Source organism: Euprymna scolopes, chromosome 13, assembly GCF_053919585.1.
Source record: "Euprymna scolopes isolate OS-2025 chromosome 13, ASM5391958v1, whole genome shotgun sequence".
NCBI lineage: Eukaryota > Metazoa > Mollusca > Cephalopoda > Sepiida > Sepiolidae > Euprymna > Euprymna scolopes.
In genome coordinates this window covers 43845552-43989730 of record NC_136494.1, presented here as the reverse complement: position 1 = coordinate 43989730, position 144179 = coordinate 43845552, and the positions used below count along the sequence as shown (strand labels likewise).

The following is a 144179-nucleotide window of genomic DNA, read 5'->3' as shown; positions in this document are numbered from 1 at the left end:
TTTCATTTTGCTTCCCTTTTACTTATTGTCACTTTGACTTTTTTCATTTTGCTTCCCTTTTACTTATTGTCACTTTGTCTTTTTTCATTTTGCTTCCCTTTCACTTATTGTCACTTTGTCTTTTTTCATTTTACTTCCCTTTTACTTATTGTCACTTTGTCTTTTTTCATTTGGCTTCCGTTTCACTTATTGTCACTTTGTCTTTTTTCATTTTGCAACCCTTTTGCTTATTGTTACTTTGTCTTTTTATATTTTGCTTCCCTTTTGCTTATTGTCACTTTGTCCTTTTATATTTTGCTTCCCTTTTACTTATTGTCATTTTGTCTGTTTTCATTTTGCTTCCCTTTTACTTATTGTCACTTTGTCTTTTTTCATTTTGCTTCCCTTTTACTTATTGTCACTTTGTCTTTTTTCATTTTGCTTCCCTTTTACTTATTGTCACTTTGTCTTTTTTCATTTTGCTTCCCTTTTACCTATTGTCACTTTGTCTTTTTTCATTTTGCTTCCCTTTCAATTATTGTCACTTTGCCTTTTTTCATTTTGCTTCCCTTTCACTTATTGTCACTTTGTCTTTTTTCATTTTGCTTCCCTTTCACTTATTGTCACTTTGTCTTTTTTCATTTTGCTTCCCTTTTACTTATTGTCATTTTGTCTTTTTTCATTTTGCTTCCCTTTTACTTATTGTCACTTTGTCTTTTTTTATTTTGCTTCCCTTTTACTTATTGTCACTTTGTCTTTTTTCATTTTGCTTCCCTTTTACTTATTGTCACTTTGTCTTTTTTCATTTTGCTTCCTTTTTACTTATTGTCACTTTGTCTTTTTTCATTTTGCTTCCCTTTCACTTATTGTCACTTTGTCTTTTTTCATTTTGCTTCCCTTTCACTTATTGTCACTTTGTCATTTTTCATTTTGCTTCCCTTTTACTTATTGTCACTTTGTCTTTTTTCATTTTGCTTCCCTTTTACTTATTGTCACTTTGTCTTTTTTCATTTTGCTTCCCATTCACTTATTGTCACTTTGTATTTTTTCATTTTGCTTCCCTTTTACTTATTGTCATTTTGTCTTTTTATATTTTGCTTCCCTTTTGCTTATTGTCACTTTGTCTTTTTTCATTTTGCTTCCCTTTCACTTATTGTCACTTTGTCTTTTTTCATTTCGCTTCCCTTTTACTTATTGTCACTTTGTCTTTTTTCATTTTGCTTCTCTTTTACTTATTGTCACTTTGTCTTTTTTTGTTTTGGTTCCCTTTTACTTATTGTCACTTTGTCTTTTTTATATTTGTCTTCCCTTTTACTTATTGTCACTTTGTCTTTTTTCATTTTGCTTCCCTTTTACTTATTGTCACTTTGTCTTTTTTCATTTTGCTTCCCTTTTACTTATTGTCACTTTGTCTTTTTTCATTTTGCTTCCCTTTTACTTATTGTCACTTTGTCTTTTTTCATTTTGCTTCCCTTTCCCTTATTGTCACTTTGTCTTTTTTCATTTTTCTTCCCATTTGCTTATTGTCACTTTGTCTTTTTATATTTTGCTTCCCTTTTGCTTATTGTCATTTTGTCTTTTTTCATTTTGCTTCCCTTTTACTTATTGTTATTTTGTCTTTTTTCATTTTGCTTCCCTTTTACTTATTGTCACTTTGTCTTTTTTCATTTTACTTCCCTTTTACTTATTGTCACTTTGTCTTTTTTCATTTGGCTTCCGTTTCACTTATTGTCACTTTGTCTTTTTTCATTTTGCTTCCCTTTTGCTTATTGTTACTTTGTCTTTTTATATTTTGCTTCCCTTTTGCTTATTGTCACTTTGTCCTTTTATATTTTGCTTCCCTTTTACTTATTGTCATTTTGTCTGTTTTCATTTTGCTTCCCTTTTACTTATTGTCACTTTGTCTTTTTTCATTTTGCTTCCCTTTTACTTATTGTCACTTTGTCTTTTTTCATTTTGCTTCCCTTTTACTTATTGTCACTTTGTCTTTTTTCATTTTGCTTCCCTTTTACCTATTGTCACTTTGTCTTTTTTCATTTTGCTTCCCTTTCAATTATTGTCACTTTGTCTTTTTTCATTTTGCTTCCCTTTCACTTATTGTCACTTTGTCTTTTTTCATTTTGCTTCCCTTTCACTTATTGTCACTTTGTCTTTTTTCATTTTGCTTCCCTTTTACTTATTGTCATTTTGTCTTTTTTCATTTTGCTTCCCTTTTACTTATTGTCACTTTGTCTTTTTTTATTTTGCTTCCCTTTTACTTATTGTCACTTTGTCTTTTTTCATTTTGCTTCCCTTTTACTTATTGTAACTTTGTCTTTTTTCATTTTGCTTCCCTTTTACTTATTGTCACTTTGTCTTTTTTCATTTTGCTTCCCTTTTACTTATTGTCACTTTGTCTTTTTTCATTTTGCTTCCCTTTTACTTATTGTCATTTTGTCTTTTTTCATTTTGCTTCCCTTTTACTTATTGTCACTTTGTCTTTTTTCATTTTGCTTCCCTTTCACTTATTGTCACTTTGTCTTTTTTCATTTTGCTTCCCTTTCACTTATTGTCACTTTGTCATTTTTCATTTTGCTTCCCTTTTACTTATTGTCACTTTGTCTTTTTTCATTTTGCTTCCATTTTACTTATTGTCACTTTGTCTTTTTTCATTTTGCTTCCCATTCACTTATTGTCACTTTGTATTTTTTCATTTTGCTTCCCTTTTACTTATTGTCATTTTGTCTTTTTATATTTTGCTTCCCTTTTACTTATTGTCACTTTGTCTTTTTTCATTTTGCTTCCCTTTCACTTATTGTCACTTTGTCTTTTTTCATTTCGCTTCCCTTTTACTTATTGTCACTTTGTCTTTTTTCATTTTGCTTCTCTTTTACTTATTGTCACTTTGTCTTTTTTTGTTTTGGTTCCCTTTTACTTATTGTCACTTTGTCTTTTTTATATTTGTCTTCCCTTTTACTTATTGTCACTTTGTCTTTTTTCATTTTGCTTCCCTTTTACTTATTGTCACTTTGTCTTTTTTCATTTTGCTTCCCTTTTACTTATTGTCACTTTGTCTTTTTTCATTTTGCTTCCCTTTTACTTATTGTCACTTTGTCTTTTTTCATTTTGCTTCCCTTTCCCTTATTGTCACTTTGTCTTTTTTCATTTTTCTTCCCATTTGCTTATTGTCACTTTGTCTTTTTATATTTTGCTTCCCTTTTGCTTATTGTCATTTTGTCTTTTTTCATTTTGCTTCCCTTTTACTTATTGTTATTTTGTCTTTCTTCATTTTGCTTCCCTTTTACTTATTGTCACTTTGTCTTTTTTCATTTTGCTTCCCTTTTACTTATTGTCACTTTGTCTTTTTTCATTTTGCTTCCCTTTTACTTATTGTCACTTTGTCTTTTTTCATTTTGCTTCCCTTTCCCTTATTGTCACTTTGTCTTTTTTCATTTTGCTTCCCATTTGCTTATTGTCACTTTGTCTTTTTATATTTTGCTTCCCTTTTGCTTATTGTCATTTTGTCTTTTTTCATTTTGCTTCCCTTTTGCTTATTGTCATTTTGTCTTTTTTCATTTTGCTTCCCTTTTACTTATTGTCACTTTTTCTTTTTTCATTTTGCTTCCCTTTTACTTATTGTCACTTTGTCTTTTTTCATTTTGCTTCCCTTTTACTTATTGTCACTTTGTCTTTTTTCATTTTGCTTCCCTTTCCCTTATTGTCACTTTGTCTTTTTTCATTTTGCTTCCATTTCACTTATTGTCACTTTGTCTTTTTTCATTTTGCTTCCCTTTTACTTATTGTCACTTTGTCTTTTTATATTTTGCTTCCCTTTTACTTATTGTCACTTTGTCTTTTTTCATTTTGCTTCCCTTTTACTTATTGTCACTTTGTCTTTTTTATTTTGCTTCCCTTTTACTTATTGTCACTTTGTCTTTTTTCATTTTGCTTCCCTTTCACTTATTGTCACTTTGTCTTTTTTCATTTTGCTTCCCTTTCACTTATTGTCACTTTGTCTTTTTTCATTTTGCTTCCCTTTTACTTATTGTCACTTTGTCTTTTTTCATTTTGCTTCCCATTTGCTTATTGTCACTTTGTCTTTTTATATTTTGCTTCCCTTTTACTTATTGTCACTTTGTCTTTTTTCATTTTGCTTCCCTTTTACTTATTGTCACTTTGTCTTTTTTCATTTGGCTTCCGTTTCACTTATTGTCACTTTGTCTTGTTTCATTTTGCTTCCCTTTTGCTTATTGTTACTTTGTCTTTTTATATTTTGCTTCCCTTTTGCTTATTGTCACTTTGTCTTTTTATATTTTGCTTCCCTTTTACTTATTGTAATTTTGTCTTTTTTCATTTTGCTTCCCTTTTACTTATTGTCACTTTGTCTTTTTTCATTTTGCTTCCCTTTTACTTATTGTCACTTTGTCTTTTTTCATTTTGCTTCCCTTTTACTTATTGTCACTTTGTCTTTTTTCATTTTGCTTCCCTTTTACCTATTGTCACTTTGTCTTTTTTCATTTTGCTTCCCTTTCAATTATTGTCACTTTGTCTTTTTTCATTTTGCTTCCCTTTCACTTATTGTCACTTTGTCTTTTTTCATTTTACTTCCCTTTTACTTATTGTCATTTTGTCTTTTTTCATTTTGCTTCCCTTTTACTTATTGTCACTTTGTCTTTTTTCATTTTGCTTCCCTTTCACTTATTGTCACTTTGTCTTTTTTCATTTTGCTTCCCTTTTACTTATTGTCACTTTGTCTTTTTTCATTTTGCTTCCCTTTTACTTATTGTCACTTTGTCTTTTTTCATTTTGCTTCCCTTTCACTTATTGTCACTTTGTCTTTTTTCATTTTGCTTCCCTTTTGCTTATTGTCACTTTGTCTTTTTATATTTTTCTTCCCTTTTGCTTATTGTCACTTTGTCTTTTTATATTTTGCTTCCCTTTTACTTATTGTCATTTTGTCTTTTTTCATTTTGCTTCCCTTTTACTTATTGTCACTTTGTCTTTTTTCATTTTGCTTCCCTTTTACTTATTGTCACTTTGTCTTTTTTCATTTTGCTTCCCTTTCACTTATTGTCACTTTGTCTTTTTTCATTTTGCTTCCCTTTCACTTATTGTCACTTTGTCTTTTTTCATTTTGCTTCCCTTTTACTTATTGTCACTTTGTCTTTTTTCATTTTGCTTCCCTTTTACTTATTGTCACTTTGTCTTTTTTCATTTTGCTTCCCATTCACTTATTGTCACTTTGTATTTTTTCATTTTGCTTCCCTTTTACTTATTGTCATTTTGTCTTTTTATATTTTGCTTCCCTTTTGCTTATTGTCACTTTGTCTTTTTTCATTTTGCTTCCCTTTCACTTATTGTCACTTTGTCTTTTTTCATTTCGCTTCCCTTTTACTTATTGTCACTTTGTCTTTTTTCATTTTACTTCCCTTTTACTTATTGTCACTTTGTCTTTTTTTATTTTGCTTCCCTTTTACTTATTGTCACTTTGTCTTTTTTATATTTGTCTTCCCTTTTACTTATTGTCACTTTGTCTTTTTTCATTTTGCTTCCCTTTTACTTATTGTCACTTTGTCTTTTTTCATTTTGCTTCCCTTTTACTTATTGTCACTTTGTCTTTTTTCATTTAGCTTCCCTTTTACTTATTGTCACTTTGTCTTTTTTCATTTTGCTTCCCTTTCCCTTATTGTCACTTTGTTTTTTTCATTTTGCTTCCCATTTGCTTATTGTCACTTTGTCTTTTTATATTTTGCTTCCCTTTTGCTTATTGTCACTTTGTCTTTTTATATTTTGCTTCCCTTTTACTTATTGTCATTTGGTCTTTTTTCATTTTGCTTCCCTTTTACTTATTGTCATTTTGTCTTTTTTCATTTTGCTTCCCTTTTACTTATTGTCACTTTGTCTTTTTTCATTTTGCTTCCCTTTTACTTATTGTCACTTTGTCTTTTTTCATTTTGCTTCCCTTTCACTTATTGTCACTTTGTCTTTTTTCATTTTGCTTCCCTTTCACTTATTGTCACTTTGTCTTTTTTCATTTTGCTTCCCTTTTACTTATTGTCACTTTGTCTTTTTTCATTTTGCTTCCCTTTTACTTATTGTCACTTTGTCTTTTTTCATTTTGCTTCCCTTTTACTTATTGTCATTTTGTCTTTTTTCATTTTGCTTCCCTTTTACTTATTGTCACTTTGTCTTTTTTCATTTTGCTTCCCTTTTACTTATTGTCACTTTGTCTTTTTTCATTTTGCTTCCCTTTTACTTATTGTCACTTTGTCTTTTTTCATTTTGCTTCCCTTTTACTTATTGTCATTTTGTCTTTTTTCATTTTGCTTCCCTTTTACTTATTGTCACTTTGTCTTTTTTCATTTTGCTTCCCTTTCACTTATTGTCACTTTGTCTTTTTTCATTTTGCTTCCCTTTCACTTATTGTCACTTTGTCATTTTTCATTTTGCTTCCCTTTTACTTATTGTCACTTTGTCTTTTTTCATTTTGCTTCCCTTTTACTTATTGTCACTTTGTCTTTTTTCATTTTGCTTCCCATTCACTTATTGTCACTTTGTATTTTGTCATTTTGCTTCACTTTTACTTATTGTCATTTTGTCTTTTTATATTTTGCTTCCCTTTTGCTTATTGTCACTTTGTCTTTTTTCATTTTGCTTCCCTTTCGCTTATTGTCACTTTGTCTTTTTTCATTTCGCTTCCCTTTTACTTATTGTCACTTTGTCTTTTTTCATTTTGCTTCTCTTTTACTTATTGTCACTTTGTCTTTTTTTATTTTGCTTCCCTTTTACTTATTGTCACTTTGTCTTTTTTATATTTGTCTTCCCTTTTACTTATTGTCACTTTGTCTTTTTTCATTTTGCTTCCTTTTTACTTATTGTCACTTTGTCTTTTTTCATTTTGCTTCCCTTTCACTTATTGTCACTTTGTCTTTTTTCATTTTGCTTCCCTTTTACTTATTGTCACTTTGTCTTTTTTCATTTTGCTTCCCTTTCCCTTATTGTCACTTTGTCTTTTTTCATTTTGCTTCCCATTTGCTTATTGTCACTTTGTCTTTTTATATTTTGCTTCCCTTTTGCTTATTGTCATTTTGTCTTTTTTCATTTTGCTTCCCTTTTACTTATTGTCATTTTGTCTTTTTTCATTTTGCTTCCCTTTTACTTATTGTCACTTTGTCTTTTTTCATTTTGCTTCCCTTTTACTTATTGTCACTTTGTCTTTTTTCATTTTGCTTCCCTTTTACTTATTGTCACTTTGTCTTTTTTCATTTTGCTTCCCTTTCCCTTATTGTCACTTTGTCTTTTTTCATTTTGCTTCCCATTTGCTTATTGTCACTTTGTCTTTTTATATTTTGCTTCCCTTTTGCTTATTGTCATTTTGTCTTTTTTCATTTTGGTTCCCTTTTACTTATTGTCATTTTGTCTTTTTTCATTTTGCTTCCCTTTTACTTATTGTCACTTTGTCTTTTTTCATTTTGCTTCCCTTTTACTTATTGTCACTTTGTCTTTTTTCATTTTGCTTCCCTTTTACTTATTGTCACTTTGTCTTTTTTCATTTTGCTTCCCTTTCACTTATTGTCACTTTGTCTTTTTTCATTTTGCTTCCCTTTCACTTATTGTCACTTTGTCTTTTTTCATTTTGCTTCGCTTTTACTTATTGTCACTTTGTCTTTTTATATTTTGCTTCCCTTTTACTTATTGTCACTTTGTCTTTTTTCATTTTGCTTCCCTTTTACTTATTGTCACTTTGTCTTTTTTCATTTTGCTTCCCTTTTACTTATTGTCACTTTGTCTTTTTTCATTTTGCTTCCCTTTCACTTATTGTCACTTTGTCTTTTTTCATTTTGCTTCCCTTTCACTTATTGTCACTTTGTCTTTTTTCATTTTGCTTCCCTTTTACTTATTGTCACTTTGTCTTTTTTCATTTTGCTTCCCTTTTACTTATTGTCACTTTGTCTTTTTTCATTTTGCTTCCCTTTCACTTATTGTCACTTTGTCTTTTTTCATTTTGCTTCCCTTTTACTTATTGTCACTTTGTCTTTTTTCATTTGGCTTCCGTTTCACTTATTGTCACTTTGTCTTTTTTCATTTTGCTTCCCTTTTGCTTATTGTTACTTTGTCTTTTTATATTTTGCTTCCCTTTTGCTTATTGTCACTTTGTCTTTTTATATTTTGCTTCCCTTTTACTTATTGTCATTTTGTCTTTTTTCATCTTGCTTTCCTTTTACTTATTGTCACTTTGTCTTTTTTCATTTTGCTTCCCTTTTACTTATTGTCACTTTGTCTTTTTTCATTTTGCTTCCCTTTTACTTATTGTCACTTTGTCTTTTTTCATTTTGCTTCCCTTTTACTTATTGTCACTTTGTCTTTTTTCATTTTGCTTCCCTTTTACTTATTGTCACTTTGTCTTTTTTCATTTTGCTTCCCTTTTACTTATTGTCACTTTGACTTTTTTCATTTTGCTTCCCTTTTACTTATTGTCACTTTGTCTTTTTTCATTTTGCTTCCCTTTCACTTATTGTCACTTTGTCTTTTTTCATTTTACTTCCCTTTTACTTATTGTCACTTTGTCTTTTTTCATTTGGCTTCCGTTTCACTTATTGTCACTTTGTCTTTTTTCATTTTGCTTCCCTTTTGCTTATTGTTACTTTGTCTTTTTATATTTTGCTTCCCTTTTGCTTATTGTCACTTTGTCCTTTTATATTTTGCTTCCCTTTTACTTATTGTCATTTTGTCTGTTTTCATTTTGCTTCCCTTTTACTTATTGTCACTTTGTCTTTTTTCATTTTGCTTCCCTTTTACTTATTGTCACTTTGTCTTTTTTCATTTTGCTTCCCTTTTACTTATTGTCACTTTGTCTTTTTTCATTTTGCTTCCCTTTTACCTATTGTCACTTTGTCTTTTTTCATTTTGCTTCCCTTTCAATTATTGTCACTTTGTCTTTTTTCATTTTGCTTCCCTTTCACTTATTGTCACTTTGTCTTTTTATATTTTGCTTCCCTTTCACTTATTGTCACTTTGTCTTTTTTCATTTTGCTTCCCTTTTACTTATTGTCATTTTGTCTTTTTTCATTTTGCTTCCCTTTTACTTATTGTCACTTTGTCTTTTTTCATTTTGCTTCCCTTTTACTTATTGTCACTTTGTCTTTTTTCATTTTGCTTCCCTTTTACTTATTGTCACTTTGTCTTTTTTCATTTTGCTTCCCTTTTACTTATTGTCACTTTGTCTTTTTTCATTTTGCTTCCCTTTTACTTATTGTCACTTTGTCTTTTTTCATTTTGCTTCCCTTTTACTTATTGTCACTTTGTCTTTTTTCATTTTGCTTCCCTTTTACTTATTGTCACTTTGTCTTTTTATATTTTGCTTCCCTTTTACTTATTGTCATTTTGTCTTTTTTCATTTTGCTTCCCTTTTACTTATTGTCACTTTGTCTTTTTTCATTTTGCTTCCCTTTCACTTATTGTCACTTTGTCTTTTTTCATTTTGCTTCCCTTTCACTTATTGTCACTTTGTCATTTTTCATTTTGCTTCCCTTTTACTTATTGTCACTTTGTCTTTTTATATTTTGCTTTCCTTTTACTTATTGTCACTTTGTCTTTTTTCATTTTGCTTCCCATTCACTTATTGTCACTTTGTATTTTTTCATTTTGCTTCCCTTTTACTTATTGTCATTTTGTCTTTTTATATTTTGCTTCCCTTTTCCTTATTGTCACTTTGTCTTTTTTCATTTTGCTTCCCTTTCACTTATTGTCACTTTGTCTTTTTTCATTTCGCTTCCCTTTTACTTATTGTCACTTTGTCTTTTTTCATTTTGCTTCTCTTTTACTTATTGTCACTTTGTCTTTTTTTATTTTGCTTCCCTTTTACTTATTGTCACTTTGTCTTTTTTATATTTGTCTTCCCTTTTACTTATTGTCACTTTGTCTTTTTTCATTTTGCTTCCCTTTTACTTATTGTCACTTTGTCTTTTTTCATTTTGCTTCCCTTTTACTTATTGTCACTTTGTCTTTTTTCATTTTGCTTCCCTTTTACTTATTGTCACTTTGTCTTTTTTCATTTTGCTTCCCTTTCCCTTATTGTCACTTTGTCTTTTTTCATTTTGCTTCCCATTTGCTTATTGTCACTTTGTCTTTTTATATTTTGCTTCCCTTTTGCTTATTGTCATTTTGTCTTTTTTCATTTTGCTTCCCTTTTACTTATTGTCATTTTGTCTTTTTTCATTTTGCTTCCCTTTTACTTATTGTCACTTTGTCTTTTTTCATTTTGCTTCCCTTTTACTTATTGTCACTTTGTCTTTTTTCATTTTGCTTCCCTTTTACTTATTGTCACTTTGTCTTTTTTCATTTTGCTTCCCTTTCCCTTATTGTCACTTTGTCTTTTTTCATTTTGCTTCCCATTTGCTTATTGTCACTTTGTCTTTTTATATTTTGCTTCCCTTTTGCTTATTGTCATTTTGTCTTTTTTCATTTTGCTTCCCTTTTACTTATTGTCATTTTGTCTTTTTTCATTTTGCTTCCCTTTTACTTATTGTCACTTTGTCTTTTTTCATTTTGCTTCCCTTTTACTTATTGTCACTTTGTCTTTTTTCATTTTGCTTCCCTTTTGCTTATTGTTACTTTGTCTTTTTATATTTTGCTTCCCTTTTGCTTATTGTCACTTTGTCTTTTTATATTTTGCTTCCCTTTTACTTATTGTCACTTTGTCTTTTTTCATTTTGCTTCCCTTTCACTTATTGTCACTTTGTCTTTTTTCATTTTGCTTCCCTTTCACTTATTGTCACTTTGTCTTTTTTTATTTTGCTTACCTTTTACTTATTGTCACTTTGTCTTTTTATATTTTGCTTCCCTTTTACTTATTGTCACTTTGTCTTTTTTCATTTTGCTTCCCTTTTACTTATTGTCACTTTGTCTTTTTTCATTTTGCTTCCCTTTTACTTATTATCACTTTGTCTTTTTTCATTTTGCTTCCCTTTCACTTATTGTCACTTTGTCTTTTTTCATTTTGCTTCCCTTTCACTTATTGTCACTTTGTCTTTTTTCATTTTGCTTCCCTTTTACTTATTGTCACTTTGTCTTTTTTCATTTTGCTTCCCTTTTACTTATTGTCACTTTGTCTTTTTTCATTTTGCTTCCCTTTCACTTATTGTCACTTTGTCTTTTTTCATTTTGCTTCCCTTTTACTTATTGTCACTTTGTCTTTTTTCATTTGGCTTCCGTTTCACTTATTGTCACTTTGTCTTTTTTCATTTTGCTTCCCTTTTGCTTATTGTTACTTTGTCTTTTTATATTTTGCTTCCCTTTTGCTTATTGTCACTTTGTCTTTTTATATTTTGCTTCCCTTTTACTTATTGTCATTTTGTCTTTTTTCATTTTGCTTCCCTTTTACTTATTGTCACTTTGTCTTTTTTCATTTTGCTTCCCTTTTACTTATTGTCACTTTGTCTTTTTTCATTTTGCTTCCCTTTTACTTATTGTCACTTTGTCTTTTTTCATTTTGCTTCCCTTTTACCTATTGTCACTTTGTCTTTTTTCATTTTGCTTCCCTTTTACTTATTGTCACTTTGTCTTTTTTCATTTTGCTTCCCTTTTACTTATTGTCACTTTGTCTTTTTTCATTTTGCTTCCCTTTTACTTATTGTCACTTTGTCTTTTTTCATTTTGCTTCCCTTTTACTTATTGTCACTTTGTCTTTTTTCATTTTGCTTCCCTTTTACTTATTGTCACTTTGTCTTTTTTCATTTTGCTTCCCTTTCACTTATTGTCACTTTGTCTTTTTTCATTTTACTTCCCTTTTACTTATTGTCACTTTGTCTTTTTTCATTTGGCTTCCGTTTCACTTATTGTCACTTTGTCTTTTTTCATTTTGCTTCCCTTTTGCTTATTGTTACTTTGTCTTTTTATATTTTGCTTCCCTTTTGCTTATTGTCACTTTGTCCTTTTATATTTTGCTTCCCTTTTACTTATTGTCATTTTGTCTGTTTTCATTTTGCTTCCCTTTTACTTATTGTCACTTTGTCTTTTTTCATTTTGCTTCCCTTTTACTTATTGTCACTTTGTCTTTTTTCATTTTGCTTCCCTTTTACCTATTGTCACTTTGTCTTTTTTCATTTTGCTTCCCTTTTACTTATTGTCACTTTGTCTTTTTTCATTTTGCTTTCCTTTTACTTATTGTCACTTTGTCTTTTTTCATTTTGCTTCCCTTTTACTTATTGTCACTTTGTCTTTTTTCATTTTGCTTCCCTTTTACTTATTGTCACTTTGTCTTTTTTCATTTTGCTTCCCTTTCACTTATTGTCACTTTGTCTTTTTTCATTTTGCTTCCCTTTCACTTATTGTCACTTTGTCATTTTTCATTTTGCTTCCCTTTTACTTATTGTCACTTTGTCTTTTTTCATTTTGCTTCCCTTTTACTTATTGTCACTTTGTCTTTTTTCATTTTGCTTCCCATTCACTTATTGTCACTTTGTATTTTTTCATTTTGCTTCCCTTTTACTTATTGTCATTTTGTCTTTTTATATTTTGCTTCCCTTTTGCTTATTGTCACTTTGTCTTTTTTCATTTTGCTTCCCTTTCACTTATTGTCACTTTGTCTTTTTTCATTTCGCTTCCCTTTTACTTATTGTCACTTTGTCTTTTTTCATTTTGCTTCTCTTTTACTTATTGTCACTTTGTCTTTTTTTATTTTGCTTCCCTTTTACTTATTGTCACTTTGTCTTTTTTATATTTGTCTTCCCTTTTACTTATTGTCACTTTGTCTTTTTTCATTTTGCTTCCCTTTTACTTATTGTCACTTTGTCTTTTTTCATTTTGCTTCCCTTTTACTTATTGTCACTTTGTCTTTTTTCATTTTGCTTCCCTTTTACTTATTGTCACTTTGTCTTTTTTCATTTTGCTTCCCTTTCCCTTATTGTCACTTTGTCTTTTTTCATTTTGCTTCCCATTTGCTTATTGTCACTTTGTCTTTTTATATTTTGCTTCCCTTTTGCTTATTGTCATTTTGTCTTTTTTCATTTTGCTTCCCTTTTACTTATTGTCATTTTGTCTTTTTTCATTTTGCTTCCCTTTTACTTATTGTCACTTTGTCTTTTTTCATTTTGCTTCCCTTTTACTTATTGTCACTTTGTCTTTTTTCATTTTGCTTCCCTTTTACTTATTGTCACTTTGTCTTTTTTCATTTTGCTTCCCTTTCCCTTATTGTCACTTTGTCTTTTTTCATTTTGCTTCCCATTTGCTTATTGTCACTTTGTCTTTTTATATTTTGCTTCCCTTTTGCTTATTGTCATTTTGTCTTTTTTCATTTTGCTTCCCTTTTACTTATTGTCATTTTGTCTTTTTTCATTTTGCTTCCCTTTTACTTATTGTCACTTTGTCTTTTTTCATTTTGCTTCCCTTTTACTTATTGTCACTTTGTCTTTTTTCATTTTGCTTCCCTTTTACTTATTGTCACTTTGTCTTTTTTCATTTTGCTTCCCTTTCACTTATTGTCACTTTGTCTTTTTTCATTTTGCTTCCCTTTCACTTATTGTCACTTTGTCTTTTTTCATTTTGCTTCCCTTTTACTTATTGTCACTTTGTCTTTTTATATTTTGCTTCCCTTTTACTTATTGTCACTTTGTCTTTTTTCATTTTGCTTCCCTTTTACTTATTGTCACTTTGTCTTTTTTCATTTTGCTTCCCTTTTACTTATTGTCACTTTGTCTTTTTTCATTTTGCTTCCCTTTCACTTATTGTCACTTTGTCTTTTTTCATTTTGCTTCCCTTTCACTTATTGTCACTTTGTCTTTTTTCATTTTGCTTCCCTTTTGCTTATTGTTACTTTGTCTTTTTATATTTTGCTTCCCTTTTGCTTATTGTCACTTTGTCTTTTTATATTTTTCTTCCCTTTTAGTTATTGTCATTTTGTCTTTTTTCATTTTGCTTCCCTTTTACTTATTGTCACTTTGTCTTTTTTCATTTGGCTTCCGTTTCACTTATTGTCACTTTGTCTTTTTTCATTTTGCTTCCCTTTTGCTTATTGTTACTTTGTCTTTTTATATTTTGCTTCCCTTTTGCTTATTGTCACTATGTCCTTTTATATTTTGCTTCCCTTTTACTTATTGTCATTTTGTCTGTTTTCATTTTGCTTCCCTTTTACTTATTGTCACTTTGTCTTTTTTCATTTTGCTTCCCTTTTACTTATTGTCACTTTGTCTTTTTTCATTTTGCTTCCCTTTTACTTATTGTCACTTTGTCTTTTTTCATTTTGCTTCCCTTTTACCTATTGTCACTTTGTCTTTTTTCATTTTGCTTCCCTTTCAATTATTGTCACTTTGTCTTTTTTCATTTTGCTTCCCTTTCACTTATTGTCACTTTGTCTTTTTTCATTTTGCTTCCCTTTCACTTATTGTCACTTTGTCTTTTTTCATTTTGCTTCCCTTTTACTTATTGTCATTTTGTCTTTTTTCATTTTGCTTCCCTTTTACTTATTGTCACTTTGTCTTTTTTCATTTTGCTTCCCTTTTACTTATTGTCACTTTGTCTTTTTTCATTTTGCTTCCCTTTTACTTATTGTCACTTTGTCTTTTTTCATTTTGCTTCCCTTTTACTTATTGTCACTTTGTCTTTTTTCATTTTGCTTCCCTTTCACTTATTTTCACTTTGTCTTTTTTCATTTTGCTTCCCTTTTGCTTATTGTCACTTTGTCTTTTTATATTTTTCTTCCCTTTTGCTTATTTTCACTTTGTCTTTTTATATTTTGCTTCCCTTTTACTTATTGTCATTTTGTCTTTTTTCATTTTGCTTCCCTTTTACTTATTGTCACTTTGTCTTTTTTCATTTTGCTTCCCTTTTACTTATTGTCACTTTGTCTTTTTTCATTTCTCTTCCCTTTCACTTATTGTCACTTTGTCTTTTTTCATTTTGCTTCCCTTTTACTTATTGTCACTTTGTCTTTTTTCATTTTGCTTCCCTTTTACTTATTGTCACTTTGTCTTTTTTTATTTTGCTTCCCTTTTACTTATTGTCACTTTGTCTTTTTTATATGTGTCTTCCCTTTTACTTATTGTCACTTTGTCTTTTTTCATTTTGCTTCCCTTTTACTTATTGTCACTTTGTCTTTTTTCATTTTGCTTCCCTTTTACTTATTGTCACTTTGTCTTTTTTCATTTTGCTTCCCTTTTACTTATTGTCACTTTGTCTTTTTTTACGCGACTCTACTTTATCCTTATCCCATTTTTTAAAAATATTTGTTACACCTAAAAAACGTATTTTTGTAATGACAACTACAAAATACATCAGATTACTATGAAATGTTCCTACTGAGGATTTGTTCCAGCCATATATAGTTGCCGCTAAAATAACAAATGTAACTATAAATCTTACAATCAATATCCACATTTTTTTTCCGAGCTAGAATTTATATAACGAAAAGTGTTAATTTTTTCTCTTGAATTGAAGTGTATTGTTTGATTTTTTTGGCTATTTTGACATAGAAAAAAAAGGAAGTTATTTTTTTTTTCCTTTTTTTTCAACTGCGTGTGTATTTTTCTTTGCAAAGGAGAGGATTTTTCTTATAGGATAATGAAAGGAAGTTTTGGGTGTGTATATGTGAAATGTTTTTTAATGTTATTGTTTTCCTTTTAAGTTTAGGATGGAGGGGCAAGACATGGCCAAATAGGTTATATAATTATGGTGTAATTGTTAACAGACTTCCATCATTTACCAGTTTTTGTTTCATGAGCAAGTACACTGGGTTCATCTGGGCATTCTTTCTGGCAGTGGTTGGAGGTAGAGAAAGGCAAAGGCAGGGCTAGAGCAAAACCATTTGAAAAACAAACAAAAAAAAGCATGAAGTCAGTTTTTAACACGGGTGAATAATCCAACTATAAACTGGAACAAAAATAAGAGTTGCCTCTGTCTAAAAGGATTTCTTCCTCACTGACTGAGGACAGAAAAGATGAATTGTAATATCCATCCTTTATTTTGCTTCTAACCAAAAGGCTTTTTTAAAACATTTTTTATAACAAGCAAAACAAAATAAATAAATAAAAATAAATAAATAAATAAAAATATTAGTAATCTGAGTATTATTTTTCTTAAAATCAGGGTTTCTGATATTTTTGGAGTTGAAGACAGAATGCAACATTAAAGAGACAAAATAATTTTATACAAAACATACCGACCATGTTATATGTTCTCATCGGCCATATTGGAAATAGTCACAGTTACCTTAAATTATGGTTGGCTGGGAAAATACAACAAAATCAGCACATCTTGAAAAAAATATCTTTCCAAAGTGGCCATTTAATATTAAATAACAACTTTGTGATGTTTTGAACTAATATTTAACTTTTGTATACCTAAATTTTTTATTAACTCATCAATCATTCAAACAACTAAAATAGAAGATTATTTTCAGATGAAATGATTACATTTTTATTTATTTAAATCGATAACTATTGCAAGTTGTTGCAGCCACTTAAAAATAATTTACATAAAACCCAATGCCTGCTGTTTTGTAATTTACAAAACAACATATTAACATTGTAAAATTATAACATCTTCTTCTCATTGGTCAATTTAAGTATTAGTGAATAAATATTTAAAAACATTTAGTATTAGTAACAGTAGTGAGAGTAAATTTCTAATATCAAAACATTGTCATATGATTAGCAACAGTTTACAGAAAATTATTTTACCATGTTGAGGACATGAATGTATGGAGAGAAATGATATGAGAATGATACAATCAATGTGTAATGTAAATTTTAAAGGCATACTTAGATCTGGTGCCCTCAGAGGAAGATTAAATCTCGACAGTACAGGGAGACTTTGATGGTATGAACACGTTAAAAGAATAGATGACAGTGTTAGGTATAGAACAGTAGCTGGTTCAGTTTACAATGGTCAAGGAAAACATTGAAGGAAATGATAAGGATGGATCTGAGAAAAAAAGGGATAAATAAAGACATGACCAGAGATAAGTTAATTTTAAAAGCCAGCTAACATATCAGCATGTAAAATAAATGTTAAACTGATGGTGGTCATTATTATCATTATTACTCACAAGGAGTTCTCACACTGATCATCAATAGTAACAGATGGTATTCCTGAGAGTCTGAATAACAATCAATCTCTCATGATGATGATGATGATTTATTGTTGTTGTTGATTTAGTCTTATTAGAAAATTCTAGTTTTCAGGAGAAATAAAGTATCATATTCAGTAATTAAGCAGTCTAATTTTGAGAAAAAGCAAACCAATAATGCACTTATTTAAAAGTTTCATTTCGTGAAGATATGGTGATTAATATTATTTAAAATGAAATAATCAGACAAAAATAATCATGTATGATTGTTTTAAATGATTTAAATCACCATATATTTGCCAAATTAAACTTTTTAAATGATTGTGTTATTGATTTCTTTTTTCTCAAGGTCAGCAATAAAATAATGTGTTTATGGCATCAGTTTTACAATTTTCAATTTTATGACATAATTAATTGAAAGAAACCATATTATCTTTAAGAAAGAGAACTAATTGTCAGTTTTCACAGATTTTAAAAATATTAATTTTTTTTTAAAACTTGTTTTTTTTGTAATAATCAGGCTTATTTTTATGAAAATATTGTTTTGCAACAATTCAACTGACATATAAAAATTGACATGATATATTTTGACATTATTGTTTATCTTTAAACATATAATTGTTTATATATATGTTTGTGTGTGGGTAAACTCTGAAACTTAAAGGAGAGCAGAAAGTGAATCTTGGGTTTACTTTTGACAATCTTGTAACTTTTACTTCCTCGCATTTAATAAGAGATGTTTCTGACAAAAAGGGTAGAATTGCGGTTTTCTGGGTTAAAATCTATTCATCTTACACATACCTTAAACTAATTTTTGACCTTAAAGTAGTATTATTTTTTTTGGTAAATTTTTACTTTAACTACAACAGAACACCGACCAGTAAAATTTGCTTCTTTATAGGTTTTTGGGGTCGCTGACAACGAATCTGATATTCAAACCCATCGCAAATTTACCGTTTGCATGGTATTAACCCCTGAACCCTCGCACTATTTTGTGCCATCTCACTGCACGCACCGCTATTTTTACATGATGCGTTCGCACGTGCAGGCGTGTAGTAAAGTGACTTGTCACATCGCGGAAGAATTTTTTAGGAGACATTTGAAATAACAAGAAAGTTTTCAAAAACAAAAAAAATGTGGTTCAGTTTTCTGTGTTACGTAGTTTTGATGGCTTTTAATTAATCCAAAAAAATAAGTTTTCACGAGCGGTTTACAAAAACATTTTTATTTTTCGTTCTTTTTTTTTTTTTTTTTGAGAGGGGGGTATTCAATTATAGAACTTGTACAACATCTAACAGGTTCTTCTGCAGTTTAATTTACCATTTTCCCATAAGTAACGTGCCCCTCCACTGCCATAATGTAAACAGAATTTTTGTGAAAAATTAAACAGTTCTTCTGCTCGGTGTATGTCGGCGCGTTACTTACAAAAAAATGATAAATTAAACTGCAGAAGCACCTGTTAAAATCCATACAAGTTCTATAATTGAATACCCCCCCTCAAAAAAATAAAGAATGAAAAACAAAAATGTTTTTGCAAACCGCTCATAAAAACTTACTGACATTATTTTACTATGAATGAGGTGAAAACTATTTTTTAAATAGTATTTAAAGTATTTAAATGATAAACTATTTTTTTATTTTATGAAAAATATTTCCTGTCATTTAAAATATCCGCCATGTATCCATGCGCCTTGTGAAAGATCATGTGACTACGCGCACATACATTTCATTAAGAACCACTCACGCGTAGCTTTAACGAATACGGCGATATGGCGCAAAATAGTGAAAAGGTCCAAGGGTTAAAACCATACAAACGGTAAATTTGCGATGGGTTTGAATAACAGATTCGTTGTCAGCGACCTCGAAAACCTGTAAAGAACCAAATAATATAGTATATGACCAAATAACATAGGAGAGAGGCATTGACTTGCGAAAGAAAAAGTTCCATTTGGTGTTCTGTTGTAGTTAAAGTAAACATTTACCTTTTTTTTAGCACCTTACATCGAGTGGCTTCTACAGAGATTTCCATAAAAAAAAAAACTGATTAACTGATCATTATAAATTTGGAAACATAGGCATAAGGGATAGTATTATAACTATATTTAGTTTAATTTAATCTTATGAGAAAAGTGCTTGAAAATTCAAATACATCTAATTTCAATAAAATGCAACCAAAATTTTAAAATTCACTTTCTTTGAAGTATTTTAAAAGATTTTTAGGAGGCATAATATTCGCATAATTTTAGGGTTTTAATGCTTTTGGGGCACAACCTAAGAAAATAAATAATTCAACACAAGCTTCTGAAACAACGAACACAAAAACTTTAATAAATATAACAAAGAAAAGATTTATTCAGGGAGATATTATTCCTGGGTAAAAGCTGGACTCTGGCTACCTGGTGCTATCGCGGTAGTTATTCCCAGTGAGAATCGTTGTTACCGGATGAAAAAACACAGAGGTGGAGAGTTCAAAGAAAAAGGGTCCGATCCGCTTGGCGTCTCTCTCAGTAAGAAAGAGTTTTTTCTTTCAAACCGGAAGCTGTCCGATTTCCTTAAGGGAGAGAAAGGATCAATGCGCCGCACCCTTGATTGGTCAGTATATGGCCAAATAACACAGGGAAGAGGCATTGACTTGCAAAAGAAAAAAAGTTTCATTTGTTTCTTCTACATAACCCCCTGCTTAGGCTGAAAGCCGACAGACAAAAAGGTAGCATAACAAATAGCGAAAAATAAAAATGTCAGTTTATTTTATTTATTTTTACAGAAAAAAAAAATGTTCTTACTTTTCTGTGAAAATTTGGGGAATATTTGCATCTTTTTTTTTTTTTGTAATAGAACGTTCTTCTTTTTTTTTGGGAAAGAACGGAAAACATGGAAAAATAATTTTTTTTTTTACAGAAATACAAAGTTTTACACAATCTCTTTAGCCAATGTACCCGTCGACCACTATGTGTAGTGGTGACACTTGGAGCATTTACTTCAGGTGTATGCATGTTTTGATGCTGTGTGAAAGGAGGGGGAATGTGTGGCTCATGTGTTTTTGTGTCAAGAAAGGCTTTTTTACTCTATCAATAGAGACAGTTTCTCTTTTACCATTGATATCTAAGGTGAAAAGTTTATCAGTTTAGCACGCGATAAGGGCCAGTATAGGATGAAGTTAGGGGGGCTTTCATGGTGTCCTTTCGAAGAAAAACATCAGTCCAAGATGAAATGTCCTTTGGAACCAAAGATCTAATGGTCTGTTCCCTAGTGTGCATCGGTGGGAGCTTACTAAAACAAGCTCGCAGTCTGTCGACATTCAGAGCTGAATCAGTTGTTGTTAATGCTATCGGGCTCAGCATTTGGCCTAGCAACGATAGAAGTACTCCATAGACAAGTTCGGCTCAAGAGTATCCGAGGTCCTCTTTGATAGCCAAGAAGGACAACCAGTACATATTCGCTCCATCGCTGTTGGTCAGGGTAAGCATGTAATGCTGCTTTCAATTGGTGATGGAAGCATTCAATCATCCCGTTAGAAGCAGGGTGATAGCTTGTAGTACAAATATGTTGGATCCCTAGAATCATGGAACGTTCCTGGAAGAGGTGGGATTCAAACTGTACACCACGATCAGTGGTGATGGTGGTGGGAACTCCGTAACGCGATATCCAGTCTGATATAAGGGCTCGCGCTACAGACTCAACCAAAATGTCTGTGAGAGGAATGGCTTCAGACTACCATCTGAAATGGTCTATACAGGTCAGGAGATAAGTAAATCCCTGAATGACCGGCCAGGGTCCAAACAGGTCGATCTGAACATGGCTACACCAAGCGTCTGGGGTAGTGAATGTTCCAAGGGGTGCACGGATATGCTTGTGCACCTTTGACTTTTGGCAGGATAAACAGGAACGTGTCCAGGCAGTGATATGACACCTCATATTTGGTCAGAAAAATCTAGCTGTAATCAGTTTCACTGTGGCTTTGCATCCGGGGAGTGCCAGATTGTGCAGGGTGTCAAAAACAACTCTACAATGAGTCAATGGAACAAATGGTCGAGGTGAATCCATTAAAGTGTCACAAATGATCTGCGTGTCCGAGATAGGCACGGGCAGGTATGCAAATTTGTAAGTTGCAAATTCAGGTGATGACGGATCCAAAGTGTCCAGACTTGGCTGGTCTAAGGCCATCTGCTGTAAGTCGATATCTGATGGTGAGGACAGAAAATTAATGGGAAAGCGGGACAAAGCGTCTGCCGCTGCATTCTGCTCACCTGAGATATGTTGGATATTGCTGGTAAATTGTGAAACAAAATCCAAGTGGCACGTTTCGTGGGGAAAATATTTGTCTGGCTTAGAACGCAGTGCATATGTAAGCGGAGAGTGATTAGTGTAAATCACAAATTGATGGCCCGCGAGTGAATGTTGGAAATGTTTCACTGCGAGGTACATTGCCAGGAGTTCATGGCCAAACGTGCTGTAACGTTGTTCTGCCGGTTTCAGCTGTTTTGAAAAGTATGCGAGAGGTTGTAACTGTTGTTGGTGCTGCTGTTGCAACACTGCTGTGCCTGATGTGTCAATGACTAGTGAAAACTGGGCATCCGGTACAGGATGTGCAAGTAGAGATGTTGTCGTCAGTTTTGTTTTCACTTCACTAAAAGCTTTAAGCTGAATCTCATTAAGTGAGATTTGCTCATTTTTTTTCTTCCTGTTACGTAACAGGTTGGAAAGAGAAGCTAGGAGATCTGCACAGTGTGGGATAAAACGTCTGTAATAGTTTAACAGACCGAGGAAGTGCCTTAGTTGGTGAAGTGAAGTGGGTGGTTGAAGGTCTTTTAGAGCCTTCACCTTTTCTGGTAACGGAGATATACTGTCTGGGCTGATAATGTGGCCCAGGAAAACTAGTGACGAAGCACCAAAAACACATTTACCAGGGCTAATCCTCACCTGGTATTGCTGAAACCGATCAAATAGTAGGCGGAGGTGAGTGACATGTTCCTCAGGTGAGGCACTTGCCACAAGAATGTCGTCTATATAGTTACAGATGAAGTCTAAGTCACACACTACTTTGAAGTGCTGAAAAGTGCTAGCCGAATTCCTTAAACCAAAGGGCATAGTTAAAAACTCAAATGCTCCGAAAGGAGTTATTACCACAGTCGGGTATGTCAGCCGGATTCACTGGGATCTGATGGTAAGCTTTAACTAGATCTAGTTTGGAGAAGGTCTTACAGAGAGGAAGTAAAGTCTTGTATATGTGGGATTGGGTAACAATCAGGTACCGTCATGGCATTGAGTCATCGGTAGTCCCCAGTTGGACGCCAATCTCCATCTCGTTTCGGGACCGTATGCAAAGGGAAGCCCATGGACTGGACGAAGGGCGTATTATTCCTAGCTGAAGCATATGGTTGAATTCTGCCTTCGCTACCTTCAGTTTATCAGTAGGGAGGCGGCGAGGGCGTGAGAAAACAGGAGCACCTGTGGTCTCGATGTAGTGTGCGTGGGTTCACTTACCAAAAAATTTAAATTTGTCAACTCTGGGTAGAAGTGTAAAACGGTCTGATACGGGTTATTGGAAGTGGCAATAAAGAATACTAGGCTGATAGAGGAGGTGTTTGTTTTCACACCAGAGACAGAAAGTTCCGTATTTGCACCTATCAGCCGACATCTGCGCATATCCACTATCAGGTTGAAGTGGTGCAGGAAGTCCGCGCCTATTATGGGGTAGGGTAAATCTGCTATAGTAAAGACTCACATAAAGTGTCTCCATAATTTCAAGTCCAGAGAACGAGAAATTTGACCATACGTGGGGATGGGGGAGTGATTTACTGCTTGCAGTGTGATGGACGACACTGCAGTGAGACGTTTCAGTGGCCAGATACTGCAAGCAGCTCCGGTATCAGCCAAGCAATGTGCTTGGGATATGGAGTCTGTGATAAAATAGACACGGTTGTTGTAAATATCCCGTGGAGAGCCTGCCATGCTCAGCTCCCCAGACCTTAGTTTCCTTGGTTCATGTACGAACAGAGTTTTTTGCATTTCCGCGCCTCCATACAAAAACGACTGTGATAAAAGCACAGTTTCGGCTTGTTTGAGTGGCGGTGGTGGCGACAGTAGTGGCGTGAAGGTAAGGAGTTAGTCTGGAGTCGGCGCCTGCATGACTGCAGCTCCAGCTTGCCAAGTTTTTTACCTCATGTGTCAGTCTCTCAATGGCTTTTAAAATAGCCATATCCACAATGTTGTTAGGTTGTGACATCATTGCAAAGGCTCGCAGCAACTATTTTATATATATATATATATATATATATATATATATATATATATATATATAAAGAAAGCAAGAACAGACCAAAAGAAAATCAATTATCTGAAATACAGGCAGGACATTATCGAAGGACTACGTGGGGAAAAAAAGAGAGATATTTAGCACGAGACAAAAATTAGAGAGAAAATGCTTAAGAGACAAAAAAGAAAAGATTTTACAGTAAAATAAAATAGAAAGATATACTTTTAAAAGGAAAGGAAGTGTGTGTATTTTTTTTTTGTGAGTGTGTGTGTGCTTGAAGTTAAACAAATCTTTTTAAAGGGTACTTACGTTTTTGGCCGAAAGACGAAGAGAAATGTTATACATATATATATATATATATATATATACTTGTTTATTGTTATATAAACATGGTCACATCCTGCTGCTACAAATAGCCACTTGTTTCAATCAAACAACAGATATCATCAGGCAGCGACTTGACTATTCAAAAGTTCAATGAATAATGTGGCTATTTGTAGCAGCAGGATGTGACCATGTTTATATAACAATAAACAAGTATTATCAGCTCTTTTTATTGAGCACTATCTAACAACCTCGTTGAATTCATTAGTCCATTACTTTTGAATAAAACACCCGAGTATATATATATATATATTTTTTTTTTTTTGAAAAGTTCTTTTCTGTTTCAGTTATGTGTGATTGTCTCTTGCTTGAATGGTGTGTATGTGTACGCATGTGTGTGTGTGTGCGCGCTTGCATCCTTTTTAGCAAATAAGAAAAAAAACTTTTAGTCACTTTATTTTTTTTAATGAATGCTTTCGAAGTCTGTCATTTACTGACTGCTATCTGGTGTGTCAGCGCGTGTTTTCTTCCGAGAGAATATATCAACCACGTGTGTCAAAAGATGTGGCGCCGTCCCCTTTAAATATATTTATGTATGTATTTATTCTCAGGTTAAGAAAACAGCAAAAGTCCGGTGCAGAACAAGGGAATAGCATCTTTGTTTTTTTTTTTATGTCCTTCTCAATTTGGTGAGAAGCCTGTTCGAATCGTGTTACGCTTTTCTTAATAAAAGTGTTTCCCGGTGCAGAGCCAAATTTTTGCTCGCTTGCTTTTCTTTGCTGTATCCAGTTTTAAAAACAATGAAAAAGAAGGCTCGCAATTCAGAAATGCTTGTGTATCACGTGGGGTCACCATTTTAGGGTTTGTGCTTTTGTGGCACAACCTAAGAAAATAATTCAACACAAGCTTCTGATACAAAAAAAACAAAACAACTGATTAACTGATCATTATAAATTTGGAAACATAGGAATAAGGGATAGTATTATAACTATATTTAGTTTAATTTAATCTTATGAGAAAAGAGCTTGAAAATTCAAATACATCTAATTTCAATAAAATAGAACCAAAATTTTAAAATTCACTTTCGTTGAAGTATTTTAAAAGATTTTTAGGAGGCATAATATTCGCATAATTTTAGGGTTTTTAATGCTTTTGGGGCACAACCTAAGAAAATAAATAATTCAACACAAGCTTCTGAAACAACGAACAAAAAAACTTTAATAAATATAACAAAGAAAAGATTTATTCAAGCGAATGTTTACAGGTAGATATTATTCCTGGGTAAAAGCTGGACTCTAGCTACCTGGTGCTATCGCGGTAGTTATTCCAAGTGAGAATCGTCGATACCGGATGAAATAACACAGAGGTGGAGAGAGAGCAAAGTGTCTCTATTGGTAAGAAAGAGTTTTTTCTTTCAAACCGGAAGCTGTCCGATTTCCTTAAGGGAGAGAAAGGTCAATGCGCCACACCCCTGATTGGTCAGTATATGGCCAAATAACACAGGGAAGAGGCATTGACTTGCAAAAGAAAAAAGTTTCATTTGTTTCTGCTACATAATCTCCCATTTAAAAATTAAAATATTGGTAAAATTTTAGAAAACGCGTGAACTCAAATTAATAGAAAAAAAAAATTTTTCTTGTAGATTTCAGTGTGCTAAAAAAGAATCTGAAAACCGTATCCGTCGCAAATTAATAGTTTCGGAGGTATTAATATTTTTCAATGGATTATTTTTTATATAAAATCAGCAATAATGGCGTAAGTCGGCTGATTGCACATGCGCACAGAGGCTCTTTCACCGACTTCATTTACGCTACACATGAGCAGTAGTCACGTTACATTTCACAAGGCACATGTATACATGGCAGACATTTTAAATTACAAAAAATATTTTCATACAATAATAAAAAAAGTTTATACCTCATTTTATAGTAAAAATAATGCTGTTAGTAAGATTTCACGACCAGTTTACAAAAAACATATCTTTATGTTTTTGGGTTTTTTTTTTGGAGGGGGCGGGGGTAATCATATATAGAACTTGTATAGCTTAACAGGTGCTTCTGCAGTTTAATTAACCGTTTTATAAACACAGAATTTTTGTGAAATGTTAATCATTACTCTGCTACCAAATTTTTTTAAAATGCCCGCTAAAAATTTGTGACAAGGCATTTTACGCTCGTGCGTGCGCACGTGATCGCAAGAACCGAAATTTAAATACAATGATGCGTTGTGATATTTACTTTTTACCTACGGAAACTAATAAAATGCTGATTTTTAAAAAAATAAATGTGATTTCTCTTCGGTCTGTGCGAATGCGTAATCAACCGACTTACGCCATTATAGCTGATTTTATAAAGAAAATAATCCATTGGAAAAATATTAATTTTTTCAGATTCTTTTTTAGCAGACCAAAATCTACAAAAACAATATATTTTTATTTACTAATTCGAGTTCACGCTTTTTCTAAAATAATACCAAAATATTTTGAATTGCATTAAATTCGATCAATAGTCATTAGACATCAATTAAGCAAAATATCTTGAACTTATGACAGGAGATTTTTATCCCCAAATCAACAGTGTTTAGACAATTCCTATAATGACTATTTCCCCGTTGATTGACGTGTAATGCTGAGCATTCTCAGCATTACTAATGCTCAGAATGCTGTTCTATGAGGTCCACCCTCTCAAGCTTTGCCATCTCTCTTTGAGAAGGGCTTAGTTTATTCCTAATCACCTGAGGCGCTTCTGCCGGAAATGCAGACAAGGCTGCCTAGACATCTTTTTGTAGGGGTCAGAGTGCTCCTCCTCTGGTGCTGACTTTTCAATCCTACTTTCCGACACCAGTGTCACATTTCTTAACAACTTTTAAGCTTTATATCCAAATTTTAGGTGTTTTAGAATAAGGGTTTTAGTAGCATATCGTGAGTATAATCTTCGTCGGGAGACATAAAAGTGGTGCAAGAGTGTTGTTTAATTTTATGATTAACTAAAAAAATCAGGTCGTAATACGTGCAGTTCGACTTAAGAATATGACATTACAAAAGACAATATCTCACCTGAAACGAGTTATTAGCTCCCTTTGAAACTCTTGTTTGTAATTGTATCTTTTTTGTCGTCATCATCATTGGCAGTCAGCAGTGCCTGGCCCATCACATCATGGCGAAACTACTTCTTCATGGAGCCTTTAAGGTATTGCATAAAATCATTGATTTGATCACAAAAATTCCTTTAATTATTAATCTAAGGTTTTATTTTCATTCCTTTATTTATTTTTTTTTAAATGTGATGTTCATTTTGATTTATTTTTCTAGTTTTGCTTTCCTTTACTAATGCTTCCAAAACCATTCATTTCATTCACAATAATGTTTCATTCGTCGTCAAATTTAAATCCTCATTTAATCAGCGTTTTTTGTTCAGGTTACTCGTTTATCCCATCGTTTGATCGCTTGATACTGTGGAATTATTAACTTTTGATCTTTTCTTGCTTAAAATCTAATCTGACTACTTGACACATGTTCTCGTTACTCGGATTAGCTTTTTTTTTTCTTTTTTTTTTAAATTTTTATCTCATTCTTTTTTATTTATTTATTTCGATAAGATCTTTCAATTTATTAAAAAAAACAACGACAAATATATGGCAAATCAAAATATTTGTATCTAATTTTACCGTTCGTTTATATCTTTTCAAATTCACACAACAAACCATTACTACGACGACTGCAACTTTGCCCTTCTTGTGGCATTGAAGAGAAACATAGAAAACTGCGAATGTGAACCGTGTTTAGTTTATTTGTCCTTTTTAAATATTTACTGTGTTATAATTATATTATTCTTAATTAATCGATGTTTAAATATTTTTACTTTGTGAATCTGTTTTACATTCCTTTTTTTTTTCCTCCTGCATTAAAAATTTTTCTCAGATTTAAATACTAACCATTTTCTAGTGACGACTATAGAATGGACGGAGGTCGCAAGTTCAACTTTTGTCGTATTTTTTTGTGGTTGAGTTTCATGAAGTATTTTTATTTAAAATTTTATCGGTTTATTAACATTCGTTTTTTTTTTTATTCGTTTGGGAAAAATCGGTGCTAATGCACTTACTGATCCGCGCTATTTTTTAAATCGTATTTCCAAGTTTAATTAAAGTTTTATGTTTTTTTTTTAAATTATTATTATTAAATTGTAAGGTTAAAGTACAAACTACGTACAAAACACCCTCCCCATGTTAAGAATGGCTTTTAAAATAATAACGTCATTATTTCAGCACGGATCAATAAGTGCATGAGTACCGAAAAATCTTATGGAAAAAAAAATGATAAAAGAAAATCTATCGATTTACGCACACAGCAAACGGTCACTATACTGATTGAATTCATTCATTGTAAATGGAATTCCTCTTTTATCAATCTTATTTTGTACGATCTAATAAACGTAATTAAATAATATATATAAATTTAAACTAATGCAGTAACTTTTCAGTCTGAAAAGATTAATTCCCAGGCACGATCTCCTCCTTTTGTAATGTTTGTTTACAAAAGGCACCTTTATTCGTGAGGGTGGAGGCAACGGGCCTAAACGTATAATTTTTGTAATTATTTTCTGTAAAAACTAGACTGCATCAATTCCGAACCTCTGCTGAAATTTCCTCATAAAATTATAACGAATAATAATAAAAGTAGCCACTCGCTATATGTTCTTTTCTGATTAATAAGCCCCATTTTGTTGAACGTCCCTAAACTCTGATCACTCGAGTGCCTCTTTTGGGGGAGCCGAATATCATCCATATTAAAAACTGACCTTGTGTCTCACTGTCTCATGGTAAAAATCTATTTTCACGGATCAAGAATGATAACCCAGTTTGATAAAGTACAAACGTGCGCAGAGTTTTAAGCATAATTTTAAAACTTATTTTTTATTTTTTTTTATAAGAAAAATGAAAGTATTACCACCCTGATTTAGGGTTAATCTAGTTATCGTCCTTGGTCCGTCAGAATAGATTTTTTTTTACCTATTATTCTTCCATCAAACTAATTTTTAGGTTTTTATGCAGTATATTTATAAAAAAAAAACTTTTCTAAGTCTTGAGAACTTTAGACACTTTTGCATTTAACATCCCGGCAAAATTAGAAAGCCATTCTTAACCTGGGGAGGACAGAATTCTCCTAAACTGGAAACAATTTCCTGGGAATGTTAAAATGCACAAGTAACATATTTTATATCATGAAGATGTTGCTGATTTAAACATCACTTTTTTTTTATTCATAAAATCATTTTCTTACCTAAACGACTTACGAAGACATTTGGGGACGAATAAAAAAAAAAAAAAGATAAAATTAAATTTATTGAAATATAAAATTAAATTTCAAGAATATGTTGGAACGAAAGTTATTAACTAACCTTTCTCTCTCTCTCTCTCTCTCTCTCTCTCTCTCTCTCTTTTTGTTTATTTCGTGTGCGTGAATTATTGCCTTCAAAATGAAAATAGTTACTTTTTTGACCTTTCATATTTGGAGCGAATTTCTTGGATGTAACAATTGAAATGAACACTTTTGTCTTTGACCAAACGATTTTCTATTCATTACCGAAATTCAGTTTAACTCTTTTCGTGATTCTTAGACAATTTCTTCGGACTTTTGGTGAATGTCATTGAACATCTGTTATTATGACCTTAATTACCCTTCTTCACTTTATGTTTACTTCGCCACTAATCACGTCGTCACTAAGCAATTCCATATCCAAGTTTGTAGTTCTCATATGTAGCAGCAAAGTTTGTGTTTCTTAAATGCTCACTCAAACACGTTTTTGCCCGATGAACTCCAATATATATATATATATATATATATATATATATATATATATATATATATATATATATATATATATATATATATAAAACGCGGTAAATGTTTACTTTAGCTACAACAGAACAATAAAATTTGTGGTACTCCTTGGGTGTTGAGTTCCATGGTGGCCAGCATATTTATTTAATAGCTCCCTTACAAAAGGCTCGCGCATGCGCGGATAACATTTTTAATTCATTTATTTACTTACGTTGGCTTACTAACATTTTTAAAGAATATTAAAAAGAAAAGTAACTAAACCATTTATTGATAATTTCTCACTTTTACAAACAGGCAGATTTGCCGCTTAGTTGTACAAATATCCTGGAACCATGTAATCAATAAAAGGGACTCGTTTGGTCGATACCGGTATTTCGATTAATGTAAACGGAAGTTTAGTTTATCTACTGTAAAATTAAACCAACATTTTATTTTTATTTTTCAATGTTTTTAATTCTAAATTATAAAATAAAACACATTTAATCATTTTAAAATTTAATCTTTCATTATTTATTTTCGAGAACACTGTAAAATTAAACCAACTTTTTTTCCGGGGTTGGGGGCCTAAATTTAACTAAGATTTTCTTATTCAGCATAGTCGAAAACCTTCAAAAGTCGTTATTTTAAAGAAAATTGTGGAGGTGGACCTAATGCAAAAATTTACCAAAAATTTATCCGTGCATGTAAATTAAAAATGTTTTTAAGTCAGTAAATAAATTAAAAATGTTATCCCCGCATGCGCTAGCCTTTGTAAGGGAGCGGCTATTAAGTAAATATGCTGGCCACCATGGAGTGGAGCTAGCAGTGTCAGAAACCGATCTTAAGAATGCGTGAAAAAAAAAAAAATTGAATAATTCGACCTCCTATTTTTACAAGCTTATAACTACTTGAAAAATGTAATTCAAACCCTAATTTTTTTTTCAGTTAATGAAGCAAAGACCAAATTTAAAAAAAATAGGTTTAATAGCAAATCATGCAATATTTGTTTTTTTAAATCAGTTTTCTTTAAAAAAGATTTGAAGAAAATCAACGAAATTTTACTTACTTCGGTTATAAAAAAATCAATATAAATTAAAAAAACTCACTTACCTATAAAATACTATTAAATGTTTAGTTCCATTCTTCGTGGTTCAGAATTTATCCATATTTATATTTTAAAATCCATTTATTTTTTAAATAAAAGAATTTTTTAGACGATTGTTTGAAAAAAGCGCAATGACGCAAGCATTTTTACGTCGTAATCGAAAAACTGGAAGTCGGCGTTTGTCCTTGTTTAGAACTACGGATGGACAGAAGGCAGTAAAGACCACATGTTCGCATTAGCCATGTAGCCTTGTGCCTGAAGAAATATGTGTTCCCATAGTTTAAAAATAGTCAAATTTTACTTATGAGTTTTTTCCTTTTAAAAATAAACACTCGAGAAATTTTTTTCTTTTCTCAAAGAAATACATAAATTTTTGATTTTCATTCTTCTTTATCGAGTGAAATTTTTATTTTTTTTAAATATTAAAAAAAAAGAAAACATTGAATGAAATAGAAAAAATTGTCGCCATTGTCCATTACTTACTGGACAATATAAGTGTTAAAAAAAAAAAAATGAACATGTTTTTTTTTGTTTTTTTGTTAAAAAGGGTTTTACACTTTGGACTTTACTTTTATTTTTTTTAATTTACAATATATTATTTATTGATCTTTCATATTATTTATTGATCTTTCATCTTCAATTTGTGATATATAAAACTTTGGTACGTAAATCAATTATTAAAATTTTAATAGACATTTAAAAATGTGGGGAGGGGTAATTTAAAAATAAAAACGTTTGTCTAAAATATTATATGCGGTTTATTGGAAAGAGCATAAAATTTCACATTGACCCTGAAAATATCGTAAAAATTTAACCAATAGAAAAATGTTGATAGATTTTTAAAGTTTAAAAATTGAAAAAAAAATTAACTTGATTTCATTATGTAAAAAAAATGTAAACACTGTTTTTTAAAAAATAATATTTTTATTATTTTTTAAACAACTTTAATAGTTTATTTTGGAAGTATATTCCATAAAGAAAATAAACAACCAACTTTTAAAAGAGAAATTACGAGTTTTTTATATTTTATTTGCAGTTTCGTGTTAGGGGTGTCAAAAATTCTGATACACCTAACTCAACGCCCAAGGAGTACCAAATTTGTTGTTTTTCAAGTGTTTTCAAGGTCACTGACAACGAATCTGATATTCAAATATGTTGCAAATTTACTGTTTGCGTGGTATTAACCCCTGGACCCTTGCACTATTTTATACCATCTCATTGCCTTCGTTTACACTATTTTTACACGATGTGTTTGTGTGCACTGCATGCGCATAGTAAAGTGACTTGTCACATTGCAAAGGTATTTTTAGCGGACATTTGAAATGACAAAGTTTCAAAATAAAAAAAGTGGTTAATTTTTTTTGTGTTATTACATAGTTTTTTATGCTTTTTAATTAATCTAAAATATTAAGTTTTCACAAGCGGTTTACAAAAACATTTTTATGTTTTTCGTTTTTTTTTTGTTTTTTAGTGGATATTAAATTATAGAACTTGTATAATTTTTAACAGATGCTTATACAGTTTAAATTTTGTTTATATGGGGGCGTGGAGGGGGGTCTTGTGGTGGTCGAAAGGGGTGCAAAACTTTTGCAAAATAGAAACTGAAAAGTTCCAATCGTAACAAAAGGGAGATAAATATTTTTTGAAAACTGAAAATCTTTAGAAAATTAAGCAAAACTTAATTTTCGCTAATTGGAGTCTAAAACTGCTTTCATTAATAACTAGCAGGGCCCATTAATCGGCATTGCTTAGTGGAAGCATGTGCCCTCCTTGTAAAAAAAAATAAACTACGATTGTTGGTGGTGGCCAATCCCCAATGTCCTAATGTTATAAATGGGTTTTGGAATAGAAGACACTAACCTTCTTCTTTTTTTTTTTTTTTTTTTTTTATGCATAGGCGTCACCACTTATCAAGGCCGATAGGCCACTCAAGGATAAGGGCTAAAGAGTGTAGAGTAGTCAAAAGGACAATATAGTAATGGAAGTTCGGTAAATTTATTAACTTAAGTGGAACGGCTCATCAGAAACTTGTTCACGTTGGACTTAAAGACAGCCATATTACAGACAGCTGGAAAGCAGGAAAACGGAGGACAATTCCACAGGCGTGCAGTTCTAAGAAAGAAGCTTTGATCATGGAATCTATGTTTAGGTTTAGGTACAGATAAAGAGTGGGGAAAATTATTGATAATGTTTTCAGCTAGTCTAGTGTTTCTTGTGAAAGTTTGGCGAGGGGGGACCATAGATTGAAGCTCAGTTGAACACTTTCCATGAAAATAACGATAAAGCAGAGACAAACTCGCAACATCTCTTCTGTGAGATAGAAGTTGCAGCGAAGAGAAAAGGACATCTCCCACCAGGCCACGAAGTCTATTTTGAAACCCTATCAAGGCAGGACAAGTCTTTTCTAGCAGCTCCTGCCCATATGTGGCAACAGTACTCCATTCTTGGACGTACCTGGCTCTTATATAGATAGAGAATTGCATCAGCAGTGAGATATCTACTGGATCGATAGAAGGATCCGACCATTTTACCAGCGGCCTTGGCAACAGATTTGATGTATGTATTCCATTTAAGATCAGGAGTAAAGGTCAAGCCCAGTAGCCTTTCAAAACTTGAGGCCTCCCCAAGACGAGAGCCATTCATTTTAATTGATGCCAGATGTGGATCAGAACGTTGATGATGTAAAGATAGAAGCTTGGTTTTAGATGCATTAAAAGTAACCAGCCACTCCTTTCCCCATTGTACAACATGATCAAGATCAGAGGAGAGAGAATCGGAGAGAACTTGGTCGTTTACTGTCTTAGATGTGCTACCATAAATGGTAGTGTCGTCAGCAAAAATGTCTACAAATGATGTAAGGATGTGATTTGGAAGATCATTAATGTAGATCAGGAAAAGAGTTGGGCCCAGGATGGACCCCTGAGGGACTCCAGCATTTATACTGTGAGCTTCTGATTTTTGCCCATCAACTACTACTCTTATGAACCTATCAGAGAGAAATGATTTAATAATTGAGAAGACATTTCCAGCTATACCATAGCTGGAGATCTTGTGAAGTAAACCTTTATGCCATACCCTATCAAAGGCCTTTGATATGTCAAGAGCAATTGCCCTAGAAAGGTTGCCTCTGTCGAGAGATTCGCTAATCCTATGAGATATAACTGTAAGCACATCTGCTGTAGATCTAGCAGAACGGAAACCATATTGTGTGTCACTAAGAAGGTTATTTTTGTTGAGATGGTTGATTACTTCAAATATTTTTCATAAAGTTTTCATTCTTTACTTTCCATTTTGGGGATGAAGAGGAAGCACATGTTTTATATGCTAATTAGCGTGCTTTTTAAAATTGCTTTTCATTGGTGAGGATCTTAATTCTTAATTCACCAACATTTTCATAAAACAAAACAAAATTAGTTCAGTATATTTTCCTGATCTACATTAATGATCTTCCAAATCACATTCTTACATCATTTGTAGACATTTATGCTGACGACACTACCATTTATGGTAGCACATCTAAGACAGTAAACGACCAAGTTCTCTCTGATTCTCCTCTGATCTTGAGCACGTAGTACAATGGGGAAAGGAGTGGCTGGTTACTTTTAATGCATCTAAAACCAAGCTTCTCTCTTTACATCATCAACATTCTGATCCACATCTGGCATCAATTAAAATGAATGGCTCTCGTTTTCAGGAGGCCTCAAGTTTTGACAAGCTTCTGGGCTTGACAATTACTCCTGATCTTAAATGGAACACGTATATCAAATCTGTTTCCAGGGCCGCTGGAAAAATGGTGGGAGCTTTCTATCGATCCAGTAGATATCTCACTGCTGATGCAATTCTCTATCTATATAAGAGCCAGGTACGTCCAAGGATGAAGTACTGTTGCCACAACTGGGCAGGAGCTACTAGAAAGAACTTGTCCTGCCTTGATAGAGCTCAAAATAGACTTCGTAGCCTTGTAGATGTTCTTTTCTCTTCTCTGCAACTTCTATCTCACAGAAGAGATATTGCGAGTTTGTCTCTGCTTTATCGTTATTTTCATGGAAAGTGTTCAACTGAGCTTCAATCTATGGTCTCCCCTCGCCAAACTTCCACAAAAAACACTCGTCTAGCTGAAAACATTATTAATAATTCCCCCCACTTTTTATCTGTGCCTAAACCTAAACATAGATTCCATGAACAAAGCTTCTTTCTTAGAACTGCACACCTGTGGAATTGTCTTCCGTTTTTACTGCTGAGTACAATATGGTTGTCTTCAAGTCTAACGTAAATAAGTTCTTGATGAGCCATTCCATATAAGTTAACAAATTTACCGAATTTTCATTACTAATAATTACTATATTTTCCAATTTCTACTGTACACTATTCAACCCTTATCTTTGAGTGGCCTCTTGGCCTTGATAATGTGGTGATGTCTGTGTTAAAAAAAAAAAGTAATCCTAAAACAATGAAATGAAATATTAAAAAGGTATGTTAGTTAACATTTTTTTTTTAAAATATGCATGATCTCTAATAAAGGAAAGTAATGAATAAAGAATATTTATGAAGACATACTTTAATAAATCCTGAAACCATTGTTTATGGTGTTTTTGCAATGAAGAAGAAATCCTTATAGATTAAGGTAATTTGGTTTTGCTTTTATGAAGTGATTGGTAATGACCTGGAATGTTAACTCGTACCGCCGGCTTGATAACCCATGTAAGGGAGAAAAATATATAAAACAGATGTTAAAAAGGCAGATGAGTTAATATTAAAAAAAAAAAAATGTAGCCCCCACCCCATACAGAAAAGTAATGAATAAAAAATGTTTATGAAGAAATGTTATAATCAATCTTAAAACCATTGATCCTGGTGTCTTTCATTCAAGGAGAAATCTTTGCAGATAAAGGTATTTTTGTTTTATTTTATGAAATGGTCAATAAGTTAAAAAACTAAGCCCCACTACAAAATGAAATGGTAAAAAGCATGTAAAGCCATCCTAAAACCATTGATTTTAGTGTCCTAAACCAAGTTATTTTTTGTAGTGGGTAATAAAAGTAAGAACTGAAGCCCGCTAATAATAAAAAAAATGTAAAAAAAAAACATGCCAGTTAATGTTCAAAGAAAATGTGCATAACAAAAAAAAATGTGTGCTTTTCCCCTCAATAAATAAAAAGGAAAACATCTTTTTCTCTCATTCTCTTTAACAATGTAAACAAAATCTATTTATAGAATGCAAGACTATGTTCAAAGAATAAGTTAATTATATACCTAAAGGTGAAGAATCGTTGTTTCTATTAGATTAAGCATAAATAATGGCCATTGTTATTCTGTAAAAATATCCAAATGTTGTTTTGTTGGATGATGCCATTTTGTTTAGTTCATGGTAGATGTTTGTATCTGCCTGAAAATATTTTAATCTGATATTCCTTTAATCTGCTAAACATGTGAACAGCCAATGAAATTGACTGGAGCTGGTGAAGGGAGAGGGTTCATATTTTATGTTTTTAAGTGTAAAGAACTAATGTTAAATGTATTAGAATAAAAAGTAAATATGGATGGTGCTAATGTAAAATGTGTCAAATAATAAAAGTTGCCAGCCTCATTGAGTAAAGGAAGAGGAGAAAATAATGAGTGAGTAAATATCATACGACCACCTGTAAAGATGACTTGTTTTTGAAAGTGACTTTCCTAGAAATTATAAGAATTTATAATGAATGAAGACAACTGATAATATATGCAAAACCTACATTCAGATATTGACTAGTAATCTGACCGTATTGAATTTTATTTTGTTTACAAAGCTATGTTCTTTTTCTAAACAGGAATAGCCATTTCTATTTTATTGAGTATTGAGATAAATTATGAGACTTCTTCTGGTGCGTGTGTGTGTTTTTCTCTTCTGTCTGATGTTCATATTATTATAAATTGATTATTTAACAATCCAACATGTTAATTTATCAAATAAATGTAAACATTCCAATATATTTATTAGCATGTAAATAAAAATACCACGTTCATGAATACATACAAGCCTTATAAGGAAGTTTTGATAAGAGGATGTGTAAATGATTAGTTTATTAACTTTCGTTTGATTGACTGACTTTCGACTCGAAAGAGAAAAAAGACAATGTGGTTTATCTATCATTAAGATTTTGTACCTGCTACTATGGGTCAGTCAGTTATAATTTGTAAGTTTTAATCTCATCTGGGGCAGAGTTATTTCTTTACTTTAATTTGTTTCAAAAATGAACTCGAGCATTTCAAATGACAATATTGTGTGATCTGTTTAATTTTACTTGTATTTTTTCTGTAATGTACATAATTTATAGTAATTATAAGCTTGATCAACACCGGATATCCTGCTATTATTTTTTTTTTTTTAATAAAATCATGATTTATGTATTTAAAATTAAAATTACATATTCTTTTTATTTAAAATTTATTTAAAGACAGTACATAACATTAACTGATACATATTCTTCATGCAATATTTCTCTTCATTTTTATTATTAATAATAATTTTTAAATAGAGACCATGTATAACGCAACACTGAATCATGATTTTCCTAACAATTTCAGTAACACATCTGGAAACCTATGAACTAGGAAATTATCAAACAATAAAGATACTCAGAAATAAGTTTATGGCAACGGGATGTCTTAAAAGAAATTTTGTAAAATTTATCTAAATACGAAATGGCAACTATTCTTAATAAACTATTTTTGTTACATTTAATATATTCCCTGTTATTTTTAAATGGTGTTCCACCCTTTTGTTTAGAATATAAATGTTATGAAACTGATTTTTGATGCATAAGTATTTTTTTTCCTTTTTAAAGGGACCAGTTTATTTATGTATATTTACCTGTTAGACATAAGGTCAGTTTATAGTGGGGAATCCAGCTTCCTCTGCATGGATACATTATTCTGCCATGATCAGACCTGTTAGCATTCCTTGATAGGAATCCCTCAGGTGACTAGTGATAAATCACCCCCCCCCCCCCCGAAGGAGGAAGTAATGCTTGGGAGAATAGACCTTGCTTAAAATAAAATGTGTGAGTATGTGTTTGTTTGTGTTTGTGTGTGTGTGTGTGTGTAATATTTCATTTCTAGTAGAATAGGGTGACTCAAAGTAATTTCACTTCATGAAAATTAACAAGAAAAGAATAATTGAGCATGGAAAAAATGGAGCACAAAAGTTTGATGTGTATTGCAATGCACATCCAACTTTTGAAACAATGTGAAATTTTTAACAAAATTATTTAATTCCAATATTTATGAAAATGGGACAATTCTACCTCCTCAACTTCATATGCTTTGAACATTATAATTAACTGTTATGAGTTCATACATATTATTCCCAAACATATTAAACATATCGTTCAGACTCCAAAGTCTTGAAAGAGATTTCTATTGCTAATTTTGGGAGGATTGTTATCCTCTTCTTTATCACTGTTATCATCAAATTCTAAGTCATCACTGGTGTTTTCTTTCCCTTTCCTGCAAGCTACACTTGTTTCTTATTGATTGCTTTTCTTCTTCTGTCTGGATCATCCTCTCAATGAATTCTATATATGTCAAACTGTTTCTATACACACTGGTCAGTGTCTTCCTCTGTGTCTACTATTGCTTTGCTGTCAACATTGGAGAAATTTTCTTCATGAAGATGATGAGCTACCTGAATTTTGAGGCACAGGTTGGGATACTGCTTTGTAATATTGGGTGTGACTTTTTGAGGTAGATGGTGACTTTTCTTGTTCATACACAGATGGTGGATTTCAATTTTTTCAAGCATGACTCTGGCTGATCGTGTTGTCCAGAAGAACACGAGTTTTGTCATGTGTATGCTTTATGAAAAGAGTTGATGGTGGGTCTCAAATACAAGTTAAGTGTTTCAAAGGAACAAAATATTTTCATGTGATGAAATTTATTTCACATTAAAAATATAATCATATATCACATATTTCCACAAAAATGTGTGAATGTTGTATTTACTTGATAAGTGGATCACAATTGATGGTGTGCAGCCATAGAAGGCGAGAAAACACTGGTTCAAAATGGCAGAGAAGAGGAAGGGAGGCCGCTCTATCAAGTGGAAAGTTTAAGATTAAAGACTGACAGATTTGTTTCCCTTCAACTGGGGGGGGGGGCAGTATTCAAGGTCGCTCTATATGTTGCAAGGTTAAAATAAGCTTTTGTTGACATTCCTTTCACCTTTTATTTAAAAACATCTGCTAAAACATTTTCATAAAAAAATTTTTCAAGTGAATTAAATACATTTACTATATGTTATTTATATTTGCTTTTTTTTTTTTTAGTTGAAAATATTCTATCCTAAAATAAGTTTGATCTTTTTTCTATGCTAAAATGTAAAATACATTTTTCCTGGAATATGGCCGTATTGAATGGTTTCGACTTTGAAAATAAAATTTGTTGCAGTTTCTGGTATACAAGTGAAACCGGGTTAATGTGGGGTGGGAAGTTCAAGTAAAAAAGCAATTATGAAATATTACAAACATTTATATTAAAATTTTGTGTAGTTTCTCGTATACAAGTGAAACTGAGGGGGAGTGACTTGAATAAATAAAACAAATTGGAAAAACCAAAACAAAGCAAAACAGCGAACAAACATAAAAAAGAGGAAAAAAAGTTTAAATAGAAAGACAGGCTCGAACCCGAAGCATTGAGGCTAAGGCGGAAAATAAATGCTCGACACGTTACCCCTACGCCAAAGAGACATACACTTAATAACGGATAAAATTAAACCTTTAAAAACACTTGCAGGTGGTTTAAACTAATGTCAACGTTTTCTAGGTCAAACATGACGTCATTGTCGTAGTAGCAGGAGGAGAGAAAATGAAGGAACGATTTTTTCGGCACCCTCCTTGTAAAAAAGGGCCCAGTTTAGGGTGAAGGAATTAATGTTTTTGGCCAATTTTTCGTTCAAGATGTCGGGCTTCAAAATTATACCAATCTCGTGAAAATCCGTCGCCTCTGTCGAAAGTTTTTGCGAGGCATACAAACACACACACACTTTCGCTTTTATATATATAGACTAGCGGGGGGTACCCGGCATTGCCCGGGTGTTTGGAGGTGTGTGTGGTTTTGGGTAAATCAAAACTCGGGGGGGGGGTAAAATAATAATAAAAAAAGTTTTGGTAGGTAAGTATGAGGATCGAACCCGAACCCTTGAGGCAAAGTTGTAAATTAAAGTGTGAAAAAAAAAAAACGTGCGAAGTTAACCATTGGGCCACCGTGAAATACTAATGGAAACACGTCTGAATTTATTTAACTATTTAGAATTGGCAGGTGCACGTTTTAATGACTTAATGAGGTCAACTTTGACTGCTGGGTAGTATTTCATTTACTGCGGGAACGCTTTTTTTATTTTTATTTTCCCAAGATGTTGGGGGGAGGACCTGCTCCCCATAAAAAGGGGGATTGTCCAAATTGAATAGCAGTTGTCTGATATAAGGAAAATATTTCCACATTGATTGAATCTGATTGCTTTCGGACATTTCTGGCGATCGCGACCGGAAAAATACCGCCAGAATTAGTGTCGCTTTTAAAAAGCCTAATCTACATGCGGCGAGCAAAAAATATTGAATATTTATCTTTCCAAAATAGATAGGTGACCTCCGTTGTTAACTCATAGATATTATGATTTATATGGGATATAAAAAGTTTTAAGATGTTGCGAGCCGACCGACTGCTTCTTGGAAAAAAGCCTTTTACAGACATGCACAAAAAGCGAACATACATACATACATTTTTGCTTTTATATATATAGATAGATAGACTAGTGGGAGTACCCAGCATTGCCCGGGTGTTTAGAGGTGTTTGTACTCGGGGGGGGGGGGAATCAAAACAAAAGAATAAGCGAAGTAATCACCCTGTTTAAATATTATAAAAAAATATTAAAACTTAAAAAAATCAAAAAAAAAAAAACTAACGCAAGGCAAACGAACGATGTTAAAATTTCTTAAAATCGGAAAAAAAGAAAAGAAAATGCGAATGTGATGAAAACCCCCCCCAAAAAAAATGAACGTTAAAACTTATTTAAAAAATCTAAAAAATAAAAAAAAAAAAAACATAGAATGTGAAAAATAGCTTAAATAACCCTGTTTCAATAGTAAACCTTTAAAAATCAGAAAAAAAAAAGGAAGACATCTCACACCACGATTTGAACTCACAACCCTTAGATAAAGTGTGCAAAAAATCCTGACATGTTACCCGTTAGGCCAACAAAGAGCAACTGAAACACGTTTGAATTTATTTATTTAAGTATTAAAAACAGAATTGACACGTTCCTGCAATAAAAGTTAACTCTGCTACTTCTATTTGACCTCATTAATGAGGTCAAATAGAAGTAGCGGAGTTAACTTTTGCTGCGGAACAGCTTTTGGGTTTGTTTACCCAACTTTGACTGGTTGTTTCCCCAAGATGTTGGGGAGGGGGAAACCAGCTCCCCATTGTCCAGATTGAATAGCAATTGTCTGATATAAGGAGTTTGGCCCCACATTAATCAAAGCTGATTGCTTCTGGACGTTCCCCGATGCCGAGAACAATTCTTAGCTTTGAATTAGTTTCGGTTTTATACAAAAAAGCTGAATGAACACAAGACGGGCTGAAATAGCAATAATTTTGTAAAAATCGACATAAATAAATCTAGACGCAACGCGCGCTCGTAAATCGTACATATTATGATCTGGTGGCTATATAAACAGTTCTAAGCGATAGTAACCCTCCCGGGACGTTGGCGAAAAAAGCCTTTTCGAGACATACAAAAATTTGTGCGCGCATTTGCCTTTTATATATATATAGATTAATTACATCTATTAAAATTCAATAAATAAATTTTAAACTGAACTTCTTTTAGAATCTAGTCAACCTACTGGTTCACTAAATTTATGAAGAGAAAAGATAGATAGCTTCATACCGTTCCTGAGGATATTTAGAGGAAATAATCTTGCAATCACATCCAAACTTATTTCAAAGCGGTTACCCATCTAATCACTAATTGGACTCAACATTACTTAACTAAGAAAATTTTTCCATGATTATGAACTTATTGATACATGATAAATTTTGTAAAATGCTATGGATTTTCTAAGTAGTTAAGTCCATAGAGCAAAAGCAGCATTATGATAAAAGTATTAAGTTAAACAGAAAGTTATCAGCAAGCACTCTTCACACACACCCTTAAATTTATTGGGTTTTTTTTACCCCTATTTATCATGAACATTTTATAGTGAATAATATAATTTATACATTATAAAATGTTTTGTAATCTCAATTTCTTTTTTATTAGATCAAAGGTTATTTTGGCCCTTAGTCTCAGCAATGAACTCTGTATTCAGTAATTTAAAAATAGCTTAAATTATTTGGATGCCAGTAGAGTTGGAAATATTTGTATGTGTACTTAAAATGTTGGAATGTAAAGTTTTTATCATTATTGATGGCTGGAACATAAATGGATTTTGTCAGTAAAATGGTGAAATTGATTTGAAATTTAATGTGGCAGTTATATATACTTTCAAACTTAAGTGTAGTCTTAAGGTGCAATGAGTTATACAGTATAACAGGTGGGGGAGTGGTACGATCTTGAGGATCACATATGGGAAGTAGATAGTTACTTGGTTGACTTACTCATGTGACAGAAAACATGAAAATGTGAATCCAAAACATCATGTGAAGTGCTGAGAGACATGGAATGATCCAACCAGCAGCAACTCCTAGCTAAGAAAAAGGAGATTCATGACTAAAATGTTTAAAGTTAAAATTGTTGTGTTTTTTTTATGTATCGGAAAGAATCAAGTGAACGATTACATCCTTGTCCACCATAAATAAGAAAAACATATTGCTCGTTGGTGAAATGCAAAAGGACAACCAACAAGCATCAACTTTAAATGAAGACCACATATATTCGTCTTTTGTAGATGTCCCCTTTTTAAATGTATTTATATGAAAAGGACATGTTTAATTCTATTTTTCATAGATTCAAAGATTCTACTGTCCTAAAAACTGAAATGCTGATAAACATTATATTCTTCACATATCTAATTTCAATTAAAAAGAAAATCGCTTTATCTTATCAGTATCCATTAAGAAAGGCTTAATAATGTCCACAAACCTTTTTAAATTATTGTGAATATTGTACCATGTATTAAATTAAAACTTAGTATTGAAAGAATACAAAAGCTCCATAACTTCTGATTAAATTATAAATTACTTTTATTAAAAAATATGACATTCTTTGTATTCAGACTGTGGTTTTCATATTGCATGTTATTCTCACAATGTTTCGGATGATATAACCTCCAACCGTCTTTGGATGTATCTTGTTGAACTCTGGAATCTTTGCCAAACTCAGAAATCTGTCTGAAATTTCAAATAGAATCCATGGAGGTAGCATGCTCTTATTCTGTAATTATTGTAATTCAGTGTCAACTCTCAGTTCAAACCTCAAAAGTGTGTTGCATATTGAAAGCATTAAAATAAAAGTTTCATTTGTCTACTTTGAGATATTCTAACTTTTGACTGGAAAGACGTACATGTGGTGTTCAAATTCTGTAGCAAAGACAATTAGCTAAAACAACTAGAAATGTGATCAACAGGTACAACTTCTGTTTCAAGTATTTATGTGAACATAACCCGACCGCTTATTTGCAAAAAGTGATCTACCACCAGTGGGCATGCTATGCTGGCATGTTTCATCATTAATAGTCAGATTGAAATAGCGATTTCTTTGAATATATAAATCACAACAAAAATATTAAAATACTGTTTTAAAGTAAATTTTATTGTGAATCCAGTTATACAAGTTTTATTTTGATGGATGCAGAAGAAATGTACTTATTACTAATTTAAAAACTATGAGCGTCAAATTAAGTAGCTGTGTGTGCCTTGTCCAGCGCTGAACGTTATGGTGTCTGGTATTGCTAATTAGAGATTCTGTTCTAAATTCATAATTCAGATACAATGACAAATTCCAATTCTTTTTAAATTTCTAAATACAGAGTTGTTTTCTTGGAGTGGATTACTGTAAAAATGCATATAATATGTGCATATATTTTTGCACACATGAAAATGCACATGTGGTAGTGATCCGTAAATGTTTTAGTGATGGTTTAAAATCAATAAATATTTATCATTTCATCATTAAGATGAGCCATGAAAATTAAGTTTAATAAAAAAAGAATCGTTTTTGGAAAATAGGCACAAATTTTTCCAATTCTAATACCTTCTAATTCAATTCTCGATTTTTTAATTCTTGATTCCAATTAATCATCTTAATACTAATAATCAGTAAATTAATTTTTTATGAATGAAATATTTTGCAAAAGTAGTATTTTTATTTCACAAAATAATTCATTGAAATGGCTACAAAATGCATTGTGGTGGATTCAATATAATGAAGTACATTATAGTGCATCTAATGCAATCAGTAAACTATTCTATGTAAATAAATAATGGTTTCTAATTATGATTTTAGGGTATCTTTTACAATAGGCAACAAAACAAAAATTGGTAAAAAAAAAATATTAACAAAAACAAGATAAGTTACTCTTCAACTTACTTTAATAAGGTTTTTGGGTTTTAAGTTATTTTAAAGCATTTTTAGTTTAATACAAAATTTGTGTCAACTGTTAGAGTTAAAAAAAATGGTTGATGGTCACACGGTCTCGATAATCACTCAAAAATCTGTAATTAAACAGAATCACAGCTAATAACTGTGATCAGCAAATGCAAAAATGTTGCATGCAACTGAATTGTATATTCTTATTATCAGTATTTTTTGTGTAATTTTTTATTTTGGAGTATTTATTGAGACTCCAACCACCTAATGTCAGCCAGTTTTTGTTCTAACTTAACAAAAGTTGACACTAGTTGTGTATTGAACTAAAAAAACACTTTAAAATGACTTAAAAAAAAACATTCAAACAAAAAAAAAATTACTTGGGAAGGTAAGAGTAACTTATCTTGCCTTTGGTAACATTTTTTTTTCACCTGTGTTTTGTTGGCTCTTATTAAAAATGGCTTGTTTTCTAAAATAAAATAAAAAAGCAAAAATAAAACGAAATCTAGTAGATTTAATTTAATGAGTAAAATAATTTTTGTAAAGTGTTATTTTATCCAGATAGAATTTTTATTTTAAGAATTCATTGAAATGGCTACAGCACACGTGAATGTCTAAGTTGAAATATGCTAACCCCGTAATAATAGTTATTTTTATTTATATGTTAGAATTTATGAACATAGTGAAAAGACACTAAAGTGAACAATGCTCAATGACAAGATTTAGCATAACCATAGTGTGATCCATTGGATCAATACCTCAATATTTCAAATAATGTGACAGAATTTTCTGATACGCTGACAAATATGCTGCAAACAATTGGCATGAACATCTCAATTATGTGACATTTAAGTATTAATATCTTGACGAAACCCATCAATCATTTATATTTTGCTGGAATTTGGCTCATAGGGAAGTTTCATGAGTTCTGTGATGTTTAACACACAAGATTAGATAATTGGCAAAAGAATTACACAAGGCAATAATTAGAAATGAATGAACAAATTTAATATCATCACACAACAAGTATGTTAAGTCAAGACAAATAACAATAAAAAAATGTTTCTTTCCATGGAGATAAACTTTATTTGTAATGTTTAAAACACATATTGTCAAGAGTTAGTAAAGTTATCTGTATAGTTAGTTTCTCTCAAGTTTAGGATGTATATACCTTTTTTTCTCTCAATCATGTTGTTTTTTTTATTTTTATTTTTTTATAATTCTCCTTCATTTTCTTATTACGTACTCGTTTTCCTCCAACATCTTTTTGTTCACATCTTCACAGTCCAAACTCCAGATTCGACTCCTTTAAGTCATTTTTCTTTTCCCTCAATCACATCATAGCAATCCAATATCCAAAATCCCAAACATAACTATCCATATACTTTGTGCTAAAATCCCCAAATCATCATCGATTCTTCCAATTTTCTTTCCTTCTCATAACATCACACACTCTGCCTTCTACCCCTTTTACTCCAGTTAAGTTCTGATGAGCACAAGTTAATGAGGAAAAAATACAACAGCTGATATAATCTGAGGCCACATCTCCTCACTCCCCCCCCCCCTCTCTTTGCGGGTGATGTTAAGAAATGAAAAAAGTAAACAGCCTAGCATACTGTCATTCATCTTGCCTTCCCCTTTTCTCAGTACAGTGAGTTTGGTGACACACTAGTGCACTCATTTCTGTTGATATATTTATATATATATATTTCAATTATTTTATTTTGACTTTTCTCCTTACTGTATTAAACCTGACTGAATAAAGGTTCTAAGTAAATTTGCAATTGTATTTTTCGATCACCCATACTGAGGATTGAACCTTCAACCTTTTTACAATTGATTTTTCCAAGTACTCTAACCACTGCACCACAGTCCTTTTGCAATCAATCTATATATCTATAAAAGTGAAAAAGTCTGTCTGTGTGTATTTCCCTTCCAAATAACTCTGTCAATTTTCGGTCTAGAGACTTGAAATTTGGCATAAGGAATATTGAAATTTGGGAAAATCTTTTTAATCGGTTTTTGGCCACAAATTTGGCTGTCCAGGGGTGAAAGTTCAAGGATTTGACCTTTGAAAACTACCAAACTCCTCTGCCAATTTTGGGTCTAAACACTTGAAATGTTAAATGTAGGTTACTTGGACATAGATCAAACTTTTAATCTCATTTGAGCCCCAAAAAATAAATGTTAAGAGGTCAAAATTGGGGTCAAAGTTAAAAAAAAAAATTGATCTCTGTGATCTCTACCAAATTACTCGGCCAATTTCTGATTTAAACATTTGAAATTTTACATAAAGGGTATTCAGAGATAGGGCAAGCTTTTTAATCAGTTTGGGTTGAAAATTTGAGCTGCCAAGGGGTCAAAATTAAAAAGATTTTACCTTTGCAGTATCTAGCAAACTATTCAGCCAATTTTGGGTCTAAACATTTGAAATTTATACATAATGATATTTATCAGACATGCTGTAAGCATTTTAATCAGTTTTGGGATGAAAATTTGGTTGTCAAAAGGTCAAAGTTGAAAGAGTTGACCTTTGCAGATTCTACCAAATTCTTGAAATTTTAGATGTAGATAACTTGGACATGGGTAAAACTTTGTCTTTTGATTTGAGACCAAAATAATAAATGTTAAGGGGTAAAAAATGAAGCCAAAGTTTTAAAATAAATTGACCTCTGCGGTCTCTACGAAATTACTCAGACAAATTTTGTCTAAACATTTGATCTCTTACATAAAGTGTATTCACATGTAGAGCAAGTTATGAACAGTACATAGGGCCTGTGCAAAGCCGGGCTGAACTGTTAATCACATTTTAAAAACATCTCAGAACAAATTGTCTTTTAAAAAACAGTAAGCCTTTGTAAAAAGAAGAAATGTATTAACTCCAAGGTCACAATGACTGCATTTTTTGTTGCAAATGACCATTAATGATTGATGAATTGACTTTTTCAGAGTTAATTTTCAGGTATTTCTTTTAAATAGTTTAGTTTGCAATTTGTCTTTTAATAACAATGATTTAGATAAGTTCGTTGCATGTTTCAATTTAAAAAGCAATGGTAATTTAAAAAAGTTAAACTTTAAAAAAAAATTATTTAAAAATGATTTTATTTAAGATTATTTAACTGATTAACATTATTTACATTTAAATGACCAAATCTGTTCTGCTAATCAGACGCAGTGTATCCACATAAATTATTTTATGTCTTACAAGTCAGACATCTACATCAGTTTTATATGTAGCATTTAACATAGACGAGTTAGGAATGGCCAGCAACAACCGGATACTACCATTATTTCTTGGCTCAATGAACCATTCTCTTTACCCTCCATCATCTCATACTTGCAACTCTAGTTGCTGCTTCCATTTCTGTAATGATAATGGGGTAGGGTAACATTGCCACAGTGTAAACCACGACTGCCATAAACATTTCCATTGTTGCTGCCACTTCTTTTCACAGCACCATTCGATTAGTTTATATATTCTTGACATACTTTGCCCCAGTAATTTACTTTCTCTGTCTCTAAAAAATCCCAGTGTTTATTTCTTTAAAAAAAAAAATGAAGTTATATGAAATAACTTATGACAAAAGTTTTAATTAGTTTCTAACGTTGTCATATACACATTGGCTATGGCTATTATCTGCCTCTCTTTCTCATGTGCCAAGTGAATTGGTAGACTCTTGAATATTATTTGATACTAGAAGAATACCCGTTCCAGGATGGGTAAAAGTATTTCCTCAACCAGAAATCTTACACCATTTTTATATCCCTTTAGGAGGATTATATATTATTATTACTACTAAATCTTATGTTTATAATCTTTATTCCAATTGTGATCAAAATCTATGACATAATTTTGATTCCAGTAAGTGCCTAACACGTATACAGTACCCCCCCCACACACACACACACACACTACTTTGCAGTTCGATTATCATGGATTCGCTACTTCACGGGTTTTTGAATATATTAATATTGCTGATTTCCACCATAAATCCATAAAAACCGTGATAATCGAATATTTATGTACAGTACTGAACTGTAATAGTGTATTGTGCAACGTAACAAGTGTTACAATTTTTTTTATTATTGTACATGAAATGTATCAATGTATTTGGAAAATGAATGAAAATATAAATGATTAAAAAGGAGAAAAAGTAATTTATAGCCATTTGTTTAATCTCCATTAATCAGTTTAATATATTGATATCTTAAGTCATCTTTAATGGAGTTAAAATATATCAAAAGCATCTTGTGTATATTTATTATTTCTGCTTGTTGTGTATAAAGTTTTTACCATCATAGAGGTCTTTGTTATTGTTTGCCTTTCTTGTAGGTAGGTTGAAGCTATTCTCTTGATTCTTTTCTTGGAATTAATCATTTAAAAATGTTACTGAAGAAGGCTATGCTGAATTTTAACTTAAAATATACTTTATTCCTCTTAACTACTAATTCCTGAGCTAGTTGCATCTGATGGACCATAATTAAAAAAAGGTTTAAATTCCCCTTTGCTATTTTTGCCAATAAATTTGATTCGATAACTTGTGTATTTGATAAATCATGTCTCCTCTTAACTTCAAAAACACTACTACTACTACTACTACTACTACTACCATTTACTATTTTTTTCTCTATCAATAATAATAGCAATGAATCAAATATATTAAAATATTGTTTTTACTACATATAACAATATCTCAATATATTTGATTTTTTTGATTTTTTTCAAATGATATTATTTGAATTGTATTAAATGAAATTTTATTTTTATTATTAAATACTATTTTTCTGTTTTTTTTCTTTTCTAGAGGCTTGTCGATCCTACAATGATTGGCTTAAATCTTCGACAGCTGCATCTGACTGCAGCTGCAGCTCAAAAGGTAAATTCAATTTTTCTTTGTCTTTTTGCTGAGTATCAACATTTCAGAATTTGTATTAAACATATAAGAATAAAACTTAATTGAGGAAACAAATGTTTAGATGTTTAAAAGCTGCTCTTTTACATTATTAGGAAAATATTGCATCCTTTAAGTCTAAGATAGAACTGAGATACCAGATTTCGATGAATCATCTCGTTTGCTTTAAAACTTTCAAAATTATGTGAGTTTATTATAAATTGATCACCCATTCTTAGCCTGTTCTTAAAATGTTTAACATCTTGGGTATGACACAAAATACTAATTTGGGATGTTTGCAATATCTATTCTAATCTGAAGTGACAGTACAAGCCAAGGCACTAAATATAATCTATCATTTTCTAGATGATTTACATACAAAACATGTTTATAGCATGAATAATACTTGAAAATAATAAAAATGAGTAACATTTAAAGACAAGCAGAACCCGTTAACTGGCGTTGCCCGGTGGAAGTCTGCCTCCACCCTCCCTCGCAAAAAAGTAAACTATGGTTGTTGTTGGTGGATACTGCAGTCTCTGGAAAATTGTGGACACTGACGGCCATGGTCGAAATGAAATAATCTGGCTTTCATTGGCAATTAGTGATGATTTGGAGTGATAACATGCAGGTATTGTTTGAATTTAAAAAAGCAATTAAGGGAATGCATAAATCAGTATGAATTAATAAAATTACGAAAAATTGTTCATTAGAATAATAATGTAAAGTAAAAGCAGAAGTTTTAGAGGTTATGGATTCTCACTGTATTGAACTGTTTAGAGTGATGGACTTTAGTGGTAGCAGTCCGAGCTGTTTCTATTTGTTGTTCAAGTCTTCCTCTTCTTTTCAACTCTTCCACCAATAGTATTAAATTAAATTTTAGTTTTATGTTGTTGTTTTTTTAACGTGAAAACAAAATAATTATGACTTTTTTTTTTTTACTTCACTTCTTTGAACATTTTCATGTTAAGAACGGCTTTCGGAATAAACACCACCAACCTCCCCATCTTAGGAAGGGCGTTTGGAATAGATGCCCCCAACATCCCCATGTTAAGAACAGCTTTCAGAGTAGACAACCTCCTCCCTCTTTTTTTTTGGGGGGGGAGGGTAATTCCTCCAAATTTAACCGTGATAATCGTTGTCAGCATACGCACCTGCAAATGCTAAAGAAAAAATGGGAGGAGGCAGTGTCGGTAGGGGAGAAGTAGATTTGTTTATTATGCGTGTGTACAAACCTGGCAGCCAGTGAATTACAGTGCATAATACAGGTCTTTATATCTCTATAAATCTGAATGAAATTTTCTTAATCAGCATAGTCAAAAACTTACCTAAGTTGTCATACTAAGAAAACTGTGGAGGTGAACCTAATGTACAAATTTACCCCCACCCCCACCTAACAAAAAACAAAACAAAAAGTTAACATGCATGCAATCTCAAGAATCAGTCTGGAAAAGAAAATTAAATAAAATACTCCACTGGCAGCAAAATTCGTGGAACAACAAGTATATAACAAACAATTAGTTCCCTATGTAATGAAATTTATGTTAAAACTGTAGCGTAGATGTAAAAAATTGGTGCATGAAATAGCTTAAAATATTTCAATATTAGTATGCATAGAAAGAGCTTGATGAGCTAAGAAAGAATCTTTTTAAATCTTAAAAATCTGATTAAAATTAAGGAAGTTATGACTATTTTTGTGCCTCACACGTTTGGATATTTTCCCCTCTTTAAGACTATATGCATTCCGTCACATTTTTTACACTGCTTTTTCAGTAAAAGGCAAGATAAGTTACTTATCTACCTAACTGAATGTTTTTAGTGTTTTTATTTAATGAAACATGTTTATTCAGCTCAAAAAACATACAGTGCTTACCGATGTATTGGAAAGTTAAAAATGGCGGCCGACTATCTCTTTCACGCGGGAAGTTTGGGAAAATGAGTTAAGAATAAAAAACTAGTCAAAATATTGTTAAAAACCCGCTGAATATATATCTGCCTTTGTCACGGTAACATATATTGAGTGAGTTTCTAACCATATTTTGTCTAGTTTTTTATTTATAACTCATTTTCCCAAACTTATCGCCTCAACGAGAGAGTCGGTCGCCATTTTAAATTTTCGATAAAACACTGTTCGGTAAACACTGTTTTTCGAGCTGAATAAACATGTTACATTAAATATAAACACTAAAAACATATCCAGTTAAGTAGAAAAGTAACTTATCTTGCCTTTGATAACATTTATTTGTTATATATTTGTTTTTTGACAACTTTTTTAAATCTATGTGTATAGTAATACAAACGAGATTTTCATACATCTTTTGATTTTGAAAAAAACATTTGTGGCTGTTCGCAGTAAAACATTGTTTTAATTCACTGTTCAAAACTAATGCAATGAATAAAAGTGTATGCAAGCTATATATCTACAAAAGTTTATTTTGTTTTTTTAACCATGTTTTTAAATTTGACCAGAAATGTGAGAAATTATAATGGATTCATAATGTTGAATTGGTTGGGATTGTTGTTATTATACATTCTGAAAACCGAATAGTTCTAAACTAATGTTATTCTGATAACAAAATAGCTCTAATCAAACATATCAGAACATTTATATTCATATTTTCATGTTTTTCTTAATTTGTTCGTGAATAAAAATTAAAGAATGCGTGTTGTTTATACTGTGCTATGACTACTACTACAGCTGCTGCTACTAATACTAAATTAATTTGACAAAACTCGAGAAATAGAAACATTTTTTTCAGGTAGGTTCTTTTAAATTATTATCAATTACCACGGTCCTACTCAACATAGAATAATACTTTTAATTGATAAAGATAGTAAAAAGAATGATTTACTTACTAGTGGGTGTCTGATGAAATATTTTTTTTCAAAATGTTCGATACTCGTCATATTAAAGTCTTATTTTTAACACAGCAGAAAAAGAAATGGTCAAAAATATTTTGGACACTTGACAGTATTAAGATTAACACCTCTTCTGATTGGTTTCCAAATTTCATAACGAAATTCTTCATACAATCATGGTACGGGCCTTTAGAAAACAGGGAGGGTCATTACAAAACCTTACCGGAAACGCCATTTTATGACGTTCACATTTTTATCGCTTTATTTGCTTAAAACTCTTAAAATATATAATGTACATTCATATTTATTAATTCATTTGAAAGTATATTCATTTTCAAACAAAACAGTAGTAATTTGAAGACTTGAAGTGCTTTGGTTTGAAAAATATGGCTATTTTAGTAGAACTACCTTGAAATCTGTGATTATCCAAAGCGTTATTTTCATCCGTGTGTATTACTACATAAAACCAGACTCTAATTTTCAAACATGCCAGCAGGTCTGTCAATTGAGGTATGGAAGCACAAAATGGATATAATTTCCGCTATTCTTCAAAACTGCTTGCTTATATATTTGGGCAAAATATTAAGATATTTTTTTGTTTATATAGTTTTTCAAGTATGTTTACATTTTGTTTTTTCAAATATAGTTTATTTTTGTTGTTTTTTTAAGTGTAACTATGTTTGAAAAAAGATATTAACAAAAAATATCTTAATATTTTGCCTAAATATATAAGTAAGTAGTTTTGAAGAATAGCGGAATTATTGTATCCATTTTGTGCTTTCATTACCTCAATTGAGAGACATACCAACATGTTTGAAAGTTAGGGTCAGCTTTTATGCACAATTACCAAAACATCTAATCGTCAAATGGAAAAGTAAATGCCAAAAAAAAGCAAAGGAAAACATGCTTTTTTTAGGGCAGGTTTTTAGGGAAGAGGGGGATAGTTCTGTGTCGGTATTTTGTACATGTTTACATTCCCAAACCATTGCTGTGTTTGTATTTTTTTGAGTGTTCCAAACATGCAAGCAAAGACAGGACGTTATGTGTATAAAGTTTTTTACTTGTGAACCTTTTTTTCCAGTAATTAAGGTTATCAGTATTTTATTGTCTGTTTATGAGCGGTTAATGTTTGCATTGCTGGGTAATGTTTTTTTTCTTCGGCATAAAAAGAAATGTAAAAAGCGAGCGAGAGAGAATTGGGAAGAATATATACAGAGAGAGAGAGAGAGAGAGAGGGGAAATAAAAACTGGAGGAGTAAAATGTAAGAAAATGAACGCAACAATTTACTCAGATGGCAAAAGTAGGTATCATTGCGACGCCATATTTGAATGGTACTTTAGCATTCGTTTAGCATGCGAATACCATTAATCCAGTATATAATATCAGAATGAGCGCATTATTCTTGGGAGATTTTATCAATTTTGAGTCAGAAAAAGGAAAGATAATGTTTATGAGGTTATGATCCAGTTATGAAAGGTGAAGGCACAGTATATGTATAATATGTATATTTCCTAGCCGTGTTGACTGGGGGGGGGGGCGGTAGGAGGACTTGATATTTAAAGGGAAAAATATTTCCTCTAAAGATGGTTGCGATTGTGATGGTGTTGCTTCTAGGATGAAATGTAGGATTTTATTATAATGACTAAATGTGTCTAAAATTTTGTTCTAAAGTTACATAAGATTGTGGTTAATAGTCTAGACATAATAAATTTGTATGTGGCATCTGTTGTTGCAAACCTATAGTACTTTGGTCTAGAGGGGAATTTCTACAATCAAAATATTATATGGAGATAATAAAAATAAGTAAATGTTAGATGATAATAAAAATTAGCAAACTTTTGAAGCAAAAAAACTTGATACAAAATTACTAAAGTTCACATTAACCCCAGAAGGATTGTGTTAGTACTAAACACTCCAACTAAATGTATCATAGAATTATGATACAACGTTCTTCACTTCAATCTATAATATCTCTTATAAATTTGTGTGTTTTTGTGTATTTATATTCATATTAAAAACTCTTTTTTCTATTTATTTAAAAAGAAAATACAACTTTCTTATATATGGGTTTTGGAATTGCATTCACTAGCAAAACATCTAGCTAATTCATTCATTTTAATTAATTCCCTATTAGTTTTTCGGTTTTCTCATAGGATGATCATCTTCAGTTAACTATTACATGTAATTATATTCATGCAGAAATTCTACATAATTTATACTTGCATAATATTTGCGTAAAAAATTCATAGTAAACACAAAACTCTTTCCATATATGTATGCATATATATTTTTGTTTTTAAAATTTTGCCTACCAAACTCCTACAATTTTTGGTCTACAGACATGAAACTTCATATATAAGGTATTTGAACCCATGCAAAACTTTATATTTGGGTTTTAATCCAGGAAAATCAGTGCAAAAGTGTGAAAATTAAAAAATATGAAATTTGCCAGGTGAAGGTCGAATGACGGCATTACGAATATGCATGCATAATGTAGTAGCTATTGGTTCATGTTTTAATTTTTAGCTTTGCAGCAAACAAATCTTCATAGCTCAATCATTAACAGCAGAAGATAAAATAAATCATAAGCTAAATGTTCTAGTTTCGATTTTCGGTGGTGGCGCACAAATTTTTTAAAAAACTTTTTAAATCATTACTATATATTGGATCCAATATAATCTATAAATATAAAAGCAAAAATGTATGCATGTGTGTTCGCTTTTTCTGTGTGTCTACAAAAGGCTTCTTTCAGAGAAGCGGTCGGTCGGTTCACAACTATTTAAAACTTTTTATATCACATATAAATCGTAATATCTCACAGTTAACGATGAAGCTCGCCTGTATTTGATGTGCTCGATTTCGGGAAGATAAATATTCAACATTTGTCGCTCGCCACATGTGGGTTAGTCTTTTTCCTATAACATCTTGGGGGGGGGCGTTCAGCAGTAAATACTATCCCGCAGTCAAACTTGACCTCATTAACTCATTAAAATGGGCACCTGCTAAATCCACGTAATTAAATAAATTCAAACGTGTTTCCGTTAGCATCTCGCGGTGGGGCAATGGTTAACGTCGCACTTTTTTTTTCCACACTGGAATTTACAACTTTGCCTCAACGGTTCGGGTTCGGGTTTGATCCTCATACTTACTTTTTTTTTTTTTACCCCCCCCCCCCCCCCCCCCGGTGTTTCCTCACACACCTCCAAACACCCGGGCAACGCCAGGTACCCCTCGCTAGTCTATAATATAAATCTCACCTCTCTGTTTAAATGTATGTATGTATGTTTGTATGTCTGCCTAAAACTTTTGACAGAGGCAACAGATTTTCATGAGATCGGTATCATTTTGAAGCTCGACCCTTCGGACGACAAATATCGAAAAATTGGACAAAAACATTAATTTCTTCACCCTCAACTCGGCACTTTTCTGCAGGGAAGGATTGCTTTTTTTGATGATATTCTCGAAAATCATTGCTGCTTTTCGATTGTCTAGCCTTAATTTAAGCCTATGTCGCTTCCGGTTTAGCGATGGGCACAACAGCTAACACATCATGTTTTTTTTTCCACTTTCTTTTTCTCTTTTGTGGTATTGGTTTGAGCTTGCCACAATTTTCTTTTTCTTCTTTTTTTTTTTATTTTGCTCAATCAACACCCTTACACGCACTGCTACTTTCTTTTCCGCCTTCGCATCACGGGTTCGAGCCTGCCTGCTGCCACTTTTTCTTTTTCTTTTTCTGCTCATCACACACCTCTAAACACCCGAGCAATGCTGGGCACTCAGGCTAGTCTTCTATATATGAAAGACAAAAGCGGCGCATACATTTTTGTATGTCCAGCAAAGGCTTTTTTCGACGGGGTTCTCAGGGGAGGGGGGGGTTTACTATTTCTTAGAACTATTTATATACTCCCTAGATCATAATATGTACGATTTGCGAAGGGACGTCGTGTCCAGATTTATTTTGATTGACTTTTATAAAATTCGCACGATTCTGTTGTGTCGCGTGTTTGTTCGGCTTTTTAGTATAAATAAAGTAAAACTGATGACGTGAAGACGATTCCCCGGCCTTCCCCCTGGGGACGTCCAGAAGCAATTGAGGCATCAGCTAAGATGTTACATTTTTTTTTTTTACCTTCTTTTTCTCCTTTGCATTACGGGTTCGAACCTGCCTGTCTACTACCACTTTTTTTTTTTTAACACCTCTCTTCACCTAAACTGCCTACTGTTGTTTTGAACCCCCACTACTACCACTTTTTTGGGGGGAGGGGTCCTTACTACACCACCTACACACACCTTGGCAACGCCTGGTAACCTCGCTAGTATAATGATAAAATCTGCATTAATCAAAATATATTTAAGTGTATTTTATGACCAGGCAATTTCAGCCACCCTGCTGTAGTGGCTAAAGTAAGGTTCTGTTCAGTCCTAGATGACACACTTACCCAGACTTTGCCTTCTCTTTTGAGAAGGAGTTAGTTTATTGCTAATCACTAGAGGTGGCCCTATCAGGGAATACTGATGGAACTTTTCAGGCCTTTTTTTGTAGGCCAGTATTAGGATTTATTCTAGTGCACTGGCTTTTCAAAATTATGCCCGACCTTGTGTCTCATTTTTAAGTATGGAGATAAATAATATAAACAATTAAATATACATATAAATAAATATATGTTTTGTTCTTTGGATTGCTGTAATGATTGGATATTAAACTTTTTCTTTAACTTTTTTATTCAGTTAGCTATATAATTTTAATGCAAAATTATACCCCTTCTAGCTAGAAATTCTGTGAGGTCATTTTGGTAAAACATCAGTCGAAATATAAAGTTGATTGACCATTTTTATGTTAAACACAGAAAACTGAAATACCCTCCTAAAAATTGAATAGGTTACTTAAAAACAAAACAAAAAAAATGTGTTTATAAACTGAAAATTCGTAATTGATAATATTCCAAAGAATAATTTGCTAGTTCTATGGTCTTGTGCGATTTGAGTGGTTAATAGTATGCAAAATATGTTGTTGCTAGTTCTATGGTCTTGTGCGATTTGAGTGGTTAATAGTATGCAAAATATGTTGTTGCTAGTTCTATGGTCTTGTGCGATTTGAGTGGTTAATAGTATGCAAAATATGTTGTTGCTAGTTCTATGGTCTTGTGCGATTTGAGTGGTTAATAGTATGCAAAATATGTTGTTGCTAGTTCTATGGTCTTGTGCGATTTGAGTGGTTAATAGTATGCAAAATATGTTGTTGCTAGTTCTATGGTCTTGTGCGATTTGAGTGGTTAATAGTATGCAAAATATGTTGTTGCTAGTTCTATGGTCTTGTGCGATTTGAGTGGTTAATAGTATGCAAAATATGTTGTTGCTAGTTCTATGGTCTTGTGCGATTTGAGTGGTTAATAGTATGCAAAATATGTTGTTGCTAGTTCTATGGTCTTGTGCGATTTGAGTGGTTAATAGTATGCAAAATATGTTGTTGCTAGTTCTATGGTCTTGTGCGATTTGAGTGGTTAATAGTATGCAAAATATGTTGTTGCTAGTTCTATGGTCTTGTGCGATTTGAGTGGTTAATAGTATGCAAAATATGTTGTTGCTAGTTCTATGGTCTTGTGCGATTTGAGTGGTTAATAGTATGCAAAATATGTTGTTGCTAGTTCTATGGTCTTGTGCGATTTGAGTGGTTAATAGTATGCAAAATATGTTGTTGCTAGTTCTATGGTCTTGTGCGATTTGAGTGGTTAATAGTATGCAAAATATGTTGTTGCTAGTTCTATGGTCTTGTGCGATTTGAGTGGTTAATAGTATGCAAAATATGTTGTTGCTAGTTCTATGGTCTTGTGCGATTTGAGTGGTTAATAGTATGCAAAATATGTTGTTGCTAGTTCTATGGTCTTGTGCGATTTGAGTGGTTAATAGTATGCAAAATATGTTGTTGCTAGTTCTATGGTCTTGTGCGATTTGAGTGGTTAATAGTATGCAAAATATGTTGTTGCTAGTTCTATGGTCTTGTGCGATTTGAGTGGTTAATAGTATGCAAAATATGTTGTTGCTAGTTCTATGGTCTTGTGCGATTTGAGTGGTTAATAGTATGCAAAATATGTTGTTGCTAGTTCTATGGTCTTGTGCGATTTGAGTGGTTAATAGTATGCAAAATATGTTGTTGCTAGTTCTATGGTCTTGTGCGATTTGAGTGGTTAATAGTATGCAAAATATGTTGTTGCTAGTTCTATGGTCTTGTGCGATTTGAGTGGTTAATAGTATGCAAAATATGTTGTTGCTAGTTCTATGGTCTTGTGCGATTTGAGTGGTTAATAGTATGCAAAATATGTTGTTGCTAGTTCTATGGTCTTGTGCGATTTGAGTGGTTAATAGTATGCAAAATATGTTGTTGCTAGTTCTATGGTCTTGTGCGATTTGAGTGGTTAATAGTATGCAAAATATGTTGTTGCTAGTTCTATGGTCTTGTGCGATTTGAGTGGTTAATAGTATGCAAAATATGTTGTTGCTAGTTCTATGGTCTTGTGCGATTTGAGTGGTTAATAGTATGCAATATATGTTGTTGCTAGTTCTATGGTCTTGTGCGATTTGAGTGGTTAATAGTATGCAAAATATGTTGTTGCTAGTTCTATGGTCTTGTGCGATTTGAGTGGTTAATAGTATGCAAAATATGTTGTTGCTAGTTCTATGGTCTTGTGCGATTTGAGTGGTTAATAGTATGCAAAATATGTTGTTGCTAGTTCTATGGTCTTGTGCGATTTGAGTGGTTAATAGTATGCAAAATATGTTGTTGCTAGTTCTATGGTCTTGTGCGATTTGAGTGGTTAATAGTATGCAAAATATGTTGTTGCTAGTTCTATGGTCTTGTGCGATTTGAGTGGTTAATAGTATGCAAAATATGTTGTTGCTAGTTCTATGGTCTTGTGCGATTTGAGTGGTTAATAGTATGCAAAATATGTTGTTGCTAGTTCTATGGTCTTGTGCGATTTGAGTGGTTAATAGTATGCAAAATATGTTGTTGCTAGTTCTATGGTCTTGTGCGATTTGAGTGGTTAATAGTATGCAAAATATGTTGTTGCTAGTTCTATGGTCTTGTGCGATTTGAGTGGTTAATAGTATGCAAAATATGTTGTTGCTAGTTCTATGGTCTTGTGCGATTTGAGTGGTTAATAGTATGCAAAATATGTTGTTGCTAGTTCTATGGTCTTGTGCGATTTGAGTGGTTAATAGTATGCAAAATATGTTGTTGCTAGTTCTATGGTCTTGTGCGATTTGAGTGGTTAATAGTATGCAAAATATGTTGTTGCTAGTTCTATGGTCTTGTGCGATTTGAGTGGTTAATAGTATGCAAAATATGTTGTTGCTAGTTCTATGGTCTTGTGCGATTTGAGTGGTTAATAGTATGCAAAATATGTTGTTGCTAGTTCTATGGTCTTGTGCGATTTGAGTGGTTAATAGTATGCAAAATATGTTGTTGCTAGTTCTATGGTCTTGTGCGATTTGAGTGGTTAATAGTATGCAAAATATGTTGTTGCTAGTTCTATGGTCTTGTGCGATTTGAGTGGTTAATAGTATGCAAAATATGTTGTTGCTAGTTCTATGGTCTTGTGCGATTTGAGTGGTTAATAGTATGCAAAATATGTTGTTGCTAGTTCTATGGTCTTGTGCGATTTGAGTGGTTAATAGTATGCAAAATATGTTGTTGCTAGTTCTATGGTCTTGTGCGATTTGAGTGGTTAATAGTATGCAAAATATGTTGTTGCTAGTTCTATGGTCTTGTGCGATTTGAGTGGTTAATAGTATGCAAAATATGTTGTTGCTAGTTCTATGGTCTTGTGCGATTTGAGTGGTTAATAGTATGCAAAATATGTTGTTGCTAGTTCTATGGTCTTGTGCGATTTGAGTGGTTAATAGTATGCAAAATATGTTGTTGCTAGTTCTATGGTCTTGTGCGATTTGAGTGGTTAATAGTATGCAATATATGTTGTTGCTAGTTCTATGGTCTTGTGCGATTTGAGTGGTTAATAGTATGCAAAATATGTTGTTGCTAGTTCTATGGTCTTGTGCGATTTGAGTGGTTAATAGTATGCAAAATATGTTGTTGCTAGTTCTATGGTCTTGTGCGATTTGAGTGGTTAATAGTATGCAAAATATGTTGTTGCTAGTTCTATGGTCTTGTGCGATTTGAGTGGTTAATAGTATGCAAAATATGTTGTTGCTAGTTCTATGGTCTTGTGCGATTTGAGTGGTTAATAGTATGCAAAATATGTTGTTGCTAGTTCTATGGTCTTGTGCGATTTGAGTGGTTAATAGTATGCAAAATATGTTGTTGCTAGTTCTATGGTCTTGTGCGATTTGAGTGGTTAATAGTATGCAAAATATGTTGTTGCTAGTTCTATGGTCTTGTGCGATTTGAGTGGTTAATAGTATGCAAAATATGTTGTTGCTAGTTTTACCTCTTTTATTTCAAATATTAAGAAATAGGATTTAGTTATTACTTTACTCCTGAAAAGGAGTTATGAGTTTTATTTTTTCAATCCACATTATCTGTGTGTGTCTTCATTCATACATACCTTATCACTTTACACTCATTTCCAAATTAAATTTGTCTGATTGCTAAAAATTAAATTGATGAGTTGATGGTGTCACTGTTTGCCAAAAATATAGTTTTTACCGATTCCATAAGATGTCATGACTCGAATTCTGTTGTCATTTATTACATTAGTTTTTCTTTATTTGAAAGATATAGTATTGTTTTAGTACAAAGAAAGATGGTGATAAGCAACTGTGGAATTTCTACAGAGATCTGCTAGTAAACCATAATTTCTGTAACCTTTTTTTATATAGAATTTCTTTTGCATATTACCAAATAGTGAATAAATATTGTACTTATAATTGACAGTTGATTTAAAATTTTTATCCAAGACATAAATTATAATATTTACTTATTTTTAACACAGTGAAAAATTACTTTTAACAAATTAGATGAATAATCCTTTTTTGCCTCCAGCTTTGTTACTTGGATTTATTATTATTATCATCGATCTTTTATAGAAGGAAAATAAACAAAATATTAAAACACTTGTTAAAAAATTTTGAACTAAAGCAACATTTACAAGACAAAGGTTGTAAAATCATTTTTTTTCTTTTCTTTTTTTTTTTTCCAAATTATTGAGTCTAAAAACAAATTTAGTGATTGGAATTCTTATTATTTAGTAGAAACAGAAGCTGTATTAATGTATTTGTTAAAGAGTTGGAAACAGAGGCCAAAAAAATATCAAAATATTTTAATATTATGACTATCTCTGAAAAAGATAATATTTGCCTAAATATAAATATTTTGTGAATTTTTTGTTACTGTTTTTTTTTTTTTTTTTTTTTTGCTGTTTGGAATATATATTTCAGCAATCAGGATTTCAATCATGTTACTATTTTTAAAAGCAAACAAATAATGTTAAAGACAAAAATTTTGAAAATATATTTGTTTGCTTTTTTTTGTTTTACATCTGAATCCTAAATATTTGATTTCTTATTAATAACTATTATATTTATAATAGTTTTTAAAAATTAATAGAAAAAAATAGAAATAGAAAAGTAATTAATTAGAAATTAAGAAAAATAGAAAAATAATTAATAGAAAAAAAAGAAAATTTTTTAAATTATTCTTGGTGATATTTTCAAACCTACCCTACCATTCACTAAAATATTTAATCATTTAATTTGAAACTATTTCAAGTTATTCTAAAAGTAGTCATATTTTTTCATTAGAAAGAAAAAGTACATAAGCAAATTAAATATATTTTAAATGTTTTTCTCATTTCTGAAAATTATGTAAAACTAAAAAAAATAATTTTTAATTTATTTTTATTTTTTGTGCAGGTGGCTATGAGTAAATTTGAACCAAACCAGTACATCGCTTACGATAGAATGAATTCTAATTTAAAAATTGTGAAAGACAGGTAAGTATGTATACATAGAGAACATAGACTCAGCATAGCCCGACATAATTAAATGAGAAACTGTGTCGCTTTATGGGCATAATACCATTTTATCTGTTATATTAGAGTAAACATTTGCATAGTCTGTTAATACCTCTTCACTTTAGGAATTCATCCAGTAAGGAAATTTACTTCAACAACTTAAAAAAGAAAAGGTGAATATTTGAAGATATGCTTGGACATCTTTTCACTTTTACAATTGACTTAAGGAGATGAAGATTTTGATATTGTTCATTTCTCATCCTCAAACACAGCTTTATCAGTTTTTCTAACTTGTTTGTCAGATACTCATGTTTTAATCCAAACATATAAAACTTTGTAGGTGAGTTATTTTGCTTCTCTGCTTTCATCTTAGTGGCATTGTCCATGAGTCACTTTGGCTTTTTGAGATAGCTTTTATGAAGAAAACCAACCTTTTCCACAGTAAACTTGCCTGAACAAGCCAAGGATATAGTTTGTTTTTGTTGATTCATATGCACCATAAAGTGTTTATAATTGGATGATATTTCCAACTTTGAACAGACATTTTCTATAAAAAGATTAAAATTTGTTTCTTAATCAAAACTGTTTAACCTGTTCATTTTTATGAATAACAGAAAAGATATGGTTTAAAATTGTTAGTACCTCATTAAGATCTAATATAAACAAGATTACATTCAAAGGATTGACAAAAATACATTTTATCAGTTGATACTAGATGGACCTTTTTCTAGACTATTTTAATGATTTTTCTAGACTACCAACCTATTAATTAGTAGTTCTAATATTAAAGTCCGACTCAATTTCCCATAGAAATCTTAAAAAACATCTAGTCAGATCTTGCATAAGATGAAGGTTATATAACTAAGATGACCAAATGTCAATTCCTATATCTCACTTATTAAAAAACTATTAAATTTCTTTACATAAATTTATATAAATGAATCTATTACTACACCACACAGAATGAACTTATGTATGTATCTACATTTCTAATTTAAGTAAATGTAAGTTAAGTAAATTATTGATATCAGAGTATTGTCAAGCTTTTCTCCTAATGTCAGAAACAAGTCAGAAGATTGAAGAATTGAATGGTGTGAAAGTTCTGCTGCAGCCAACATACATTCCAGAAATGTCTCTATCTGACTAAGGACTATTCCAATCGGTGCAACATTCATGAAGCGTTACCAATTTTAGTTTTTTTGGTGAAGAAGCCTGTCAATTAAATTTTTAATTAAAATCTAAACAGTTGCTTCTTTGACAATTTTTGCATTAACATGGCGCATAAACTTTTTCTTCAACCTATAAATAACATAAAAAAAAAAAAGAAACAAACCTGGATTTTCTTGATGAAGTTTCTGTTATGAATCGAAATCTTGAATTTACTTTTAATAAATGTTTATTTATTGAAAGAGATTCTGCACTTGTTTTGTCGTTAAACTGTTAAATTTTAACATTATGCTATATTTTCTCATTTATTTTAAAATGTATTTAAAGTTATGGTTTTATTTTTGCATTTTTCACAATTTTATATTTTTAAAACATTAGAAAAATCTTCAACAATGATATTTTTTAAACATCAAAAAACTAATTTCAGGAAAAAGCCAAATGTGAAAATAATTATTTGGTGCTGCCATAGTCTAATATAGAAGCAAACAACATGGTTGATGCCAGGAATATGCATGCATTATTTAAAATTCAAATGGAAAACTAATTTGTACTTCTTTATCAAAATAAATTTGTGTTCTGAGAGTTAAAAAAACTAATTAACAAAAATAGGATACTTTTTTCATCTCTGTAAAGAAGCAACTTTTTTTTTTTTTTTTAATAATCTTCCTTTATTTGCTCATAATAGATGAGATTAGATATTTATAGAAAAAAAAGATAACTCATTAGAAATCACTATTCTTATAACAATAAGAATTATTGTTTAAAAATATATATGGGAGATCGTTAACAATAGTGTATCTTTGCTATTTTGAAAATATTATTGCTTTCTAAATTAATTACATTCTTTTATCAGATTACAGCGACCTCTGACCCTTTCTGAAAAAGTTGTATATGGACATCTGGATAATCCAAAAGAACAGGTACTTCTTTTTATTTTCTTATAAATTTCTAGATTCAGCAGCAAAATTTTGCAGGCTTCTAAAAAGAATTTATTTAACATGACACTACGAGATGTTACTCAAATGTTATGCTTTCTCAAATGGGAACAATATGAAAATGATAAAACATGTTTTCAAATTGAAATTGTTCTTCAAAATGTTTTTTTATCAAAATAATTCCAAACAAATTCCAAAACAAATTTCATATTACAACTTGATGAAGTAAAACAAGATTAATTATTAAAATTTATAGAAATGAATCAGGATAATAAGAATTCTGTTAAAAACATATATATATATATATATATATATACACATACACACATACATACATACAACCTTATTATTACTGTTAATGCTACCACAGGAAATAAAGTTATCAGCTGAAAAATAGAAAATGTAATTTGTTGTTGATAAATTATTTTGCATATATATTACGGTCTATCCATAGAAGTTGACCTAAATAAGAAAACATTTAATTTCTTGGATATATCCCTTAATTTAACTTCTGAATCTTACTCTCCTTGCCATAAACCTAATTGGAATCTATTTTATGTGCATAAACAATTGAATTAATTAAAATCTATAATTAATTCAATAGTAAAAGTTATCTCAAAAAGGATTTCAAATCTGTCAGCTGACAAAAAAACCTTTGACCAATTTTCAACGTTTTACAACAATGCTCTAAGGAATTCAAAATGTACAGATAATATAGAATACAACAAAAAAGGCCCTATGGTGAAAAAGTTCAAATCAGTAATTACCTATAATATGATCCAAAAGACCAGTTATAACAATATAATACAATCTATCCTGAACAAAAATAGACCCATCCCAAAAGATGCTAATACTTATAGAAATTCTAACCACAAACAAAATAAGAAAAATAAATGACTAAGATGAAAGAAATCCATATTGTTCAATCCACCTTTTAGCTCAAATTAAAACAAACATACCTAAAGAATTTTTCAAAATAGTAGAAAACTTTTTTAAATACCCCCATAAGTACAGTACATTATTAAACAAAACTCTATAAAAATATCATCAACTATGCTGAATTTAGCGCAAACAATAATATCATCCAATAACATCAAATAAAAACAGCTCAGACCCCTCTCTCTAATACTGTAACTGCCAAAATAAAGACCATTGTCCTCTAAATAATGATTGCATACATAAGGACATTATATACTCTTGCACGGTGACACAACTACCAATACTTGAAGCCCATCCAATTACATAATAGCCAATAACTTCAACCAAAACATGCCAGCTTTAGTAAACCGCATGACTACATTAAATAACAGCCCACAAAATGATTCCTATAATGATTTTCCCACAATCCGCAACAGATTGACCAATATATACCTGACTCTTCTGAAAGTTATTCAATTCAAAACCTCCCGATTTTAAATACCAATCCCGATATTAACCTAAATAGGCATTTAAATAATGAAACTAAAATAAAAACTTACACATGCCATCAGAACTAAACAAATTAAATTTCATCTCATCAGACCATAGGATATGGTTCCTGTAATCTATGGGCTTTGTTGACATGTCTTCAGCAAACTGTTTGTGGACTTTCTTGTGTATTGCCTTCAGAAGAGGCTTCCTCCTGGGGTGACAGACATGTGCACTAATTTGAGGAGTACAAAGATAAGTGTGTCATGCCTACAGTCAAGCATGGTGATGGGAATGTCATCGTCTGGGGCTGCATGAGTGCTGCAGTTGTTGGAGAGTAGCATTTCATTGAGGGAAACGTGAACTCCAACATGTACTGTCAAATACTGCAACAGAGCATGATCCCCTCCCTTCAGAAACTGTGCCGTAGAGCAGTTTTCCAACATGACAATTACCCAAAAAACACATCCAAGACAACCACTACTTTACTGAAGAGGCTGAATGGACTGGCCGAACATGTCTCCAGACTTGAACCCAATTGAACATCTTCAAGACATCCTCAAACAGAAGGTGGAAGTGTGCAAAGTCTCAAATATCCATCCGCGACATCATAATTAAAGAGTGGAAGAGCATTCCAGTCGCTACATGTGAAGCTTTGGTAAACTACATGCCCAGGAGAGTAAAGGCAGTTTTGGATAACGATGGTGGCCACACAAAATATTGACAGTTGACATGTTGTATGTTAAAATTGACAGCTTTTCCTAAGGGGTGTACTCACTTTTGTTGCCAGGGATTTAGATTTTAATGGTTATATTTTGAGTTATTTTTAGGGAAAATAAATTAACTCTGTTATATATGCTGCAGACAGACTACTTTTCAATGTGTCAAAAATCATTTTTTCAGTGTTGTCTCATGAAGAGATATACTTAAATATTTGAAGAAATGTAAGGGATATACTCACTTTTGTGATACACTATAAATATATATATATATATATATTCTTTCGATACATTCTCATATTCATTTCGAGATATTCTTGATTTAAATTAAGTATTGTATAATGCATATCTCATGAAGAAATTGTTTTAAAATCAGGTCTGTTTGAAACCGTTTAATTTGTATTTGGTAAAATGAGGCATGCTTCAATGCGGACTTGAGGGATGCCTTGGACATTGCCAGAAGATGGAGCGAAACGCTATGATGATGATTTGGTAAAGCGTTTGAATGATGTCTGTGCTAAAACTGTCCCTTTCAGAGATGAAGAGATGAATCTGATACTTTTCAAGCAATATTTTAAATAAAATTTTAAAATTGAATTAGATTTAGAAATTATTAATATATATAGTATCTTGGATTCATGAAAGGTGGCGAACTGGAATAAAAATTCTCAGTGCAATGCGAGAATAAAGTTAAAAAAACTCAAACCAACATATCAAGTCATTTAATTTATTTAATATACGAGTGGGTTTCTTCAGGTACATTTTAATGGCTTGCTTGAAAAAAGAAAATTCACATCATTTTGGTAATTTCAGGAGTGAGCAGATGAGGGAGGAGAGGTTTTCCATCCTATAGGGAAAAGTAAAGTAGCAGACAACATCATCTTGAGAAAGATACTAAACTCCCTCACTGAGTTGATCATTCAACATGGTTGGAAAGATGGCCTGATCGTCGAGTTTATTTATAGCAGAGAATTTGAATGAAATCTTTCAGAATTTAAAAAATATGATCATGAGTTAACTGACAATCTATAAGTTAAACTTTATAGTTTTTTCCAATTCAATATTAAAATAAATTATAGGAATTAAAAAAATAAGTCCCCATAAGAATATGGCAATACTAGTTGAGATGTCGTTATATGACAGTTCATCATGGAAGCTTTTTTAATGAGACTGTCAATTTTCTCCATTCAATACTCTGTACTCAGGACTATGTTTTGACATTTTTTTATCAGCTTTGTCTCGCAACCTTACAAGAGTACAGGTTGGACATATTTGTTGTATGCTAGCTCATATGCATATGGGATCCTTTATTTTGTAAAATTGTTGACAATTGCCTGAAAATTCTTGATATTATTTTCTAGTTGTGTCAGTTTTTGTTCACTGGAAATTGTGTTAAGGTCAATGAATCTATTGACTCTTTCGACATCAACAATTTCTGTTTCCATAAAAGTTAAATTTTGACCATCGCTACAAATGAAGTTACTTGCATCTGTTACATGTACAAGGTGGAACGATAAAGTTGTTGCCCTAAAGAAAACAACACTACAGTTTTATTTTAAAACTTTATTGAAAAAATCAATTTAGGTAACTTGATTATATAGTAGAGCTGACATCTTTCAATGTAGCCATCTTCAGCCTCAATCACCTCCTCGATACCCGTTCGAAACTGGGAGCATGCTTTTTCCACAAGTGCTGGTGGCAGTTCAGCAAATACTTGACAGATGTCCGCGATCAGGCCGGCTTTAGTGTTGTGGGAGGTCATGTTGGTGATATTCTCGATGTATGACCAAAGTAGTCCAGCAGGTTCAGGTCAGGGGAGCAGGAGGGCTAGTGAGAGAAAAGTACAAAGTCGTGGCACTCTTTCTGAAGTCAAGCTTGGGTCTCTTTGGACTTGTGGGCTGTCTCCGAGTTCTGCTGTCACATTCAGGGCCTGTCAGTGGCCACCTAATTACACCAGAGGATCACCACACTCTTCAGCACATCCAGGTACACTTTGGTGTTGACTTTCAAGCCGACTTCAAAGATGTGAGGTGGTATGATGTGCCTCACTTAAAACCATAACCGTGGCCGGAAACTTTGTTGATCTATACCCTCAAGCATTGAACCGTCCAGATTTGCATTTTGAATGGAGCTCTACACAACTGGCCAACTAGTAGATGATCTTCAACAAAAAAAGAAAAACAGTTTTCATCAAATGGAAATGTAATCATGTTATCTTTTCTAGGGCAACAATTTTATCGTTCCACCCTGTAATCATTTAAAAGTTGGAGCAGCTTTTGTTACATTTCATTTGATGAAATTTGAGCCAATTTCAAGCTTACAGACACTACATGGGTATTTGCCGTGTGAGACAAATGCTGTCTTTTTATTTTATCTTCCTCATATTAACCCGAAAGCTTTTCTAAATTCAAATTTTCATTTTTCTGTCACATTAGGTGCAGAAATAACAATGTCATTTACATGCAGAATCTCTCACAAAGAACTACTTCTGCATCTTTTCATGGATGATTATGAATAAGTTAGGACTAAGTACTGATCCTTGGTACATTCCTACTGTTATTTTGAGGAGGCTAGATCATAGCAGCAATCAATTTATCAGTCACTAATTGCTCAGGAACAATTCTGTTTCTAAGGTCACAGAAAATAATTTTTCTTGACATCTTGTTAAAGGCTTTTTTTTTTTTCTGGATCAATGAAAACGTAAAGAAACTACTTTTCATTTTGTAGCAACATCACAGAGAGGTGGTTGTAGAAAAAGCGTGCTCGTCATTAGAAATCATTTTCTGATGACTAAAAGTAAAAATGATTCAGCAAGTTTAATTTGTGTACATTTTCATAAATATTTACAAGATAAAAAGACAAATTGTTTGAATTGAGAAATCTGTGCAAGTTCAAAATTCAAAAATATAGAAAAATCTTTATGATGTATGTACCCATCACAGAATGAAAATGTCATATTCCAAAAATTATGTAAATTGCTGAAATAGTTCTTTTTTAATTAAGAAAATCAAGATTTATGACAAAGTGATGCATATTTAATAAAGGGAGACAACACAGTTTGAACTACTGAAATTTTAAATCAGTTTTGCAAGTGATAAAAATTGTAAAAAGTAATTTTTTTATGTAAAAAGAAACTACTTGATCAATTGACATTTTTGTTCCATGTAAAAGATTTTTCTGTGTTTTTTTTTTTTAAATTTCGTTGAATTTTGTATAAGTGGCAAAAAATCTGTTGTAGCCATTCAATTATTTAAAATTTTATTAAAGTTTGATAAAATTTTGATAGCAAAATTAATTTTATTTTAATCGCTTTTACAATTCCAGGATATCGTTCGTGGTGAGAGCTATCTGAAACTTCGACCAGACAGAGTGGCTATGCAAGATGCAACTGCACAAGTAACTAAAATTTCATTTCTTACAAAAAAAAAAAATCATTTAAAAATATCTTAATAAGGACAACCTGGCATTATCGAGAGAAATTAACAACAAAATAAGAGTTAAAAAGCTAACATTTTTAAATTACTCTTTAGTGTAACTGCTTACCCCTCTCTTTTCTAACCCTCTGCTTACCCTCTCCTACCCCTCAGTGTGACTGCTTATTCTTGCTTTTACCCTTCTACCTCTCAGCTGACTGACACCCTCTTCCTTTCTACTCTCACTCCTCCTTTCTATTCCTCAGCAAGAATGCTTAATCTCTTCCTTTTTTTTCTCAGCATGACTAATCTACTCTCCTTTCTAATCTTGAGCATGATTGACCTTTCTTCATTCCAACCTTCATCAGATTGACTGCTTACTCTCCTACTTCCTAAGGACTGCTTACTCCCTCTATCACTTCACACATTCAATTCTTTAATTCTTAGAATTTTTGTTAATTACCTGTTTACAGACATGATACTAATAAAGGAATATCATGAGAATATAATTTACAAACAAAATAAAATGTGTAAATTTTAAATTTTAGCATGGCCAATAATTTCATTACAATTCATTTCTTAAATCATTTTTACTTTTTTTCTTTTTCTTAAAAAAAAAAATAATTTCACAGCTTTTGTTTAGAGATATACTTCACCTACAAAGAAAACACTGGCAGATTTTAATGAACACCATTTCATCAGCAAATAAGAATACATTTTGTTTAGCCGTTGTTCACACACAAGTAAGATTAAAAGGACATAGGAAAGCTGTAATACATGTAGACATTGAAAAGTCGGGTATGATTAATAACACATGGAAGTGGAAGGGAAACCATCTACCCCAGTGTTTCCCTTTTCAAACAGTATGCTGACATTGTGGGCCAGCCCAAACATTTTCTCACAAAATGGCACTAATTTTACAGTGCACAGATATATTGTCTTCACAAAAAGTCGAAACAACTTGTAGATAAAATATGGAAAAAAGGGCAGAAAAACACAATTTTATACAATTTGTATAAAAATGATTGAATAAAAAATATTCTAATGGCAAGTTTAATTTCAATTAAATTGTTATTGTTTGTTAATTGCTGAAATCATTGTGCCAACGTTAAGTTGTTGGAAATGGCAAAATTTCATGGAACGCTACCCTTGATAGTCTTGGATATGCAATCATCTATTGAAGCCAGAAAACAGGTAATTCATTGGCCTCAAATATTGTTTTTGGTTCTGAAGTTTGACTGGAGGTCTATGAACTCATCAACTAATTCTTTATCTTCTTCAATTTTTGCAAAAAATGTTGTTCGATCCAGAAGTTTTGTTTCTCACCAAAATAACTTGCAAATTTAATTTGCAATGCTGACAGATGTTTCATGATGTTTCTGAAACATCTGCACTTTTAAGCTTCTCACCAACCATTTTCAAATGGGCCATATTTCTTTTGACATCTTGTTTTCTTCACAGATGTAGCTTAATCATGAAGACCTGAACTTTCTGGAAACAGAAAATCTGATTTTAATTTGATTTTTGCAATGACAAATTCAGATCTTACTTCTTGATGCCATGCTGGGATGCATAATCTAAAATTATCAATATGAGAAATGGAAATATATAAAATAAAATATATTGAAATTATCAATATGAGAAATGAAAAGTATATAAAATAAAATACATTAAAATTATCAATATGAAGAATGAAAATATATAAAACAAAATATATTGAAATCATCAATATGAGAAATGAAAATATATAAAATAAAATATATTGAAATTATCAATATGAAGAATGAAAATATATAAAATAAAATATATTGAAATTATCAATATGAAGAATGAAAATATATAAAACAAAATATATTGAAATCATCAATATGAGAAATGAAAATATATAAAATAAAATATATTGAAATTATCAATATGAGGAATGAAAATATATAAAATAAAATATATTGAAATTATCAATATGAGAAATGAAAATATATGAAATAAAATATATTGAAATTATCAATATGAGGAATGAAAATATATAAAATAAAAGATATTGACATAAAAGAATCTCTAATCAAAAAAAGAGTTGTCACTAAATTGTCAAATTTCCCCAATTTCTTCTTGAATATGAGGAATGAAAATATATAAAATGATTTCAAATGTTAAAAGAAACCGATTGTGTCAGAATAACTCAGTTCAAACAACAAATCTAAACTACAATGTTTACATGGGATCTTTGTTGCACTGTAATGTGGAACACAACAGAAATGTTAGTGAGAAAATTTTTTTAGTTTTTACTGTCAGTGTCAACACTTGGTCAATTGCCTCCCATAGACGTTTCATGGTAGGAGGAACGTCTTGTTGGAGAAAAACTAATAGCTACGTGTAATGATAAACACAGGATGGAATAAAAGACATCCAACCGTGACCTTTCATATTAGTAACGAAGCATTAAACATTTAATCAGCAAACAATACTTGTAAGGAGAAAACAACAGATGCATTTATTATGCCATATTGAATACATACAAAACCAGTTCTGTACCCAATATATAGTAGTGATTTCAAAAGTTAAAAAAAAAATATGATTTCAGCTAGAATCGAAACCAAAACATTTAGCTCTCCAGAGATATTTGCTACCATATAACCTAAGAATACATGCAGATCAAAACTTTAAAAATTAACTCACTTAAACATATCAATTTATACTTGCACATGTGTAGTGGAAACACATTAAGTCCATCTGTGCCTGCCAACTTGCAATTTTTCGATTTTGATCCCTTAGCAGCTATTTTTACCGGCTAAAAAACCAAGGTCACTTTTATAATATACTAGTAGACTGCCTGGTCATAAAATACACTTAAATATGATATTTTAATTTATGCAGATTTCATATTTATTATTATAGAGTCAAGTCTCTATAAATTATATTGTACCTAATATATAGTAATGATTTCAAATGTTAAAAGAAGAATATGACTTCAATGCTGGCTAGAATTGAAACCAAAACATGTAGCTCTCCATCCTTATTCGTTACCCTCTAAGTTACACGTACAAAAAGTTAAATGTATATTTGCACATACGTAGAAGAGCACTGCAAGTCAACTTATGCATGCCAAATTTTTTTTTTTTTTAAATTTTTATCCTTTAGCAACTATTTTTACTAACTAAAAAAAACAAATCGAATTTGTTCATAGGTCCAAATCACCCATATATCAAGTTTCAAGTCTGTAGACCAAAAATTGACAGGTGTTTGGTAAAGACCGTCGTTCCTTATACAGATAGACAATGTCACTTTTGTGTGTGTGTGTATGTATGTATATATGTGTATGTATAATATATATATATATATATATATATATATATATATATAATGTACATACAGATATATATGTATGTATAGTGATAAGTAGTAAAATTACACATATCGTTAAGGATCCAAATATCATACTAGAATTGTCTGCAAGAACCCATGGCATCTATATCTATAAAATAGTAGCGTTCCTGTATGTCTGTGTGTACAACTCTCCTGGTCAAGAAATATATAAATCTGTTATAGGCTATTTATCAAAGGAGATTACACATTCAATTTTATGCGTGATTTCTATGTATAGTATTTTTCAAACAAAATCTGCACTGAATGAGCAACCTCATTTGCATATTATATTAAAGAAAATCTATTTTAATGATTAGCTCAATCTTATTAATTATTTGCTGAATAGAATCGTTTTACTTGTACTATTTAGAAATATTATTTAAAGTTTATTTAGTTTATTTTTAATTCAATTTATATTTGATTTAATTTATTTTCAATTAGTAATATTTGACAACAGTTGTGTTTAAATCCGTATTAAGTTATGAGAGTTATTTCCCTTTTAGCTAATACAAGGAAACCTATGCAGCATTATTGGAGGTTGTATCTTTGATAGAACAAGTATGTTAAAAGGCCGCATTGCCCGGGAAGAGTAACATTAATATGTTTTGTTATAGTATTTTATCTAAAATAATCTATTTGGCATTGGACAGGATTTTTAAAAATCATAATCACTTAAAACTATTTTTTTCTTTATTTTTAAGAAGGGTATTTACAATAAAATGTCATTGTGTTTTTTTATACAATTTTATACAAGAAAATCTATGTGGCGTTATTGGAGGTTGTATCTTTGATAGAGCAAGTACGTTAAAATGCTGTGTTGCCAGGGAAGAGTAACATTAATACGTTTTGTTCGGAATTGCTAGAGATAATAGCAGGCGTATTCAAACGTAACTTCACCTTTCTTTTTTTTATATGGTCTGAGCAATGTCAGGTAGCCTTGCTAGTAATAGATAAAGCACTAAGTAAAATTCTTCTAGTGATTGAATGTTCAATTCTCCGTGCAGGCAATACTAAGAATAGAATTGCGAATTACTTAAGACTTCTACCCAGTCATGCTTGATGAAACTAGAGCAGTTTACCTCCATAAATTAAATAAAGGACTCATTCAAAATTCTGTATATTGTGAAAATAACATTCAGGATTAGAACAGTAATCTGAATAATCCGTTTGAATTTTATTTACTTATTGCTTTTGATGAGATTGTTTCTTTTATTTATCATAACATTTTATAGAATCACTTCCATCTGTCAAACTTTTATGCATTTCTTCCCCACCCCACATCATTTTCCTTTTTTACATATCGTATTTGTTTTTTTATTTTTTACTTTTAGTGACATTGCTTTCTGACAGTCGCGTTTACTTTTTAAGTAAAACAAATGTGTGGTTTGAATTTGTGCCCAACAATCATAAGCAGCAAAGAATTTAATATTGAGGCCAAGAATTCCCTAAGTAAATATATTTTCCCAGGCAATGCTGGGACACAGGTCCTGCTTGTTTACAATATTTTCTCCTCTTTTAAAATTACTTTTCCTAATCTCAATTTTTTTTCCCCTGTAGATGGCTATGTTACAGTTTATATCCAGTGGCTTACCACGTGTCGCCGTTCCCAGCACCATCCATTGTGACCATCTTATTGAAGCACAATTGGGTGGAGATAAAGATTTATCTCGCGCCAAGGTAAGTTAATACGTAATTATTTTCTACAATTCTTTGGTTGGGATGGCCAGCCTTTAGAGTATTAGCTGAACACATTTTTAATGAAGCGCTGTTTCAAAGCCAAAGTTGGTAGAAGATTAAAAAGTTTATAGATTCTATATTTCCATTGAGTAGACTGAAAAGCAATCAAAAGATGTTATTGAGGGCTCTAAGGGTTTTCTGTCGAAGACTTTGGGTTTACTTTTAGTGTCCTTGCAACTCTTACTTCTACCTTATTATGTCCTTTAGTTTTCACATTTCACAATGTTTCTGACAAAAGCAATAAAAATTTGTGGTTTTTTTATTTTATGTCAACTGTTGTTCTCTGTGTTACATGGAGATTTACAATTCTCTCAACATCATCATCATCATCAAACTATTCATTTCATTAGGTCATTTTGGAACTTGATAAATGTTAACTCATAGTAAAAACAAAAATAAAACAATATCTGGTTTCTGTTTGGTTGAGTCGCTGTAATCCAATTTGTCTGTTCTACTGAGTTGTCTCAAGTTTTTTCTTATTTTTTCTCTCTATGATGACTGTTCAATGGTTTATTTATTGGTGTCATCATCATATCTGGTTTATTGTGTTATTTTCCTTGCTCGTAGGTTTCATGTACTGACATATCATTTTAAGATTTCTACAAATAACTTAATCTGAATAATGTTTCAGAATTTTTTTACAAAAGGATTAATGATGTGTATTATTTGGATTATTATTAATAATAATCTATTAATAGTATATTTTTTGTTAATTTTAAAATTTTTCTTGTTTCTTTTATTTTTTTCCTCTTGTAAAATCTTTTGTGATTTTATGTCAATTTCAGTATAAATTGATATAATTTCTGACTTGAGGTGATTTTGATCTCTAGAAACAATCATCTTATAAAATCCAGTTTCATGATAGTGCGCAAGTAGTTTTATGATACCATTTTAATAAATTAAGAGATCAATCGGTTATACGAAATTTGTAAATAAAAAAAAATGAATATTTTCATTGTATGCATAAAAATTGTCGAAATCTTTTTGATATTTTACTTTATTATTAATTTAAAAAAAAAGGAGTAATTCTTTACAGTTTTATTTTGTTTGAGAAAATTGTTGAAAACTTTCTTTTTTATTTTTTTATAGGATATTAATAAAGAAGTATATAATTTCCTGCAAAGTGCAGGTGCCAAATATGGTGTAGGCTTCTGGAAACCTGGGAGCGGTATCATTCACCAGGTAAGTTATTTTAGTTTCAACTAAATTCACAATTAGTTCATATGTCAAATTAACACAATTCTAAATTTGTACATTTAAACAAAAATTGTTGATATGGAATTTTACACTAAGAATACTTGGAAATGTATTTATTTCATTAATAATCTTAGATAAATCTCCAAATATCTCGAAGGTGTAAACATCAAATTCAATAAGTGAGTCTATATTTTAATGTAAATAAAATGGAGAAATAAATATATGCTAGATCTACGGATCAGGTCATGCTCTATCACTTTATTGAGGATAAAGTTGTAATAGATTTGCTATCTCTAATTTTAAATGCAGATCACAGCTTCAAGGAAACTGCTATATTATTCAGCCTTATACAATAGTGTATATATATTGTACTTCTTTTCCTCCTCCAATGATGTCCGGTCCTGGATATGACCTTAACTATATCCGATGGTGAGGCCCCAGCCTGCAGGCTTTGGGGAGTGTTGAGCCACCCTTTAGTTGCCATTGCTCCCAGGTCCACAAAAAATTTTCTTGAAAATCACTGGATTCGGCATTAAATAACCTGAAAAGGGTTGAGATGCCGTAAAACAAAAACAGCCAAACCAATAATGTCCAGTGAGTGATGTGACTGAATTCATCTGTTCTGGGTTCCAGTTGATCTCTTGGTGTTCGGTGGTCACTCTGGCAAAGACCCTGAGTTGAAAAGTCCTCTCTGGCAAATTACCACTTCCCTCAAAAAGGCAAATCATCCAGCATTGGTTTGGGGAGCAAAAATCATTTAAGCCAAACGAAGAAAGAATAACGCTTTGATGAATGGTCTTTTTGGATAAAGTAACAATATTCATTGAAAAATTATACACTGATTCTTCACAAGTTTTAACTTAAGCTCTTGATATTCGTGACTGGACAGCATTCTTTGGTAAAGTCTGGACGATTTTCAAGTTCAATGGTTTCAATGCTAAGTTCAAACTGGTACAAGGCATGTTGTTAACATTTGAACTGCTATGTAGAGCATATAGATATAAGTTTAGAGATGTCATTAGCACATCTGTGAACTTCTACATGGATAAAGAATCATTTGGTGAGGTTTAGACTGTTCTCTCTGATAAAGAGGAGCAACTTCATTAATTTTTGACAGATTGCATTTAATAGATCATGTATGTGTTAATGTTTGTCAGTTTTTAATATTCATTATCTTCAAATAAATACTTATAAATCTTATTTTAACTAATGATACTTAATTTTCTTGAAATAAATACTTAGATATTATTTGAACTAATAATACTTAATTTTCTTCAAATAAATACTTATAAATATTATTTTAACTAATGATACTTAATTTTCTTCAAATAAATACTTAGATATTATTTGAACTAATAATACTTAATTTTCTTCAAATAAATACTTATAAATATTATTTGAATTTATTTGTAGATTATCCTTGAGAATTATGCCTTCCCAGGTGTTTTGATTATTGGCACTGACAGCCACACCCCCAACGGAGGTAAATATACATTTTGAAATCTTTTACCACAAGCATGATTTCCAATTATTATAAATATTTCTAATAGTTCATCTAAATTATGAATTTCTATTTATGAGTTTGACTTTTTTAAAAATAATTTTCTCTTTTGTATTTATTTATGCTGAGATAAACCTAAAAATGTATTTTAGGGCAATGATGATATTTCCTCATCTTAATGGTTCGGTGATGAACTTCTGTATGAGTAACTTGAAAATAACAAAAATTTCAACTTTGTATTATTTTGATTATATCAACTACTCTTCTCATCTTGAATGTTATTTTCATGTTTTGATCAATGTAACTTCTGACCTTCTCCAGCTGTATCTTGTCAAAGTTGGAAATCTGCATAGAATTTTGAACAGAACTTTTTATTTAATCCATGGGGTTAACATGCTCTCATTTCATCAGCCACGATTAGGTCTTTAAGTAATTCGTAATTGTATTCATCAGTGTTGAGAAGTAAACCTTCAACCTTCAAAGGACTATCGGTTAGAATCAAGTAATTATTAGCACGTTTATCCGTTGCGAGATGGATCTAGGTTTTAACTCTTGATATTACTAAGGCATCGGTAAACTGAAGAAAAGTTGCTTTTGTTATTTTGAAAAGAGATGGCATGAATGAATCTTAATCTATTAATATATGCAAATGATGTTTGGATTTTAGTAAATTGAATTTTAATGCAAATCTTGGAAGTTTTTTAATTTTCACTTTTCAGTTTCCAGATTTTAGATTGAAATAGTTTAACCATTTTTAACAAAAACAATAAAATTGTGTACCGTGCCCAGTATGTGCACTATACCTTGCCAAAGTGCATGTGTGCAGAGGGGAGACATTGGATGTAGTTTTGGTGAATTTCTGGCCACATGATGGTCTTAAATAATACAGCGTTGTTGTTGTTGACAATAATTGGAGTTAAAGGAAATCTAAGTGTTCAGAGTATGGCAGGGTATTTGCTTGGTTGCATGTCTGAATGGTTTCCAGCTCGTCAATGTTCTGAGCAAGATGGGCTTTCACGTTAATGATGTAATTTTTACACATGGTTACACTCTAGCTGGAAATAATTTTCAGAGTTTTCTACTTTTTAATGGAATTCTACTTTTTAATGGAATTCTACTTTTTAATGGAATTCTGCTTTTTTATTGGGGCAGGGGACGTTCAATGGATGGATGTAAGTTTTCTACTTTTTGGTTGAAATCTATTAAGAAAGTCACTAGAGCATTAGCTTCTTATTGTTTTGTTGCTATTTGGTTGGATTTTATTTCTTTTTCTCTATTTCTTATTCTTTCTCTTTCTGACTTTGTCTTTCTATATTCCTGTTTTTCTCTCTTTATTTGCCTTGTCTTTCTTTTCACCTTTTATGACAGTTTTCTGAAAACTAAATGTTAATTTTGCCATGGATGCTAACACTTCAAACATTTCATGAAGGGGTGGAAGAGTTAAATGATTTTTTATCAAAGAATGACTTCGTAGCCACCTCCCCAATATGCACATGCTGAGTCTTTCTCTTAATTTTGCCTTTCTTACTTGAAACCTATTGCAGTTGTTTAGAAAAAAAACTTGTTGTTGCACTTCCCTCTTGCCATACACAGAAGGGAAGGTTCGAAAATTCATCTTGATTGCAAATTTTTTTCATCACCTTTCTGAGTTTTAAATGAGTGACTCTCAAAAGTCTTGCAAAGTTATGCCAAGACACCCTGCCACCTTTTTATCGATTTTAATGATGTGCCTTGTCCAATGCAAAGCTGACATGGTTCACTTCACGTTTATAAAACTACTTGATAGTGTGATACTATAAAGTGGCCCTGAGGTGGATTTTAGCCACTAAGTGCTGAGAGGGGGGGGAAGAGGAAATAGCTCAGAATAAATAAAGAAATCGGAAATATCCTACAATCAACAATAGGTAGGAAGTAGCAAACAATAACAATAGAAACCTACAGATAAAACAGGGAAGGGCAGCTTCCGGTAGCCAGGGTGGGGTGGGCGACCTGAGATACCAAGACAGAGGAGAGAGTGGACATCTAGATGCGCTAGACGGCGGATGGAAGTTGGGCAGTTAGAGTTGACAACTAGATACCCTTGACGTCGGATGGGAGTTGATAACGACTACAGCTGAACAGTTATAGAGTTGACTGTGAAATAAAAATGTGGACAATTTTAGAGTTGACTGTGAAACAGAGATAGACGAGTGTAACATCAATAGAACGGCGAGAAGACACACACACACGAGTCCAAAAGTCAATTTATATGTGAACATTGGCGTTTGTGTTTTTCCTTTCTTTGTTCATATTTCTATTTTCTGAACCGCATGTGTTCTCATTGACAGTCGCCAACGGGAAAATGACGATCCCGCCATAAGAGGAATAGTCGAACGAAAAATCCATGGTACACGACGTTGGGAGTTGGTGTTCTGTCGTGGGGCGCACGTCTGGTTACAATATTAATCCTGTGGATGGAGTATTTTCACATTGAATTTTTTCTTCTAAAATGCTTAGTCATACACTTATCCACATAGATTTTTCCAAAGTATTTGATAAGGTCATATACAAACATCTAATTGAAAAACTAATGGTGCATAGCATTACTGGTAAAATAAACAAATTGATTGAGGCTTCTTTTTTTTTTAATTATAGAAATTGCTCCAGGCAATGCATGAACAACTTCATGTAAGAAATTTAAAAAAATAATTCTTTAAGATAAAAAAAATCTAAATATGTTAAATGGATTCTGCCCAGAAAACAGTAATTCTTACCCCATTTGTGAGAAACTTCTCTAATGGAATATGAGGACAAAAGAAAAAAATAAGTGAGAGTTATGAAAAGTAAACGCAAAGTCCATTTTCTATCCCCCTTAGATTAAGTTAACGGATCATGCTGTACTAAATGAAAAGTTCCGCAAATATTCAGCAGCTACACGTGTTTTATTTATGATTGACATAATATTGATGAAAACATTTAAAATGGAATTTTTAAATTTGCTGAATGCTGTTTTACTGTAACCATCAAAATTTGGTCAAATGAGGGGCATATTCTATTCAGTGCAAAAGCATCCACCATGGGCATAACAACAACCCATATTCATATATTATGAATGGTCAGAATTTGAAACTGGCTGAAGAGGAGAAAATGTTTAATTGTAGGAAACATGTGGCTGAAACTGCAAAAAGAAAAAAAAAAACAATAAATGTAATAGTGGGTGTTATAAAGAGATCAACCTATCTATAAAAGTGAACGTGTCTATGTGTCTGTGTACATTGCCCTACTCAATAACTCTGTCAATTTTTAGTCTACAGACTCAAAATTTGATATACAGGGTACTGAGATTTGGGGAAATCTATGTGATGGGTTTTCGGCCAGAAATTTGGCTGTTAAGGGGTCAAAGTTCAACGATTTGACCTTTGAGAACTCTACCAAACTCCTCCGACAATTTTGGGTCTACACACTTGAAATTTTAGATATAGGTCCCTTGGACATGGATCTAACTTAATAGCTTGATTTGAGCCCAAAACAAATGTTAAGGGGTCATAATAGGGATCAAATTTAAAAAAAATGACTTTTTTTTTTTTGCTCAGCATACACCTCCAAACACCCATGCTAGTATATCTATAAAAGTGAAAGTGTCTGTCTGTGTACATTTCCCTACACAATAACTCTGTCAATTTTCAATCTACAGACTCGAAATTTGATGTACAGGGCAGTGAGATTTGGGAAAATCTTTGTAATGCGTTTTTGGCCAGAAATTTGGCTGTTAAGGGGTCAAAGTTCAACGATTTGACCTTTGAGAACTCTACCAAACTCCTCCACCAATTTTGGGTCTAAACACTTGAAATTTTAGATATAGGTTCCTTGCACATGGATCTAACTTAATAACTTGATTTGAGCCCAAAACGATAAATATTAAGGGGTCATAATAGGGGTCAAAGTTTTAAAAGATTTTTACCTCTCTGATCTCTACCAAATTACTCAGACAATTTCTGGTTTAAACATTTTAAATTTTACATAAAGGGTATTCAGAGATAGGGCAAGCTTTTTAATTGGTTTGGGTAAAAAATATGAGCTGCCAATATATAAATGTATGTATGTATGTTTACATGTCTGCCTAAAACTTTTGACAGAGGTGACGGATTTTCACAAGATCATTATCGTTTTGAAGCTCGACTCTTCAGACGACAAATACCAACAAATTGGCTAAAAACATTTTCTTCACCCTCAACTGGGCATTTTTCTAGAGCTAGGGGTTACTTTTTTTTCACCGATATTTTTGAAAGTCATCCCCTCTTTTCGATTGTCTAGCCTTAATTTAAACTTACGTCACTTTCAGTTTGACGGTGGTCGTAACAGCAAAGACGTCACGTTTTTTTCCCGTTCTTTTCCTCCTTTGCGGTACAGATTCAAGCCTGCCTTCCTACTACCACTTTTTAATTTTTTTTTGATCAATACACACCTCCCAACACCCGGGTAACGCCGGCACCCATGCTAGTAACATATAAAGTCAAGATAATTGTATTTCAGTTGTACAAATCTGGAATATTCTGTGCAAGCATGGAGTTCTGTATTGCTAAATGATATTCTGAAGTTAAAAAATGATACAATTAAGGCAACAAAAATGGAGTATATTGTCATATGAGCATAGACTGGCAAAGATGAATAAATTAGTTCAGAAAAAAATGTTATGAAGTGACCATTATAACTTCTGCATATTTATGAAAAAATAGATTGAAATAAATAATTTATTCATCATTGTTATAATCAGTAGATTGTAGGCTGAAGTTGTCTACTCTGCGTGATAGCCTGGTAGTACAAAAAGTTTTCTAATGTATATACCATGAGGCATGGGAACAGATTACCTAAGAAGGCAGTGAAAGCATAATCAACAGCTTTTAGAATCCTGTAGACGAATATGTGAAATTGGACGCCCGCACAATCCACCTTAATCTTTAAATAAGCAAAGAGTTAGAATTGAGTAAATCAGCTCAGATTGTAGGAAAAATATGTAGAATAGTTTTCATGGAATTTGCATAATATTTCAAGATTAAAAGATGAGCTAATCCAAAAGTTTGTAACTAAATATTTACAATGTAAGAAATTTGTTTGATTGTAATGGAATTTGAATCTATTTTTCAACTTAAGGTGGCCTTGGCGGTGTGTGTGTCGGTGTTGGAGGTGCTGATGCTGTGGATGTGATGGCAGATATCCCTTGGGAACTTAAATGCCCTAAGGTATTTTTCTGTTTCTTAGCAACTTGTGATGTTTAATTTTTATTTTACAATTATTTAAATTTAAGAAAAATAATATTTTTATGTATTTTATTTCATTCCATGAATATTTGCTGACAAATATTAATTTTTCATATAATTTTATTGTCACCTGTTAACTATAAACTTGAGAAAAACCTTTTTTTTAATACTTATAAAATAGTATCACCAACATTGTCTGGGAATTAATGTGCCTTGTGTACTCTTGCTTCCATATTACCATTTTTACTCAGTTTAATTTTTGTATAGGGCTTTGTTTTTAATTATATCCAAGCAGACACACTACATTTATATTTAAGACTTTCAGGCCTAGATAGTTTATCTAATGTGTGTATAAGCATTTCTTGCAAGGCATGAAAATGGTTAAAAAAAAAAATGTTATAAATTTAAAAAATGAAGATGCAAAATTTATCAATTTTCAAAGTGCACTTTAATAAACTTAACAAAGTAAGGTATAAAAAATTAATTTAAATTAAAAATCTAAAAATCGTCTTAGATTTTATTTTATGTTGTGTAGATGTTGTTGCACTTAAAAACTAAAATTAAAAAAATTCACATTCCTTGATTTAGCATTGACTCTCAGTCTAATTATTTTTTTTTAATTAGTAAATTATGGTAAACAAAAGTAAATATTCTACAATTCACTTAAGTCTATTCCTTTCTCAAATCTTTTGAAATGTTCAAATTTCTTTTCACACTTATTTGCTAAGTATCTATATGCCGATTCTCAGACTTCCCAGTTGAGACAATATTTTTTTATTATTTTATATACATACACGCGTATATAGACCCAAATTTTAGTATATATTAGTTTTTAACTATTTGTACTTAAAGAAAAATAAGTTATTTTGTAACATTAAAATAATTTCCAATGCTTATTATAATATTTACTTATCCATTTATTTTTTTATTATAAATTATGTTTGAATTCATGGTTTGAAAGTTGTAAATCATAAATCAATGATGTGAAGCTATAATTATTTTAAGGTAGCTCCGTTTATAAGAAAATCCAAAAAGGTCAGTTGGTAAAACCTCTGACTGAAAATTTTCAATCATGTCATCCACATTTGGGAATTTATTTACTGTTAATGCAAAATTGGCGCTTCTACAGAATTGGGACGAGATAAATAAATGGAATTTTCAGATAAAAAAAACAATAGTTTCAACTGATTTTTTTTTTTTTTTGTCAATTCTAATAAGTTACAAATGGTAGCTTCTAAATTATGCAATCGAAGTTACCTGAATATTACTAAATTATTAAACAAAACAACTTTAATCATGTTAGCAGATAAAAAATTGCCACTATCTTGTTTAAATCAAAACAGAAAATTACCTCCCATTTTGATCTCTCCTGTGTTTTACGATTGTTTTCATCAAATTCTATTTTTTATTTTCATTTTCATTAATAAATAATTTTCTACCTTATCGATTGTCGTAATTTTTTGATATAATCATCTTAAAAATATAAGGAATACGAAGATACCATTGTTTTCATGTGAAATTAAATTTTACGATTTCCGAAATTTTGTCCTAATAGGTTAGAAGCACCGCAAAATCCTTAATTTCTAAAAGTAGCGAAATGAAAAAAACATTTTCTTTATACAAATGTCAGCCTTGAATGCAAATCGCATTACTGTTTTTTCTTTTGATGGATGTTAAGTGCGAACACAGGTCTTATTGTTATAAAGAAAATCAACTAAATTATTTATGATATCAAGTGTGAATGTAATATTATTTGCAGCTTTAAATATATAGAATAAAAATACTTTTGTTCCTAATTTATTAAGTTTTTTTTTATAGCATTGTTATTTACATTATATAAAGTTAAAGGAAAATAAATTATTTTAGACAATTAAAATAATTTCCAATGCTATTGATAATGTTTACCTATTCATTATCATTTATTTGTTTTTTTATATATTAAATATTATATTGTTTCTAATATTAATGCATAGTTAAAGCAAACAATTTTGTTTTCTAAAAAAAACACAATCTGATAAAGAAAACAAGAATTGAAGTAAAAATGCTTTCTTTCAAGATTGAATATAATACTTTCATTTGCAACTCTTGGATTGAAGATAGTTTTGTTGCTGAGTTTTTGGTAACAAAAATATGGGTAGTTTTAAGGTTTCTTGTAATTATTGAAGGAAACAAGTTTAGTTTTGGCAGCATTGAATGTGACCATCCATTTATGTCCCCATCCCACTACAGATCGGAGGTCATCCTCTAGTGCTTTTGCCATTTCTTTAGATATGTGTTCATTTGTTTTCCTGTCGTGTCTGTTATAGAGTTTAGTGTCGTCAGCATATATACCCATCTCACAGGCAATTTTGTCAGGGAGGTCATTTATGAATATTAAGAATAAAAGAGGTCCCAGGATAGACCCCTGAGGCACTCCCGCATTTATATTGTATTGTTTAGACACCAATATGTAATTAAAGTAAAATAAATAGTTTTGGATACTTTCCAACGATTTTCATATTTTCCAATTAGTTCAGTTGGTCAAATTAAGTATTGGAGATGTAAAAGTTTTTGATCATGGCATCCACTTTTTTTGCTGAAGATTTATTTTAAAAGTAGTTAAGATATCTGATATTTCAACATAAGACAGATTTTGCAGTGTATTGCATTATTTAAAAAATTGTGATTGGCACACACTTGGAGAAAGTCTCTTTATGTTATGCGTGGACTAGAATTGTTTTTCAATCTAAATATTTAAATATGTCGAAAGTATGAATCTTTCTTCACAAATATATTTGTAATATTTTTTGTTGTGCATTTTAGGTTATTGGTGTTAAGCTGACTGGAAAACTACATGACTGGACTTCCCCTAAAGACATTATTTTGAAGGTTGCAGGCATTCTGACCGTGAAAGGCGGCACAGGTGCCATTGTAGAATATTTTGGTGAAGGTGTTGATTCTATTTCTTGCACAGGTAATTATCATTTATACAATTGTTTCTATTTATTTTACTATTTGTTTTAAAATGTTTAATTTTGGTACACGTCCAGAATTCAACCTAATTAAAAAAACAAAAATACAGAAAAATCTTTATGCATGCACCCATTACAATACAAAGATGTCATATTCCAAAATTCACATAAAATTTTATGTCAAAGCAAAACATTGTTTTGATCCGCCATATTTAATAAAGAGAGACAACTCAATCCAAATTACCAAGATTTAAAATCAGTTTTGTAGTTGCTGCAATATACTATTAATCGATAAAAATCATAAAAATAATGATTTTCTATATAAAACAAAACTACTTGATCAATTTATGTGATTTCTTCAATGTGACATTTGCATTCCATGACGGGTACGTACACCATAAAATTTTTTCTTTTTTTCATCATGCACACTTCATCTGTACATGAATGTTTTACATGGTGGAAGAAAGAGTAAATAACGTAAAGATCAAATGGTTGTGGGGAAAAATAGAAAAATGTAAGTAATTAAACAAGCAGGAGGGGAAAGGGAAAGCAAGTTTATTTTAACATCCCAAGAGAATTTCATAAATACTAGTGGGACTAGTGGAAATTTCACAGTGGCACCTTTCCTATATTGCTGCTGGGCATTCTGTAGATGTTCGGCATGAATGGAGATCCAGTGATATTGTTATAGCCCTTTTATTAAAACTGTAAAAGTATTTATCTACATAATCTGGTTAATGTAGTGTCAGAATATATCTGATTATTAGTTTATCTTCAATATCCTTATAGGAGTCTGTAACATATTTCCATTGTATGGACATCAGGCGCGAACGGAAACCCCACAATATCATTATGCCATCTTTAGACAGAACATATACTACCTGTGTATCTTAACCAGAATAGAAGGTATATTTAAGTTTCATGTACGGTCTAAAAGTTACATAATTCTTTTCTTTTTTTTTCTATATTGTGTCTTTGGTGATCTAGAGATCCTATTCATTAAAAAGGAGGATAGAAAATGTTAACATACTACGAAAATTAGCGCATCCATATACTAATTTAATGTTCATATTATGTTATCACCTTAATATCTCCTGATCGAAAAATTTATAATCTGGAAACCATGACAGATATATGTATGTTAAAGGTACTATAGATGTTTAAGATTTTAAAAGGTTTCATTACTATTTCATAATTCTTGGAAAGAAGTAACAACCTAGATGAAGAAAGCAATCCTACCCATGTAGATAATATAATGATACCTCATTTCAAAAAGAAAATGTTATCAAAGAGTTTTGGTAAAATATTTATTCTTGCGTAAAAATGATGTAGATAATATAATGATACCTCATTTCAAAAAGAAAATGTTATCAAAGAGTTTTGGTAAAATATTTATTCTTGCGTAAAAATGATGTAGATAATATAATGATACCTCATTTCAAAAAGAAAATGTTATCAAAGAGTTTTGGTAAAATATTTATTCTTGCGTAAAAATGATGTAGATAATATAATGATACCTCATTTCAAAAAGAAAATGTTATCAAAGAGTTTTGGTAAAATATTTATTCTTGCGTAAAAATGATGTAGATAATATAATGATACCTCATTTCAAAAAGAAAATGTTATCAAAGAGTTTTGGTAAAATATTTATTCTTGCGTAAAAATGATGTAGATAATATAATGATACCTCATTTCAAAAAGAAAATGTTATCAAAGAGTTTTGGTAAAATATTTATTCTTGCGTAAAAATGATGTAGATAATATAATGATACCTCATTTCAAAAAGAAAATGTTATCAAAGAGTTTTGGTAAAATATTTATTCTTGCGTAAAAATGATGTAGATAATATAATGATACCTCATTTCAAAAAGAAAATGTTATCAAAGAGTTTTGGTAAAATATTTATTCTTGCGTAAAAATGATGTAGATAATATAATGATACCTCATTTCAAAAAGAAAATGTTATCAAAGAGTTTTGGTAAAATATTTATTCTTGCGTAAAAATGATGTAGATAATATAATGATACCTCATTTCAAAAAGAAAATGTTATCAAAGAGTTTTGGTAAAATATTTATTCTTGCGTAAAAATGATGTAGATAATATAATGATACCTCATTTCAAAAAGAAAATGTTATCAAAGAGTTTTGGTAAAATATTTATTCTTGCGTAAAAATGATGTAGATAATATAATGATACCTCATTTCAAAAAGAAAATGTTATCAAAGAGTTTTGGTAAAATATTTATTCTTGCGTAAAAATGATGTAGATAATATAATGATACCTCATTTCAAAAAGAAAATGTTATCAAAGAGTTTTGGTAAAATATTTATTCTTGCGTAAAAATGATGTAGATAATATAATGATACCTCATTTCAAAAAGAAAATGTTATCAAAGAGTTTTGGTAAAATATTTATTCTTGCGTAAAAATGATGTAGATAATATAATGATACCTCATTTCAAAAAGAAAATGTTATCAAAGAGTTTTGGTAAAATATTTATTCTTGCGTAAAAATGATGTAGATAATATTATTTATTCATTAAATTTTTCAAGTCCAAACTTTTCTGTATTTTAGGAATGGGAACAATTTGCAACATGGGAGCTGAAATAGGTGCCACAACGTCCATCTTCCCTTATAATCACCGCATGAAAGACTACTTGGTTGCCACCAAGAGGAGTGGTAAGCTGCTTCAATTCATGTCTTCCTGATATTTGTGTTGTCAATTCTCTTGTCATACTTGTGTTTGATTCATCTTTTTACTATTTTGATTCATCTTTTCTTTTCAGTTTCTTATCCTAACCTCTCTTCCCAGATAAATAACATTGTTTTACCATTACTAATTTAAAGTTAATTTTATTAACGTTCATACACAGACTCAGAATCAGACAACAAAACTCATGATAAAATATTCCCAAGATTCATTGTTTTGGAGTCAAAAGAAAGCAACACTGCAATCACTAGGTAGTACTTTGTGAACAGTAGCCTGAGATGTCGGAAATTTTCTGTTTCTATGTCTATCCTTGTGGTCATGTCACTAGTAAGGGTGCTGGAGGTAAACATTTCATCTAGGCTAACGTTATCTGCCTGATAGTCAGGGACCCGAACCTTGTATTAACCACTAAGGAGGCTGTTCTACCAGCAGGTGCAAATTACTGGGGCTGCTGTATTGCTATTTGGTGAATGGATTCTGGACCATGCAGTAGTTTCTGGTGAGATCTCTCGATGCCATACTAGTGGGTAATTGTTACGGCTTTACCTTATGTGCTACAAAAACAAAACAAAAAAAAAAAAAAATTTTCTTGCCTTTTTCTCTTACTTTCTCTCTTTGTCCTGCTCTAACCAAGTCTGTCGACCTGTCTCATAAATCCCAAAACCTCAACATGAAGCATCTCCAGAAAAAAACATGAATAAACCTAGAACCCCATCCTTCAACGTAGATCTCTACTACCATGTTTCCTTCTCCAACATCAGGGGTCTACGTTCCAACCTTCCGGAGGTTGAAATCCAATTACAGGAGATGAAACGGGACATATTCTTCCTAAGCAAAACTGGCATAGGGCCGATCATTTCCCTAGACGAGTTCATAATTAAAGGATCTAAACATCTAAATCTGACCCCCAAGATCGCCATGGGCATGAAATATGTGCCTACATTAAAGATGGCTTTCTGTGTGGTAAGGATATCTCCAGAGAAGACCTTAATTTACCTTATATGTGCTTCCGGCTTGCACTTGCTTACACCACCCTTATATTTGCCCTCTATCGCCTCCACAACAGCAAAGTTACTATCTTTAAGAGTATATCTGAGAAAATTGACCACATCCTGTCTGGTCATCCTTCAGCTAACATTCACATTTGCGGTGACTTCAATGTCCATAATGTGGAATGGCTGGCCCACTCAAACAAGACAGATGATGAGGGGAGGTTCTGTCATGATTTTGCCATTGCCTATGACCTCACTCAGATTGTTCACGAACCCACCCATGTGCCCAATACTACTGGTCAGTATGCAAGCCTTCTAGACCTTTTTCTCACAACTTCCCCTGAGCTTTGTTCATGTTCCGTTTTATCTTTTCTGGGATCTTCCGACTACTCCGTTGTATCAGTTAAGATAAAAATGAAATGTAATAAGTCTTCAGATGTACCTCTCCACCGTACTGTATATCGATACTCTATGGCTGACTGGGATAGCTTCCGTACATTTATATCTGATCTACTTCTGCATTCCATGTTTAAAAAGGATGTGTCCTCTATAGTATCAGACCTGACTGAATAGTTAATTGTAGGCATAGACTGATTCATAATATGCAAAAAATTGCAACAAAAACCTAACAGCCAACCATGGTTCTCCCCAGAATGTGCTGCTGCCATCGCGCACACAAATCACTTTTTCAATAGCTACCAACGTAATAGATGTATTGAGACTAAAGCTGCTTTCAGGATTGCCAGCAACCACTGTAAAAGAGTAATAAAAAAATGCAAGAGAGATTTAAATCCAAAGTAGCTGAGCAGCGGCTTGATTCCCACCAGTTTTGCCAAATAGCAAACAGGATCCTGAACAGAAGTGTGCATTCTATCCCAACCATCATCAATGGACCTGAAGTCATCTTGTCAACATCAGGCAAGGCCAAACTATTTGCCAAGAACTTTGCAGCTAATTCTACCCTATGCGATGAAGGCCATCAACTCCCCGTGTTACCTTCTATAACAGACAACATGCTATGCAACATAGAAATATCTGTGTGTGAGGTCGCCAAGCTAATCAAAAACCTTGATTCCAGTAAAGCAACTGGCCCTGACGGCATTCCAATTATAGTGTTGAAAAAGCTTCAACCAGAACTTGCCCCCATACTTACAAAACTGTTTAAGCATTGCCTTAAGAAGTGCTTCCAAACACCCTGGAAAACCTCATCAGTATGCCCTGTATTTAAGAATTCAGGTGAAAAGTCATCTCCCTCTCAGTATAGACCAATAAGTCTCCTGTGTGTCATGAATAAGTTGCTGGAATCCATATTAAATAAAGTAGTCAACTACCTCAGCAGAAAAAACCTTAGTGACATGCAATATGGTTTCCGTTCTGCTAGATCTACAGCAGATGTGCTAACACTTCTATCTCATAGGATTAGTGAATCTCTTGACAAAGGCTTCCTTTCTAGGGCAATTGCTCTTGACATATCAAAGGCTTTTGGTAAGATATGACATAAAGGCCTACTTCACAAGATTTCCAGCTATGGTATGACTGGAAATGTTTTCTCAATTATTAAATCATTTCTTTCTGATAGGCTCATAAGAGTAGTGGATGATGGGCAAAAATCAATGGCCCAGAGTATTAATGCTGGGGTCCATCCTGGGCCCAACTCTCTTCCTGATCTACATAAATGATCTCCCAAAACACATACTTAAATCATTTGTTGATATCTATGCTGATGACACGACCATCTATGGCAACACATCAAAGGCCGTAAATGACAAAGTTCTCTCTCCTCTAATCTTGAGCACATGGTACAGTGGGGGGAGAGGTGGCTGGTTACTTTTAATGCATCTAAAACCAAGCTCCTATCTTTACATCATCAACGCTCTGATCTCCATCTGACATCAATTGAAATGAATGGCTCTCGTCTTGGGGAGGATTCTGGGATTGACCTTTACTCCTGATCTGAAATGGAACATGTACATCAAATCTGTTGCCAAGGTCGCTGGAAAAATAGTAGGATCCTTCTACTGCTCCAGAAGATATCTTACTGCTGATGCAATTCTCTATCTATATAAAAGCCAAGTACATTCAAGGATGGAGTGCTGCTTCCACATATGGGCAGGAGCTGCTAAAAACAGTCTATCCTGCCTTGACAGAGTACAAAATAGACTTCGTGGCTTAGTAGGGGATGCCCTTTTCTCTTCCCTGCAATCTCTAGCCCACAGAAGAGACATTGCGAGCCTGTCTTTGTTTTATCGTTACTTCCAGGGCAAGTACTCATCTGAGCTCCAATCTCTGGTCCCTCCTCGCCAATCTTTCACAATAAACACCCGTCTAGCTGAAACCACTGTCAAAAATTTTCCCCACTCTTTATCTGTGCCAGAATTAAAACATAGATTCCATAAACAAAACTTCTTTCTTAGAAGTGCACGCCTGTGGAACTCTCTTCTGTTTGTCTGTTTCCCACCTGACTACAACTTGGATGTCTTCAAGTCCAACATAAACAAATTCCTAATGAACCACCCCCTGAAATAAGACACTTTATCAAATCTCCAATACTAACGATTACTACGATACTATCCCATTGATTACTGTACACGCAATAATGTTTATCCCCGAGTAGCTTCCGGGCCTTAATAAGTGGTGACTACCATATAAAAAAAACAAAATAACTAAATAATCCCCATTCATCATTGAAAAAAATTAGATCTATAACAAAAACCACATCAATTAAAAAACTAAGAAACAACACACTCCTTATAGAAGTACCCATTAAATTCTCAGCAACTACAATTCTAAACCAAATCCATATCCACAGCATTAAAATAAAAGCTTATCCCCCACACCATTTTGTACTCTTCAAAGGGTGTGATAAAAAGTTCAGAACTCTCACTTTGTTCACCAGATAAAAGTAACTTAAAGGAACAAAGCGTCATAGACATTCAAAGAGTAACAATAAAAAACAACCAAATGATTCCAAAGAACATCCACATTCTAAATTTCAACACCCCCCCCCAAACCTCCTACTGAAATAAAAATTAGATATTTACTAGAAAAAGTAGAAGTTTACATACCAAACTCTTTGTGTTATCACAACTGCCATAAATTTGGCCATCACAAAGACAGATGTATCAGACCACCAACATGTAAAAACTGTGGCGGAATGGGAGAACACATTAATTGCGAAATGCCATTAAAATGTGCAAACCGTAAACAAAAGAATGTGAAGTTTGGAAGAAGGAAAAACAAAAAAACTACAATCAAATACATCAAAAATCTATCATACCGAGAAGCGAGAAGATTAGTTGAGAGCACATCAAATTCACCAACATATACAAATATTGCACCTCAAATTCACCAACATATGCAAATATTGCACATCAAATTCACCAACATATGCAAATATTGCACATCAAATTCACCAACATATGCAAATATTGCACATCAAATTCACCAACATATGCAAATATTGCGAAAATGACAAATAACTTGAATTCAAGGCAAGAAACGGCACAAAACGAGCAGATTGAATTGATGAAAGAATTAAGATTATTAGTAGAAACATTCAAGGAAAATTTAATTAGGTTAACTAAATGGGACCTAAAGGAAAATCCCCAATCCCCGATTGATGAAACTGAAAATACTACAAACCAAGCAAAACAACAGCAAATGCTAAAATTACCCAAAACATAAATAAAAAATTATACCAAATTAAACCCATTCTGAAAGAATGGAAACCAGCTTCTAGAATATCATAAAAAGAACAAGTTGTTATATCCAGAATTCATATTGGTCATACAAAACTCACACACTCCTACATACTGAAACAAGAGCAACAACCAAAATGCCCTTTCTGTCAAAAGTTTTGCACCATCAAACACATTTTTGTGGAATGTAGAGCCATTGATTATGCCAGAAAACAATATCTTAAATCCCACAATATGAAGAACATCTTCGAAAACAACCGCTTGGATCAAATATCAATTTCTGAAAGTAACAAGCCTTTTTACAAAAAAAAAAATTTTTTCTACAAAACAACCCAACTAAACCCTATGAATAAATATTGAAAACAAAGTTCTTTTTCAAAACTACTGGATTTGGCATTAAAAACACGAAAAACAAAAGATGCTGTTAAACAAAACCAAACCTTAAACTTGTAAAACCAGTTTGATAAATTTTAATAAGCAAACTTTTTATTATTTCTTCAGCTTTGTTTTCAACATAAAAAAAAAATAAAGATTTAATTTTTCAAAATTGAAATTGTCATTTTTCAGATTTTACATTCTACAAACATGCAAAACAGACAAAAAGTTACTTTATATTCTGATGAATTGAATGACTTCAATGAATCAGGTGTAACTTTTCACAAAAACATTCGTTTAATAATTTCTGTCATCAAGTTATGCATGTAAGAAAAATATTTAAATGGAAAAGTAATCAAATTTATTTTTTCTATTTTGCGATTTGTCCACTTTTCCATTTATTTTACTATACATTTTATCTGATTTTATCCAGTTATCAACTAACACATTCAAGTAAAAACACTACACTCCTCCTCAAATATGCAAGTGAAAACATTACACTGCTCTGTCACTTTGCGAGGGAAAAAAGTTACATTTTCTGTAAATATAAATTCAAAATTTGTACATGATGCTACCAAGCTAATCAAAAACATTGATTCCAGTAAAGCAACTGGCCCTGATGGCATTCCTATTATAGTGCTGAAAAGGCTTCAACCAGAACTAGCTCCCATACTTACAAAGCTGTTCAAGCATCATCTTAAGGAGAATTGCTTCCCAACACTCTGGAAAACCTTGTCAGTATGCCCAGTATTTAAGAATTCAGGTGGTCGGTCATCTCCCTCTCAGTACAGACCGATATGTCTCCTGTGCAAAAATAAACTTCTTAGGGACATACAATATGGTTTCCGTTCTGCTAGATCTACAGCAGATGTGCTTATATCTCATAGGATTATCGAATCTCTTGATGGAGGCTTCCTTTCTAGGGCAATTGCTCTTGACATGTCAAAGGCCTTTGATAGAGTATGGCATAAAGGTTTACTTCACAAGATCTCCAGCTATACTGTAGCTGGAAATGTCTTAATTATTAAATCATTTCTCTCTGATAGGTTCACAAGGTTGATGGGCAGAAATTAGAAGCTCACAGTATTAATGTTGGAGTTCCTCAGGGTTCCATTGTGAACCCAACTCTTTTCCTAATCTACATCAATGATATTCCAAATCATATCATTAGTGCATTCATAGATATTTATGCTGACGACACTACCATCTATGGCAGTACATCAAAGACCGTAAATGACCAAGTTCTCTCTGATTCTCTCTCTTTTGATCTTGAGCATGTGGTACAATGGGGAAAGAGGTGGCTGGTTACTTTTAATGCATCTAAAACCAAGCTTCTATCTTTACATCATTAATGCTGTGATCCCCATCTGGCATCAATTGAAATGAATGGCTCTCATTTTGGGGAGGCTCCATATTTTGACAAGCTCCTAGGCTTGACCATTACTCTTGATATGAAATGGAACACGTACATCAAATTTGTTTCCAAGGTCGCTGGGAAAATAGTGGGATCCTTCTATCAATCCAGTAGATATCTCACTGCTGATGCAATTTTCTACCTATATAAAAGCCAGGTACGTCCAAGGATGGAGTATTGTTGCTACATATGCGCAGGAGCTGCTAGAAAGAACTTATCCTGCCTTGATAGAGTTCAGAATAGACTTTGTAGCTTAGTAGGGGGATGCCCTTTTCTCTTCTCTGCAACCTCTTTCTCACAGAAGAGAAGTTGCAAACCTGTCTCTGCTTTATTATTATTTTCATGGTAAGTGCTCATCTAAGCTCCAATCTATGGTCCCCCGTTGCCAAACTTTCACAAGAAACACTCATCTAGCTGAAAACACTATCAATAATTTCCCCCACTCTTTATCTGTGCCTAAACGTAGATTCCATCAACAAAGCTTCTTTCTTAAAACTGCACATCTGGAGAACTCTTTTCCATTTGCCTGCTTTCCGGTTGACTATAATATAATCGTCTTCAAGTCCAACGTAAACAAGTTCTTGATGAGCCATTTTTCTTTAAGTAATCCAATCTAACAAATTCCCACTAACAATTACTACGACATTGACCACTGTACACTTATTAACCCTTATCCTCGAGTGGCCTCTGGGCCTTGATAAGTGGTGACTCCTTTCTAAATAAAAAAAAAATTTTTTGTTAAAGCTTCAATTTCTATTAATCTTTTCAATTTTTTTTATAGAAATTGCAAATTTGGCTGATACATACAAACATATTCTCTCAGCTGATGAAGGTGCGGAGTATGATGAAGTCATTGAAATTGATTTGAATACGGTAATTTTTTTAAAACTAAATAACAATTACACTCAAATTCATTTCAACTGCAAACTTCTTTTTTTCTCTAAATGTAAAAAAGCAAATTTTCAAAGCTGACTCTTATCTCATTTTAGTTTTCATAATTTTATTTTTCATAAGTGTTGAAATGAATTATATATGATTTTTGTCTTTAACCTTTTAATTCAAGCCAGAATTTTTTCAATCAGTTCAATGGTTTCAAAATAATCATGAGAAGTAAAACAAGTCCATTTTAATCTATTAATAAAAATGACTGACATGTTTATTTTATGATCCTTTGAAATTTCGCCTTTAAACTGATTGAAAGAAAATTCTGGCTTGAGTTTAACAACAAACATTAAGTATTTATGCTTTTATTTTTGCTTTTAAATTCAAGAAATACAATTTTCTCATGTGTTTCTGTTGTATAAAAGAAGCAAATAATCTATTATTGTTAATATATTCTTTTTGATTTTAGCTTGAGCCCCATGTTAATGGCCCCTTCACACCAGATTTTGCTCATCCTATTTCTAAACTGGGAGAAATTGCGAAAGCAAATGATTGGCCACTTGAAGTCAAAGTTGGTGAGTGATCTTTTGTATTTCTTTTTGTTCTATTAATTTAATTTCTTTTTTTTCTTGTTCAGGGATTTTCAAATGTTTTTTGATGTTACGCAAATGCACTCTCCACTTTTCATGGTTCAACAAGTCAATAGTCTATTTTGTATGGTCTTGTCTTATCACATCCTTCAAATTTTTCTTGGCCAGCCAACCTTACTACAATTTAGAACATTCATTCTTCTGCAATGATTTATCCAAGAGGATGAACGTTCTGTATGACCATGTGGTGTAATTGATGACCTCCATGCTGGGCAAATGTAGTGCTTACAACAAATCATCTAATCTGGTTTGGTGAACCATCTAATCCTGGATCTGCCATTGCGCTTTACTTAAGCAAGAGCAGACTGGGCGAGGGTCCAGCATTCACTGTTGTATATTATGATAAAGTTCCTGACATAGCCACTATACAATTTACCTCGGATGCAGAGAGGGACAGCAATTAATAACTTTTCAATATGACCCTCTTTCAAAAGATGCAGAAAATTTATCTCCCATAGCAAAAAACATTATTTAGTTAACTGTGTTAAAAAAAACAGAATGACCTGAAAATTAGGATCATTATGCATTAAATTTTATGCCAGAGGTAAAAAGGGAGTGCACACCACACACACACACCTACACAAATTAAGAAAATTGGCCATTTACATTCCAGTTTAATATAAAGAATGAAATATTTTAATATGTGTTTTCATGAATAATATGGTACATTTAGCTTGTACTCATTTATAACTTGAGAACAAAAAGCAGCAGCAGCTTAACTGATCTCAATTTTCAGTAACAGACAAGGTTAATGAAACTGATATATGCATAGTCAGTTATGGAAATGTGATGTTTGCATCTAAAACCATTTTAATTTGCTTAGATCTTCTTTGTTTTTGGTAGAAATGTTTTAAACTAAAAATCTTTTGCATTTACATTTGTGTTATGAAAAATTATTTGCAATTTTCATTATAGACTATTATGAATAAAATCAAATTTTAAATGTTTTTGTTGAAATTTGTTGAATATTTTCTTCAAATATTTTTAGTAAAACAATATTATTTTAAAAAATTTATTATAAAATATTAATATTTGTTTCCTTATGAAAGGCTTGATTGGTAGCTGTACAAACAGTAGTTATGAAGACATGTGCCGATCTGTGAGCATTGCCAAACAGGCTTTAGATCATGGTTTGAAGAGTAAAGGAGCTTTCACTATCACGCCAGGATCAGAACAAATCAGAGCTACAATTGAACGAGATGGACTTGTAAGGGTTTTATTTTTCTCATTATTTCACATATTTAAATGTGTGTTAAGTATTAAAGATTACTGTATTTATTTATCTTCAAATGTTATAAAACTACAGAAAATTTTGAAAAAGAAGTTAAATCAAATTTTTGCAATATTTTTTTCTGAAAAATTAAAAATGTATGCAAAGCAACATTTGATTTAAATAATGCACAATTCATTTTTAGATGAAAAATATTAAAGTTAAAAAATTAGATAAGAAATTATAATAAAAAAAAACAAGTTTGTGCTGATCATTCGACTGGATTAAACATTTATTTAAAACTTACTAATCCTGAAAATATATTTTGAAAATTAAACGTCGGAAGAATATTCACAAATCATAAACATACTGTTTGAAGAGAAATGTACAAAATTATTAGCAATAAACACATGCAAAGTTTAATCGAATGTCTTTCGTTGTAAAGGTGACATTGGGAATATTTCAGCAAATGAAGAACACCAAGTTGGCTACCTGGATTAGTATGCAGTAACATATCTTGACGATATTTTAATAAAGTGTTCAATGAGAACATGTTAAACAGGTGAAAATAATATTTAAAAAATAAAGAATACTGCTTTAAGGTAAACATTGATAAATACAAATGCTTTTAACAATTAAATACTTGGTGCACGTAATTGCTGAAAGTAATCGAAAAACTACACCCAGCCAAATCTGTAGTTGAAGCAGTAGTAGATTTGTGCCAGAAAAAAATTACAGCCAAATAGAAAAAGAGACACTAGGTATGAAATTTGCAGTAAAATGTGCATCGTTTTTTTACATGAATAACGATTTATTTTGCAAACGGACCAATGTCTATTTCATTCTCCTTGGAATTTTTCGTGTTTGTAACATGAAAATGTTTGTTACAAACATGGAAATAATGCAAAACTACATCTTTTTTCTTTTTTATTTTTTTCAGATGATTAAAAATTTTTCTGTTTTTCATGATTTAATTCAAAGTATAATTAAGCGAGAAAACTTTTGGATATGGACAAGAAATTCTTTAGTTTTCATTTTATCTTACCAGCAAAAAGAATTAGAAATTTTCTTATATTGTTAATTAAAACTATTATGCTACTGAAAAATAGAATTGTAAAAATGAACAAAACTTTTATATTGAATTGTTTTACTAAATAGATTTGTTTTTTGCACTTTCTATTAATAATCATTTACATTTGGATTTTCTTATTTTAATTATTAATAATCTTGTTTTTTAGACTGAAATTTTAAGCGCCATTAATGGACTTGTCCTTGCCAATGCTTGTGGACCCTGCATTGGTCAATGGGATAGGCAAGACATTAAGAAAGGAGAAAAGAATACCATTGTCACTTCTTACAACAGAAACTTCACTGGACGTAACGATGCTAATCCAGCAACACATGCTTTTGTGGCTTCTCCTGAACTTGTGACTGCATTAGCCATTGCTGGACGACTTGACTTTAACCCTATCACTGATGAACTCACAGGAGCTAACGGTATTTTCATTTTTAATTTTATTTGAATAGCATGTTCTTTTACTTTCTTTTTTCCCACTTACATTAGACTGTTATGAAGTGCGTGTGTGTGTATGCGCACGCTATATTATGTACAGCAAGTTCCTGGGTTATGACATCCTTGACTAATAACTTGTTTTGTTGCACTTACAAAATCTGTAGAATATAAAAAGAAAACATATTGTCATATTAAAATTAAATGAAAGATAAATAAACATAATTATAAACGCTTTCTTTAGGTTGTGCTTACAAATTCTATGAAGGGGAGGAGTGAATACCTCACATATGCCTTTGTTATATCATAATATTAAAGTGAAAACCAAAACAAAGCAACATAACTCTAATAGATTACTACAGTAATAATAATTTTTTGTTTATTCCTGAAGTTATGTAAATTTGATGGACAAAAGTGTTATATATACATGTATTATATAGCAATGTTGTATTTAACACAACAGCCAAAAAAGAAAAAAAGATAATCTTTTATGAATTTTATCCTATCATCTAAGATTTTCAAATAACATTTTAATCCTCTAAATTTCATGTAGCACCATAATTACTTATTGAATAGACATTAGAATCTATTATTATGCAGTATCTGAGTGGCATAGTTATTTATATACAATAAGGAGGTTTGATCTTTGTTGAAAATCAACTTATGAAGTGTTGTACAAACAAAATTAAAGACCGCTTGCTTGCAAGTAGGAAAAACAATAAAACATTTCTTTCTGTGTTTAATTGCTTTTCCTTTTTGTCTACATGACATTTGATTTTATCATAAATATATATTTTTATCCTCTTAGTGATGGGACAAGTTGAACATTTTTCTAAATTCCAATACAATTACTGATTCCAATTCTTTTTAAATCTCTAAATGTTAGAGATTTGTTTCCTTTTTAAAAAAAATTTTGCATTACTCAAAACCGCTCCCATGTAATATCTACATATATTTACACAAATTTAAAAGATATGGTGGGTCGGGTGTATGTATATTGTACAAGTTGATTTTTCTGAATATTTTTTACTCAAATGTTTTTCTTGTAATTAAAAACTGTGAAATCACTAAAAATGTATTTCTCTTTTAAAACAAAACCGAATTGCATTAGTTTGTCCGTAGTTGACAAAATGCTATTTGAATTTTTTAATTTAGAATTAGACATAAAAAAGACAAGAATAAAGAAAAATCTTTATGATGTATGTACTTGACAGGGAACAAAGATGGCATATTCAAAAAATCACGTAACATGATCAAGTATTTTTTTTTAATTAAGGAAATCAAATTTTATGATTTTTAGCAATTAAAAATAATAAATAGCATGGTCCATAAATTATGATAGTCAAATTGAATTGTTGACCTTTGAATTTTAACACATTCTAAAATAACATGGTGTCTGTGGGTCCCTCCTTGCTTATTCATAAAATTTGATTTTCTTATTAAAAAAAAAAAACCCAAAAAACTACTTGATTAATTTATGTAATTTTTGAAATATGACATCTGTTCCCTGATGAGTACATACATCATAAAAATGTCTGTATTTTTGCTTTTTTTATTACATGTAATTCTGAATAAGCACTGAATTTTTTATAAACAACTGAAAATAGTCAAAGTTTGGTATGCAAAATAAAAGACAGTGTAGGAACAAAATAGTTAACAAAGTCTCCTCTTCAATGTTAAGAATGAGTTTCTAAATAATAATGTTACTTTCTTTTAAAAAAAGCTTTGTTAACCATTTTCTATGCTTTCCCTCTATCAAACAATGTTTATATTTTAAATCATAAAGATTTGCTTGGTTATTGCGAAGATACATATAATGATAATGATACTATTACTAATACTGTTAATAATGTCAAATTTGTAGATTAACACCTTTTTCTGTTAATGTAAAGTTATTGTAGATTTCTTTGTCAAGTTGATACTTTATTACAATTCTTTCAACCAACTTGTTCAATTTTAATTTGGGTATATGTAATATGCCCCCCACCTCCCATTTATTTTCACAAAGACTCTAACAGTTTAAACAATTTGGGGGAAGTAAGATCTTTGGATTATTATATCAATTAAACAATTTGGAGCAAATTTCCTCTACCGCTCTCCCTCGACCCAGGACTACCCTAACAAACAAAGTCTCTGACAGCATAGATACAGCACTCTCCCTTGACATTAGCGCACAAGTGCATGTATTTGGTGACTTCAATGTCCACCACAGCAACTGGCTTGGATTTTCTACTTACACAGACGCAGCTGGTAGCACAACATATAGCTTCGCTATATCTCATTCCCTATCACAGATGGTTACGTTTCCAACCCATTTCCCAGACCAGCAAGAACAACACGCATCACTTCTAGATCTGTTTCTAACAACAGTTCCCGATGATTGTGTTACGAATGCCCACAGCCACTTGGGAACGCTGATCATGCAATAATAATAGTTGAAATTGCCCTAAACTCTAGACCCAAAACTGAAGAGCCATTGCTTAAAACAATGAGATATAAAAAGGCTGACTGGGAAGCCATCAGGGATCTCATCAGAGATGCCCCATGGTGAAATATCTTTTCACTTCCTACTAAACAGTGCGGAAATGAGACCACTGAATGGTTCAAAACAGCAATTGAAGCATATGTTCCCATGCGGAAATTTTATAGCAAGCCCCACTCTCCCCAATGGTTTACTTCGACTTGTGCAGCTGCCATTGTGCAAAGGCAGCATCCGTACCGCAGATTTAACCGACATAAGTCCAGTTCAAACAGACAGAAGTATATAGAAGCCAGAAGGAACTGTAAGAAAAAAATAGACAGCTAAGAAAGAATATACTGAAACCAACCAAAAAACGCATTGAAGCACAGAAATTAGGAACTCGTGACTTCTGGAAAATCTACAACAGTGTAGTAAATAATGGGCAATCAACAATTCTCCCACTATCCAACAATACTAAGGTTGTTTGCTCAGCAACCGAGAAGGCTAACATGCTTGCCAGTTGGTTTGCCTTCAACTCAACACTGGACCCAGCTGACCACCCCCTCCCAGACTTTGCGGACAGACACCACACTAGACGATCTGAAAATCACCCCTTCTCAGGCGCATGCTATCATAAAAAAATCTTGACACTTCAAAATCCTGTGGACCTGATTTTATCCCGACTGTACTATTAAAAAGGTGTTCCGCCGAAGTAGCTCCAGTTCTCTCCAAACTTTACAACAAATGCCTTAATGAATCTTGCTTTCCTGCCTGCTGGAAAACTGCTTCTGTGGTACCAGTTTTCAAGAATTATGGCGAAACAACTGACCCAGTAAATTATCGCCCCATTAGCCTCCTTCTACTTTTCGCCAAAATATTTGAGTCCATAATTAACCAAGCTCTAGTCCATCACCTTACAGATGCTAAACTTCTGACCGACCAACAATATGGATTTAGGCAAGCCCGTTCCACAGCAGACATCCTAACTGTAATCTCTGAACATATATACCATTGACTGGACAAAGCAGGGGAGAGTAGAGCGGTAACTCTAGATATATCTAAGGCTTTTGACAGAGTATGGCATGAAGGTCTTCTCAGGAAAATCAGATCATACGGTATCACTGGAAGAATACTTAACATAATTAAATCCTTCTTAGATAAGAGAAAAATATAGGTTGCCCTCGACAGTTATACATCTAAACAATATGATATAAATGCGGGAGTGCCTCAGGGGTCTATCCTTGAACCTCTATTATTCCTAATATGACCTCCCTGACAAAATTGTCTGTCACATGGGTATATATGCTAATGACACCACGCTCTATAACAGACACGACAGGAAAACAAAAAAGAAAATGGCAGAAACACTAGAGGATGACCTCCAATCCGTAGTGGAATAGGGACAAAAATGGATGGTCACATTCAATGCTGCCAAGGCTAAACTTGTTTCCTTCAATAATTACAAGAAACCTTCCCTACCACCAATAGCTATGGCCAATGACTTCATCTGAAAGTACATCTTTTAAACTCCTCAGCCTAATGTTCACAGGAAATATGAGTTGGAACAATTACATTGAGAGCATTGCCAGGACCACTGCGAAGAAGGTAGGTTCTCTCTACCGTGCTAGAAAGCTACTAATGCCCGAAAGTATCCTGTACTTTTATAAGACCACCATTCGCCTATGTATGGAGTACTGTTGTCATATTTGGGTGGTGCATCTGCTACTAATCTCTTGCTCCTAGACAAGGTATAAAAGAGAGTTGCCAAACTGATAGGTCTTGAACTGTCATCTAAACTTCAGCCTCTGTTCCATCGACGAAATGTAGCATCTCTCTGCCTTTTCTCCAAGTACTTTAACGGTGAATGCTCCGACGAACTGCAAGCACTTGTACCCCCTCGATGTAAATATCCCCGACAAACTCGACAAATCCCACCCCTTCACAGTAGAGATCCCTAGATGTAAAAGAGCCTTTTACTCCAGTAGTTTCTTCCCTAGAACTGCTAGACTTTGGAATTCCCTTCTGGGTTCCTGCTTCCCCAACTGTACTGACATGCAGAAGTTTAAGTGTAACGTGAACCGACATCTAGCTGCTCAACTCTCCACATAGTACCCCTGTAGCTTATGCCCCTAATAGTAGCCACCTACATCAAAGTGGCAATGTGTCTTGTTTGGGGTGAAAATGAATTTAAAAAAAAAAAGTAAGATCTTTGGATTATTATATCAACTGAAAACCAAATTCTCAAATTATAAAAAAATTCTTTAAACTTACTGTTTAATTTATACAGATAAAAATGTTCAATTTGCTATGTTAAATCTAATATATAAAATTAAGTTAATCAAATTCAAGTATTTTCACATTGATACATTCTCTCCTACAAAATCAATATTTCATTCTGAATAGCCAATTATTTACAAAATATTTTAATCTTTATATAAATTCTAATCAATGTCTGATATTTCCTTTAGTAAAAAACGCTTTTTAATCTTACACAGCTTTTTTCATTGGTTAATCATCTATTTTGATTAGTTAATCATATCAAAGAAAATGCAAATGACAGCCAAAACCTGTTCATTGCCTACATTAGTGCATTTCAGAATTTTGAGCAGGCGAGTTTATTTGATGTTTTCGTACTTTCATATTTGTTTCATAACAAAATCTATCTAACGTTTTTGCAAAATTATTTTTGAAGTTATTCTTTTATCCTGTGCAGAATTTTGCTGTGTATACAAGCAAGATCTGTTTGGTCAAAATACCAGTTAAAAAATCAAATAGAATGACCATTTTACATTTAACTTATATAACAAAACTGAATCTTCCTGTAACAAACTGAACAATCAATTTAAAAAAATATATATAACCTGAAAATGTAATACGTGATTAAGTGAAAGAAAAATGATCAGAAGATGGTGAACATGTTAATTGTTAAATTTTTTTGTTCGTTTAAGGTGAGAAATTCAAGCTGTTGCCTCCAAGTGGAGATGAGCTTCCTTCCCGAGGTTTTGACCCTGGTGAAGACACCTACCAAGCCCCTCCTGCTGATGCAACTGGGTTGAAAGTTGATGTTGATCCAAAGAGTATGCGATTACAACTCCTCACTCCTTTTGATAAGTGGAATGGAAAAGATCTGAAAGATTTGCTAGTACTCATCAAAGTAGGTTTTTTTCCCCCCACGCCCCATACACACTTTGACACACTTGAACTGTGTAAAGATTTTTATTTTTGTCCATTAAAATCTTTTTAATGGTTATGTTATGAAATAATTATTGATGGTTTCCTCCTGGAACTTTATCCAATATATTTTTAACGTTCACTGACCTAAACAAATGAAAACATTTGTATACTAAATAAAATAAAGCTGAAGAAGTTATAAGAAGAAATTGAAATTTAGAAAATTTTGCTTAATTGGTGTCTAATGAATATAAATCAAATTTAATGAAAATCTGAAATATTTGAAATTTTTGTGCTTATATTATGACATTCAAAAACTTTTAAAAAAATAAAAAAAAAAAAACTTAAATTTAAGGGATTTTTTAAAAAATTTTTACATAAGCATCCCCACTTATCAAGGCCAAGAGGCTACTTGAGGATAAGGGTTAAAGAGTGGACAGTGGAAATTGGACAATATAGTAATTGTTAATGATTACGTTGATGGAAGTTTGGTAAATTTGTTAATTTATATGGAACGGTTCATCAAAAACTTGTTTACGTTAGACTTGAACACAACCATATTGTAGTCAGCTGGAAAGCAGGAAAACGGAAGATAATGTCACAGGCGTGCACTTCTAAGAAAGAAGCTTTGCTCATGGAATCCACGTTTAGGTTTAGGCACAGATAAAGAGTGAGGGAAATTAGTGATAGTGTTTACTGCTAGACGGGTGTTTCTTGTGAAAGTCTTGCAAGGACCATAGATTGGAGCTCAGCCGAGCACTTGCCATGAAAATAACGATAAAGCAGAGACAAAGTTGAAACATCTCTTCTGTGAGAAAGAAGTTGCAGGGAAGAGAAAAGGACATCCCCTACGAGACTACGAAGTCTATTTTGAACTCGATCAAGGCAGGATAAGTTCTTTCTAGCGGCTCCTGCCCAGATGTGGCAACAGTACTCCATCCTTGAACGTACCTTGCTCTTATATAGATAGAGAATTACATCAGCAGTAAGATATCTACTGGATCGATAAAAGGATCCCACCATTTTCCAGCAGTCTTGGCAACGGATTTAATGTATCTGTTCCATTTAAGATCAGGAGTAAGGGTCAAGCCCAGAAGCTTGTCAAAACATGAGGCCTCCCCAAGACGAGAGCTAAGCATTTCAATTGATGCCAGATGGGGATCAAAGCGTTGATGATGTAAAGATAAAAGCTTGGTTTTAGATGCATTAAAAGTAACAAGCCACCTCTTTCCCCATTGTACCACTTGCTTAAGATCAGAGGAGAGAGAATCAGGGAGAACTTGGTCATTTACAGTCTTATATGTGCTACCATAGATAGTAGTGTCATCAGCATAAATGTCTACGAATGATGTAAAGATGTGATTTGGAAGATCATTAATATAGATCAGGAAGAGAGTTGGGCCCAGGGTGGACCCCTGAGGGACTCCAGTATTAATACTGAGAGCTTCTGATTTCTACCCATCAACCACTACTCTTATGAGCCTATCAGAGAGAAATGATTTAATAATTGATTATATTATTGATATTTAATAGGTATTTTTAAGATTTCATAAAAATCGGAAATTCTATCTGAATATTTATAAAGGACTTCTACTCTCATCCTATGCATAAAACATAATATATTTAAATATAACCCTTGTGCCTAGTTGTTGTGTTTCAAAATTCATAATGATCGACTAGGAGTGAATTCTGTACATACATATATATAAAAATGTTAATGCTTATATGTATATATAAATATACTTAACTGTATATATGTGTGTGTATTGATATTTAAAAAAATGTTTAAATATAGTTGAGAATTTATGCACATGGTATGTGTTGCAGACCCGTGCTAGGGTTACAAATGAAAGAAACCACAAGTAGTGTAAAGTGTATAAAATATATGTATTTATCATAAAGAATACAGGAGCCACTGAAGTGGTATGAGAGGAACATGTTTGTAGCATGCGGTTAAACATGGTGAGAATGTCTCCATTTAGTCTCTGAAACCAGTGGTATTCATACGACTGGTTGATTCCACTTAGTTCGCAAATAGGGGTGATTTGTACCCCACAACACCCCTCTCCCGTGCTTTTCATTCCCCTGGAATGATCGTATAGCTCTTTTTTCTGGGGTTGATCTCTTATCGGGTCGGTCATTTTCCTTTTTCTGGAGGACTGCCGTTGTCCGGATGCTTGTTGTGTTACCAAGTCAAACGTGTCATATATCTGGTCCATTACCTTTTCTTGTTCAACAAGAAGTTGTCTTTCGTCATCTGTGACACGTTTCCAAATTTGGTTTAAATGTTTCTTGTGAGTAAATCTTGGACCTTCGATAATGTAGACCATCTGACCGATCCTTTTCTGGACCTTTCATAGTTCCCACATTGTACTATTATTTTTGTGTACTTGGAAAAATACCTTTTCACTAGGTAAATACCTCTTTTTAGGAAATATAGTATTTGGCGGTTTCACCTATTGGGGCAAAAGTTTCTCGAAGACCAGCCTAATTTTCGTTGCGAACATTAACTGCTGGCAACATCTTTGCTGGAGCACTTTCATTTGGCGTAATTCTTTGCCATGAATGGTCCACTTTAGGCCACGGGCTAAATTGTATTGGAGACGCTTTTGCAGCCAATGCGCATCCCTTACACAACTTTACCGTGCCTTCTGTATCAGTGTCCATACTCTTCCGGTAAACATAAGACCTCATGAGGCTCTTCATTCACGTAGCTCCAGGGTGCCCCGTATGGAAATCCTTTAAAATTTTCTTTTGTAGTGTAGCTGGGATTACTACTCTTTCCCAGTACAACAGTACCTCATTGCACATAGAATAAGCTTCCGCCGCCAATTCATCCGATTTAATTTTTTGTTTCATTTCTTTGATGAAATTATCTTCTTCAGCCTCCCTTATTATATCTTCCAAAGTGACTGGTAGTTCCTTAATCATATTACATAGTATTTGTGTATAGTCCTTTTCACTTTGTAGTGATGCTATTACTGTGTCTTCCAGCAGTTCCCTTGATTTCGGGATTAATCGCGACAATCCGTCCACATGATTTAACTTCGCAGATGTAAGAAATTCCATACTGAAGTCGTAATTCAGTAGAAAATTTACAGCCATGTAAAAATCAGTGGAATTTTGTGACCTCGAATATGATCCCCAGTGCTTTCTTTTCTATTTGGGAGTAATTCTTCTTAGCAGGCAGTAAAGTTCTTGATGCATTGGCGATCGGTTTAGTAGTCCCATCAGGCATCTTGTGTAGAATGCACGCCCTGATCCCATAAGAACTTGCGTCATTGCAACAATAATCTCTGGTTTCGGATTGAAATGAGTCAGTGATAAATCTGACGTTAATACTTCTTTTAATTTCTTAAACGCTCTCCGGCGTCCAGTCCCATTTTTTGTCCTTTTTTTTACATTCAATGGCACCCATAATTCATGCATGTTCTTTGATAATTGTTCGCGAGCCCTAAAAAACTCTGCAATGTAGTTACATTGTGAGATTCTGGCATGTCTTTTATAGCTTGGACCTGTCTAGATCGGGTTTCCTCCCGTCCTTATCTATGATATGACCCAGGTATTTAATTCATTCCTAAAAAAATTTGCATTTTTCTTTCTTCAATGTGAAGCCGTATTCTTTTATTCTGTCAAACACTTGAAATGCATGATCTCTATGTTGTTCAACATTTTGACTATGCATAACAATATCGTCCAGATAACCTATTGCGAAATCCAAACCGTTTAGCAAAGTATCGATTACCTGTTGGAAAATTGCAGGTACTACTTTTATACCAAATGCTAAACTATTAAATTTATAAAGTCCTTTGTGTGTTGAGATACACAAAAGTTTCAAGCTATCTTCCTCTACTGGTATTTGTAGGTACGCCTCGCTTAAGTCTATTTTTTCCACCATTTAACTAAGTCAATACTTCACCTGGGTTTGGTAGCGAATAGTGATGGTCCTTGAGCGCCGCATTCAATCCGCTAGAGAAGTTTGTACATAGCCTAATCTCTTTAGATTTTTTTTCACGTATACGGTGGGGGCTGCCCACTCACTATAGTTAATAGGGGTTAAAACCCAGTGTTTAACTAGTCTTTCCAATTCTTCTTCAATTTTTTTCCCTCGCAGCGAATGGTACACTCTGTGACTTTTTGACTATTGTTTTGCTTCATCCAGCTATTCGAATCTCGCCTTTATTTTTGTGCAGCATCCAAGCTTTTCAGAAAACACTTGGGAAAGATTTTTTGAGATCATTTTTGAGTTTGTCAGCTTCGGCCGTTAGGTTTTCAACTTTGTGAGAAAAATCACTCATTGGTGAGTCCCATAATTCAAATTCCTGAATCAAATCGGTCCCGAATAAGTTCCTTGCATTCCTTAGAACGAACACTTTTAGCTTTTTTTTGTCGTTCTTTTTAGTGACACATTAATAACTAGCTCACCCTCAAACTTTATTTTTTCACCAGTTACTGATCCTGTGATTTTATTCGTCTTTGTCATATTCTCTTCCATGTGTGAAAATTTATAATTGATAAATCTAACCCTGAATCAAGTTGCAGTTTTACTTCTTTATTTTTGATTCTCACCATAACATATTTCCTTATGTTCTCTGTTGCTGAAGGGTCCATTTTTGCAGTTTTTGTGTAGCTCTTTTTTTTGCTGCTTTTGTTCTGCAATATGAGGCCTTGTGCCCTGCTCGCTTGCATAGGTCACATATTATTTTCCTTTGGTACTGACATGCATTGTACCCATGAGGTCCTCCACATTTGCTACAAGGGGTCCTAGGATTTTGTCTATCCTGATAATTTTGTAAAGGGTTCTTTTTGCCTCTTCATTGGTAATTGCTGGTGGGTGGGTGTCCTTTAGTTTTGAAGCATATTTTTTTAATGTGAGCGCTACCTGCTTCCTCTATGTTTCGGGAATCTTGCTTCATTGCCATAAACTGCTGACAATCTTCAGCCAGTTTCTGAAGCGTCAAATCAGGTTCTAATTCCAATTTATTTAGAGCACAACGTCATATCGGCGTCTTTTGTAGTTATCAAACTTTGTGTGAATATTAAGCATTTGAAATTGTCTGCCATTAATGACAACAATTTGAAATCGTCACAGTGCTTATTAACTATAGACACAAAAGTCATATAGTCCTGACTCTCCTTACGTGTAAGATTCATTCATTTTCATCTTCTATGAAAAATGCTTCTTTTTGGACAGTTTAACTCCATTAAAAGTTTGACTGCCTTGTCAAATGACAATTCGTTGGTTTTTCTTGGTAAAATATAATCCATGAATTTGTTATGTTCATAGCAGGTCTCCAATGTCCTTATTTACTAAAACTTGCGTTATCAAATCCATTTTTTTATCTGACTGGTTTTGTTGCTCTAAATGTATTTTTTTAAATTCCAATATTTGTTCGTTTCTTTCTTTTCTCTTCCCTGTTTTCCCTCAAAATATTTCATTAAATTTAACTGCTTCTCTTCAATGTTTTTTTATTGTCAGTTGCATTTCGTCGTTTTGTTTCTGTATTACTACTTGTGTCTCCTGTATTACCAATTGCTCTCATCGGAATCTTTTTTCCAGTTCTAATTGTTGACTTTGTTGGAATTTTACCATTTCCAAAATCTGTTTTGCAAAATCCTCCTTTTTTTTTTTTTTTTTTTTCTAATTTTATTATTATTACTTAATATGACAAAATGAGTTTTTTCAGAAGCACCACAATTCGTTAATTTACTTTTCCTACAGTACCAACTCTATAGAAAAAAAAAACTTTTGCAAAATTCGTACCTGTTTATTTAATGCATATTTCTTTCATATATTTATTTCCTCGTGTGGCAATTTTCCTGAGAAAATAATTCAGCGTTTGCATTTATACAGAAAACAGTAGATTTCGTTTGTCATTTTTCAATTTTCGTAATGTGTAGGTACTGGGTTCAATTCCTTGTTGATCCTACATTTTTTTTTCCTCTTTTTTCCTTAAAAAGAATTAGTTACTTATCTGTGAAAGAGAGTTTATAGAATTTATTTAATATTGGTTATTCTTTTTGATTTCTGTGCGAAAAAGAATGTCCTTTTCTCGTTAACACTTTATTTGCTGTGCTTAGCGAAATCGTTGTTTTATTCTTCTTCGATATGCAGTCCTGTTGACCAGTGAAAAGTTTATTTTAATTGGAGCAAAATCCGACATATTTTTTTATTTGTGCGAATACTCGCTTTAGCCAATAAAATAAGATATACTTTCATTTCCTTACTGTATTTACGTGAGTTTTTTTTTCCTTTTCCCAACGCTAATGCCTTTTAACTATAAGATGGATTAGTGGGACATGCTTTTTATCAATATTACTTGTAATTTATAGAGATGGGGAAAAAAAGTTTTTTTTTTTTTTTTTGTATTTACTGAAAACTTTGTCTCGTTAATTCAGTAGTAATAATTCTCCACTCAATTGTCCTATGAGTTCTGTTTCAACTCGTAGTTTACACTTTTAGTAGCTTTTTTAACAGCAAGATAAGGCTTTTGACGAGGTCTTTGTAAAATCCTTTTTTCGGCAAGAATTGTTGTTCTTTTTCGAAGTCTTCTTTATCCCATGTTTGTGGGTTTTTATGCTCGAATGCTGTTTTTTTCCTCCCAACATAGACAAGTAGTTTTTCCCGTTCTTCACCGAACTTTTGAAAAATAAATACTTGTGAAGTTTCGGATTTTCCCTGAATTTCTTTCGAATATCCGCATGTTTTTTTTTTCTTGAATCCCTTTGGTCGTCAAATATTGTTTTCAAATTTTTTTTTTTTTTTTTTTTGAGTCCTTGACCGAATATTCATCATTCAATTGTTGTTAGCAATTATTGTAGATAGTATGAAATAGACCTGAACTTGAAGTTTTGAATATAAGTTTCTTCCCAATATTGAATGACATGATGGAAAATAGAATAATAGATGGAAAATATGATAAAAATCCTAAAAGAATTAACTTTAGAAGAAAAAAGGTCTCTAGCAATACATCATGGTAAGTGGTAATTACAAAATGTTATCTTGCCTTCAATTTTTATGGAATAGAGTAATTTTTTAATGGAAAGAAATATTGAACTTCATATGGATTTCTTGCATTAAATAGTTTTTATATCGAATCAAATTATTTTAGCCTAATTTTGCTCTTTTTGTCATTTGTACTGCTGTTCATAACATGACTTACATTTTTCATAAATTGCATTAATAAAAATATTGCAATTATGTTAGCTGTAAGTCAAGATCTTGAAATGTAACAACTTTTCTTGATGGATATTATTAGATGGGGGAAAGTAGGTCTGAGAGCCAATTCTAACAAAAATCAGCTCCTAATCTTTATTAGAACTCTTTTTTTTTTATTAAAATACAGCTTTAACTGCATTTCATAACAATGAACATAATATTAATCTCTCTATAATTGAACATAATATTATATCTGTCTATAATTTATTAATAGCATGAATACACGAGAAGTTAAAATAAGGAGTGCTTATTTAGAATTATACTTGATTAAAAGAAATCTTTATGATGTCCGTACTCATCACAGAACGAATATTCAAAAAATCATGTAAATTGATCAAGTAGTTTTTTTTTTTTTTGTATTTGTTTTCAATTAATAAAATCAAATTTTACGATGTTTAGCAATTAAATTTTTTTAAATATTTGGAGTTTAAACAAAATCTATAGTCAAATTAGATTATCACTCTTGAATTTTGGCTGCTCCTGGTGTCCTACTCACTTTCTCATAAAATTTGATTTTCTTAATTGAAAAACACTACTTGATCAATTTATGTGATTTTTAGAATATGGTATTTTCATTTCATGATGAAGACGTACATTATAAAGATTTTTCTGTATTTTTTTCTTAACTAAGTGTAATTCTAAATAAGCACTGTAAAGGAAAATGTTTGTTATTTTTTATTTATTTTGCTTATTCAAAATGTTTCCAATTTGAAGGATGTTATCCTAATAAGTTTCTCTGTTATTAAAGTTGATATAAAAATCAAACAATAATACTTGTGCCAATATCTCAAGGTCTACAGCTGTGTTGACATTGCAAGGTTAAACAGTAGTATGTCAACAGCCAAAGCAACACACTTTATTTTATATCACTATTAGACTTTAATATCCATATTTATAATGTGTTAAATACAATTTATTTGCAATGATTATGAATTGAACTATATTTAACAAAATACTCAAATATAAAATAGCCATTAAATTTTTAGTTTTTAAATTCTAAGCTGAATCTTGCATTTCAAATGAAATGATAAATGTAATTTTTTCTTAGGCCAGAGGCAAATGTACAACTGATCATATCAGTGCAGCTGGAAAGTGGCTCAAGTTCCGTGGTCATCTGGACAATATATCAAACAACCTTCTAATTGGGTAAGTTTTCTAAAAAAATTCTCAGAAATGTGTTTTGTTGTCTATTGTGTTAGAAAAAGTAAAACAACACAACAGATTTATTTTAAACTTTTATTGCAAAAAATCAATTCAGGTAACTTGATTATGTAGTAGAGCTGACATCTATTCAATGTAACCACCTTTAATCTTAATCATCACCTCGATGCAGGTTCGGAACTGGGAGCATGCCTTTTCCACAAGTGCCGGTGAGAGCTCAGTGAATACTTGGCAGATGGTGGCAATCAAGCTGACTTTGGTGTTGCTGGAGTTGATGTGTTCTCAACGTATGACCAAACGAAGTAGTTCAGCAGGTTGAGGTTGGGGAAGGAGGGGGAGCCAGTGATAGAAGGGTACAAAGTTCTAGCACTCCTGAAGCCAAGCCTGGGTCTCTTTGGACTTGTGAGCTAGTGCTGAATCCTGCTGCTATACCCAGGGTCTGCCAGCGGCCACCTGATTGCACCAGATCACCGCACTCTTCAGCACATCCAGGTACACTTTGGTGTTGACTTTCAAGCCGACTTCGAAGACGATGTGGCCCTCACTTGAAACCACACCAAAGCCCATAACCATGGCTGGAAACTTGTTCATCACCCTGGGTACGTCCCTGTTGTTCATGGCAATCCAGCGATGCATTTTGAGGGTGCTGGCAATGATCTTGTTGTCATAATACAGATTGAGCAGATAGTATGAGTTGTATAGTGGCACAGCTCCTATCGCTCTTGGGATTTGTACACAACTGGCCAACTAGTAGATAATCTGCAACAAAGAAAATTGGTTTTCATCAACCGGAAATGGAATCATTTTCATCGTTCCACCCTGTAGAGTAGAATATTCAATCTTGAATATTTTAAAGAAAGGTGATTGGAGGAAAAAAGTACAGATTAGGTTTTTTCGAGGAGATGGTAATTGAAGAAAAAAAACAAAGATTGTATGTTTTGGAGAAGGAGGTATTGAAGGGTTATGGCAAAGGTTGAATATTTCAGAGGGGAGGTATTATAGGAAAAAAATTAAATGTTTTGGGCTGAAAGTTTTTGGATTAACTTTTATCTGTTTTTTGTTGTTTTTAAGAATTCTTAAGTATTTCTTTTACTATTTCAGTGCTGTGAATTATGACACTGGTGAGCTTAACAGCGTGAAGAACCAACTTACTGGTGAATTTGGTGGAGTCCCTGACACTGCACGACACTACAAGGTAAATTTGTTCCAAGAAATCCAAAAAATCTTGAATTCATGTTAAATGTAACAGATTATGATTTTTTTTTTTGTTTTTTACATAGGCATCACTCTTATCAAGGCCAGAGATCACGCGAGGATAAGGGTTAAGAGTGTACAATAGTCAAAAGGACAATATAGTAATCGTTAGTAATGGAAATTCGGTAAATTTGTTAAATTAAGTGGAACGGCTCATCAAGAACTTGTTTACGTTGGACTTGAAGACAATCAGATTGTAATCAGCTGGAAAGCAAGCAAACAAGAGAGTTCCACAGACGTGCAGTTCTAAGAAAGAAGCTTTGTTCATGGAATCTATGTTTAGGTTTAGGCACAGATAAAGAGTGAGGGAAATTATTGATAGTGTTTTCAGCTAGACCAGTGTTTCTCCTTTGTCAAACATGCATATAAAGAGCACAATTACCCCAAAGTACTGTTTGATTCAATCATAAGCCTTTGAATGGTGCAAGGGAGAAATAATTTAAATAATATCTCTTGTAGAGGATGAAATAATTGATTTTATCCTCTTGAACTCATTTTTTAGTATGGGTCTTGTTTGCAAACAGATATTTAAATCAAAAAATATTTTTTTACACTTTTTGAATGTTGAGACAAAATTATAAAATATTTTTTTACACTTTTTGAATGTTGAGACAAAATTATAAAATATTTTTTTACACTTTTTGAATGTTGAGACAAAATTATAAAATATTTTTTTACACTTTTTGAATGTTGAGACAAAATTATAAAATATTTTTTTACACTTTTTGAATGTTGAGACAAAATTATAAAATATTTTTTTACACTTTTTGAATGTTGAGACAAAATTATAAAATATTTTTTTACACTTTTTGAATGTTGAGACAAAATTATAAAATATTTTTTTACACTTTTTGAATGTTGAGACAAAATTATAAAATATTTTTTTACACTTTTTGAATGTTGAGACAAAATTATAAAATATTTTTTTACACTTTTTGAATGTTGAGACAAAATTATAAAATATTTTTTTACACTTTTTGAATGTTGAGACAAAATTATAAAATATTTTTTTACACTTTTTGAATGTTGAGACAAAATTATAGAGCAATTGTTTTACATTGTGTTTGTTTACAGATCAATTATTTAAAAGTAACTATAACTAACCAGTGTTGCCTGGGAGGCTTTGTACTTTCATTTTTATTTTAGATTTTAAAGGTTAAATTTAATTATGATATCACTTGACTGATATGTTTATTAAACGAAAATTATAACTTTTCTTTTTTTAAAAGTTATAACTATTCTCTTAAGAAACCAAAATGTATTTTGACAAATTTAATTTATAATTAAAAAAAATTTTTTTAATAAGATTTTAAAAATTAGTCTTATTTTATGCTATTACATTTTTGATTTCAATAAATATTTAATTATTAGCAAATAAATAAAATGCAGTAAAAAAAAATTATGCCAAAATCAGTGAAGCTATGGTTTTAACCACCTTTTGTTAATAAACCTATTTTCATCAATGACATAAGAAATTTAACTCTGTGTGTGTGTGTGCGCACACATATATTGTTCATTAGTGTATACACCTTCTGTTAAAAATGACTCCCTCCAAAAAATTTTGCTCTGCCAGTAATTTAATTTTTCATATATAAATTACACTGGGCAACAATGTTTTATTTTTGGAATGTTGTCTATATTTTTGCAACTAATTTAGGATATTTTTGCACTGCTGAATTAGGAAATGACATTAATTTCTTTCCATCAGGTCAGGTTTTTGTGCTAAATTGATTTGAAAAAAAAATCAGATCTTGTGACAAAATTAATTACATGTTTGTAACATTATTAGCTTATTTTTGTCAACACGTATCATCCTAAATATGTTTTTAACAAAAAAAAAAATGTTTTGCCTACAACATATATTCATTACTTGATAGAAACATTGATTACTATAAACTGAATGATGGACATTGATAAATAAATTACATGTTGTTTCACCATTGTTCAAACTTCAGAGCTTGAACTTCTATTTTTTTAAACTCCTGGAATGCTCAGTGGCAGCGAGGTCTCTCTTCAGATTCCAATAGTAGTCAGCTATCATGACTGCATCCCAGTTAACCTGATACCTGGTTTCCATCACTTTCATGATGGAATTCCTCCCTACATTCGTCACTCATTGAACAAAGGTTTTCAGGAAACCGATCCATATGTGAAAATAGATGGTACATATTGATGCTCATGTTGCAGTCCAGGTTTCTGAAAGCAGTAAGCATGTTGTTGACGTTCTGCATAGTTTCTAGACTTATTGTTGCCAAGGAAGTTCTTCATTACTAGAAGAAATGCCTTCCAGTTACACATTGTAATTGAGTGCATCTCTTATGAGCTGCTAGATCTAAGGACCGTCAAAGTTGCCAGCTTTCAACTTCTCCATGAAAAACCTGGTACAAGTAAGTGAATCAATCACCATCCTTGTCCAGAACCTCAGTGAACTGCTTCGTTAAACCAAACTTGATGTGCAGCCGTGAGAAGAGTGTTCTGTCTTTGTTCACTAGAGACCGTTGATGATGTTCCTTTCCTTCCTCACATGCCAGTCTTTCGTCACAACAATTTTTGGAAGATTTTGAAGTTTTATTTCTTCAGACTGATCCCTTTTCGACATAATCACCTAGAAAGATAATAAGAATACTTGTTGCTATTGAAATAATCATTTCCAATCAAAACACTTATTCAACATGACATTTTACCCTCACCAATTCTTAAATTGCTTCACCCATACGTACATGTAAGCAAAAACATAAAAAACGAAAGTGGCCATAACTCAAAAACTTGATTGAGCAAAATAAATGAGAATTTTAGATTCAGTGCATCAGATTCATCCTAAATCAACTGAACAAATGCAGATAAAAAAAATTGTTGTTGGCGAGTGTTATGTCTATCCTTGTAGCCATGTCACTAGTAAGGGTGCTGGAGGTAAACGTTTTGTCTGGGCTGATGTTATCCGCCTGATAGTCAGGGACCCGAACCTTGGATTAACCACTAAGGAGGCTGTCCTATCAGCAGGTGCAAAGTACTGGGGCTGCTGTATTGCCATTTGGTGAATGGAATCTGGACCATGCAGTAGCTTCTGGTGGGGCCTCTCGATGCCATACTAGTGGGTAATTGTTACGGCTTTACCTTATCATGTGGTACAAAAAAAAAAAAAAATTCTTCGTTTCTTTTTCTCTCTTAGTTTCCCCTCTGTGTCCTGCTCTAAGTAAATCTGTCGACCTAGTCCACAAATTCCAAAATTTCATCATGACAAGTTTCAAGAAAAAATACACGATTAAACCCGGTTCTCCAACTTCCAACGTAGACCCCTACTACCATGTCTCCTTCTCCAACATCAGGGGTCTACGTTCTAACCTTCCAGAGGTTGAAACCCAATTACAGGAGACTAAACCAGACCTTTTATTTTTAAGTGAAACTGGCATTGGACAGGCTATTTCCCTAGATGAGTTTGCAATTACAGGATACTCTAACTTAACTTCTAAATCTGACCCTCAAGATCGCCATGGGCATGGAATATGTGCCTATATTAAAGATAGCTTTCCATGTGGGAGGGACATCTCCAGGGAAGATCCTAACTTACCCTATATGTGCTTCCGGGTTGCTTTAGCTCACACTACTGCATTTATATTTACTCTCTATCGCCCCCACAACAGCGGAGTTACTATCTTTCAAAGCATATCTGAGAAAATTGACCAAGTCCTTTCTACTTATCCTTCAGCTAACATTCACGTATGTGGAGACTTCAATGTTCACAACGTCGAATGGTTGACCCACTCAAACAAGACCGATGATGAGGGGAGGTTCTGTCATGATTTCTCCATTGCCTATGACCTCACTCAGATTGTTCAGGAACCTACCCGTGTGCCCGATAATGACGGCCAGTATGCGAGCCTACTAGACCTTTTTCTCACAACTTGCCCTGAACTATGTTCAGTTTCTGTTCTGTCGCCTCTTGGATCTTCCGACCACTCTGTTGTATCAATTAAGATAAAAATGAAATGTAATAAGTCCCCAGACGTACCACTTCATCGTACAGTATATCGATACACTAAGGCTGACTGGGATAGCTTCCGTACATTTATATCTGATCTACCTCTGCATTCCATGTTTAAAAAGGATGTGTCCTCTATAGTATTAGACCTAACTGAATGGTTAATTGTAGGTATTGACCATTTCATACCCTCTAAAAAGTTTCAGCAAAAACCTAACAGCCAGCCATGGTTCTCTCCAGAATGTGCTGCTGCCATTGCGCACAGAAATCACTTTTTCCACTGCTTCAAACGTAATAGATGTATGGAAACTAAAGCCGTTTTCAGGACTGCCAGCAACCATTGTAAGAAAGTAATAAGGAACGCAAGAGAGTTGTATGCTCAATCTGTTAAGTCCAAAGTAGCTGAGCAGCGGCTTGGTTCCCACCAGTTTTGGCAAATAGCAAACAGAATCCTGAACAGAAGCGTGTGCTCCATCCCAACTATTATCAATGGACCTGAGGTAATCTCGTCAGCATCAGACAAAGCCAAACTCTTTGTCAAGAACTTTGCAGCTAATTCTACCCTTTGCGACCAAGACCGCCAACCCCCAATATTTCCTCCTGTATCAGAAAACACGCTATGTGATATACGTATATCTGTACGTGATGTTGCCAAGCTAATCAAAAACCTTGATTCCAGTAAAGCAACTGGCCCTGATGGTATTCCAATTATAGTACTCAAAAAACTTCAACCTGAACTAGCGCCCATACTTACAAAACTGTTTGAACGTTGTCTTAAGGAGAATAGTTTCCCATCTCCCTGGAAAATCTCATCAGTATGCTCTGTATTTAAGAATTCAGGTGATCGCTCATCCCCCTCTCAGTACAGGCCAATAAGTCTCCTGTGCATCATGAGTAAGTTGCTAGAATCTGTGTTAAATACAGAAGTAATCAAACATCTCAACAAAAATAACCTTCTTAGTGACACTCAATATGGTTTCCGTTCTGCTAGATCTACAGCAGATGTCCTTACAGTTATATCGCATAGGATTAGCAAATCTCTCGACGGTGGCAATCTTTCTAGGGCAATTGCTCTTGACATATCTAAAGCCTTTGATAGGGTATGGCATAAAGGTTTACTTCATAAGATCGCTAGCTATGGTATAGCTGGAAAAGTCTTCTCAATTATTAAATCATTTCTTTCTGATAGGTTCATAAGAGTAGTAGTTGAGGGGCAAAAATCAGAAGCTCACAGTATTAATGCCGGTGTCCCTCAGGGATCCATCCTGGGCCCAACTCTTTTCCTGATCTACATTAATGATCTTCCAAATCATATCCTTACATCATTTGTAGACATTTATGCTGACGACACTACCATTTATGGTACCACATCTAAGACAGTAAACGAGCAAGTACTTTTAATGCATCTAAAACCAAGCTTCTCTCTTTACATCATCAACATTTTAATCCACATTTGTCATCAATTGAAATGAATGGCTCTCGTCTTCAGGAGGCCTCAAGTTTTGACAAGCTTCTGGGCTTGACCATTACTCCTGATCTTAAATGGAACACGTATATCAAATCTGTTGCCAAGGCCGCTGGAAAAATGGTGGGATCTTTCTATCGATCCAGTAGATATCTCACTGCTGATGCTATTCTCTATCTATATAAGAGCCAGGTACGTCCAAGGATGGAATACTGTTGCCACATCTGGGCAGGAGCTGCTAGAAAGGACTTGTCCTGCCTTGATAGAGTTCAAAATAGACTTCGTAGCCTCGTAGGAGATGTCCTTTTCTCCTCCTTACAACCTCTATCTCACAGAAGAGATGTTGCGAGTTTGTCTCTGATGTATCGTTATTTTCATGGAAAGTGTTTGACTGAGCTTCAATCTATGGTCCCCCCTCGCCAAACTTTCACAAGAAACACTGGTCTAGCTGTAAACACTATCAATAATTTCCCCCACTCTTTATCTGTGCCTAAACCTAAACATAGATTCCATGAACAAAGCTTCTTTCTTAGAACTGCACGCCTGTGGAATTGTCTTCCGTTTTCCTGCTTTCCGGCTGACTACAATATGGTTGTGTTCAAGTCTAAGGTAAATAAGTTCTTGATGAGCCGTTCCATATAAGTTATTAAATTTACCAAATTTTCATTACTAATGATTACTATATTGACCAACTTCTACTGTACACTCTTTAACCCTTATCCTTGAGTGGCCTCTGGGCCTTGATAATGTGGTGATGCCTTTGTAAAAAAAAAAAAAAAAAAAAAAACTTGTGAAGATTTTCTTTCAGAATTCATTTCAGGTAATAAAATCTGAAGTGGTTGTCTCCCTTACTATGTGCTCGGTTGCTTTTCTTTAACGCTTAAAATGGTTTCATCCTAAAGGTTGGGGGATAGAAAAAAGTATGTGTTTTACACCCTTAATGTTGTGTGATAAGATGGGAGCACATGTATATATATACAATTTTTTTTACTCGTATTCACCTTAAACAAAGATATGTAAGAAGTTATTGTGAATTCGGGACAATGCTTACAGTGACCCTCTAAGCAGGGAGTTGAGCAGTGAGATATCTGTTTTTTTACACTTAAATTTTTGCATGTTAGTACAATCATAAAAGCAAGATACAGGGAGGGAATTCCAAAATCTAAGACTCCAAAGGAAGAAACTTTCCGAGTAGAAGGTTCTCCAGCATCAGTGGATTTTTACTGTGGATTTTGCTCTTTGTTGAGTTAATTGGAGGTCTTTTCATTAATGCTGCACTAATGCTACAAGTTTGTCGGAGTACATTGTGTTAAAGTACTGGTAAAACAAGCACCGAGATGCAACATTGATGAGACAGAGGTTGGAGGTTTGTTGACAGTGTGGAACTCATTAGTCTTTATTATAGAGTGGAGGCTAATTTGATAAGGAATCCTATGCTTAAAGGTATGTCAAATTATCAAAAATTAAATTATTTTACTTGTAGATTGAAAGTTTGAAAACAAACACTTATTTCTCTACTCATAATATGATGAGACAATTTCTTTGCATGTGTGTTTCTCACTTCTGTGTGACTTACACAAGTGTTACAAAGTAGGGGAGAAAATAAAGAGGAAATCGGTTTATCATGTGAACAAAGGAATGAGATTGATGGAAAGACAATGGATAGGAATTTGTTGGTGAACGGAACAAAAGAATGAAATATATTTTGGTGAATTTTGTGACAATGAGTTTTACAAGAATTGAGGAAATCAATGAGTTTGCAACGTTTTTACCATGGTCCTGTTGATGACATTTGCGAGCTGAACACAGTTGAAAGTAGATTGTAACTTGAACCAGTTTAAGAGATCGAGATGGTTACATCAACTGATGAATTCTGCCTTGACAAAATGTAGATGTGAACCTTGGCATGGTCGATGGCGTCACACACACACGCACACACACACACACACACAACTAATATTTATAAAATGTGTTTTTCTTTAGAGTTGTTTTATGTTTTTATATATACTTGTGAAATAATGTACACACCTACCCAGCCACCAATTTGAGAGATTACGACACAACCATAAGAAGAGAAGATGAAAGAAAAGAAATCCACAACATTGGGATCGACAGTGATATTATTGAGTAGGGACCACGTGGTTGTCACAAGTTAATCTGTTCCACTAGCCACTTAGGCCAAAGTTCTCATGTATGTTTTCAGAAAATATGAGATCAATTTGTTTTCTTTCAAAATTTCTTAGATTTTCTCCAGGTAAGCAGTTTATCTCAGATAAGACTTTACTCAGAGAAGGTGGCAGCCATTTTTACTTGCATCATAATATGTACCCGTACTCTCTCGGTATCACCAGGGACCAATTGTTCATGGCATTATTTTCTGGCATAACACTGTTTAATTCATTTTTAACATGATTCTTTTTCTGTTCTGTTCGATCAAAATAACTGCTCCCTCCCTTTTTTGGCCACATTCATGAGATATAAGAATAGCAGCTTCGTAATACTGATATACTCACTCGATTATTTGTGACTTGTGACTTTTTACATTCATTGCATATTTTTAACATCATACGACTTATCTAACAACAAAATAACATTATCAAGGCACTCTAGAAAATCAATCAAATTCAAATTCCTATTTTACAATTCTGATTTGGGTTTCATTCAAGAATCGCATATTGCACTTCAGATTTGGATGGTTAACCTTCACTTGATTAAAAAAAAACAATTAAAAAATTCACTAAACATTTTTTCAAAATCTCAGTTTTTCATTTTATTCTACTTCTGGTACGTTAGAAAGTTGCCTGTTTTGGTAAACTTTTTGATATTTTTTTTGTTAGATTTACTTTTTTTACGGTTTATAATTTTATTATTGTTAAGAGTAATTATAAATAACAATAAAATTATGAATTTATTATTTAGTTATATCAAAATTATAAATTTATTATTGTTATTTTAATTGTTAGTACTATTGCTATTATTAGTAAAAAATGATAGAATAGGATCTTACGCAATTTTTGAGATGAAGATTAATATTTGATTATTATTTGTGCTATTTGAAAACCGAACCCATTTCACTGTAGGCAGTTCAGGTGATTTAAATAGAATTTAACCGTTTTCTTTTTTTAATATGGGAGGGTGTTAATTCCTATTTCAAATTATTGAGGAGAGGGTTCAATCCCTCCAAAATTTAGAGCAGTCTATTTTATTGCTTGAAAACAATAAATACTTATTTAAAAATTGTTTTAAAATACTGACAAAGGTGTGGTAGCTACTATTTAAAACTACAGGGGAGAGAGCCTAACCATACTCCAAACTTATATAAATCACTTTTACTTACTTACTAGCGAGGGGTACCCGGCGTTGCCTGGGTGTTTGGGGGTGTGTGGGGGGGGGGGTTAAAAAAAAAAAGTAAGTATGAGGATCAAACCCGAACTGTTGAGGCAAAGTTGTAAATTAAAGTGTGAAAAAAAAAAACGTGTTGACGTTAATCATTGCCCCACCGTGAGATGCTAACGGAAACACATTTGAATTTATTTAATTACTTGGATTTAGCAGGTGCCCGTTTTAATGAGTTAATGAAGTCAAGTTTGACTGCGGGATAGTATTCATTTACTGCTGAACGCTTCCCCCCCCCCCCAAGATGTTATAGGAAAAAGACTAACCCACATGCGGCGAGCGACAAATATTGAATATTTATCTTCCCAAAATCGTGCAAATTAAATAGACAGGCGAGCTTCGTTGTTAACTGTGAGATATTACGATTTATATGTGATATAAAAGGTTTTAAAAAGTTGTGAAGCGAGCGACCACTTCTCTGAAAAAAGCCTTTTGTTGACATACAGAAAAAGCGAACACACATACATACATACATACATTTTCGCTTTTATATATATAGATTTACAAAAATATTTTTATAACAATTTTTATCTTCATATTTTAATCATCTAAATTATTTATAGTGGAATGGGTTCTTTTCTCATTTATTTTTTTATTTTCAGAAGTTATACTCTAATATTTAATTTTTTTTTCAATATTTTATAATTTTCCTAGGCAATGCTAGAATACAGTTCCTGCCAGTGTTTATATATATATATATATATATATATATATATATAGTAGTAAGTTATAAAATATATATGGCAATTAAGCTACACAGAATATTCCGTGTTTCATCCACGGTAGGATTCATCAGGCTTATAACTTACTGCCTAGCTCTACCTACGTATTGAGCACTGTTAAAGTAAATACTTAAAGTTTATGCATAAATTTATACTTTCGTATATTAATTTATGTGATTAAATGAAGTAATCATATATATATATATATATATATATATATATATATATATATATATTATATATATTAGTATTAGGAACATTGAAAATGTATATCTCAAGCAATCTTGTAAATGTTGGGGAATTTTGTAAGGAGTAATAAAGGATGAGAGGCACCTTATGGAAGTACAGTTGATTTGGTGAAGTTATTTACTTTTAATATTTTTCTACCTAAACCAATGTCTCTTTTAGAAAACTAAAGACTGCACTCAGCTCATGATGGGCTGAAGCCACCTGTCTCACTGATAATAGGAGATAATGACTGACAATGAAAATAAATTTTTTTTCTTCAGGCCAATAAGATATCATGGGTTGTAATTGGAGATGACAATTATGGAGAGGGCAGCAGTCGAGAACATGCTGCATTGGAACCACGTCACCTTGGTGGAAGAGCCATCATCGTCAAGAGCTTTGCTCGTATTCATGGTAAGTTGGGTTGCTTCAGGAGGTTTTTGGTCTACCATTAATGCAAACACTTGAATTAAACAAGAATTTTACAAAGGTTTTTTGTGAAAGAGCTTATCTTGCCAGAGGAAACGCAGATGAAAATAGAGTAACGAAAATGTTTTTTAATTCTAAATTCTGATGTGGCTTTGTTATAATTCTAATCTACCAGGTTTTGCTATCTTAAACTTTGGGTGATTTTAGCCCCACTTTTTTCAACTGATTTTAAAGTGATTACTGTAGTATACCGACTATTACACACTGCACATCTGGTCGAGTCGCCATCATAACATCTCCAATTTAAATCTCTAATTGTCATTATATCCTTCTTTTTCTATGGCCGATAAATCTGCATATTGTGGGGAGAGGGTCTATTTTTTATATTTTGTGCTTTACAAAACTTTTCTTGCTTGCCACTTGGATTTAGAATTAAAGGGGGTTAAGGAAAGGATTTTTTAGAAGCTCTTACCTCTTGGATCTTGAGTTATTAGTAAGGTAAGTTATTTCTTTATAAACTAATTTTGCAGTTTGGTTGTTAAACTTTTTAACTTGTCTTTTTGCTGATCTGTATAGAAAGAGAAAAATATAAATGTTGCCCAAACAAAAGAATTCACTTCCTGTCAGATCTCACAACATAAAAAAGTAACAACGAAATCAAATTCTAAAAAAAATTTTTTATTTAATTTTTTTTAGAAACCAATTTGAAAAAGCAGGGAATGCTTCCACTTACATTTGCTGATCCTGCTGATTATGATAAAATCCAAACAACTGACAAAATCTCCATTCTTGGCCTCCAGTCTTTCGCCCCCGGAAAGGTAAAAACATTAAATATGATTTCATTTTAAACAAATGAATATATTTCATTATTCGTTCAGTCATTTTTTTCTTATTGAACGAGAAAAATTAGTGGGTTTCTTGTGGAAAATAGAACAATAAAAAATTAATTAAAATTTTTTAAAGAACGATCTCAGTATTAGACAGCACATTAAAAGATGTGAAAAAAATCTGTCGGGTTAGAATTGAAAATCTTTTTAATCTTCATGTAAAGGAGCATTATGTAAAATCTGTTCTCAAGATCATGAATTCTTAGAATCTAAATTTTTAATAAATATATTGTGTGCATGTATTTTTATCATTAAATAATGAATAGTTGGATTACTCATTTACAAAAGAATGTTCTTGCTTAATTTTTGGCATTTTGGTTTAGTTTTATTTCTAAAATATTTTGATTCCTCCAATCCATTAATTATGAAATATCTCGATTCCACCAATTCCCTAAACTAAAATAATATCTTGATACCTCTAATTCATTAAACTAAAATATCTCAATTCCCCCAATTCATTGAACTAAAATAATATCTGGATTCTTCCAATTCATTGATTTTCAAATATCTTGATTCTCCCAATTCATTTAACTGAAAATTATATCTTAATTCTTCCACTTTATTGAACTAAAATATCTTTGGAGAATCAAAATATTTTAGTGTAATGAGTTGGAAGAATCATTTATTTTACTTTAATGAATTTAAAGAAATGATTTTCATTTCTCTTAAAAATACTATTTTAGTATTTTTATTTAGTTTTAGAATTGGCGTAACAAAGATATTTTAGTTTAATGACTTGGATCAATTGAGATATTTTAGAATTAATGAATTGGAGGAAATAAGATATTTTTGTTTCAAGAATTGAAGCAATTGAGATTCATTAAGCTAAAATATTTTGATTCCTCCAATTCATTAAATAATTGAAAAATTTGGTAATTTATTAATTTAAACTTTTTCTGAAACCAATATTGGAAAAGTAAGATCTGCTTTTATTTTTACATTATGATAATATTTTGAAAGAAACAAAACCCATTTTTAATATAATTACATGAATTTATTATTATTTTTTTCTTGTATTTCTAACTTCTCACCTTTTTCTAAAAACAAAAGCAATTAATTATTTTTTTTCTTCTTTTCAGCCTCTCGTATGTGAAGTGAAACATGCAGATGGTTCCATCGATACATTTGAACTCAATCATACGTTCAATGAAGGCCAGATATCCTGGTTCAAGGCAGGCAGTGCACTAAACAGGATGTTTGAAGTTAGACATCAACAAAGTTAACCCTTAGAAAGAAAATAGATAATGTTTACCAAGAATAAGACAAAAAACACACATGCGCATTCTTCAACACAGAGATAATAACTGTAAAGTGAACTCTTTTAAAATCCAAACGCAATGCATATGTAACATATACTCTTCCTTTGGACATTACATAGGCAGCTACTACGTAGATCACTGATAAGAAAAGGAACATCAGTTGTGTTTGTTAGTTGAAATTTTGCTCTAGTTTTTTTTTTATTCGCCATGTACATCATGAATAAAGTTAGCTCAAACACAACATTTCTTGCTTTTCAACATTTGATGGATATTTTATTGAGTTTCCTGTATTGAAAATTTGGTATGTCAGCTGATGTAATATGATTGTTAGTGACCATTCGAATGTTGTTAGAGACCTTCAAGTACACCTTTGGGCAAAGGTCACAAGATCACATCTATCAAAGATGTTTGAATAGAAGAGAGTGTGAATCATGAGTCATAAAAAAAATGTTAGAAGAATTGGTTCAAGTGAGAAAGTAGCTCGGAAGTGAGCTGGAGTGGTTGTGTGAAATGGGAGATTGAAAACAGTGATTGTCTGATTTTTTCTCTTTCATCATAAAAGGAACAGGCTCTCCATTTAAAAATCGTTTCTGTTACATTGATTTTGAATTGATGTTTGAATTTGTAAGGAAGAAATCTTCATATCTTTAATATTTCAGCTAAGAGGGTGCATGCTAAAAAATCAAACTTATACTTATTTCAGCTTTGAGAATTATAATTATCCTACCATAAACTAGACAATTCAGTAATTATCACAACAGGAAAGGAATGAATACCTAATATATCAATTTGGTGTCAACAATCTGACTATATAACATACAATTAAAAGAAAAAGCTGAAGTATTTTTACTTTTATTTTTACCTTTTATGCATAGTGACTCAACTGTTTTTACTTTAAATTAAAAAAACAAAAAAACATTTTAATCCATAAATTTTTTATGAAAAATAAAAATAATTATTATTAAATGAATAACATTTTATGAAAAGTAAAAATAATTATTATTAAATGAATAACATTTATTGAAAAGTAAAAATAATTATTAAATGAATAACATTTATTGAAAAGTAAAAATTTAAGCCCTCAATTATTTTATTTTACATAGAATATAAACTGAAACATGGCAACAAATTTGCTGTGTTTTAGTTAATTTTTTTTAACCATAGGCAAATTTACTAATTTTAATATGAGAAATCAAGTATTTAATAAAAAAAAACAAAAAAAAAACAACTCTTTTTATGAGTGTTGGGACGATTAATCGGAATCAAAAATTAGAAAAAATTGGAACATTTTAGAGTATCGGATTGTGTATAGGAAAAATGTGTGCCTATTTTCATCTAAAAATGATTCTTTTATCTTTTTTTATTTGATTGTGTTTGAAGCAGAATTTTCCACTGCTGTTGGTAATAATAACAAAAATATTTATTTTTAACTATGGTATTAAAGCTAAAATCACCTCCACAAGTGTCCCCGTCGGTGGGGCATAAGAATACACCGACTGCCCCCCTGCATGGGGCCACTTGTTGGCCGTGGGTGGCGACCCGTAATACCTAGGAAAGGGATCCTGGTGGCTGAGTAACTGATATCTAGGGAAAACAAAGGTATCAGTTGCAACACTCCACTTTGGCCTCGTTCTGGGCTAGACGGGCGGTTGGACGGGCCCGATCCAATCAATCGGCTGGTCACGTCAAGCTCTAAACCTGACTAACATAAGAAAATCCACTCACACTCCCTACCTTTTTACAATAAACAGATTTAGAAAGCGGTGGCTCATGGGTCAATCAACTCGCTGGACAAATGGACTTATCACGGCTGAAAAACAAATATTCCTACTAAAAAGAGGCTTTTGAAAAAAAAAATTTTTTTAGTAAAAATGGACGAACTACAGGTGCTTAGGTCCACCAATGAGACGAGTATACCTCCCGTGTATCCCTGTTGTTGTTGGGGCAAATGCCCCCCCCCCTCCAACACCTCCCATATAGAACCCTGGGGTGGGTGGGGAGCACGAGAGAAGAAAAATTACAAACTACAAAAATGGCCCACTATAAGCCTCAAAAAAGAAGTCATTCAGAAGTTTCTGATCTGACTAGCTCAGACTCAGAAACTGAAATAAACAAACAAACCTTCCCGAGATTTTTTGTAATAGAAACAATTGAAGGAGAACAAATAACAAAAATGTCTCCTTTCAAAATAGAAAGAATACTATCAAAAGGAATCAAATAAAAACAGTAAAAAAAACAAAAAAATGGCACACTGTTAATCGAAATAACAAACCAGAAACAAGCAACTGAAATTTACAAATAGAAATTTTTCAATGATCGAAAAATAAAATCTACCCTCACAGAACATTGAACACTAGCAAAGGTGTAATCAGGTGCCCCGAACTAGCCGTGTCTCTTAGAAGAAACAAAAAATAATCTTAAAAATCAAAACGTCATTGATATCAAAAGAATTCAGATAAAAACAAGATCCGACAAAATCATAGACTCAAACACTTATATATTAACATTTGATATTCCTCAAATACCTAACAACATAAAAATAGGATATGAAAAAATAAACACTGAAATTTACATACCAAGCCCATTCAGGTGTCACAATTGTCATCGATACGGGCACCATAAAGATCGATGTACATGACCCCCAACTTGCATGAGATGCGGAGACAAAGAAACACATGCTAATTATCAAAACGCACCAAAATGCGTCAATTATCATCAAAATCATAGCGCAAACTTAAAGGAATGGAAAAAAGAAAAAGAAATTCTCAGAATAAAATACACCAAAAACATAAATTTCCAAGAAGCCCGTAAACTAGCAGAAAACACAAAATACTCTGAGATAACAAAATGAAATACACAGCCTAACCTTGAACCAAATAATAATACAACAAAGACAAATCCCTCAAACACCCAAATTGAAGTATTCATGAAATTACTCAACAAAATGAGAGAACTAATAGAAGACTTAAAAAAAAACATGAAACAAACCATCACAGAAAGTAAAGAATTTTTAAAGAATATAACCAAAATAAAACAAAGTCCCCAAACTAAAACTCTACCACAAAAACCTATTAAACTCCAAACAACAGCATCCATAGAAACAATCCCTACGACAGAAAAAATAAAAAATAAACAGACCCCCAAAAGAACCCCACAAGACCGCTACCAATAAAAGCAAAATAAACAGATCCCGCTCAACCTCTAGATCAGGACCCCGCGACCCCATTCGCGATCTGAAACCCGAAACACCCAAGCAAACATCAAAACTATGGACGTAGACATAAACACCAACAGTCCAAAACCAGAAAAGGACAAATAAATCATGGCTCATAAAATACTTCAATGGAATAGAAGAGGAACAAAACCCAACTTTAAAGAAATATTACTCCTTATAAACTGCCCTGCTATAATTGCCCTACAAGAAACCCACCTAAAAGAAGATAATACAATTAATATAAAACACTACTGCTCATATAACTACATAAACAAGAATTCAAACATAGTTACAGGAGGATGATCACTACTTATAAACAAAAACATCCCACACAGTGAAATAAACCTAAAAACAAACATGCAAGCTGTTGCAATAACCACAACATTCCATAAAACAATAACATTCTGTTCACTATACATCCCACCAAGTAAAAGAATAAAAGAAACTGAACTAAATGCCCTAATCCAACAACTACCAAAACCATTCATACTAATAGGGGACCTAAACGGCCACAACGAACTATGGGGTAGTACAAGAAATGACAAACGTGGTAAATTAATCGAAACGCTACTTAACCAAAATCAATTATGTCTACTCAACACCAAAGAAAATACATATCTACACCCAGCAACAGGCACAGCTATTGATTTAGCAATTTGCAACCCAACTCTATTTACGGACTACAACTGGAAAACATATGATGATACACGTAGAAGCGACCACTACCCAATTGGAAAACAAAAACCCAGAACCAGACGACAAACCCTCCCGTTGGAATTTAAAAAAGGCAAACTGGGAAAAATTCCAAAACTCCTGCAAATCTAGACTGATACCAGAAGCAAACACCCAGACTGAGGATCACATAATATATTTCAACAATACACTCCTTTCCATTGCAAAAGAAAACATACCAAAAAGTTCTCCTCCTACAAATGTCAACAAACCATGGTATAACAAAGAATGCCAGGAAGCAGTGAGAATGCAACGTGCCAAACTAAGAAAATTTAAAAAGAATCCAACTAAGGAACACCTAGATCAATTTAAAAACAGCAAAGCAAAAGCAAGAAAAATCAAAGAAGCAAAAAGGAACGCCTGGAAAAACTTTGTATCAAAAATAAATGAGAACACCAAAATCAAAAAAGTATGGGAGATGGTAAGGAAAATATCTGGGAAAAACAATAAAGATCCAATCAAACACCTTACTTGCAATAACATAAAAATTACTAACAAAGAAAATATTGCAAACAAACTAGCTGAACAATTCTCCATAAACTCCTCATCAAAAAACCAATCAAAGAAATTCCAAACCCTAAAACAGAATAAAGAAAAGAAAAGAATTAACTTCAAATCAAAAAACGGAGAACATTACAACCAACCATTCAACAAAACAGAACTAAAAGAGGCAATCCAAAAATCTCATGATACAACAGTAGGCCCTGACGAAATTCACTATCAATTTCTAAAAAACCTACCAGAACCATATCTCAACTACCTTCTACAAATATACAATGACATATGGATGAACAATAATATCCCCAAAAACTGGAAAGAAGCCATGGTAATCCCAATACCTAAACCAAAAAGAGACCATTCAGATCCAACAAATTACCGACCCATTGCCCTCACCAGCTGCGTATGCAAGACCTTCAAAAGGATGGTCAATGAAAGACTAACATGGTATCTTGAAAGCAAAAACCTGATAACAGAATATCAATCAGGCTTCAGAAAAAATAGAAGCTCCATCGACCACCTAATCAGATTAGAAACATTCATCAGAGAAGCTTTTTGCCAGAAAAGAACACCTAATAACAATCTTTTTCGACCTAGAAAAAGCATATGACACTACTTGGAAATATGGCATTAAAAAAAAAACTATATGAACTTGGATTTAGGGGCAGAATGCCAGAATTCATTTGCAATTTCTTAAATAATAGACACTTCCAAGTAAGACTAGGCAACACACTCTCAGCCCAAAAAGAACAAGAAATGGGGGTACCTCAGGGTAGCATCTTATCCATCACCCTTTTCAACATAAAAATAAATAAAATCATTGAAAACATAAACCCTGGTACTAACTGTGCCCTATACGTGGACGACTTACTCATCTGCTAACGATCAAAATACATAACCACAGCTGAACGAAAACTACAACTTTGTCTAAATAAAATAAACGAATGGGCCACAGAAAATGGTTTTAAATTCTCAAAAGAAAAAACAAAATGCATCCATTTCTGTAAACTCCAAAGAACTCACCATGATCCCATCCTAAAACTGGATAACAATATCATCCCTGTCGTTGAACAACACAAGTACCTGGGCTTAATATACAACAGGAAACTGACCTTCATACCTCACATAAAAAATCTAAAAACAAAATGTCACAAGGCCATTAAACTGATTAAAGTCCTAGCCCACACTGACTGGGGTGCTGACAAAACCACACTACTTAAACTATACCGTTCCTTAATAAGATCCAAGCTGGATTATGGATGCTTCATATATGGGCCAACCAGAGAATCATATATAAAAGAACTAAACACAATACACCACCAAGGCTTAAGACTGGCTCTCGGAGCCTTCACCACTTCACCAGTGGAAAGCCTATACACCGAGTCTAACGAACCTCCACTGACACTTAGACAGAAAAAACTAGCCCTTCAATACTGCTTAAAACTCTCATGTCCATCAAACCCTGCAAACAATTGTTTTCCACCCACAACACACAAACTTCTTCAATGTTTGTCTCTGATGTATCGTTATTTTCATGGAAAGTGTTCGACTGAGCTTCAATCTATGGTCCCCCTTCGCCAAACTTTCACAAGAAACACTCGTCTAGCTGTAAACACTATCAATAATTCCCCCCACTCTTTATCTGTGCCTAAACCTAAACGTAGATTCCATGAACAAAGCTTCTTTCTTAGAACTGCACGCCTGTGGAATTGTCTTCCGTTTTCCTGCTTTCCGGCTGACTACAATATGGTTGTGTTCAAGTCTAACGTAAATAAGTTCTTGATGAGCCGTTCCATATAAGTTATCAAATTTACCAAATTTTCATTACTAATGATTACTATATTGTCCAATTTCTACTGTACACTCTTTATCCTTGAGTGGCCTCTTGGCCTTGATAATGTGGTGATGCCTATGTAAAAAAAAAAAAAAAAAAAAAAATAGGAGAGAAAATATTATTAAACCATACAGCCTATGTATAAAAGACCTTACAGAAGCCCAAATAGATACCACAGAAATCCAGGTTTCTCTCAAACCAAAATCTCCACCTTGGCTAATTAAACAGCCATCGGTAAATTTAAAACTCAAAAATGTATTTTTTAATTTACCAGTCTTGTATTCATATGATTAGGATTAATCCATTTAACTACTTATCACCCCCACTATGATTAGTAGTTTGTATATTTACCTTCATATTTATTTAAAATTAAATATATATAGGTTAAAAATATTTATACATATATACATTTTTATTTTATTATATATATATATATATATGTGTGTGTGGAACTATAAGTGTCACCCTGAAGAAAACACAACAGCTTTATTTTAAAACTTTTATTGAAAAAAATCAATTCTGGTAACTATATGTATTATATGCAGTAGAGCTGACATCTATTCAATGTCACCGCCTCCAGCCTCAGTCTCTGCCTTGATATGGGTCCGGAACTGGGAGCATGCCTTTTCTATAAGTGCTGGCGAGAGCTCAGCGGATTGTGGTGATCAGGCTGGTTTTGGTGTTGTGGGAGGTCATGTTGGTGATGTTCTCAACATATGACCAAACAAAATAGTCCAGCAGGTTCAGGTCAGGAGAGAGAGGAGTTGGGGCAATGAGTAAAGGATACAAAGTCGTAGCACTCCTGAAGTCAAGACTGGGTCTCTGGACTGGTGCTGAGTCCTGCTGCCACATCCAGGGTCTGCCAGTGGCCACCTGATTGCACCAGGGGATCACCGCACTCTTCAGCACATTCAGGTACACTTTGGTGTTGGCTTTCAAGCCGACTTCAAAGGTGTGAGGTTGCATGAGGTAGCCCTCACTTGAAACCACACGAAAGACCATAATCATAGCTGTAAACTTTGCTTTCACCACCCTGGGCACATCACTGTTATCCATGATAATCCAGCCATGCATTTTGAGGGTGCTGGCCATGGTACGATTGTCATAACTTGGATTGGTAGAAAGCATGAGTTGTAGAGTGGCGAAACTCCGATCTCACTCATTGAACATTGTATCATTTTCAGCCGCGATAGAAGGCTCCTATTGCTCTTGGAATTTGTATACAACTGGCCGACTAGTAGGTAGTCTGCAAAAAAAAAAAAAAAAAGAAGTTTTTATCAGATGGAAATATAATCATGTCTTTTCTAGGACAACAATTTTATCATTTCACCCGGTGTGTGTGTGTGTGTGTACGCACGTGTGTGTGTGTATATATATATATATATATATATATATATATATATATATACACACACACACACACACATTGAATAATGGGATAAGCATATAAACAAACTAGTTAAAATAATAACATAAAAAAAAAACAAAAAAACATGTAACCAACTTAAATCTTTGGTAAAAAAAATAATTGAAAGAAAATGACTTTTTCTACATTAAAGATTTGGTGGAAAAATAGAAGGCACTGTGTTAAGTTCAGAGAAACTGAAAGAGAAAGAAAGACATGGTGTGTAAGAACATGAGTAGAAGATGGTGATAGAAATCATGGATGATTAAGAGCAGCCAGAATGAGGGGGGGGGGGGTAGTTGATCAAATGTGAAAGGAAAGAAGAAAAAAAAGACTGTGTGAGTACCATTTCTAATTCACCCTGTATGATATTTTGTGTATATACAAAAAATATTGAGTTTAATATGTAGGAAACGACAATACATCTGCTACATATCCATATACGTATATTTATATGTTAGGTGTAGGGGAATAAATAAGAGCACCGGATTACCGGTGTAGGGTAAGGAGTGAGGTCCCTTGAAAAAAGAAGAGGAGAGTCCGTACACATGAGGCACGGACGCAAAAAGTTCTTCTCCTAAAAGACAATGTTGGACAGGCAGAGTACAACTCTAGAATACAGTCCTCACTCCTCCCGTAAACCCCACTATTGAAGTGAGTAATCTTTTTACCTTAATGTTCTGAATTGCAGTGTTGTCATGTTTTCATGTTTGTTAATAAATTCTTGTCGTTTATACTTGTTGTACGTTTAGTAATTATTAAAGCTGGTCGGTAGTTTTGGGACTTGGAAGAACCTAAACCCGTACCAACAGTGGTGACCCTAACTAGCAACATAAAATACGCAAAGCAACGTTTTTTTTATGTTTTAATAACAAAAGGAAAATGCGTAAAATTAAAATTTATTTTTAAATAAAAATAATCCATAACATGAATCCCGGCGTCAGAGTAGTTAAAAATAAATAAACAAAACATTTACGTACGTAAGTTAAAAATAAAAAATAAAAAAATAATGACTAGTTACGTTTTTGTGCCGAGATTTATTTTATACAAGTATCGTTACGCTTTCATCGGGATATTCACATTTTTCTCGCACAACAAATATGGCCGACCGCGTCTTCTTCAATTTGCACGCGGCGCCAGTCTCGTGATTGGCTGATGTGAACACTACGTCACTCTTCGTCTTCCTCTTGCTCTGTCCCTACTATTACTACTATGCGGTGTCATCTAGCTAACTGTCGCTATAAATAAATAAGATAAAAATAAATAATAATAATAATAATAAAAATCATAAATAAATGTGAAATGGTGTCGCCCACATTCAGTCTGATTCCAACGGATGTACGGAATGACCCTGCTTTGTTTTTCGCACAGCTAGATTTATATTCTCGGCAGAAAACGATATCAGGACAGGCTGAAAAGTTTTGCCATGTGGCGACTATATTACCTCAGGATGTTATCGTCGAGGTGAGAGACCTAATTATATCTCCTCCCTCGGAGAAACCATATGACACCCTACGAGAAAGAGTGACAACTGCTGTGTCAGTTTCAGCACACAGGCGAATCTCACAATTATTAGAACAGGAAACGATGGGGGATAGCACGCCGTCACAGTTTCTAAAGCGCCTGCAGAAGTTGGCTGAAGGGACAATGGACAATAATATTGTCAAACGCATCTTCCTACAGCGCATACCAACCGAATATAAGGTGGTAATAGCTGCACAAGATGAATCTATGCCAGTGGAACGAGTGGCTGAGATAGCCGACCATATTGCCGATATAATGTCGACACGGTCGTCAACGGTGGCTGGCGTTCAGACATCGGAGAAAGACGAGCTACTCTCCAAACTAATGGAGGGACAGACCAGATTGGAAGCTCGTATGAACAAAATGGCGGAGGACATCGCGAGACTTACCCTCGAGAATAAGCAAAGGCAGGGGGGTGCGCTCAGCCACTCCAGAGAACGGAGGCAGGATAGGACCATTTGCTGGAAGCACAAGAGATTTGGGGAGAAGGCAAATTCCTGTATCCCACCGTGTAGTTACAAGAGTTCGGGAAAAGCTTAAACCGACAGAAGAATGCGGCATCAACTGTCGGTGCATCTCGTTCAGGCCGCCTATTGTATGTGGTGGACAAAAACTCAGGTACGTCCTTTTTGGTGGACAGCGGGGCACAGGTGTCTCTCATTCCTGCGACTGCAGCCGACAAGAAATCCCCTCCCTGTAAATGCACACTACGAGCTGTGAATGGCTCGTTAATACACACATATGAGGAGAAGTGTATGGACCTTAATTTAGGCCTGCATAGAACATTTACCCACATTTTTATAGTGGCGGATGTAGACAGTGCTATTTTAGGTACCGATTTTTTACAGGCGTTCGGTTTGGTGGTGGATATAACAGGCCAGTGTCTGAAAGATCCAGAAACGCATCTCACAGCGTGTGGGGTAGTTAGGACTGGTACTCCATTGTGTCCAGCAGTGGCACATGCAAACCAGGATAACGATTTTCTGAGTCTCTTGAAGGAATACCCTTCAATTTCAGTGCCTTCTTTCCATAGGGACGTTTTGCCACACTCCACCACACACTATATCGAAACAAAGGGTCTGCCCGTTCATAGCAAAGCTAGGCGCTTAGCACCAGAAAAGGTAACAGTGGCCAAGGCTGAATTTCAGCAAATGATGAAGTTAGGCATAGTTCGCCCTTCAAAGAGCGAATGGGCTTCACCTCTTCATCTTGTCAACAAAGGTGTTAACACATGGCGGGTATGTGGGGACTACAGAGCACTGAATGCAGTCACTAAACCAGATAGATACCCAGTACCACATGTCCAGGACGTGACAGCAGTGGCTCAAAATAACCGTTTTTTTTACAAAATTGGATTTAATTCGAGCATATCACCAAATACCGGTGGAGCCCGAACACATTCCTAAAATGGCTATCATCACCCCATTCAGGATGTTCGAGTTCATGCGAGTTCCTTTTGGGTTGCGGAATGCAGCACAAACATTCCAACGGTTCATAGACCAGGTGTTGTCAGATTTGCCATTCGTCTGTGCATATATTGACGATGTACTTATTGCTAGCCAAACTAGAAAGGAACACATCGGTCATGTGTGACAGGTCTTCGAACGTTTGAAGCAATATGGGATAGTCCTAAACCCATTAAAATGTACTTTTGGTCAATCCGAAGTAATTTTTTTAGGACACCATATTTCAGAGGGGGAAATATCCCCATCACCAGAGATGGTCAAGTCCATTCAAAATTTCCCTATCCCTGCCACAATGAGGCAGCTGCGTCAATTCTTGGGGCTGATAAACTTTTATCATAGGTTCTTACCTCACTGTGCACAAGTACTTTTACCATTGACAAGTTTGTTGACAAATGTGAGGAAGTGTGACATTGTATTTTCAGAGCACGCGATAGAAGCATTCAACAAGATCAAGGCTATGTTGTAGGAGACTGCAAAATTGTCTCACATCCAACCCAACCAGGAGCTGTGCCTAGCAGTGGATGCATCCGCAATTGGAATTGGAGCGGTCCTACAACAAAAATGTGATGCGGACTGGAAACCCATTTCCTTTTTCTCAAAAAAATTAACAGAGACTGAGAAACGCTATAGTACATTTTCCAGAGAGCTGTTAGCTGCATTCTCCGCGATATGCCATTTCCGGCAGCTCTTGGAAGGTCAGCAGTTCCATATCCTCACGGACCACAAACCCCTGTTAGGTGCTTTACAGTCTTCCTCGGACAAATATTCTCCCAGAGAGATTCGCCAGATGGATTATATCCTTCAATTGACATCAGATACTCGGCACATCAAGGGAGCAGACAACATCCCAGCAGACACCTTATCGCGGGGAATTAATTCCTTCCTGTTGCAGCCGACAATTGACGTCGACACCTTGTCTAAAGAACAACAGAAGGATGAACATTTACAAAATCTCCTGCAGAATAATCCAACTTCATTGAACCTAGTGACAATTACCAACCCTACCAGCCACACAAAAGTTGTGTGTGACACAAGCACAAACAAACTGCGACCATACGTTCCAGCATCGCTACGCAAAGACATATTTAAAGCAGTACACGGTCTATCGCATCCAGGGGCCAATGCCTCTGTAAGGCTACTAACAGACCGATATGTCTGGCCGCGAATAAAAGCTGATACAAGAGCGTGGGCGAAAACGTGTGTGGAGTGTCAAAAAGCCAAGGTCGGTCGTCACACGCGGGCTCCTCTAGGCACGTTTCCAGTTCCAGATGAGAGATTTCAGCACATTCATATCGACATCACCGGACCATTTCCGACATGTGAAGGTCAGTGCTATCTGCTGACATGTATCGACAGATTCTCACGATGGTTTGAAGCTCTACCGATGCCAGACATGACGGCATACACAACTGCCAGGACATTCCTTGGTGGCTGGGTGGCCAGATTCGGTGTACCACAAAATGTTACATCAGACAGAGGTCGACAGTTTGAGTCAGACCTTTTTCATAAACTTGCAAAACTTTTGGGCACCAAGAGTATACACACCACGGCTTATCACCCCCAGGCAAACGGCATGGTCGAGCGACTACATCGCAGTCTGAAAGCCTCCTTACGGGCACAGCTTACGGACAATACAAGGTGGTTAGAACATTTGCCACTAATATTGTTGGGACTGCGGACAACGGTGAAAAGAGATATGGAGTGCTCAGCAGCGGAGGCTCTATATGGAACCACATTGCGGTTGCCAGCACAATATTTTTTTGAAGCACCAAAAAAACTTATGGACATGGCAGCGTTTGTCGACCGGCTAACAACAAAAATGGCCAAGATGGCATATTCTCCCTCAGGCTCGAATAGGAACATGGTCCCATATGTACCTAAGGGTTTAGAGACTTGCACGCACGTCTTTATCCATGATACAGAAAGGAGGCATTCCCTGCAACCGCCATATCGTGGCCCCTTTAAGGTTGTAGAGAGACAAAATAAGTTTTTCAAGGTGCTTATCAAGAATGAGGAACAAAACATTTCGGTAGACAGGTTAAAACCCGCAGCACTGGAAGAGACATATCTGAAAGTATCACCCCCAAACGCCATGCCGGTAGATATGACGCTTCAGAAAGTAGAAAAGAAAAAGACACGGTCAGGTAGACATGTCAGATGGCCAGCACATTTAAAAAATTTTGTGACGGTTTAAATAAAATTAAAAATGTTGCCCATTTATTTCAGGTACTCTGTATTTTGGGGGGGAGTACTGTAGGGGAATAAATAAGAGCACCGGATTACCGGTGTAGGGTAAGGAGTGAGGTCCCTTGAAAAAAGAAGAGGAGAGTCCGTACACATGAGGCACGGACGCAAAAAGTTCTTCTCCTAAAAGACAATGTTGGACAGGCAGAGTACAACTCTAGAATACAGTCCTCACTCCTCCCGTAAACCCCACTATTGAAGTGAGTAATCTTTTTACCTTAATGTTCTGAATTGCAGTGTTGTCATGTTTTCATGTTTGTTAATAAATTCTTGTCGTTTATACTTGTTGTACATTTAGTAATTATTAAAGCTGGTCGGTAGTTTTGGGACTTGGAAGAACCTAAGCCCGTACCAATGACAATAATAAAGGCGGAATTTTCGACCCCCATAACAAATAATAACAGTAAAACTTGTAAAGTAGAATTAATTCATTGTAAGTTTTGCAGTATTCTCAAGAAGAAAGATTCTAAAAAAATCTCATATTTTTTTCTACTCTTTGTAAAACCGGTGAATTTTACAAAAAATCCCCAAAAAGTTAAAAACAGATAAATGGAACCATATTTTGATATGAACAATGAAAACACTGCGATTTTTTAAATTCTCTCAAAAATCAAATAATTGATCAATTTCGTTAAGTTTTTACAGACTTATTTAAAAAAAAGTTAAACTATATATAAACTGAAATAAAATAATATACAAAAAAATTCTCATATGCGATCTTATTAGACTTGTGGGGGGTGGGGGACATTTTAGTTTTACATATTAAAATAAACTGGGATGCAGAAATAAAATATATTTAATTTTGGGTCACAAACATTGTCAGTTTATACGGTTTTTTTCAGGTTTTCTGAAAAACAAAAGTTGAAAATAAATTAAAATTATTCAAGTTTTACAAAATTAAAAAAAATTATTTGTTCACATTTGACAGTTTTTGTGTAATAATAAAGAGTTCCTATTTACAATGTCTCCCTACGGGACAGAGTTAGATACCAGGGTCGTTTTTTAATGTGGAGAAAAGGAACAAAAATAAAAAATTGTCTCAGTCGTGAAGGATTCCTCCTCCACTGACAGAGAACAAGAAATTGAAGTGCAGCATCTGAAGAACAGATACTACACTTACTTTTTTGGGTTTGTATTACTGTACACATAGATTCGAAAAAGTTGTCAAAAAACAAATATATAACAAATAAATGTTATCAAAGGCAAGATAAGTTACTTTTCTACCAAACTGGATATAATTTTCGTGTTTTTATTCAATTTAACATGTTTATTCAGCTCGAAAAGCATACAGTGTTTACCGATGTATTGGAAAATTCAAGATGGCGGCCGATTCTCTCTTTAACACGGTAAGTTTGGAAAAAGGTGTAATAAATAATAAACTAGACAATATACTGTTAGAAATTCGCTCAATATATGTTACCGTGACATAACTTGACATAAATTCGGTGGTTTTTAATAGTATTTTGATTTAATTCCATTGGCAAAATAGAGTCGGTTGCTTACGACTTTCATAACCCCATTCGGGAGACTTACAGAATTTATTACCATGAGAAAAATAATAATTTTTGGTTAGTGTTCTAAAATGTTACAATGTCTCTGAAATGAAAAATCATTTTACATCCAATTAATATTGCTCAAGCGTTTCTCAACTGGAAGGATCTAGAGATTTTGGAAAAGCAGGTGAGAAAGAAAATCATTGATCAGATCAAAGAAAGCAAATATTTTTGCATAATTTTTTATAGCACTCCTGATGTATCTCACAAGGACCAGATGAGTGAGGTGTTGTGCTACGTAAAAATTGACGAAAATAAAGTGACAGTGGAGGAGTCGTTTCTCTGTTCCATAGAGACAAAAGGTAAAAGCACAGAGGACATTTCTAAACTGATTTTGAAAGAACTGGAGATGGGATTCAGATTGATGACTGTATTGACCAGGCATTTGACAATGCTGCCATTATGGCATGCCACCGATCGGGTGTACAGAAACAAATCTCCGAAATCAACTCAAAAACTCTATTTGTGCCATGCACTAACCATTCATTAAATCTGGCTTGTGTAGATGCCGCTTCTGTAGCGATTCACTTTGTTACATTTTTTTGGCATACTGGACCGGTTATTCTCGTTCTTTTCTGCATCTATAGATCGCTGGGACGTTTTGATTCCGTTGACCAGTCTAAAGATCAAGCAGACTATGGAAACTAGATGGAGTAGTCGAGCAGATGCTGTAAATGATGTAGTAAAACATTTTTGGAAGTCGTCATTGCCCTGGAACAGCTCACAGAAGGAGAAAATTCAACCACAAGATCAGATGCATCTTTAATTCTCAACTCGGTATTGTCGTTTCCATTTTTTTTATTTCTGAGCATTTGGAAAAATATTCTCCCAGAAATCAATGGTGCCCAGAAGTATCTTCAAGAAAAGGGGCTGGATCTGCAACAAAGTTCTATCAGGCTGACAGAGTTGAGTGATTGCCTTTTTCAGAATAGAGAAAAGATGGTGGATACTGCAATAGACGAGTCAAAAAAAACAAACTCTGCTCTGAAATGGGGCATCGTATCTGCATAAAGAAATGAATTGGTGGTGAACTGATGCAGCACTGGGGTTTGATACTGAGTTGAAACGGGAAATACTGTCTGTGATAGACAGGTTGACTAAAGAAATATCTTGCAGATTTCAACAAGTTCACAATCTTGCAAGTAAGTACACTTTTCTTACACCGTCAAATCTGTTTGATGATAATTGTGATTGTCAGCCTGGTGAAGTTGACGAAGATATAGATAAAATTCTTTGCTGAAAGGAAGAGATTACAGAAAGCTTCAGGAAAAGACAAAATCAATGGACCTCTTGAACTTTATACAGAGATACCACCTTGGGGATTCCGTCCCTAATATTGTGATCTTGCTGTGCATTTTCCTTACCCGAGCTATTAGCATTGCCAGCTGTGAGCGCTCTTTCTCGAAACTGAAACTCATGAAAAACTACCTTCAATCAAAAAATGAGCCAGACAAGGCTTACAGACTTGGCAATCCTCTCTAAAGAGAGGGAACTTGTTGATAGAGTGAATTTTGATAGTTATTGATAACTCTGCTGAAAAAAAAAAGCGCAAAAAGTATGTTTGTAAATTTTCAACCGACTTGATGCCTTGCAATAGTTCTCTCACAAAAAATAAATTTATAGCCTTATTTTCAATTCATAAATATATTTATTTTAAAATATTTTAAAACTATTTTTAAAAGGATTGAAACAACAAGAAATTTCTTAAATTTTGTGCTTAAACCGAGCAATTACACACACGGATTTCAAAAAGCATGGATACAAACCGTTTTTTTTTCTTCAGGAGGCTCGACCTCTCAATAATAACATTATGAAGAAAAAGAAAAGAAAACTACATCGGACTATCCTCTCTTTGATACAGCCATGTTTTTTTGTTTTTTTTTGTGAAAATTCGAAAATAACAACAATAAAAAAGGAAATAAAAATGATTTTATCATTTCTCAATCTTTTCATGTTTTCAAATGTTCTCATTTAAATTTATAAATTCACATTTCAAATATTCTCTGTTGTTTAAAGTTAGCAGAAGGAAAGGAGAAAAAGAAAGGAAAAAACAGATCAAACGAACAGATTTCTTACTGCGTGTGTGTCGGGCGAGGTTGGGGGAAAGAGAGAAAGAAATCAAGATTGCGCCCATAGTTTTAAAAGGTGTGCCCTGGTGGAAGTCATGCGAAATCACGTGGGAGACATAAAAGGAGTTGTCAGGTTAGGTCAGGAAGAGGCAGACAGACGAAGGTTGGTGTAAGTGGTGATCTCAAACCCAGCGGTTGTTAGCTTGCAAAGACAAATTCTTTTTTTTTTTTATTTCTTTAATTTTGTTGTCCTAAACCAGGAACACTTCATTCTCCTTTAAATTTATAAAAGAAATGTTTTCGAAAATGTGTGACTTTCATTTTTTAAATTTTGTGCTTAAACCGAATGATTACACAAAAGGATTTCAAAAAGCGCTGATACAAGATGTTTTTTTTTCTTCGGGAGGCTCGACCTCTTAATAATAACATTATGAAAAAAATAAAAGAAAATTACATCGAACTATCCTCTCTTTGATACAGCCATGGTGTTTGGCGAAAATTCGGACTTTAACAACAACAAAAAATTAAATAAAAATGATTTTATCATTTCATAACATTTTCAGGTGTCCAAATGTTCTCATTTAAATTTATTATTATATTTATTTGTGTAGCCAATTAATTTAATTTAACATTTTTTATAATTTTAATTATACGTTTTGTTTTGAAAAAATATTTGGTTTCTTTTGTTTCATATTAACGTTTTACAACCGCCCCGGGCAGCAAAAGCTGATGCTACGCCACTGATCACGTGACTGTGAATGTTTATGCAAATGAGACTGGTCTATAAAAGCAGACGTGAAGCGAGCATGAGGCGAGTTGAGAGAAGATGTGTTACTTATACAAACATGTGGAAGCCAGCTGGAAAGATCATTGCATTTGGAAGGCGGAAGTTTTGACAACAGTGTTGAATTTAACTGTGAAATTGGTGATTTGAATTGCAGAATAAATAATACTTGAGTTATTTAATTATAAGCTATTTCGGCCTATGATAAGCAGTGACTCAAAAACAGAAATAAAATATGGACAGATTTGATTTTTACTTGATACCCAAGTTTGATGGATCTACCATTGGACCGTTGAATGGGTTGAGAAGGCTGAGAAAATCTGTAAACTGTACAAATTTAAAGAATGAGCCA

The 144179-nt window shown here is 32.7% G+C and overlaps 2 protein-coding genes across 3 annotated transcripts in view; one reads left to right on the top strand and one right to left on the bottom strand.

The window, feature by feature from the left end:
• Nucleotides 1–26125: 26125 nt before the first annotated feature.
• LOC145291995 (putative aconitate hydratase, mitochondrial) lies at nucleotides 26126–126745 on the top strand. Its single transcript, XM_080137972.1, has 21 exons — nucleotides 26126–26788; nucleotides 48893–48964; nucleotides 61707–61786; nucleotides 63828–63894; nucleotides 69360–69431; nucleotides 74366–74485; nucleotides 75635–75727; nucleotides 77156–77225; nucleotides 82374–82462; nucleotides 85283–85433; nucleotides 88007–88111; nucleotides 95403–95494; nucleotides 95973–96078; nucleotides 97203–97360; nucleotides 98602–98860; nucleotides 104283–104488; nucleotides 112773–112870; nucleotides 113987–114080; nucleotides 124211–124343; nucleotides 125055–125176; nucleotides 126325–126745. The coding sequence occupies exons 1-21, from the start codon at nucleotides 26756–26758 to the stop codon at nucleotides 126466–126468; spliced, it is 2364 nt and encodes a 787-aa protein (XP_079994098.1). The 5' UTR covers nucleotides 26126–26755; the 3' UTR covers nucleotides 126469–126745.
• Nucleotides 126746–133267: 6522 nt separating this feature from the next.
• The window catches only part of LOC145291998 (uncharacterized), a 130686-nt gene continuing 119774 nt past the window's right edge, over nucleotides 133268–144179 (bottom strand). For both annotated transcript variants that reach the window (XM_080137975.1, XM_080137976.1), the window contains exon 2: nucleotides 133268–134028. In XM_080137975.1, coding sequence (XP_079994101.1) covers nucleotides 133431–133910 — 480 coding nt within the window. In that variant the 5' untranslated portion in view covers nucleotides 133911–134028 and the 3' untranslated portion in view covers nucleotides 133268–133430. The remainder of the gene's footprint in view (nucleotides 134029–144179) is intronic.

Excerpts from the sequence above, each read along its gene's own strand:
- LOC145291995 (XM_080137972.1), top strand. The coding sequence starts at position 26,756 with ATGGCGAAACTACTTCTTCATGGAGCCTTTAAG. Across the intron at positions 112,871-113,986 it reads TCAAACAACCTTCTAATTGG|TGCTGTGAATTATGACACTG; the intron begins GTAAGTTTTCTA and ends TTACTATTTCAG. Across the intron at positions 114,081-124,210 it reads ACACTGCACGACACTACAAG|GCCAATAAGATATCATGGGT; the intron begins GTAAATTTGTTC and ends TTTTTTCTTCAG.